The 121,896-nt window shown below is 42.6% G+C and overlaps 1 protein-coding gene across 1 annotated transcript; it reads left to right on the top strand.

Moving 5' to 3' along the window:
* The first annotated feature begins 826 nt into the window (after positions 1-826).
* ABCC12 (ATP binding cassette subfamily C member 12) lies at positions 827-98,385 on the top strand. Its single transcript, XM_043599141.1, has 30 exons — positions 827-1,007; positions 21,529-21,697; positions 31,489-31,644; positions 35,608-35,755; positions 36,045-36,278; positions 37,539-37,712; positions 38,164-38,311; positions 41,497-41,645; positions 44,060-44,167; positions 46,182-46,457; positions 50,600-50,671; positions 53,067-53,191; positions 65,334-65,406; positions 67,121-67,324; positions 70,751-70,885; positions 70,994-71,069; positions 71,151-71,222; positions 74,032-74,121; positions 74,827-74,930; positions 76,882-77,079; positions 77,855-78,081; positions 81,854-81,991; positions 86,107-86,293; positions 90,588-90,677; positions 92,789-92,978; positions 93,413-93,572; positions 94,595-94,673; positions 95,660-95,773; positions 97,343-97,507; positions 97,611-98,385. Exons 2-30 carry the CDS (start codon positions 21,579-21,581, stop codon positions 97,701-97,703), a joined length of 4,104 nt encoding a protein of 1,367 aa, XP_043455076.1. The 5' UTR covers positions 827-1,007; positions 21,529-21,578; the 3' UTR covers positions 97,704-98,385.
* Positions 98,386-121,896: the final 23,511 nt, after the last annotated feature.

Here is a 121,896-nt window from a genome sequence, read left to right as displayed (position 1 = left end):
ACTATAGTAGACTGTGACATAAAATCCGTGGGAGTTAGGTGGAGGAAGTCTTCTAAGGTGTCTAAATGATTCTTAAAAATGAATCAAGACGTGTTATTTCTGAATTCAGAGATTTGCCTGCTCCCAGCCATTCCCTGGCCACCATGGAATCCTCCAGCCAGCTCTGAGCAAGGCCCCATGGCCAGGCACTTGAAGGATCTCAAGATGCTGGAAAAGACCTGCACCCCAGAGTTTGCAAAGCCGCGAGTGAGATAAACAGGAAATTTCATATGTAAGAATCAGCAGTCAGTGCCAGTTTCTGACTTACTTTTCTTGTAATTCAAGAAAAAAAAAAAGAGGGCAAAACACCTTTTGTGTTTGGTTAACTGAATGGAGAATACATGAATGAGATTTTCTCTGTTTTGAAGGTCAGATCCACGCCCCCCGCACCCCCCCCCCCCCATCTCTTGACCTCAGAGTTGCTTCATCTTTGCAGGATCTCAGAGAGGGAAATGCATGCTTTTTGGGAGAGAGGTCCTGACTGGGAGTCAGGAGACTTGGCCTCTGGTCTCATCCTTGCTCCAGGCCAGTCATGGAAGGTCTCTATTCCTTATTCTCCTCACTTGTAGAATGGGGCTAGTGGGTGGCATTTTTTCTTTTATTGATACAAAGCTGTGATATGACAGGCTTGGAAGGGTGGCCTTGCAAGCACACTGCATGAACTTGGCCGTCAGTGAAAGAGTAGGATGGGGCTACAAGTCCATCTGGGGAGGGGGCAGTGCCCTTTAACATGACAGAGGGAATGTTGGCCCCTCAGAGTTCCCTCCATAGGCATGGTGGGAGCGACAGTTGAATGGGGCAGTTGGAGAGGAGGGCTCCAGACAGGTGGGACAGGGAAGCCAAATCTAAAGTCTGTGGAAAGAAGAAGACTCAGACAACAGGCAGCAGGCAGTACCTGCTGAGCCTCATGACTTTGGACCCTTCCTCCTCATCCATTCCTCCTCAGGACGCTAGTGTTTCCTGCCCAGGTAAAACTTCTCTCTCTAGCAATCAGCCCTGGGTGCCCTTGTCTCCATCCCCAGGACTGGCTGTGGTGAGTGACACCACATCAAACTGTGGCTGCCCACGCAAGAATAAGCAGGGACCGAGGGCATCCCAGAGCAGAGGGGAGGCTTAGGGCTCTTCCATTTTTGGACCCCCCTGGTATGTAAAAGAAAAAGAAATGCCAAGCCAGGGTATCCAAATCTGTGATACACAAGAGCCTACACTGAATAAATGAAGTCTTTTAACACACCCATATACACACTGTAGTATTCACAATTTTATTACAGGACTTATTTTTTTAAAGAAACTTAAATTCATGGTGCATTCCTGTGTGGTTCAAACAGATCCAAAATGGGAGTTATCATTGTCCTTCCATGTTGTCAGAATATCTCTGTGATTGAATGGGAGACCTCACTTGGAAACATCATCACAGGCCACTGTGTGGGGCTTTCTGGAAATGAGAAGCCTTGGACAAAGCCTCTGCCCTCATTTCTGCACCCCAGGCTTTGCATCCTCTCACCCTTGTGTGCTTTCTTCTGCTCCCTCTCAATTTCCTTCCTCCCTCTCCCAATAACAGTCCCTTCTTGGGGGTCTGGCTACCCACTTGAGTGCTGGGACAACTGGACAGAATTTCTCCTCTGAGCTGGAGGCTGGTCAGGGCCTGGAGGAAGGGGCTATGGGAGCTGGGGAGAGGGCATGGGACCATTGGATCTTGGTAATTTTGGTGGCTTGAAATTAAGAATGGATTTATCAAGAAAGCCACAGGGGGCACAATCTCTTATCTCGGAAGGATTTTATGATTAACAGGGTATCTGCATTTGATTGATGCAGGGAGTCCTAAGGAAAGACTTCCATTATGGGCACCAAGGAAAACAGAATCCAGTTCTCAAACAAGAATAAATACTTGTTAATTTTCTGGGTTAGAGAGGCAGAAATGGAATTTAATTGAGCAAAGGGAGTAGGTGTGGAAAATATTGCTACTTGAAATGCCCTGTAGCTATCTTTCGCTCTCCCCCTTTGGAGAGCAAGGATAAGGAAAAATGAATCCACTATAAGGAAATTGCAGTGCCAATGTGAGGATAAAGGCAAAGTTCCCCAGATCCCTGGAGTCAGGGAGGCAATAAGGAGAGGTAGGGATTGCAGGAAACTAGAGCATGTCTGCCCTGCCAGAAAATGGTTGCTGCTGCTCAGTGTGAGGTGATTGTGGCCACACAAGCATACAGAGCTCTCTGATATTTTGTCACAAGCCAGGGCCTTTTTTTTTTTTTTAATATGTTACCTGCTAATTCAAATTCAGAAAAATTAAACTGTGCAGACCAAATAAAGCGGACCTGAAGTTGTATGTGGTCCATAACCCACCAGTTTGTGTCCCCTGCTCTAAATGGAGACCTTCCTGCTTCTGCCTTGTCAGGCCCATTGAGGTCAGGTTGGGGATGTCCTGCCAGAAAGCAGAGGGATGCACCAGGGACCTTTTCCCATCCCCTGCCAACCCTCAGATGCTCTGAGTGGAGAAAAGCTGCCAGGAACAGAGTCATGGTGGCTGCAGGGGCCCTGGCTTGGCCGGGTCTCTGCTCCTGTCAGCTCCTATCAGGGCCCACCCCCACCCTCTGGCTGCCAGCAAGCAGATTTGCCACTCCAGGCAGCTCCTCGCTCCTGGCAGAGGATAGCATGACAGACGGGGATAGAGACGTTAGCCAAAGCAGACTTCCTGATTTAAAAAGTCTCATTTTCCCTCTGGGGCTGCCAAATTTAGCAAGGTGCCATTCTTGCTGCAATGCTTCCAAGCCGTCTTAGGTAATCATAACTCCACATTCCCTGTGGAGTGCTCAAGGAAATTACCTCCCAGCACCAGTTTCCTACGCACTCTGATTACTTGAACAAGGCCAGGGAGGCCTGGTCTCCTGTGTTTGGCATCTTGGAGTCCGGAACCCTTAAGACAAGCTGATGACAGCTTGCTGTCAGGATTCTTTGCCTTTAGGAAAGTGAGAAAAATTATAAAGGTCATAGTAAGCATTATTCATGGATGGTGAAGCCCACACTCTTAGGGAGAGGATCCTGATCATAGGGACTGGGGCCATTTAGTTTGGACAAGAGAGAAATTACAGATGGGTTACTGGGGGTGAGCAGAGAGAAACAGTGATTGTCCTCACGCATCTGAGGGCGCATAAAAGAGACATAAATGTAGCCTGTGCGGCACCTGAGTGCAGAGCAACTGTTGGCAGGAAAATCACTTTCAGTTCCACAGAAAGAAAACAATTCATTCCCTTTAGGGCTATTTCTTTAGAAAAGGTTTAACTTTTTGTTTTGAAATGATTTTAAACTACATAAAAATAACAATAATGACACTAAGAAATTCTAACTACCCTTCACTCCGAATTGCAAATTAACATTTTGCCACATTCGCTTTAACATTCTCTGTGCATAATTATTATTTTTCTGACACATTTGAGAGTAAATTGCAGACATTTTGCTCCATTATCTCTAAGTGCTTTAGTATATACTTCCTAAGAATAAGGACATTCTCTTGCATAACCATAATTATCACAATTATTAATTGTCAAATTGTACAATTATCAACATCAGAAAATTTTACTTTGATATAATACTGCTATGTACCCTACAGTCCATATTCTACTTTCCCAAATTGTCCCAAAATAGTGTCCTTAATTTTTTCTTTTTGGTCCAGGATCCAATGCAGGGTTGTGTATTGCTTTTAGCTGTCACGTCTCTTCAGTTGCCATTAGTCTGGAATGTTTCCTCGCCTGTCTTTGTCTTTGATAATATGAACAGTTTTGAAGAGTGCAGGCCAGGGGTTTTGTAGAATGTTCCTTTGGGTTTGTCTGATAATTTCCTCATGACTAGATTCAGGCTATCTGTTTGCTGAACTACACACGAGGGCCTTCTTGAGAAGTGACTAGGGTCTGTTGCCAAGGCTTGCTGAGTCATGGTCTGGTTGGCCGGAAGGAAATTCTCACTCAAGACACTGAGTTTTCTACAGCTAATATCTTCTTGGATTCTTTTAATTCTTGGATTCTATGATTCTCTCTCCCCCAAATAATTTCAATTGGGTTTCAGAACTTGTAGTGGGCTCTTTCTTCTCTACCAGCTACTCTGCTTTCTACCTCTGCTTTGCTCAGACTAACCTTCTGTGCAGCCCTCAGGGGACTGCAGGCAGGGGAAGTGGCCCAGAGGCAGTGGGAAGCCACATACAACTGGTCAGTGACCCAGCTTAGCTGTTCATGCCCATATTGTGACAGCAACAGGAAGGATAGGAAGGCGCTAGAAAGACTCTGCATGCAAGATAATGCCCATGACCAGATTTCCCTCCTCCTGTCTCTCTGGTCAGAGCTGGATTACATTTATTCAAGGAGCCAAGGGTCTATCCAAGGATGAGAGGCCAGTTTTCTTTACTTTTCTCAGTTTGATCATCCCTGAGCATCCCCCTCCATTGTCTTCCTGAAACAAATCTGGAAAAGCTGAGGGGTGGGGGCGGGGCATGATGCTTTGGGTAGAGGAAGCTGTGAAAGACTTTCCAGTACACTGACAAAGAGAAGGCCCTTAGGGTGGGAGGGGGGACTTTGCCCTGGGTTGGGTCTATGCAGGGGCCAGGAGACTGATGTCTAGGAAGAGATCTAGAGCACTTCACTGCTGTTCCCACCGTTGTCTCTCTTGACTCTTGCCAGAGCCCTTGCCCAATGGTGCCCTTAGGAGCCCTACTGTGCAGGTGCCACACACCCCATATCAGCTGGATGCCTCACCTGGGCTTTCTCTCAAACTCTCTTCCTTGCCTCTCCTCTCTTGTCTAGCCACCAAGCTCCAGTGTCACTTCCTATAAGAGGTTCTCCCTAACTTCAGCCTCCTCCCACACTGTACTGATCTCTCCTTCCTCAGAACTTGGGTAGCACAGGTGGTCTGCATTACTCAGTGACACTGAACACAGACAGCCTGATTCCAGGGTTTACATTCTTTTTTTAATAATGTTTATTTATTTATTTTGAGAGACAGAGAGAAAGAGCATGGGGGAGGGGCTGGGGGAGAGGGAGAGAGAGAATCCCAAGCTGAGTGTAGAGCTTGATGGGGTGATCAATCTCATGACTGTGAGATCATGACCTGAAACAAAATCAAGAGTTGGGCCTCTTAATCAACTGAGTCACCCAGGTGACCCTCCAGGGTTTACATTCTTAAGTATACAATTAAATATTACAAAGTCATGGGACAATCCCTGTATAACTTCCAGATCTCATTGCCACCAGATGTAGCCATCATCTTGAAATTGGTGTATATTTTCTCACTAATTTTAAAAAAGTAAACTATTTTTTAAGGACAACTTTAGGTTACAGAAAAGTTGTGAAAATAATATGGAGCATTCCCCTGTTTTTGCATCTTACATTAATGTTAATACCTTACATATGTGTTAAGATTAATGAACAAATATTGACATACCATTATTGACTAATATCCATATTTAATTTAGCTTTCCTTAGTTTTTGCCTAACGTTCCTTTTTTCCTCCCCATGATCCTAGTTATCACATTTTCTTAGTCTCTTGGCTATGACATTGTCTCAGGTTTTCCTTATTTTTTGATGAGCTTGACCGTTTTAAGTAGTACTGGTCAGGTATTTTGTAAAATGTCCCTCAGTTAGGATTTGTCTAATATTTTTCCTATGATTAGACTGGAATTATGGGTTTTGGGGAGGAAGACAACAGATGTAAAGTGCCCTCCTCATCCCATCACATCAACATCCCAGTAGCAAAGAATACACCTAGTACCTGTATCTTAGTTTCTAATACTATTCTCCAATAAAAGCAATCAGAGTTACTTGGAAGAGTGGAATTTTCCTACAAATATAATTATCAGTAAATGAATATATTGTTTTGCAAGTATGTGAACTTTTCACAAATGGTTATCATAGTATATGTATTTTCTTGCAATGCTTTTTCCCCTTTCAATTTATCACATGGAATATTCACATGGATTGATGTGTGGATTGACATTCATTTTTATTTTTTAATATTAATATACAGTATTCATATTAAACAACACACCCATTTTCCTATTGATGAATATTCAAAATATTACAGAGATGCTACAAATATTTCTTTTTATTTATTTATTTATTTATTTATTTATTATATGAAATTTATTGACAAATTGGTTTCCATACAACACCCAGTGCTCATCCCAAAAGGTGCCCTCCTCAATACCCATCACCCACCCTCTCCTCCCTCCCACCCCCCATCAACCCTCAGCTTGTTCTCAGTTTTTAAGAGTCTCTTATGCTTTGGCTCTCTCCCACTCTAACCTCTTTTTTTTTTTTTCCTTCCCCTCCCCCATGGGTTCCTGTTAAGTTTCTCAGGATCCACAAAAGAGTGAAACCATATGGTATCTGTCTTTCTCTGTATGACTTATTTCACTTAGCATCACACTCTCCAGTTCCATCCATGTTGCTACAAAGGGCCATATTTCATTCTTTCTCATTGCCACGTAGTACTCCATTGTGTATATAAACCACAATTTCTTTATCCATTCATCAGTTGATGGACATTTAGGCTCTTTCCATAATTTGGCTATTGTTGAGAGTGCTGCTAAGAACATTGGGGTACAAGTGCCCCTATGCATCAGTACTCCTGTATCCCTTGGATAAATTCCTAGCAGTGCTATTGCTGGGTCATAGGGTAGGTCTATTTTTACTTTTCTGAGGAACCTCCACACTGCTTTCCAGAGCGGCTGCACCAATTTGCATTCCCACCAACAGTGCAAGAGGGTTCCCGTTTCTCCACATCCTCTCCAGCATCTATAGTCTCCTGATTTGTTCATTTTGGCCACTGTGACTGGCGTGAGGTGATACCTGAGTGTGGTTTTGATTTGTATTTCCCTGATAAGGAGCGACGCTGAACATCTTTTCATGTGCCTGTTGGCCATCCGGATGTCTTCTTTAGAGAAGTGTCTATTCATGTTTTCTGCCCATTTCTTCACTGGGTTATTTGTTTTTCGGGTGTGGAGTTTGGTGAGCTCTTTATAGATTTTGGATACTAGCCCTTTGTCCGATATGTCATTTGCAAATATCTTTTCCCATTCTGTTCGTTGCCTTTTAGTTTTGTTGGTTGTTTCCTTTGCTGTGCAGAAGCTTTTTATCTTCATAAGGTCCCAGTAATTCACTTTTGCTTTTAATTCCCTTGCCTTTGGGGATGTGTCGAGTAAGAGATTGCTATGGCTGAGGTGAGAGAGGTCTTTTCCTGCTTTCTCCTCTAAGGTTTTGATAGTTTCCTGTCTCACATTTAGGTCCTTTATCCATTTTGAGTTTATTTTTGTGAATGGTGTGAGAAAGTGGTCTAGTTTCAACCTTCTGCATGTTGCTGTCCAGTTCTCCCAGCACCATTTGTTAAAGAGACTGTCTTTTTTCCATTGGATGTTCTTTCCTGCTTTGTCAAAGATGAGTTGGCCATACGTTTGTGGGTCTAGTTCTGGAGTTTCTATTCTATTCCATTGGTCTGTGTGTCTATTTTTGTGCCAGATGCTACAAATATTTCTATAGAGAGGCCACTGAGATATTTTTGCATGAGGTTCTGTCTTCTGTGGATTGTTTGCTTGTGTTTTTCGAGACTGAAATTCAATGTTGACATTAGTGAATATGACTGAAAAGAGGCTAGCAGAGGTAGGAGAATTTGTAAGTACAATAAAAAGAAGCATACAAAGTTTGTGGCTACTCTGTATGGGATTCCTTGAATAGACAGAATTGGTTCTGACTATTTATATACCTAAGGAGGAGAATTGCTGGCTGTGTTAGTAAAATAATCTTGAACTTGATCAGATAATGCCAAATTGCTCTGCAAATTAATTGTACAATTTATACTCCTGTCAGCAGGGTTTAAGAGCTACTGTGATCCATATATATGCCAAGAGTTAAAAATTTCAGACTTTTAAATATTACTTATCTGAAGAATGAGAAGTAGCTTTTATTGTGATTGTGGCTTCAATACATACCTCCCTGATACTCAGAGATTGAGCATTTCTGTGCCTGTTTATTTGGCTCATTTGTGAATTGCTTATTTATGTCTTTATACTTAAAAACCATCTCTCGTAGGGAGCATATCATTGGGTCTTGCTTTTACCTCCAGTTTGACAATCTCTAGTTTTTAACTGAAGTGTTTACTCCATTTATATTTAATGTAAATATTGATGTGGTTGGATTTAAGTCTATCAGCTTGCTATTTATCTTCCACTTATCCCTCTCTTTTATATTCTTCCGTTTCTCTTTGCCTATCTTTTTGGGTTAATCTACTATTCAATGCTCCATTTTATTTCTTTGACTGAATTCTTAGCTTTAAGTCTTGGTTTTCTTTTCGTGTGTGTATGTTTTTCCCTATGGCTGACACTATGCTGTGGTTTACATTTTATGTGTGTTATTGTGTGCTTATTTCTCCCTTTCTGGGGAGAGGAGTTGTACCTCAGGCTTCTTTCATTCTTATCATTATTCATGCATTTATTCATTTCATTTTTCATTCAATAAATTTGTGTTAAACATCTACTATATACCAGGGACTAAGTGTTAGAAATGCAGCTGTAAACAAGACAAATGTGAATCCCACAGTCTATTTGGGGAAATAGATAAGTAAGTAGGGGAGTTTTCCCAGAGGAGAAAATATCTGAATTGAGCCTTGAAGGCTGAGCAGGAATTGGTCAAGTGAAGGAAGGGATATTAGATTGTTCCAGGTTGTGGCAGTGGTGTATGCAAAGACCCAGAGGCAAAAGTAATTGGCAATTTGTTCAGGCAGCAGTAAGACATGCAACATCCTGGAGTGTAGTGTTAGGTGGTGCAAATGAAAGGCGGACTGTGGAATACAGTGCAGATTGACAAACATTCAGGGAGTTCCTATTTGAATTAGGAATTTAGAGTTGGACACATTGTTTTCATGTCATCAATATTCATTAATTGAATGATAGAAGAGATTTTGAGCAGAATTACTGACTACAAGACATCTACCCCCTCTGGTTGTTTATAATTCCTGTTTCCACTTTGGAGGATTATTTTTTTGAGGTGAAGGCACTTTAATTTTCAAATTCTATTGTAAGAAAGAATATATTATTCCAAGGAGGGATTTTTGTAATATAAGCAAGGGATTTCTAGGCTTATTGGAAAAAAAAGGGCGTGTTAGTTTCTCTGTATCCAGAGTGCCCTAGATGAGACAGTGCCACTCATTTTAACCTTACTTTCTCCATGGCTTTGTTGAGATATAACCGACATATAATACAACTTGCTGTATTATACATGGGGATGTGTACAACACATGGATTTGATAGACTTTATTGTGAAATGACCACCACAGTAACATTAGTTAACACCTCCATCACATCACATACTTACCATTTCTCTTTTGAAGTGCAAATGTTTAAAATGTACTCTCTTAGCAATTTTCAAGTATATAATACAGTATTGTTAACTATAATCACCATGGTGTACATTATATCCCCAGAATTTACTCATAACTAGAAATTTTTACCCTTTGAATGACATGTCTCTATTTCCTCTACCACCCAACCCCTAGCAACCACCATTCTACTCTCTATTACTATGAGTTCATCTTTTCTAGATTCTTCATATAAGTGGATATCATACAGTATTTTTCTTTCTCTGTCTGACTTCCTTCACTTAGTGTAATTCCTTCCAGGTCCATCTTTGTTGTCCCAGTTGGCAAGATGTCCTTCTTTCTCAAGGCTGAATAATGTTCCATTGTATATGTACACTACATCTTCGTAATCATTCATCCATAAATGGACACTTGGGTTGTTTCCATATCTTGACTATTGTGAATGATGCTGCAATGGATGTGAAGGTACAGATATCTTTTCAGGATCTTGATTTCACTTCCTTTGGATATCTACTCAGAAGTGGGATTGCTGAATCATACGTCAATTTTATTGTACATTTTTTTTTGAGGAACCTCCATACTGTATTCCACAGTGGCTATACCAATTTACATTCTCACCAACAGTGTGGAAGAATTTTCTTTTCTCTATGTTTTTGCCAACACTTGTTATCTCTCGTCTTTTTGTTTTTTTATTTTTATTTTAATTTTATTTTTTTTTCAATATATGAAGTTTATTGTCCAATTGGTTTCCATACAACACCCAGTACTCATCCCAAAAGGTGCCCTCCTCAATACCCATCACCCACCCTCCCCTCCCTCTCACCCCCCATCAACCCTCAGCTTGTTCTCAGTTTTTAAGAGTCTCTTATGCTTTGGCTCTCTTCCATTCTAAACTCTTCTTTTTTTCCTTCCCCTCCCCCATGGGTTCCTGTTAAGTTTCTCAGGATCCACATAAGAGTGAAACCATATGGTATCTGTCTTTCTCTGTATGGCTTATTTCACTTAGCATCACACTCTCCAGTTCCATCCATGTTGCTACAAAGGGCCATATTTCATTCTTTCTCATTGCCACGTAGTACTCCATTGTGTATATAAACCACAATTTCTTTGTCCATTCATCAGTTGATGGACATTTAGGCTCTTTCCATAATTTGGCTATTGTTGAGAGTGCTGCTATGAACATTGGGGTACAAGTGCCCCTATGCATCAGTACTCCTGTATCCCTTGGGTAAATTCCTAGCAGTGCTATTGCTGGGTTATAGGGTAGGTCTATTTTTAATTTTTTGAGGAACCTCCACACTATTTTCCAGAGTGGCTGCACCAATTTGCATTCCCACCAACAGTGCAAAAGGGTTCCTGTTTCTCCACATCCTCTTCAGCTCTATAGTCTCCTGATTTGTTCATTTTGGCCACTCTGACTGGCGTGAGGTGATACCTGAGTGTGGTTTTGATTTGTATTTCCCTGATGAGGAGCGATGTTGAGCATCTTTTCATGTGCCTGTTGGCCATCCGGATGTCTTCTTTAGAGAAGTGTCCATTCATGTTTTCTGCCCACTTCTTCACTGGGTTATTTGTTTTTTGGGTGTGGAGTTTGGTGAGCTCTTTATAGATTTTGGATACTAGCCCTTTGTCCGATATGTCATTTGCAAATATCTTTTCCCATTCCGTTGGTTGCCGTTTAGTTTTGTTGGTTGTTTCCTTTGCTGTGCAGAAGCTTTTTATCTTCATGAGGTCCCAGTAGTTCATTTTTGCTTTTAATTCCCTTGCCTTTGGGGATGTGTCAAGTAAGATATTGCTGCGGCTGAGGTGAGAGAGGTCTTTTCCTGCTTTCTCCTCTAAGGTTTTGATGGTTTCCTGTCTCACATTTAGGTCCTTTATCTATTTTGAGTTTATTTTTGTGAATGGTGTGAGAAAGTGGTCTAGTTTCAACCTTCTGCATGTTGCTGTCCAGTTCTCCCAGCACCCTTTGTTAAAGAGACTGTCTTTTTTCCATTGGATATTCTTTCCTGCTTTGTCAAAGATGAGTTGGCCATACGTTTGTGGGTCTAGTTCTGTGGTTTCTATTCTATTCCATTGGTCTATGTGTCTGTTTTTGTGCCAATACTATGCTGTCTCGATGATGACAGCTTTGTAGTAGAGGCTAAAGTCTGGGATTGTGATGCCTCCTGCTTTGGTCTTCTTCAAAATTACTTTGGTTATTCGGGGCCTTTTGTGGTTCCATATGAATTTTAGGATTGCTTGTCATAGTTTCAAGAAGAATGCTGGTACAATTTTGATTGAGATTGCATTGAATGTGTAGATAGCTTTGTGTAGTATTGACATTTTGACAATATTTATTCTTCCAATCCATGAGCACAGAATGTTTTTCCATTTCTTTATATCTTCTTCAATTTCCTTCATAAGCTTTCTATAGTTTTCAGCATACAGATCTTTTATATCTTTGGTTAGATTTATTCCTAGGTATTTTATGGTTCTTGGTGCAATTGTGAATGGGATCAGTTTCTTTATTTGTCTTTCTGTTGTTTCATTATGAGTGTATAAGAATGCAAATGATTTCTGTACATTGATTTTGTATCCTGCAACTTTGCTAAATACATGTATCAGTTCTAGCAGACTTCTGGTGGAGTCTATTGGATTTTCCATGTATAATATCATGTCATCTGCAAAAAGTGAAAGCTTGACTTCCAGCATTGCCAATTTTGATGCCTTTGATTTCCTTTTGTTGTCTGATTGCTGATGCTAGAACTTCCAACACTACGTTAAACAACAGCGGTGAGAGTGGGCATCCCTGTCGTGTTCCTGATCTCAGGGAAAAAGCTCTCAGTTTTTCCCCGTTGAGGATGATGTTAGCTGTGGGCTTTTCATAAATGGCTTTTATGATGTTTAAGTATGTTCCTTCTATCCCGACTTTCTCGAGGGTTTTTATTAAGAAACGTTGCTGAATTTTGTCAAAGGTCTTTTCTGCATCGATTGACAGGATCATATGGTTCTTATCTTTTCTTTTATTAATGTGATGTATCACATTGATTGATTTGCGAATGTTGAACCACCTGCATCCCAGGAATGAATCCCACTTGACCATGGTGAATAATTCTTTTTATATGCTGTTGAATTCGATTTGCTAGTATCTTATTGAGAATTTTTGCATCCATATTCATCAGGGATATTGGCCTGTAGTTCTCTTTTTTCACTGGGTCTCTGTCTGGTTTAGGAATCAAAGTAATACTGGCTTCATAGAATGAGTCTGGAAGTTTTTCTTCCCTTTTTATTTCTTGGAATAGCTTGAGAAGGCTAGGTATTATCTCTGCTTTAAACGTCTGTAGAACTCCCCTGGGAAGCCATCTGGTCCTGGACTCTTATTTGTTGGGAGATTTTTGATGACCGATTCAATTTCTTCCCTTTTTATGGGTCTGTTCAAGCTTTCTAATTCCTCCTGATTGAGTTTTGGAAGCGTGTGGGTGTTTAGGAATTTGTCCATTTCTTCCAGGTTGTCCAGTTTGTTGGCATATAATTTTTCATAGTATTCCTTGATAATTGCTTGTATCTTTGAGGGATTGGTTGTAATAATTCCATTTTCATTCATGATTTTATCTATTTGGGTCATCTCCCTTTTCTTTTTGAGAAGCCTGGCTAGCGGTTTATTTTTTTGTTTATTTTTTCAAAAAACCACCTCTTGGTTTCGTTGATCTGCTCTACAGTTTTTTTAGATTCTATATTGTTTATTTCTTCTCTGATCTTCATTATTTCTCTTCTTCTGCTGGGTTTAGGCTGTCTTTGCTGTTCTGCTTCTATTTCCTTTAGGTGTGCTGTTAGATTTTGTATTTGGGGTTTTTCTTGTTTCTTGAGATAGGCCTGGATTGCAATGTATTTTCCTCTCAGGACTGTCTTCGCTGCATCCCAAAGCGTTTGGATTGTTGTATTTTCATTTTCATTTGTTTCCATATATTTTTAAATTTCTTTTCTAATTGCCTGGTTGACCCAATCATTCTTTAGTAGGGTGTTCTTTAACCTCCATGCTTTTGGAGGTTTTCCAGACTTTTTCCTGTGGTTGATTTCAAGCTTCATAGCATTGTGGTCTGAAAGTATGCATGGTATGATTTCAATTCTTGTATACTTATGAAGGGCTGTTTTGTGACCCAGTATGTGATCTATCTTGGAGAATGTTCCATGTGCACTTGAGAAGAAAGTATATTCTGTTGCTTTGGGATGCATAGTTCTAAATATATCTGTCAAGTCCATCTGATCCAATGTATCATTCAGGGCCCTTGTTTCTTTATTGACCATGTGTCTAGATGATCTATCCATTTCTGTAAGTGGAGTGTTAAAATCCTTGTCTTTTTGTTTAAAAAAATTTTTTTTTAACATTTATTCATTTTTGAAAAGCAGAGAGAGACAGAGTGTGAATGGGAGAGGGGCAGAGAGAGAGGGAGACACAGAAACAGAAGCAGGCTCCAGGATATCAGCACAGAGCCTGATGCAAGGCTCGAACTCATGGACCGTGAGATCGTGACCTGAGCCGAAGGCGGCCGCTTAACCGACTGAGCCACCCAGTTGTCTTTTTGATAATAGCCATTCTAACAGGTATGAAGTAATATCTTTTTGTGGTTTTGACCTGCATTTCCCTAATGATTAGAGCACCTTTTCATGTACTTTTAGGCCATTTGTATATCTTCTTTGCAGAAGTTTCTATTCAGTTCCTTTGCTCATTTTTAATCAGATTTTTCTGTTTTGGCTATTTTGATTTTGAGTTGTATTACTTCCTTATGTATTTTGTATATTAACTCTTCATCAAGGGGTACCTGACTGGCTCAGTCAGAAGAGAATGAGAGTCTTGATCTTCGGGTTGTGAGTTCAAGCCTCACATTGGATGTAGAGATTACTGAAAAAAAAAAAAAACTTAAATAAAAGGGACTGAAGTTAACCCTTTATCAGATATGATTTGCAAATATTTTTTCCCATTCTGTAGGTTGTCTTTTCATTTTGTTGATTGTTTCTTTTGCTGTATAGAATATTTTTAGTTTTATGTAGTTCCACTTATTTTTGCTTTTTATTTTGCTTGTGCTTCTGGTGTCACATCCAAAAGATAATTGCCAAGACAAGGAAATTATCCCCCTGTTTACTTATAGGGACTTTGTGTTTTTAGTTCTTATGTTAAAGTCTTTAATCCACTTCAGGTTAATTTTTGTGAGTGGCATTAAGACAGGAGTCCAATTTTATTCTTCTGCATGTGATTATCCAGTTTTCCCAACACCATTTATTAAAGAGAATATCCTTTTCCCATTGAGTATTCTTGGATCCATTGTCAAATATTAGTTGACTGTATTTTCAAGGGTTTATTTGTAACCTCTCAATTTTGTTCTATTGGTTTATGTGTCTATTTTTATGCCAGCACCATTGATTACTGTAGCTTTGTAGTATAGTTTGAAATCAGGAACTGCCATGCTACCAGCTCTGTTCTTCTTTCTTAGGATTGCTTTGACTATTCAAGGTCTTTTGTGATTTCATACAAATTTTAGAATTATTTTTTCTATGTCTGTAAAAAAATATCATTAGAATTTTGACGGGAATTGTGCCAAATCTATAGATAGCTTTAAGTAGTATGGACATTTTAATGATATTAATTTTTCTGATCCATGAACACAGGGTATCTTTCCATTTGTTTTTCTCTTCAATTTCTTTCCTCAAATTGTTGTAGTTTTCAGCGTACAGATCTTTCACTTCCTTTGTTAAGTTTAGCCATGAGTATTTTATTTTTTTTGAAGCTGTTGTGAATGAGATTGTTTTCTTTATTTCTTTTCAGATATTTTATTTTAGTGTATAGAAACACAACTTATGGGGCGCCTGGGTGGCGCAGTCGGTTAAGCGTCCGACTTCAGCCAGGTCACGATCTTGCGGTCCGTGAGTTCGAGCCCCGCATCGGGCTCTGGGCTGATGGCTCAGAGCCTGGAGCCTGTTTCCGATTCTGTGTCTCCCTCTCTCTCTGCCCCTCCCCCGTTCATGCTCTGTCTCTCTCTGTCCCAAAAATAAATAAACGTTGAAAAAAAAAATTAAAAAAAAAAAAAAGAGACACAACTTATTTCTATATATTGATTTTGTATCCTGAAACTTTACTGAATTTGTTTAGTTCCAAGTTTTTCATTTAGTCTTTAGGATTTTCTATATATAAGATAATATCATCTGCAAGCAAAGACAGTTTTACACCTTTCTTTCCAATTTGTATATCCTTTATTTCCTTTTCTTACCTAATTGCTACGGCTATGACTTCTAGTACTATGTTGAATAAAAGTGGTAAGAGTGAGCATCTTTGTTTTGGTCCTGATTCTAGATGAAAACTTTTCAAACTTTCATCATTGAGTATAATGTTAGGTGTAGGCTTGTCATATACGCCCTTTATTATGTGACAGCATATTCTTTCTATACCCAATTGGTTGAGAGTGTTTTTTAACCATAAACACATGTTGTATTTTATCAACTGATTTTTCTGTATCTCTTAAGATGTATCTTAATGTATTAGATGTATTATTTCTCTGTATTTATTGAGATGATCATGTGATTTGTATCTTTTATTCTAGGAGTGAAGTGTATCATATTTGTTGATTTGCATATGTTGAAGCATCCTTGCATCCCAGGGATAAATTCTACTTGATCGTGGCATATGATTTCTTAATGTGTTGTTGGATTCAGTTTGCTAATATTTTGTTGAGAATACTTGCATCTATATTCATTAGGGTATTGGCCTGTAGTTTTCTTGTTATGTCTTTATCTGGCTTTGCTATCAGGATTATGCTTGCCTCATAAAATGAGTTTGGGGATATTTCCTCCTCTTCAATTTTTTGGAAGAGTTTGAGAAGCTTTGGCATTAATTCTTGTGTAAATGTTTTGTAGAATTCTCTGGGGAAACAATTTGGTCTGGGATTTTCTTTTTTGGGGATAGTTTTGATTACTAGTTCAATCTTCTTATTGTATTGGTCTGTTCAGATTTTCTATTTCTTCATTATTAAGTCTTGGTGAGTTGTGTGTTTCTAGGAATTTATCAATTTCTTCTAGGTTATCCAATTTGTTGATGTACATTTGTTCTAGTAGCCTCTTATGATCATTTATATCTCTGTGGTATCAGTTGCAATGTCTACTCTTTCTAATTTTATGAATCTTCTCTTTTTTCTCTTAGTCTAGCTAAAGATTTGTCAGTTGTTTATTTTTTCAAAAAAAACCAGTTGTAGTTTCATTGATCTTTTCTACTATTTTTCTAGTCTCTAGTTCATTTATTTCTGTTCTTTGTTTTATTTTCCTCTGCTAACTTTGGGCTTGGTTTGTTCTTCATTTTTTGGTTCATTGAAGTGTAAATTTAGGTTATTTACTTGAAACCTTTTATTTTTCTTAATGTAGGCATTTATCATTATAAACTTCCATTTGGGGACTACTTTTACTGCATCCCACAAATTTGGTATGTCATGTTTCCACTTTTATTTATTTCAAGATATTTTTAAAATTTTCCTTTTGATTTCTTCTTTGACTCATTGTCTGGTCAGAAATATGTTGTGTAATATACACGTATTTGTGAACTTCCCATCTTTTTTTGTTATTGATTTCTAGTTTCATACCATTGTGGTCAGAAAAAATACTTGGTATGATTTCAATATTCTTAAATTTGCTAAGCTTTGTTTTGTAACCTATCTTGACCTATCCTGGAGAATGTTGCATGTGTTCTTGAGAAGAAGAATACATGTTCTACTGTTTCTGGATAGAATTTTCTGTATATGTTTTTTAGGCCCACTTGGTCTAAAGTGTAGCTCAACTCTAGTGTTTCCTTATTGATTTTATGCCTGGATGATATAGCTAATGTTGAAAATGGAGTATTAAAGTCACCTACTAATATTTTATTATTAGTGTTTGTTTAATATATTTAGGTGCTCCACCATTAAAAGATGTCTATAATTTATCTATCTATCTACTTATCTATCTATCATCTATGATTGTTATATATTCTTGATTACTTGATCCTTTTATCATTGTGTAGTGATTTTGTCTCTTGTTATGGTTTTTTTTTCTTAGAATCCATTTTGTTTGATATAAGTATAGCTACCCCTGTTGTCTTTTGGTTTCCACTTGCATGTTTCCATCCCTTCACTTTGAGCCTATGTGTATCTTTAAAGCTGAAGTGAGTCTGTTGTAGGTAGCATGTAGTTGGGTCTTATTTTTTTCATTCAGCCAGCCACTCTATGCCTTTTTATTGAAGGATTTAATCTCTTTGCATTTCACATGCTTATTGATAGGTAAGGATTTATTAATGCCATCTTATTGTTTCTGGCTGTTTTGTAGGTCCCCCATTCCTTTCTTCTTCTTTTGCTGCTTTCCATTGTGAATTGACGATTTTCATAGTGGTATGCTTTGATTCCCTTCTCTTTATTGAATCTGCTGTAGGTTTTGTGGTTACCTTAAGGCTTACATAAAGAAATTTATAGGTATGATGGTCTATTTTATGTTAACAACAACTTAATTTTGATCGCATACAAAAACTCTACGCTTTTACTCTCCCCCTTTTATGCTTCTGGTGTTACAACTTGTCTTTTTATATTGTTTACTTATTAAAAATTATTGTCTTTTAACCTTTATATTAGAATTGTTAACACACTACCATAATACAGTATTAGAGTATTCTGAATTTGACTGTATACTTACATTGTTGCATATTTTCATGTTACTTAGTGTCAGTGTGTTACATATTTTAATGTTACTAATTAGTGTCCTTTAATTTCAGCTTGAAGAATTTATTTCAGTATTTCTTGTTAAGGCAGGTCTAGTGGTGATAAACTCCCTCAGCTTTTGTTTGCCTGGGAAAGTCATTATCTCACTTTCATTTCTGAATGATAGTTTGCTGGTTAGAATATTCTTAGTTGGTAGTTTTTTGTTTTTGTTTTTGTTTTTTTTCCCCCGGAACTTTGAATACATCATCCCACTCTCTTGGCCTGTAAGGTTTCTGCTGAGAAATCACTAATAGCCTTCATGGGGTTCCCTCATAAGTTAGAAGTTTCTTTTCTCTTGCTGCTGTTTGATCTGTGAAAATTTTATTCTAATGTGTGTTAGAAATTATCTCTTTGAGTTTGAGTTTCTTTGGTGACCTATGAGCTTCATGAACTTGGCTATTCAAATCTCTACCTAGATTTGGGAAGTTCTAAGCCATTATTTCTTTAAATAAGTCTTCTGCCTCATTCTTCCTCTTTTTTTTTCCTGAAACTCTAACAATTTGAAAACATTTCTTTCGATGGTATTCCATAGATCACATAAGCTTTCTTCACTCTTTTTAAATTCTTCTTTCTTTGTTCTCCTCTGACTGGAAAATTTCAAAGTTCTTGTCTTCTAACTTATAGATTCTTTCTGTTGTTGATACTCTCTATTACACTTTTCATTTTATTTACTGTATTCACTTTCATAATTTCTGTTTGGCTCTTTTAATAATTTCTGTCTCTTTTTGGGGTGCCCTGGTGGCTCAGTCAGTTAAGCATCTGACTTTGGCTCAGGTCATGATCTCAGGGTTTGTGAGTTTGAGCCCCATGTCAGACTCTGTGCTGACAGCTTAGAGCCTGGAGCCTGCTTCAGATTCTGTGTCTCCCTCTCTCTCTGTCCCTCCCCAGCTTGCACTCTGTCTGTCTCTCTTTCAAAAATAAACATGAAAAAAATAATTTCCCTCTCTTTTTTTAAACTTCCCATTTTGTTCATGTATTGTTTTCCTGATTCATCTGAATTGTTTTTCTGTGTTTTCTTATAACTCATTGAATTTCCTTAAAACAGCTGTTGTCAATTCTTTATTGGGTTAATTGCAGATATACATATCTTTGGGATCAGTTACTGAAAGATTATTGTTGTCCTTTGGTGGTGTCATGTTTCCGTGATTTTTTATGTTCCTTGAAGTTTTGCATTGCTGTTTTCACATTTGAAATATCAATTACCTCCTCCAATCTTTACTTACTGCCGTTGGGAGATAAATACCTTCCATGATCCTTGCTAGGGAATCTAGGGCTTTCTCAGACCTTCTGTGGGTACACCTGATCCATCTTCTTGCTCTTTCTTGTGGCAGAATTCTTAAGCCTATATGCTTTCTTTCAATCTTGCAAAGCATCAGGTTGGGTGCTGACAGCCTCCCCTTTTGTTTTCCCAAAAGCGCAAGTTTGTGGTCTCTCCCTAGCCCATACATTTGCTGTGGTTTTCTGTGCATGCTCACTAGTTGTCTGTCAAAGCTTCCTTTCACTGCTGCCATTGGCAGCATGCACAGGGACCTGGCCACAGGATGGGTGTGTGTGTAGGTGAGGCATGTAGAATGCTGAGGGTGCCTGTGAACCAGTTGGAGGCATGTGTGAGTGAGGTATCCCCAGCAACTCATATCAGGCTTCTTAATTTAGTCTCTAATGCAGTTAATAGGATTCATGTTCCTTTAATTCCCTCCAAGAGTCCTACTTGCCTCTCTCCTAGCCTTTTCTTGCCCTTATCATGTAGATCAAAATTTAGTCCCTGAATGTGGTGAGAGAGAAATGGGCTTCTTTGTCAGCATCCTGCACAGCTGGATGCCAGCTTTGGAAGCCAGCTCTCACTTTACCCTGAGAGAGAAATCATGGGCTGAAAAGATGTCTTTTGGCCCTAAGCTGTGCTGCCTTGGGGATGGGTGATGTGAATAAAGTCAAACTATTCCTCTTCCCCTCTCCAATTCATCCAAACTATTTGCTCCGATAGTATGTTGGAGATTCTCCACTGGGAACCTGAACTTCCCCAAAGGTTCTCTTGTCAATAGTGATTGTCTCAAGTGATATCTTCCAGGGGCTCCTGGACCATGGCCAAGAGGGTTTGGAGCCAGGTCAGGGGCCACTTCAGGGCACACAGCCAAGACCAAGGTCTGTACTTCCATTATCTGATACATGGCAGGGCAAGACTCCTGTGTTTCTTGGCATATGGTGCTGGATCCCACAGCTCCCAGAAGGGCACTTTTGCTTGTAGATAGACACCAAATTGTTGTTAGGAGCAGGGGAGACACAAACAAAGGATATCTTATTCAGCCATGATACTAGTGTCACTACTCCATATACTCTTGAGGAAGTCCCTTCCCTTCTTTGGGCCTCTGTTTCTTCTTTTATACAATGAAAAGTTTGTAAAAGATTGAATCCAAGAACACTTCCAACTTTGTCATTGGTTTATCAGCCATTAAAACCTTGATGGGAATTGGTTTATTTGATATTTCTAGCGATGAAAACTTCCCGAGAAAATTCATGGGACTACGACCCCCATGTATATATAATAGTGAGGCCTCTGGTTGCAAGTGACAGAAACCAACTCAAGATAGTTTGGGTAAAAAGGGAGAATTCATCCCCAACATATAGGGAGAGCGAAGTTATGGAACCCTAGGGAAAGAATAGAGCTGGGTCTCAGGAAAGAACTGAAACTAGGAATAGGAAAACCTTCAGGGATTGTTCTCTACCCATTAGGTTTAGGTGATTGGTAAATGGGGTGGTTGGTTTATGGCCTGGGCAGACACTCCAAAAGGTGTTCTCTCCGCCTACATTGTTGGTTTTTTTTAGAGGCAGTGCTTCCAGAAGTGGGGGGAATGTGGGCTTGTCCAGATGTGCCTGGTCCTGAGGGGTGATCTCATTGAAAGTCTCTAGCCCTTGGGTATGGGGCAATGTGGTTACATAAGTTCCTAGGTAACTGAGAGAAGCAGGAAGAAAAAGAGGTGTGTGTGACAAACTTTAGTTTGTGTGAAACAAAATTTGTGTGACAGCAAACCCACCTTCCTGGAGCTTTTTTGCTGGTCTGGGATTCAGTGTTGGCCACAGACTGGCTCCCAACAGACAATCCACAATAGGCTTTCTGCTCCCAGTCAATCTAAAATGGGAAAGAAGCGGCAATGAATGTCCTTGCTAATAAGGAAATCTCAGAGTGGAGTTGAGAGATGTGGCAGGGTTTCTGGCCACACCTTAATACCCCCCACCCTCATCTACCCCATAAATATAGAAATCTAACTGGTGAAAATAAGTCTGAGGGTTTAGAGCAAAGAAGCTTTTCTGGGTAGAGTATGAGTGGCACAGGGACTGCCTAGTCCCATTCCAGAGTGTTCTCATTTCTCAGTGACCTTCCTCATCTCTGTTGCAGAGTGAAAGCGTCCCTAGGCCAACATCTCAGGGCTCCAGGCTTCCATCAGGATGGTGGGTGAAGGCCCCTACTTTATCTCAGATCTAGATCGGCGAGGCCAGCGAAGATCCTTTATAGAAAGATATGATCCCAGCCTAAAGACCATGATCCCAGTGAGACCCTATGCAAGGTAAGTCAGGAGAAGGTTTGGAGGGAGGGCCAGGGTAGTTTCTAGCCCATCAAGAGAGTAGGCACTGGTCCTGTTCCCCCATGCTGCTGCTCTATATGCTTGTCCTTTTGTTATCCATCCATGCATCCATGCATCCATGCATCCATCCATCCATCCATCCATCCATCCACTACTTCTTTACTCCTTTTGTCCTTTGGTGAGAGGGAGACAATAGCCAATGTTTAAGGAGAGCTTTCAATGTGCTGGGACCTGTTCAAGTACTTTATAAACATGGCCTCTTTCACTCTTCACAACCACCATGGAGGTATTGTTATTTTATCTGATGGGTGAAAAAGTGAGGCACAGAGAAGTTAAGTAATTTGCAGAAAGTTCATCAGTTAGCTTTTTCTTTGTAACACACAAACTTTCTGACTGCTAACACTTAAAAGTCTAAGACAATTGCCATTTAATTAGCTTACAATTTTATGGGCGGGCCAGCAACCTAGGCTGAGCTTGGCTGGGTGATTCATCTTGTTTTGATTAAATTTACTTATAAATATCCTGAACAGCAAGGTGGCTGTACTTCACAGGGTCAGTTGGCAGACAATGGGGCAATTGGGGCAAGTGGGTCACATGGGCTATCAACCCCCAGCAGGGTAGCCTGGGCTTGATCACTTAATAGTACAGTAGCCTGCCAAAAAGATGAGTTGAAAAGTATAGCATTTCTTGGGACTCAGGCTCAGAATTGGCATACCATTTTTTTCATAGCATTCTATTGGCCAAATTAAGTCACAAGTCAGCTCAGATTCAAGGTGTGGATAAATAGACTAAACTTACTGGTGGAAGCAGCTGCAAGTTCACATTACAAGGGGCTGTTATACAGATGGAGAGAGAATTGGGTTCATTGTGAACTGCAGGATAGTAACATATGCAGGCTGACTTTTAAGCTCACACTCATAACTATAACATTATATGATATGATATGCTATTATTATATTAATCATAATATTTTAAATGCTGCCTCTTCTACATAGAAAGGGCCCTGTGTCCTGTCCTCTGAACAGTAGAAGGCCAAGTGGCATCTCTATAGTGAGGTGACACAGCACTGCTCTCTCCTAGAATCTCTGCACCAAGGAATCAGCTAGAGCCATCTAAAAGGAGAGGTAAATGTTGAAAGCTGAGGGAATAGGTTACCATAATTAGTCCCAGGCAGGAAAGTGCTAACTACCCACTGTTCTGGTTAAGTTTATAATTGCTTTGTGAACAGGCATTGTGGGCTGCTGCTTAAGAGAGTGATAGGACCTTGGAGTTAGCAAGCAGTGGGTTTGAATTCATGCTGTACCACTGTAAGAGTTTGGATGAGCACTTTTTTTTTAATTTTATTTTTTAAATTTGCATCCAAATTAGTTATCATATAGTGCAACAATGATTTCAGGAGTAGATTCCCTAATGTCCCCTACCCATTTAGCCCAGCCCCCTCCCACATCCCTTCCAGCAACCCTCTGTTCTCCATATTTAAGAGTCTCTTATGTTTTTTCCCCCTCCCTGTTTTTATATTATTTTTGCTTCCCTTCCCTTATGTTCATCTGTTCTGTGTCTTAAAGTCCTCATATGAGTGAAGTCTTTCTTTTGTCTGACTAATTTTGCTTAGCATAATACCCTCTAGTTCTGTTTACATAGTTGCAAATGGCAAGGTTTCATTCTTTTTGATTGCTGAGTAATGCTCCATTGTATATATGTACCACATCTTCTTTATCCATTAATCCATCGATGGACATTTGGGCTCTTTCCATACTTTGGCTATTGTTGATAGTGCTGCTATAAACATTGGGTGCATGTGCCCCTTCGAAACAGCACACCTGTATCCCTTGGATAAATACCTAGTAGTGTAATTGCTGGGTCATAGGGTAGTTCTATTTTTAACTTTTTGAGAAACACTCCATACTGTTTTCCAGAATGGCTACACCAGCTTGCATTCCCACCAGCAATGCAAAAGAGATCCTCTTTCTCTGCATCCTCGCCAACATCTGTTGTTGCCTGAGTTGTTAATGTTAGCCATTCTGATAGGTGTAAGGTGGTATCTCATTGTGGTTTTGATTTGTATTTCCCTGATGATGAGTGATGTGGAGCATTTTTTTCATGTGTCGGTTGGCCATCTGGATGTCTTCTTTGGAGAAGTGTCTATTCATGTCTTTTGCCCATTTCTTCACTGGATTATTTGGTTTTTTTGGGTGTTGAGTTTGGCAAGTTCTTTATAGATTTTGGATACTAACCCTTTATCTGATATGTCATTTGCAAATATCTTATCCCATTCTGTCAGTTGCCTTTTAGTTTTGCTGACTGTTTCCTTCCCTGTGGAAGCTTTTTATTTTGATGAGGTCCCAATAGCTCATTTTTGCTTTTGTTTCCCTTGCCTCCGGAGATGTGTTGAGTAAGAAGTTGCTGCGGCCAAGATCAAAGAGGTTTTAGCCTGCTTTCTCCTCGAGAATTTTGATGGCTTCCTGTCTTACATTGAGGTCTTTCATCCATTTGAGTTTATTTTTCTGTGTATGGTGTAAGAAAGTGGTCCAGGTTTGTTCTTCTGCATGTCGCTGTTCAGTTTTCCCAGCACCACTTGCTGAAGAGATTGTGTTTATTCCATTGGATATTTCCTGCTTTGTCAAAGATTAGTTGGCCATACGTTTGTGGGTCCATTTCTGGGTTCTCTATTCTGTTCTATTGATCTGAGTGTCTGTTCTTGTGCCAGTACCATACTGTGTTGATGATTACAGCTTTGTAGTATAGCTTGAAGTCCGGGATCGTGATGCCTCCTGCTTTGGTTTTCTTTTTCAAGATTGCTTTGGCTATTCAGGGTCTTTTCTGGTTCCATACAAATTTTAGGATTATTTGTTCCAGCTCCATGAAGAAGGCTGGTGTTATTTTGATAGGGATTGCATTGAATATGTAGATTTCTTTGGGTAGTATCAACATTTTAACAATTTTTGCTCTTTCTTTCCAGGAACATGGACTCTTTTTCCATTTTTGTGTGTCTTCTTCAATTTCTTTCATAATCTTGTATAGTTTTCAGTGTACACATTTTTCATCTCTTTGGTTAGATTTATTCCTAGGTATTTTATGGTTTTTGGTGCCATTGTAAATGGGATTGATTCCTTGATTTTTCTTTCTGTTGCTTCTTTGTTGGTGTATAGGAATGCAACCGATGTCTGTGCATTGATTTTATATCCTGCCACCTTGCTGAATTCATGAATCAGTTCTTGCAGTTTTTTGGTGGAATCTTTTGGGTTTTCTATGTAGATTACCATGTCATCTATGAAGAGTAAAAGTTTGACCCCCTCCTGACCAATCTGGATCCCTTTTATTTCTTTGTGTTGACTGATTGCAGAGGCTAAGACTTCCAATACTATGTTGAACAACAGTGGTGAGAGTGGACATCTCTGTCTTTTCCTGACCTTAAGGGGAAAGCTGTCAGTTTTTCCCCTTTGAGGATGATATTAGCAGTGGGTCTTTCATATACGGCTTTTATGATCTTGAAGTATGCTCCTTCTATCCCTACATTCTTGAGGGTTTTTATCAAGAAAGGATGTTATATTTTGTCAAATGCTTTCTCTGCATCTATTGAGAGGATCATATGGTTCTTGTCATTTCTTTTATTGATGTGATGAATCACATTGGTTGTTTTGTGGATATTGAACAAGCCCTGCATCCCAGGTATAAATCCCACTTGGTCGTGGTGAATAATTTTTTTAATGTAATGTTGGATCTGGTTGGCTAATATCTTGTTGAGGATTTTTGCATCCATGTTCATCAGGGAAATTGGTCTATAGTTCTCCCTTTTAGTGGGGTCTCTGTCTGGTTTTGGAATCAAGGTAATGCTGGTTTCATAGAAAGTTTGGAAGTTTCCTTCCATTTCTATTTTAGGAACAGCTTCAAGAGAGTAGGTATTAACTCTTCCTTAAATGTTTGGTAGAATTCCCCTGGAAAGCCATCTGGCCCTGGACTTGTTTTGGGGGAGATTTTTTATTACTAATTCGATTTCTTTACTGGTTATGGGACTGTTCAAAATTTCTATTTCTTCCTGTTTCAGTTTTAGTAGTGTATATGTTTCTAGGAATTTGTCCATTTCTTCCTGATTGCCCATTTTATTGGTGTATAATTGCTCATAATATTCTCTTATTATTGTTTTTATTTCTGCTGTGTTGGTTGTGATCTCTCCTGTTTCATGCTCAATTTTATTTATTTGGGTCCTTTTCTTTTTCTTTTTGATCAGACTGGCTAGTAGTTTATCAATTTTGTTAATTCTTTCAAAGAAGAAGCTTCTGGTTTCATTGATCTGTTTTACTGTTTTTTTTTTTTTTTGGTTTTGATAGCATAAATTTCTGCTCTAATCTTTATTATTTCATGTCTTTTTCTGGTTTGGGGTTTTATTTGCTGCTGTTTCCAGCTCTTTAAGGCATAAGGTTAGGTTGTGTATCTGAGACCTTTCTTCCTTCTTTAAGAAGGCCTGGATTGCTATATACTTTCCTCTTATGACTGCCTTTGCTGCATCCCAGAGGTTTTGGCTTGTGGTGTTATCATTTTCATTGACTTCCATGTACTTTTTAATTTCCTCTTTAACTTCTTGGTTAGCCCATTCATTCTTGAGTAGGATGTTCTTTAGTCTCCAAGTATTTGTTATCTTTCTAAATTTTTTCTTGTGGTTGATTTCGTGTTTCATAGCATTGTGGTCTGAAAATATGCATGGTATGATCTCTATCTTTTTGTACTTGTTAAGGGCTGATTTATGTCCCAGTATGTGGTCTATTCTGAAGAATGTTCCATGTGCACTGGAGAAGAATGTATATTCTGCTGCTTTAGGATGAAATGTTCTGAATGTATCTGTTAAGTCCATCTGGTCCAGTGTGCCACTCAAAGCCATTGTTTCCCTGTCTATTGCTGTGAGTGGGGTGTTGAAGTCCTCTACTATTATGGTGTTACTATCAATGAGTTTCTTTATGTTTGTGATTAATTGATTTATATATTTGGGTGCTTTCACATTTGGTGCATAAATGTTTACAGCTGTTAGGTCTTCTTGGTGGATAGACCCCTTAATTATGATATAATGTCCTTCTTCATCTCTTGATGCAGTCTTTATTTTAATGTCTAGATTGTCTGATATAAGTATGGCTACTCTGGCTTTCTTTTGTTTACCATTAGCATGATAGATGGTTCTCCATCTCCTTACTTTCAATCTGAAGGTGTCCTTAGGTCTAAAGTGGGTCTCTTGTAAAAAGCATATAGATGGATCTTGTTTTCTTATCCATTCTGTTACCCTATGCCTTTTGCTTGGAGCATTTAGTCCATTGACATTTAGAGTGAGTACCGAAAGATATGAATTTATTGCCATTATGTTGCTTGTAGAGTTGGAGTTTCTGGTGGTGTTCTCTGGTCCTTGCTAGTCTTTGTTGCTTTTGGTCTTTATTTATTTGTTGTATTTTTTTTCATCTTTTCTCCCTTCAGAGAGTCCCCCTTAAAATTTCTTGCAGGGCTGGTTAAGTGGTCACAAACTCCTTTAATTTTTGTTTGTCTGGGAAACTTTATCTCTCCTTCTATTTTGAATGACAGCCTTGCTGGATAAAGAATTCTTGGCTGCATATTTTTCTGAGTCAGCACATTGAATATATCCTGCCACTCCTTTCTGGCCTGCCAGGTTTCTGTGGGTAGGTCTGCTGCAAACCTGATATGTCTTCTCTTGTAGGTAAAGGACTTTTTGTCCCTTGATGCTTTCATGATTCTCTCCTTGCCTTAGTATTTTGTGAATTTGACTATGATATGGCTTGTTGATGGTTGGCTTTTGTTGAATCTAATGGGAGTCCTCTGTGCTTCCTGGATTTTGATGTCTGTGTCTTTTCCCAGGTTAGGAAAATTTTCTGCCATGATTTGCTCACACAACCCTTTTACCCCTGCTTCTCTCTCTTCTTCTTCTGGGGCCCCTATGATTATGATGTTCCTTTTTAATGAGTCACTGATTTCTCTAATTCTTAAATCATGCTCTTGCCTTAATATCTCTCTTTTTTCCTGCTTTATTATTCTCCATAAGTTTGTCTCGTATATCGCTGATTCTCTGTTCTGGCTCATCCATCCTTGCGATCATGGCATCCATTCGAGATTGTAGCTTAGTTATAACATTTTTAATTTCATTCTGGCTATTTTTTACTTCTTTTATCTCTGCAGAAAGATATTCTAATCTATTTCTGACTCCAGCTAGTATTCTTATTATCATGATTCTAAATTCTGGTCCAGACATCTTGCTTGTATCTGTGTTGGTTAAGTCCCTGGGTGTCGTTTCTTTGTGCTCTTTCTTTTGGGGTGAATACCTTCGTTTCATCATTTTGAAGGGAGAAAAGGAATTAATGAGGTAAAAAATTAAAATTTAAAAAACATTAAAATTAAAAAAATTAAAAACTCACACACACACACAAATCGAATAAATGATGCTAGATCCTAGGTGTGTTTTGGTCTGAGTGTTCAAAGTGGCTTGATAGATTAGAGAAAAAAGGGGAAAGAAAGAACAAAAAGGAAATCATTTCAAAATCTGAAAAAAATGAATACACGGAGGTAGACTAAAATGAAATGATGAAAGTAAAATAGAATTTGAAAAAAAATCACACAAAAGTGAAAATATACTAAAAAAGTTGAAAAGTATTTTTAATAAAAATTGAAAATAAAAATGAGTTTTTTCCTCTTTCTGTATTCAAGAAAAAGAAAAGAGACAAAAAAAGGAGAAAAAAGGAAAAACAAGAAAGAAAGAAAATTGAATAGATGTATCAGTGAACAAACTGAAATATGACTGAAATTACTTCATTTTCCCCTAGAAGTCAAACTATGAAGCACTTTATAGTCCATAAACTAAGCGTGTGGAGAGACTTGTGTTCCTGAAGAGCAACGTTGGCCCAGTTGGGCGGGGCTTGGTGTAACAGCTCCATTCTCCACCAGACGGTGCTGTTTAGCTTACTGGGGTGGATTGTTATGGCGCTTGTAGGTGTGTATGCACATGCACGGGAGTGGTGAAAATGGCATCACCCAGCTACCCAGTCTCTAGTATCAGAACTCTGTTCTCCCCGATCCGCAATCATGCACCTGTCCTTTGTGTTTGGCTTCCATCCACTCCCTGCTCTTACACAGTCTGTGACCAAGCCCCAGGCTGCACCTCCCTCCTGAGTTTTGTCTCAGATGTGGCTGTTTTTCCAGATCCCTTACTTCTGAGGGACTGCAGATTTGACCCATTCTGCCCCTCTGTGGAAGGGTCTCACCGAGCAATGGCCAGGTGCCAGCCACACCCAGGAATGTTTGCAGGACCGTGCTGCTGCTGATGCCCAGAGACTGCGGCCGGATGCCAGACTGCCCCAGAAAAAGTTCACGTGATAGTTTAGCAGCAGTGTTTCAGGGATTATGGAAAATCACAACACACATCTGGCACCAGCCTTCACCCTTAACGACCTTGTTCCAGCACCAGCAAATGTGGTTGTTCTCCCAGGTTCACTGGGACCTTGCCTTTGGGGGACCCACACAGCCTCTACCAGGTGTCTTCTCAGCAGGGGAACCAACTATCCCCATGTGGCCCTAAGACCTCTGGACTCTTGGAGATTCACCCTTCCCACCAGAGCACTGCCAGATATTGAGCTGTGGAGTTTCAGACTCTGTGCTCCCCCTGTTTATAGAGTCTTAATGGAATTTAAACCCTCTCCTTTCTCCTTTCTCCCTTTTTGGTTCAGTCCCTGCGGCTGTTTACACTTTTTCACTTTCTCTCCAGCTGCTTTGGGGGGGTGCTTTTCCTGTACTCTCCCCCATCTCCATCCTCTCTCTGCATGCAAAAGTGGCTCCCTGCCCTCCACAGCTTCTCTCTCCCCTAGTTTACCTCTCTGCGTGAGTACCTACTGAGTTCTGTGGTTCAGGTTGTGCAGATTGTTGTGTTAATCTTCAGATCAGTTTTCTAGGTGTGCAGGAGGTTTAGTGTTGGTTCGGCTGTATTTTATGGATGCAAGATGCACAAAAAACTTACAGCTGTTCTGCCATCTTGTCTCCTCTCCTCCAAGCACTGTAACTTCTTTATGCCATGATGTTCTTGTCTATGAAATGGGATCATTATACTCACCTTCTGCACTCCCACTTATTTGTTGTAAAATTATACAAGGTAATGCAAGACTGTATCATAAAAGCCATATTTTAGGAAATTTAACTACATGCTGGGTACATATTACCTTGTTAATAGTATCTTAGCTTGGGTTCTCCAAAAGCAGAGCCTGAGTCAAGAATTTGGATGCAGGTAGCTCATTTAGGAGGTGATCATGGGAGCAGGAGGGAATATTTAGGGGAAGTGAGGCAGGGAATGACAACAGGTGTCATCAGTGTCACTGCTGTAGGAATGGGGACTGGATTCTACTACATCCTCCTGAGAAAGTGCACAATTTTCCACCCGAAGGATGAGGGAGTGCATTTATCCAGGGGTTCCTATACTCCATTAGTTAAGATTTGTCCCTGGGGGCACCAACCCCCTGCAATTTTGAGCTGCACTTATGCTTCCGAGAAGGCACTGAAACAGGTGGTGAAATGAGACACAGCTTGCATTTGAGATGGGACACTGTCAGCTTGAGCCTTAGCTTGCATGACACTGTCCCCTATAGCTGAGATCAGGGGTACATGTGACAAGAGGCTGTGACCCAGGACATCCTGGCAGCATCTGCTACAAATATAGAGCTGTTGCAGGGTCCAGAATATACTAAACATTCAGTAACCAGTAGATATTACTCTATGTCTCTGACTTTGTTCTGTCTTAGATGGCTAACTTCTCAAGGGCAAACACGAGTTTTTTCCTCCTTTATTTCCTCTTCCTCTTCTTTCTTTTCTTCTCTTTTCCTCTAATGTTTGTTCTTTCTCCTCCTTCTCTTTCTTTTTCTTTGCTCTCCTTTTCCTCCTGTTCCTTTCCATTTCTTTTTTCTCCTCCTCTCTTTCCTCTCTCCCATCCTCTTTTACCTACTAGCTAATATTTATGTATCCATAACATTTTAAATGTATTAATTCATTCCATCATCACAATAAATCCAGAATTTGCCTCCAGCATTTGTCTGTTTAGGTAGCCTCCCCCCGACATGGTGGCATGTCCTGCTCTGCACCTTCCCCATATTCCTGAGAGCACAAGACATGCACCTGACTTCTGATAATCAGCTTATAGGCCTTAATTTCCTCATGACAAATGGATCAGGTACCCTCTTTCTCATGGTCATGAGGCTTGAAAATTGGTAAATGTTCAACACTGGCTCACTAAAAAAATTCCCTGGGTTTGTAGCATTTATTGATTTTTATGGTGTGAATACTCCTACCGTTGGCAATTTGAAGCCAATGTGATGCCGCTGAATGCAAAGTTGGGAAGGGATGTGCAGTATCACACTGTTATATGGTATTTCTACCATACAGATAAAATAGATTTACATGATCTAAACAGCATAGATACTAGTAAAATCTAGTAAAATAATTAGGAAATTATGAGTTTCAAATAGTTATTACCTTTGTCCTTAAGATAATTTATTTAAAATTATGTGATTTTTAATATTGGCTGTGTTTAGCAACTAACTTGCAAAACTCCTGAAAGTCTTACAATCAACTCTCACAAGGTGCTATGAGCTGGTTCCAGTATATACCACTGCTCAAAGGGATAATGCGTGGTAATCATGGATTCTAAGTGTGGCTGTGGTTATTACTATAGTTAAGAACTCAAGTCAGGGACTCAGGAAAATGGCAACTATGCCCTGGAATGCAGAGTGTCTCATTTGTCTTAGGCTGGCACCCAACCCTGTGGATGATGCAGGACTGCTCTCCTTCGCTACATTTTCCTGGCTTACACCAGTGATGGTTAGGGGCTATAAGCATACACTGACTGCGGACACCCTGCCCCCGATGTCACCATATGACTCATCAGACACCAATGCCAAAAGGTACGAGGATTCACTTGGGTTACCTCAGGAGAGGAGCTCACCCTATGAAGAGCCCTTTGTGTGCACCCATTTCCTGGGTGTGGAAATGGACACCTCCAGGTCACTGGTGGCCCTCCTCAGTGGCTGCTCTGTAAAGCAGGATTGGGCTGACTCAACTTATTTGGGGAGGCAAGAATTGGGGAGATTTGGTGTGTAAAAAGGATTGATTGAGAGCTATTGCCTGAGGCTCAGGACCATGCTGGCTGGGTTGTTGGTGAATTGTAGGAGCACTACAACAGGATGAGGGTGACCAGAATTTCACTTCACACTAAGCTGGCCAGACCCACCTGGGCTGCTGCTGCAGGCAGCTCTAGGCATTGCATTTTGCTTTAAAAATCATTTTTGGGATTTTGGGGCACTTGGGTGGCTCAGTCAGTTGAGCGTCCAACTTCAGCTCAGGTCATGATCTCACAGTTTGTGAGTTCAAGCCCTACATCAGGCTCTGTGCTGACATTGTAGCCTGGAGCCTGCTTTGGATTCTGTCTCCCTCACTCTTTGCTCCTCCCCTGCTCATGCTCTGTCTCTCTCTATCTCAAAAATAAATAAGCATTAAAAAATCATTATTGAGCTTTTATATTGCAAAGTATGTTTAGGTTGAACCAAATGAAGCCACCAATATTTGACAGTTTTGATTTGCAAAAAATGTAACTTTCATTGATTCTACCTAATTAATATTCATTCTAATGTTAAAGCAACAAACATTTAAGAAGTGGGAGTATCCCCACCATACTCCAACTCTGATCCCCACAGGTCAGCATTGTTAAATGTTGGTGTTGATGTATCCAAAATTTTTCTACTCTGATTAAGCACACTCTGTGCGCTGATCTGCTGATCAGTACCTCTTCTTATTCCCCCTACTTACATGTCATGGGTTTTTTCTTTAAACACAGTGAAGCACACTATATATTTAACAACTTTGCTGTTTTTAGTAAGCATTTACAAACACTTTTCTATGTCAGCATAAGTATAAAGACATTAATTCTTTCTACCATCTGCATTGACCTTTAATGTTGCTATGAATCATAATGTCTTAATGGAAAAATTCTCAAAGCCTTCTTCTGCACTTGTTTCTTCTGGGAGTCTTCTTATCTTTGGCCACAGGGGGTAAAGTGCAAGGCATTGCCTGAAGTATGTGCTCAAAGGGATAGGAGCTTTAATCATGGTCTTGCAATTGTTTCTACAGTTGTGCTTTCCCTCATCTGTGTGTTGTATACATTTAATTCAATGAAAGTTTCCCAAAATCTACACTCCAGAGCAAGTTGCTAGTGAGCTCAGAGAGAAGGGGCTGGACTGGACCAGTGCCTGTGTAGTATTGGATTTTCCTTCTATTTCTCTGGACAGTACTTCCTGTCTGTTTTTAATGTTTCCTTCCATCTACCCAGCATCAATTTGGATCCTCTTCTCTTCCATTCTATGCCTGTTCCTAGGTGAACTTACCCACTTCAAAGACAACACCATATGCAACCTTAACAACAGGCTACTTCAATCCATGCATCTGTTCCAGACTCTGAATTCATATGCCCAGCATCCAATTGGACAGTTGCACTTGAATGACTCACAAGCATCTTATATCTAAAGCTGTGATCTTTTTTAAAATTTATTTTTATTTTTATTTTTATTTTGTTTTTTAATTTACATCCAAATTCGTTAGCATATAGTGCAACAATGATTTCAGGAGTAGATTTCTTAATGCTCTTACCCATTTAGCCCATCGCCCCTCCCATCTCCCCCCCGCCCCCAATAACCCTCAGCTTGTTCTCCATATTTAAGGGTCTCTTATGCTTTGTCCCCCTCCCTGTTTTTATATTATTTTTGCTTCCCTTCCCTTATGTTCATCTGTTCTGTGTCTTAAAGTCCTCATATGAGTGAAGTCTTTCTTTTGTCTGACTAATTTTGCTTAGCATAATACCCTCTAGTTCTGTTTACGTAGTTGCAAATGGCAAGGTTTCATTCTTTTTGATTGCTGAGTAATGCTCCATTGTATATATGTACCACATCTTCTTTATCCATTAATCCATCGATGGACATTTGGGCTCTTTCCATACTTTGGCTATTGTTGATAGTGCTGCTATAAACATTGGGGTGCATGTGCCCCTTCGAAACAGCACACCTGTATCCCTTGGATAAATACCTAGTAGTGTAATTGCTGGGTCATAGGGTAGTTCTATTTTTAACTTTTTGAGAAACACTCCATACTGTTTTCCAGAATGGCTACACCAGCTTGCATTCCCACCAGCAATGCAAAAGAGATCCTCTTTCTCTGCATCCTCGCCAACATCTGTTGTTGCCTGAGTTGTTAATGTTAGCCATTCTGATAGGTGTAAGGTGGTATCTCATTGTGGTTTTGATTTGTATTTCCCTGATGATGAGTGATGTGGAGCATTTTTTTCATGTGTCGGTTGGCCATCTGGATGTCTTCTTTGGAGAAGTGTCTATTCATGTCTTTTGCCCATTTCTTCACTGGATTATTTGGTTTTTTTGGGTGTTGAGTTTGGCAAGTTCTTTATAGATTTTGGATACTAACCCTTTATCTGATATGTCATTTGCAAATATCTTATCCCATTCTGTCAGTTGCCTTTTAGTTTTGCTGACTGTTTCCTTCCCTGTGGAAGCTTTTTATTTTGATGAGGTCCCAATAGCTCATTTTTGCTTTTGTTTCCCTTGCCTCCGGAGATGTGTTGAGTAAGAAGTTGCTGCGGCCAAGATCAAAGAGGTTTTAGCCTGCTTTCTCCTCGAGAATTTTGATGGCTTCCTGTCTTACATTGAGGTCTTTCATCCATTTGAGTTTATTTTTCTGTGTATGGTGTAAGAAAGTGGTCCAGGTTTGTTCTTCTGCATGTCGCTGTTCAGTTTTCCCAGCACCACTTGCTGAAGAGATTGTGTTTATTCCATTGGATATTTCCTGCTTTGTCAAAGATTAGTTGGCCATACGTTTGTGGGTCCATTTCTGGGTTCTCTATTCTGTTCTATTGATCTGAATGTCTGTTCTTGTGCCAGTACCATACTGTCTTGATGATTATAGTCTAAAGCTGTGTTCTTGATCCAGGGCCCCAACCTGATGATGCTCTTCTCTTCTTCCTCTTTTCCTCTTCTCAACAAACTCCATTCACACAGTTGATCAAGTCAGAAAGTTGGGATCCTTAATTCTCCTTCCCTTTTCTTCCACATCTAGTTCATCAGTTCATTATGTTGTCTCTGTTCATCTTTCCCAAAATCCACTTTTCTTAAATCCAGGCCACTTCTCCCGGGATGTCACAGTCTCCTGCTGTGGTCCCCTGCTTTATCCTTTGTTCCTCCCTATAATCCACTAGTCTCACAGCTACCAGAATGATCTTTTAGATGTGTAAAATATCTTATCACTAGGGCTTAAAAACCTGCAAAGCCTTCCTTTGCTCTTGAAAAGAAACCTAAACTCCTTTCTCAGAATTACGGGTCCCACGGGGTTTGGTTCTGCCTCGCCTCCCAGTATCATGTCAGTCCTTCTCCTTCAGCACACTCTTGTCTCATTGCCCTTCTTTCAGATCTCTGAGATGGACAAACTCCTCCCTGTCCTAGGGAAGATTATTCTTGTCTTTCCTCTGTGCCTCTTTCTTTCTTTCTTTCTTTCTTTCTTTCTTTCTTTCTGCTTTTATCAGAACTGGTGTTGTGCCAGAGATGGGCACTAGGAGCAGGAAATGAAGGCCTGGAAAGTGCCCAAGTGTTAGATACCAGCCTGTGCTTGTGCCAAGGCTTTGCCCCCTGCCCCTCCTGTATCCCATCTGCCCTGGAAAGGAAGAAAGGAGAGTCACTGTTGCTTGTGTGGAGCCACCACTGCCAGGGATGAGGGTTGTGCTGAGCACCTTTGCGAGATTTGTCCATCGAAGTAGCTTCAAACAACAAGTGGAAATGTAAGTCCCTTTCCTTCTTCCTGTTCTTTCATCACAGATTTCGAATCCTTTGGGATGAAGAGGTGGAAAGGGTGGGTCCTGAGAAAGCCTCTCTGGGCCGAGTGGTCTGGAAATTCCAAAGGACGCGTGTTTTGATGGATATTGTGGCCAACATCCTGTGCATTATCATGGCAGCCATAGGGCCGGTGAGTGAGGATGGCCCTTCTTCTGCCTTGTCAAACAGGTCCCCAGACTGACAAAGAATGTCATTAGCTACTTTCTCTACAGGCTGGTGGGTTTAGTACATTGTCATTATCTTTGAGCTCCTTGGGGGAAAATTTTCATAAAGTTAATCCTTGTCAAGCACAGCAGCAACCACTGAAATTAATTAAAAAGTTTGCCTCATAAAATCAGTTTGCTGACATTATCTGAGGCTTCCTATACCAACCTCAACCTCCAGCGGCCCTCTCCTCTCTCCATTGTGCTATTTTACAGACGGTTCTCATTCACCAAATCCTCCAACAGACTGAGAGCATTTCTAGGAATGTCTGGGTTGGCATTGGCCTGTGCATAGCCCTTTTTGCTACTGAGTTTACCAAAGTGCTCTTTTGGGCCCTTGCCTGGGCCATAAATTACCGCACAGCAATCCGGTTGAAGGTGGCCATCTCCACCCTGGTTTTTGAAAACCTGGTGTCCTTCAAGACGCTGGCACACATCTCTGTTGGAGAGGTAAGCTGGTCCAGAGTTTAATTTTAGAAAACGAAATCCTAAATCCTGACTCTGAGTGAGATGTACTTTCTGGATAATGCATATGACTTCCTTCTATTTTTCCAATGTCCTGCCCATTATATCCCATATCCCTGCTAAGTGAAGTGAGGAAGACTCAAAACATGAGAGGAATTCAATGAAGGGAGGGCTCCATTCAAGCTGGAGAATTTGGAAATTCTTCCTTGTTTGAGTTGAGGTAGGGTTTCGGGATGACCTTATCCAATCCCTTTGATTGTTAGTGAGGACACTGAGGCAGTAAGGAACACATCACAGGCATTTAAAGAAAATGAATGAACAATGGATCCAATAATTCTGATTGTATAGTATTTAGGGTGCCAAAGTCATAATAAAGACTACACTTACTGGACTTCAGAACTTATATATTCTCAAGCCCTTGAATCTTAGTGTTAAGATTCTTAGCATTTACACAATAAAATGTTCTTAGTCAAGGGAATCCCAGGTGGCATGAGGTAAGGGACTTGCTTCTTTCTTACAGTTGCTCTTTCAGTATGTCTAAAGCATCTTATGATGAACTCAGCTGCATAGAACAAGAAAATCCAAAATAACAGTAGATTAAGCAAGATGAATTTATTTCACTCTCAAAAGGAGTCTGGACCAGACCAATTCAGGGATGGTATGGGGACTTCTGTATCTTCTTATCTTTCTTTGTCACTATCCTAGCACATGGCTCTCATAATGGTTCAGGATGGATTTTGGAGGTCCAGTCATCCCAACCATGTTTCAGATAGCTGGTAAGAGGAGGGAGAGAAGAGCAAAGATATATGTCCTCTAAGTTGAATTGCTTCCCTTTAAGAATTAATTCCCAAACTCCCGTTTGACATGTGTTACACAGTCACATGGCCACATTCTTTCCACAAAGGAGGCTGAAAAATATAGTCTTTTAGCTGGGCATGCTACTGCTCTGAATAAAGCAGGAAGAAGGAGAGATAGATAAAGGTTAGGCAGCTAGCCATTTCTCCAGTATGCTTTTAGAGGGCAATATTACTCTTCACTGGGACTCTCTGTCCTAAAGATCAGCCTCTCCAAGATCAGATCAGAATGGAACCACAAAACTTATCATGTTGGTCCCCTGGCAACACCCCTCTCCATTTAAGGTAGTTTTTCTTCTCTACTCAGACCCCTCAACCATTCTGAAAGCCTTCAGTTGAGGAAATGTTTGGGTGACACTTCCAAAGCTGAACCTTTGTGCTTTCTTTCCAGGTGCTCAATATACTATCAAGTGATAGTTATTCCTTGTTTGAAGCTGCCTTCTTTTGTCCCTTGCCAGCCACCATCCCGATCCTAATGGCTGTTTGTGCAGTGTATGCCTTTTTCATTCTGGGGCCCACAGCTCTCATTGGGATATCTGTGTACATCATATTCATCCCCATCCAGGTAATGGCAGGTCTTTGCAACTATAAACTGTTGTATGCTTGTATTGTGCACACATGTTCTCAATTGGATAGAAGGCTTTATTTCCAGGGTGTGGACCTGAAGCCTGTGTCCCCATTTTGTGCCTACAGATGTGCTTTCTTTTGTTGGCATATTGCATTTTTTTTAAGAACTTGAATTTGAATGTGCTGGGGGAGAGAGGTATGGCTTTCAGTTTGTCATAGTCTCCAGCACTCTCTTTGCATACTAGCAATTCCTGTGTTTATATCACTTGCCTGATCCCCAGTGGTGTCCTCTGGTCCACATCAGCTACCACAACTCAAGGCAAGGATGACTGAGAATCTCAGTCCAGCTTCCCTTAGAACTTTCCCTGGCACTTATACTCCAATCTCTGGATTTTTAGGCCAACTGCAACTCAGCAATTCTCTCTGAACACTTTTTACCTTGATTTCAGATGTTTATGGCTAAGCTCAATTCAGCTTTTCGAAGATCAGCAATTTCAGTGACAGACAAGCGAGTTCAGACAATGAATGAGTTTCTGACTTGCATCAAGCTGATTAAAATGTATGCCTGGGAGAAATCTTTTACCAATACCATTCAAGGTAGGATGCGCAGGTCTTGAAGAACCACTTACCCTGTAGAATGTACTCTTCTAAGGAGTTCTTAAGGTTCTGGGGCCAGGAATTCCAGAAGGGGGGATGTGGGGCCCCTCTAAGCTGCTTTTCAGGCTTTTTAAGGGATTACAAAGATTTTAATAGACCCAGGTATCTGTTCTGGTGAGCCCAAGGACGTAGCAGGTGAATGACATATGGTTTAGCCTTTAAAAAGACATGTGGATGCTGATACTGACCATTTACCTTTTACAAAAATAACACACTAAAACAATATGAAGAGAGGAAGAGCTATCTCAAGCTATTTCCTCAGCTTAGAAGATGTCTACACACACACACACATATACTCACACTTACATATATAGCTCCTTGCCTGCAGCAACTTCATCATGATTGAATGACCCCCTGACTCGGTATTCTTTCCACAGATAAGAGGATACATATATAGCTTTTTTAAAAAAGATGATATTAAAACCATTTCAATCAAATATAAATGCAAATCTAATTGCAGGAACATTTACATAATTGCTGACATAGACTCAGATGGTTGGCCGGTTAATGATCTGAACCACTGTTACAATTGACTCTCTGGATCTACAATTACACTTTTAGACCAGCATGTAATTGGGCCTGAAGCTGTATATCCGTGTTTTAAGGAGTGACTTTAGAAAGCTTGCTTCTGAGCTTGCCAAAGGAAGTGTCGCAGGTTGGGATGCTGGCAGCCCTATGCGAACTTCCTTGAAGACCCAGACACACTTCCTCACACATTAAACTCACTTTAGTACAATGATTTGATTCCATTTGATTCCATTTGACTTCTTTCAATTTAATTTGATTCAATTTAACCTGAGTCAGTTTAATTCAATAAATATTCACGAACTTCCTACTATGTACAAGGTCATAGGAGATGCACAAAAGGATTAGAAAGAGTCCCTGCTTTTAAGATGATGGGAGTTTGAGCTAACTAAGCTCAATAATAGCTATAAGTTTGTTGGCTCTACCTTTAGAATATATCTGGAATCTGTCTGCTTCTCTTCATTCCACTGTCACTCTAGTGCAAACCAATATTCTCTTCCTTCTGGACTATGGAAAGAAGTTTTAGATGCAACACTTTCTTTTCTCCTTCCCCCTGAAATCCATTATGTTCTCAGAAGCCAGTGTGACCTTTTAAAAATGTCAATCAGATCCTGCCCTTCCCTGCTAAAAATATTTAGTGGCTTCTTATTACACTTAGATTATTCCAATTTAGGACTTTTGATTTAAATCAAATTCCTTTAAATGGCCTATTAGATCCAATGTGATCTGGCCCCTGATGACCTCTATGAGCTCATCACATCTTATCCTAACCCTTGATAACTCGTGTGAGCCCTGTGAACCTCCTATCTTCATTCATGCCTCATGATCTTTGCAGTTACTGTTTCCTCTGCCTGAAATGCTCTCGTGATGGATGTTCATGTTGACTTTGTGCCTTCTCTCGATGTCACTGATCAAAGATGCCTTCTTGACCACAGTCCTAAGCAAGTTCATTCCCTACCAGTTCCTTTAATTCACTTTACCCTGTTCATTTATTTCATATCACCCAACAAATTTGTAATGATAGAATTTGTTTATTTCTTTATTGTCTGTCTCCCTACTGAAAGAGAGCTAAAACGCTGTTTACTCCTATACTTTCCAACACCAAGCACAGCACCTGTCCTACAGTAGACATCAGGTTAAAATTTGTTGAATTAGTGAACATGGATTAACTATAGGTTAAAATCGGGAAAAGGCCATAAGGGAAATGGAGAGAAGCTCCAGGGGGTGAAGGGGTGAGCATATCAGGTTGGAGAGATCAGGAAAAGTGTCATGGTGGAAGTGGCATTTTTTAGAAAGGCCTTGAAGAATAGCAAGGATTCAGACACAAACAGAGCTGGGGAAGACCCCTAGTAGGAGCAAAGGCCTAGAGAAGGATATGCAAGGGTGTGCTTGGGGAAAAGGAGGTGTCTGTGTATTCTAGAGGCAAAGGGCATATGGACACCAGAGTTTTGGATTGCAGTAGAACTGGTTTCCAACTCTGCCTTGACTACTTAAAAGGCAAGTTACTTAACCTGCTATGACTTTCCTGTCCTGCCAGAGAGCATAATAATAGCCTCTTTTTTCACACGGTGATGAGCGTGATCTATGAGAACACTGTGCAATGTTCAGAACAGCACTCAGTAAGAATGGCAATGGTGCCCTGTTGCTAGTGTGAAAGGGTTTTTGCAGAAGAGTTTGGAATTAGAGTAAATAACTTTAAACACCAGGAGAAGGAGGCTTGAATTTAATTTGTGAGCAGTGCAGAGGCATGGACCCCAACTGGACTTATGAAAGGCAGAAATGCTCTTGGGCTTTTGTAGATGGTCCTGGGATACAGGAGCCCCAATCTGGCAGCCTTCAGGCTGGCACATGTGCTTTGTATTTAAAACTTCTTTCAGTTAGTTCCCAACGTGTCCCACAAAACGTGGAAACGTGTCCCACAAAATTCCAGATCCCAGACTTTAGAACAGTTGAAGATCTGATGACCCTGGATGCTCTGCACTGAGAGGTGGCTGCCCCTTTCACTGAGGCATGTGGTCCCCATTTTGCCACATTCCACACCCTCCTTCTGGTCTTACTCTCTGTCCACTCCCTTCATTTACATTACTTGCCTGGCATCTGTAGGCATCCAAGTGTATGAATCCTGACACAGATTCAGGATTGCAAGAGACCTCAGACACCATCCAATATGGCAGCTGACAACACTAAGCTTCCAGTTTGTTCCCAGAGCTTTCTGTGCTTACTCTAATTTAAACTTCACTACCAGAGTCCTTAACACTCACTTGCAGGAGGATCAGGCAAAGGTAAATACATTTCTTCTCTTTTTCTTTTTAATGTTTATTTATTTATTTGAGAGCGAGAGAGAGAAGGGAGAAGGAGAAGAGAAAGAGATAGCACTAGTGGGGAGGGGCAAAGAGAGAAGGAGAGAGAGAATCCCAAGTAGGCTCCACACTGTCAGCAGAGTTTGACATAGGACTCAAGCCCACAAACCGTGAGATCATGTTTTGAGCCCAAATCAAGAGTCGGATGCTTAACTGACTGAGCCACCCAGGTGCCCCAAGGATAGATGCATTTCTTAGTGCTGCAAAATAAGTCCATCATGGACCATTTTCTATTTACAGATATAAGGAAGAGGGAAAGGAAATTACTGGAAAAAGCTGGATTTGTTCAAAGTGGAAACTCAGCCCTGGCCTCCATTGCATCTACCATAGCCATTGTATTGACATTCACCTGCCACATCCTCTTGAGACGCAGGCTCACCGCCCCAGTGGTAAGAACCATCTCTAGAGCTGGCCTCCTTCATATTCCAACACTGGACAGTGCCAGCTGGGAAGCTCCTCCTCGCCTTTTCCCAGCACTGGCATCAGAGTACTCAATCACAGAAGGGCCAGAATTCTACCATGACTTTTAAAAACAAGTGCTTGGACTGACAAGGAGCCCAGGAGAGCCTAACGGTGACTCTCATCTAGTCTAAGTGCAGGGGCAGTAGTTAATATTAGAACACAATTTTACATTTGGAAAACAAAACTGAAATCAAATGATCACTGGGCTATTTTATTCATATTTATTCATACATATTACAATAAGGAAACTTTGTGGGAGTTTTCTGGGTGGGAGCAGTCATAGGTACTGGGAGACATAGTGTGGTGTTAGGGTCAGAATCCCCCTTGTTTAAATACCAACTCTGTTACTATGACAGAGGGCAATTCATTCAACCTCTCTTGCTTGGTTTTATTATCTGTAAATGGGGTTATAATAGTCCCTGTGGTTGTGAGGACTGAAGGAGCTCTTTTATGTAAGGCACGTGGAACAGCGCCTGGTACATTGTAAATGCCATGTAAGTGTTTGTTGTTCTTATTAGCCTGATGCTCACCCAGCCCAGGATAATTTGGGCTGAAAGCCTCAGAGGGAGAGTTAGGATAAATGTGAGATACTCAGGTTTTTTATAAGGGGGCCTGTGCATTCAAAGGTAAAGAAACTGGGCTAGATGGGAAACAGCCCCTGGCTGAAATAAACAAACAGCTGAGATATTAAATCTAGTGTCTGAAGGGTAAGTGAATGGATGAAAGTCAATAAAAACAAGACAAAAAAAGAACAAAACCCAGAGAGAATGAAATAAGCAAGTGTGCTCACAGAGCAATAGTTGCACCAAAAATCATGGATCTTGAGGGGAAGGGGGATGTTTGAGAAGGCAAATGCTTTTGGTAGGGCATCTGTTGTGAGGCTGTCAGTCCTGTTACTGCCCTGTTTTTCTTTGTGAGGTGCTTTTATTTTTTCAGGTTCTTTACACAGAGTTTAGTCACACACTCTGGGGCTTGAATTCAGTCATGAGCCCAAAGCCAGAATAAATGGCAATGACATACCAAAGTCTCAACAGAATGCTTCTCAATTATTGTGACTATGTTCTATGATCCCAAACAGAAACAATTCTTTCCTCAGGAATGCACCGAAGAAAATTTAAAACCAAACTGATTGCACATGGTTAATATTTTCAAAAATGATGATTTAGAAGAAATCTAGAGGAGGAACAAGATTCCCCTGAATGCAAGGCTCATACTTCTTCAAATTCAGAATCCCTCACCTCCTCTGTCAGGGCCACATCAGTAGGAGGTCAGCCCCCCAGGTGCTGGCTCACATCAGGCAACCTGAGTGTTCTGTCGACCAAGGCTTGGGCTTTCTGAGCCAAGATAGTACTCTGGGACTTGGGGGAGCTGAGTTCTCTTTGGGGATGGATTTGGGACCAGATGTGATGAAGGGAGCATTATTCATTGTCCCCTTACAGAACTAATGAGGATTAGTTGAAGCCCAGGGCTCTGTCCATGGGGCCCATTCAGCAGCAGGCAGGATCACTCTGTATTTGTTGATGGAAGTTGTGTTATTAATTTCTTAAATGGGTGGTTAGGGAGAAGCTGCTAATTACAAGTCAGGCAGATGAGAAGATGAAATCTGGGAGATGAGATCATGCACCCCTGGGGCACCAATGGAGCGAGGAAACTTGTCTTCATTGAGGCTGTATGATGTTAACCACCTACCAGGCAGGACTCAGTGAGAAAGGCCCCAGTGAAGAGGGAAGATGGTTTTTGGGAATACCAGTTGAACAGAGATTTTTACACTTGTCCCAAGTGTGTGGGGAGGCAGGGTGTTGAGGCCAGACCTCGGGAGTGGGAGAGTCAGAGGTCACTCTCCAGTAGCTAGCATGGGCCAAGCAGGTCCTTCCAAGAAATTTCTTCCTTCATTCCTGGGGCTAAATATGGTATGGAAAAGGAGGCTCTAGCTCTGAAGGGTCAGAGGACCCTGAAGCAACTGGGGAAAGAGGATAATTTAGGACAATCCATGGGGTTTTGAGTGAAAAGTCTAGGCCAAGTAAGGACGTGGATGGAAAATTCTAGACATTCAGTTAGAGACCTTACTCAGACATTATCACATATTCTCTAGACTTACAGAGGCAAGGGTATAGATCTTCCACCGTTTTGATGAAATTCCAAAGCAAAATAGATTAATATGTTGCTATCCCTACTTTGCTAGACCATGATTTGGGAGTCATGAAATGAAAAAAATGTTCCAGTCAGAATTCCAATTATGTCACCGTTTCTCATCTCAGCAATTATAATTTCCATGGATAGAATGGTTCAGAGCAAAGGCAACACCTCATCCTAAACCTTCTACCTCTCTTTTGTTCTTCAGGCATTTAGTGTGATTGCCATGTTTAATGTAATGAAGTTTTCAATTGCAATCTTGCCTTTCTCGGTCAAAGCAATGGCCGAAGCCAATGTCTCTCTGAGGAGAATGAAGGTATAACTAATGCTGGGTGAGTAGGGAAGAGAGATCTTGTTTTTGGGTGGGAACATTCTCAGATATGGGAAAGCTGTGTCAACCCATTGGAGGGCTGGGTCATTGGTTTGGAGAACACTGGGATAAGACCCTGCATTCAGAGTTGGATCAATAAATGTGCATCAAGGAGGGTACAAGCAAAACTTTATAAGGTGGTCTGCCCTTTGATTAAAAATGAAACAGAGTCTCCATGTGTGGAGATGATGTTCCTGATCCCCTACTCTTTTTCCAAGTCATAAATCTTAAGTTGTTCCAGGAGTAGGGTTGAGTTTGCACTGAGCTATTCCCCACCCCTTTACCTACCTGGTTTGCCCTATGATGCATGTGGTGATGGTAATGATGAAGAGGGTAGTGGGGCACCACATTTATGCACTCAGTTGCTTTATTCATTCATTCATTCAGTCAGTCAGTCAGTCATCAGAGATGTACTGTGTGCTTCCTATATTTAAGGTATTGTAGGAAATGCAAATAAAAGGAAAAGAGAGCTTTTACTCTCAAGAGCCTCCAGTCTCGTGTAGGACCAGGTATCCCAGTCATTGCTATACACAGTAAGGATATGTAACATGCAAGAAGGCATAAAGTGGTTTTGAAGTTCAGGCAAGGGAAGGAAAAGGAGGAGGGTGTTGCAGAGAAGAGAACAGCATGTTTAGACATGTGTGAATTAATTGAATGATTTTATTCAGCATTCTGGAAGTCACTTTAGGCATCAGAGATGCTTGTATCCCTTACTATTCACATTCAAGTAATCAAGGGCCCTTGTGAGTCACTTCCTGCTCACTGTGTTTCCTCAATTTTAAGAGGCACTGTTTGTAAGATTGAGTTGTAAAGTGGTATTATCAAGTCAATACTTTCTGAACAACACCCAAGAATGAACACCATCATATTAGCTGTATATATTATGATATCAGATAATTTAGACTAGAGAAACAATGCTATTTCTTGACTCCTCAACTTCTTTGTCCCTGCTGCCATCACTGAATTATCACGGTGACTTATGAACCAATTTCCCTTTTCTGTTGTTGTTCTTCTTAAATCCTCATTGCACTCAGCCCCCAGAGAGCTATTGAAATTTTGGTCTGACCACTGATATTCACCTGCTTGAAACCCTTGAGTCCTTGTTCCCTCCAGGACTGAACCTGAGCCTTCCATCAGCAGGTCCTCAATTATGTCTCCACCTGATTTCCTATCCCCTTCCTACCTTGAGCTCTATGGTAATCCTGAATTGCTTGTTTCATGTCCTCACCCTAATAAACCATGCTATTGAATGTTTCCTTGCCTTTGCTAATGCCATACCTTTTGTTATAAGGCTCTCATCTCCTCTTCCTTCCCTCATTTTTGCCTGTCAGCACCTGTACAGACTCAGCTCAGGCACCAATACATAGACCTCAGGATGGGGAGCCAAGTGTCCCTTCTTTGGCAGTTACAGTGTTTTGTTCTTGTCACATTTCACTGAAATGATTGTGTATGTTCCCATCCTCCCCTAGGCTGTAATCTATTTAAGGACAAGAATCATGCCTTATTCATAATTTCATTTCTTATGTTTACCACAGAATTTGGCACAGGGTAGACACTTGGCAAATGTTTTGTTGAACTGAGCTGAGTGGGTACTAGGAAGAAGGCATGGCAGAGGCTGAGCATGTGACCTTGGTTTAATAAGTGTTAATGCCAGGCAATGAAGCCACCACCCAAAGACTAGAAAAAGCTGATTACCTTGGGCATGAGGAAAAAATGTAGCTGAGATCAGCATTCTCCAATGTGGGTGACCCACATAGACTTTGTGGATAAAGAGGCATCTGTCCTAGATAGCATGAGCTAGTACACTATTTCTGCTGCAGCTTCTCCTAGGGGAATATCTTCCCTAAATATCCTAAGTAGAATTGCCAAGATTATGGTTTTGGGTCATTAGAAGATATATTGGGATGATTCTTGTAAATGCATAATGTCTGCCCAGTTAATTTTGTCTCTTTAATCTTAGAAAATTCTCGTAGATAAAAACCCCCCATCTTACATCACCCAACCAGAAGACCCAGATACTGTCTTGCTTTTAGCAAATGCCACCTTGACATGGGATCAAGCAACCAGCAGAAAAAGTGATCCAAAGAAAGTGCAGAACCAGAAAAAGTGTTTTCTTAAGAAACAGAGGCTAGAGACATACAGTGTGAGATCATCAGCCCAGGAAGTTGCTGGCCCAGAGGAGCAAAGTGGTAGCCCCACATCGGTTCTGCACAATATAAGCTTTGTGGTGAGAAAGGTGGGTATGTGTTCTATAGGTATGCCTTCTATCTTTCCTCCTTGTATCACACAACTATACTTTATCAAGACCTAACATGATTTGTTTGAGCTGGAGGTGGTGTGGGGATGTCTCTAGACTGTTTTCTTTCCCCAATTTTAAACTTAAAAATTTTTTTTACATGTTTATTTATATTTGAGAGAGAGAGAGAGAGCAGGGGAGGGGCAGAGAGAGATGGAGACAGAAACTGAAGCAGGCTTCAGTCTCTGAGCTGTCAGCACATAGCCCAGTGCAGAGCTCAAATTCATAAGCTGTGAGATGACCTGAGCCAAAGTTGGATGCGTAACCAACTGAGCCTCCCAGGCACCCCCCCCAATTTTAAAACTATGTACATGGGTAATGGAGACATTCTCTTCAAGCTGACAAAACATGATAGTTGTAACAGTACTGATATTTAAACTCCAAAGGAGCCAGTTGCAATTTTGAATGGACAATCTATTTCAGGTGGCTAGGCTCAAATTGGCTATCTTTTGTAAATCTTTTTGGATTTGTTCTTAATTTCACACTGGAGTACTATGATAGATAATAACTGACAATTATGAATACTTATTATTTACCAGGTACACAACTAACTCATTTAACCACCCCAATAACCCTAAGAGATAGGTACTATATGTATTCCCACTTTATGATTGAGAAAACTGACACAAAGGGAGGTTAAATAAATCACCCAAGGTCATACTGCTAGCAAGTGGCAGAAGACAGCTTCACATTCAGGGCACCTGGCCCCAGAGTCTGTGCTCTTAAGCACCATGCTTGTTAAAAGCAAGTAAGATCAACAAGCAACCCAGCAAAGGAAGCCAGCCAGAGCCTGTTGGCTGCTCCCCTCAGGAATGGGGAATAGAGTCTTAGACAAAGATCTACATTTAGGGAATGTTTGGCTTCTGCATGTGATTCTCTTGCACTGGGAACTCAGCAGCAGTGCTCCTGGGATGGCAGTGTTTGCCGATTTTGCTGCTGAGGGCTCAGCATTAATTCTATGCCTAGTATTTTAATTTCCCATCTTGTTGACTCACCCTTTCTGGTGTGAGCACTATGGAAGGAGAGGTTCCTACTTATTATGCAACGCTAAGCTCAATAGCTGGTGTAGAGTAGTATTCATTTGGCTGGGTGTAATTGATCTAGGTTCTCTGTTAAGTCCTACTGGGTGCAGCCCACTTTGCTTTCTCATGCCCTTCCCCCTGCTTATGATGTGCAGCACCTGGATTGTTCCAACCAGGCCTTTGGAATTGCTCCAGAGTGGCTTCAGTGAACTACTCTTGTGTTTTAAAGAAGCTGCCTTTTAGCCCCCTAGTGGCCTTCCTTCTCATTATGTCAATGACTCTTGCTTGGGCTTGTGCATCAAGGACATGGTCAATGTTTTCTGAAACAAGTTGAAGACAGTGGGAACAACACAGTGTTGTGTGGATTAAGGTTATGCCTCCAGAACCTGATGTACCTGGGGTCCAGTCCCAGCCACTTGCCAGCTGTGTGACCTTGAGTATATTGCCTAACCTCTTGGAGCCTCTCTTCCTTTATGGGCTCAATGGATATTTTAAAAATAACATGACTTCACAAGGTCGGTGTGAGGACTGAAAGAGATACTATACAAAAATGCTAAGCCCATAGTAAGTCTCAACTTATGTTAGCTATTGTCGCCTTTTTCCTCTCACAGTCAAAAATCCAGCTTAAGTGTTGCCCTTAAATATTCTAAATTCAGAGCACCCATGTTTTTTCCAAATTTAGTTCTAGGATTCCATTGGACTATAGCCTCCTTGAGGTCAGGGTGTGTATCTGTCTTGTTCACAGGTTGTGACCTTATACCAAGGCAAGTGCCTGGCATGCATTAGGCACCCAAAGGTGTTTTCTGAATGGACAGATGAATAATCAGAAACCCAGGGGCTGCAAGTCTCATGGGTTTTCTCCTGAAGACAAGGTTGGATCTAGAAGGCTAGAGACCTGGCCCCAGGTGGTGGATAGAATTCAAAAGAGAGTCAAATGCCTAGAATCTGGATCCAGACCCATGATCTCTTTGTCCCAAACTCTTTGTAATGCACCAATTCCTTAAAGACATTTTAGTGGAATTAAAATGGATCAGCTTTGGGACACTTGGGTGGCTCAGTCAGCTGAGCATCCAACTTTGGCTCAGGTCATGATCTTGCAGTTTGTAGCCCCAAGCCCCACATCGGGCTTGCTGCTGTCAGTGCAAAGCCCACTTGGGATCCTCTGTCCCCCTCTCTCTGCCCTTTCTTTGCTTGTGCTCTCCCAAAGATAAATATAAATGGATCAGCTGCACTTATCTGCAGCATCAATGATAATGTGGACTGCATAAGGCAGGGATCACATCTGTCTTGATCACTACTTTATCCTCAGTGCTTAGCATGATGCCTGCTGTTCCATAAAGTCTTGTCAAAGAAATTCATGATGACAGGAGCTATCTTCATGTGCTGAAGGTGGCAGACAGGCGATGGGAAAGGAGCTGTATCTGGCTCCATCATGGGCATCTTTGCTCTAAGAGATCACGGAGAGCAGGTCTTAATGAGAATGCTCTTAGTTGTTCCATCTGCAGCACTGCTTGCACTCTTTGCTTGAACACAAGAGTGGTCACATGTCCGCCAAAAGTCTCCACATGGATTCTTGCTCTGCCTGCCCTGGTTTCCCTCCAGAGATCTACATGGTTTACTACTTCACCTCCTTCAGGTCTACTAAAATGTCACCTGTAGCAAATCCTGTCCGTGACCCATCTGTGTGTCCTAGCCACCTTCCAACTGCCAAATCTGTATCTATGCCAGAGAGCCCTCCCCATCACCCAAAAAGCACCAGGACATTGACAGCCAGGGGAGCAGCTCTCAAACACTGTTGACTATTTATACTTTACTCCCTCAGCCGTTGGAGTGGGAGGGATAGAACCACTCTAAGTTTCCCAGAATTTGTTAGCAGGATTGAACTTCATTTGCCTCCCATGGGAGCTAAAATAATTGTACACCCTTGATGGGTCACCTTCCCCCTCCCCTGACACCTCACAAATGAACTACCTTCATTCAAATCTTTGATTCAGGGTCTGTTTCTGGGAGAACTCAAGCTAAGACATTTACCTTTCTAGTAACGTTCCCCCCATCCTCATCTCCTCCCTACCTCCTCCCTACTTTATGAGTTTCCATGGCAGGTACCTGACATACTCCATATTTTACTTACTTATTTGGTTGACTACTGGTCCCCTCAACTAAAACATAAGCTTCATGAGGGCAGACCGAAATGGTTGTCTGTCATATTCATTACTCTGTTGTGCTGTTGCTACTGTCCAGAACAGCACCTGGCACTTACAATGATTTGTGGCAGAATTAATAAATCTGCAGCTGTAGAATAATCCATGAACCCAAAGTGTTGGAATAGAATAACTGCTTAGCAATTTCAGGTTATGCTTCAGTGTGGTGGAAGGATACTTTAAATTATTTTTTAATGTTTATTTTTGAGAGAGAGGCAGAGACAGAGACAGAGACAGAGAGAGACAGAGAGTAGGCTGGGAGAGGAGCAGAGAGAGAAAGGGAGACACAGAATCCAAAGTAGGCTCCAGGCTCTAAGCTGTCAGCACAGAGCCCGATGCAGGGCTCGAACTCACAAACCACAAGATCATGACCTTAGCTGAAGTTGGATGCTCAACCGACTGAGCCATCCAGGGGCCCCAAGTGGAGGATACTTTAAAAATTACTTTTGAAAAGCACTCAACTCTCTGTACTTCAAAGGCTACCTATGTCCCTCTGGGTTGTGCAGCCTTTAAATTCTATTAGATTTGCTTTCCTGGAGTGTAAGCATGGGACAATACTCCTGTAAAGTCCTGTGTGTCCCAGACCAGCATAAGGCTGTTTTGCATCAGTGCTTGTATGTGATTTCTAGAAGTCCTCTGGGCACTCTGCTGTGCTGTGCCAAGGAAAACACTTAATTAAGATGTAGGTTCCTGTATTGTCCAGGCTGTATATTAGGTTTGGGGTGTGAGACTGTAACTGCCACCTTTTAGAGCTAGCAGTGGCCCTTTGGCCAGCAGAGTTTGGAGGCAACACTTTCATACCAAGACTCTCTAAAAACTGGGGAAATGACTGTGTCTTTTTTTTCTGTTTCTCTGATAGGGGAAGATCTTGGGAATATGTGGGAATGTTGGAAGTGGAAAGAGCTCCCTCATTGCAGCTCTCCTAGGACAGGTAAACTGTGAAGACAGAACATTGACATGACACTGAAATGTCAGGTTCCCTACCTGCCGTGTTTGGGATCCTCTGAGAACAGTGGACCCAGTGGCTGGGCTCAGCTGCACTGGACACTGTGAAGACAGTTGATAGTGATTTTCAGGGGGTTAATGTTCTCAGTGGCTCCATGCCTCTTGTCCATGTATGGCTGAGCTTTTCACACACTCTTGGGTTTGTCTCCTAAGGACATGTGTTAAACACTGACTGCTTCCTTGTCTAGAACACCACCTTTGTCAAAGGAAGAGGAAAGTCATTAAATCCATGTTTTTTCCCATGACTTGGGCCATCCTGATTAGAAAGGCCAGTAAGTCAACTTGGTAGGGAAGGACCAAGAAACCTAAGACTCACCATGACTCTAGATATGTTTTTCCCTTTGTCCATCTCCATATCCCCAGTGTCTGCCCACAGCAGCAGCTCAGTCAAGCCTTCTTTGATGGAGTGGCTGAATGCATGCATCAACTAACACAGCAATGTGCCCTCAACTTCTCTGCAGACCTCATGGTAGGCACAAGGAGGAGCCCAGGGGTCTTGTCCTTTGTCTGCTATTTCTAGCTGTGTGACCCCAGCAAAATGCCAGGCCAATTATTGTATTCACAAGGCTCTAAATTGATATAGTTTCTCATCCCAAATGAATGAATATTAAGTCCTCTTTCTTCCCACAATGTTGTTCCTAGAGAGAAGCTTGGGTGCCTGTAGTTGGGAGAGGAGGAACCTCTGAAGAAATGAGGACACCAGGCTCAGAAGAACCTTCTAGAATAGGGTGACTTCTTTTGGCCTCAGCTGACTCATTTCTAGAAAGAGTGACAACTTCTTCCCTGTCCGAAGGAGGAGGTTGGGGGATTGGAGCAGAATCCCATGAGCTCCTAAGGTTACTTATGCCCTGGGATTCTGTTGTGTGTGCCTGTCATAAATAGCCCTAGAGTCAGCAGGTGTGTTACAGGTGACTCATCCCAATTGTCTATCGAATAACATGAGGCTCTCCACAGAATCCCATAAAAGATGAGCCAACTTCTGCTCAGATATCTCCAGCAATGGAGAACTAATTATTTCACAGCCAGTTCCCTCTTTGGAGAGTTTTGATATATGGAAGTGGAGTTTGCCTCCTTTTAACTTCTACCCTTTTTTCTGCTCCTTTGGAATCTCTCAGAGAAAAGAGAATCTATCTCCCATGTAACAGTGGTGAGATTAGATACCTCACCATAGTCACTGGGATCGGGGGTGGCAGGGTGGCTGATGAGTGGACTCTAGACTGCCTATGTTCAACACCTGCCTCAGCCTCATGCTCATTATTTAATCTTGGGTAAGTAACTGAGCCTCTCTGAACCTCAGTTTCCTTGTCCGTAAAATGGGGCTTAGGAGGGTTGTGGTGAGGATTAAATAAGATAATGTATATAATAGTTATAGGATAATTCCCAGGGCCAATCATGGTGACCAGCATTTTGTATGCACTTAACCCAGTGCCTGGCATAGCCCCTATTTATTTTGCCTATTGTTATTACCATTATTGTCATTATCTTTTTCTCTTCTCCAAGTCTAATGTTCTCTGTCTCTTGGGACATTCCTGAGGTGAAATTGTGTCCCATCCCTTGACCTTGGCTATCTTCCTTTCCTGTCCACAACACACAGCTGCTGCTGCATCAGCCCTGAGCACCACGGCATCTCTTGCATATGTCCTCTCCTGACAGCTTTGAACATGGCTTCACCACCAGCTGTCAGATGCCCACAGTGTGGTATCATCTTAAGTGCACTTATGTACTTGGGGTCACAAACTAGAGCACATGCAAGTTTGTAATTGGATTGTTCAATGTGCTACATGAAATTGGATTTCCACTCCTCTTGAAGAATGAGAAATTCTGGCTGCACCAGGCCTGCATCCTTGGCACCAGGCCCTGCACCAAGTGTGCAGACTGAATCGAGGCTGCTTCCTTGAGACAGAACACACCAGGACCACCATCCATAGCCATGTAGGCTATGCCCTGCCCCTGGGGCCTGGCTGAGGGGGGTGGGATGTAGCCAGTGCACCTGCAAAAGGAAGCCTTTGTGATGTTGAGTCCTCTCAGAAGGCATCTTGTTCTGGCTGCACTAAGGTGCCATGTGGCCTCTCCAGCCTACAGCAGGACTCACCACTGCCTCTTCTGTGACATTCCTCCCTGGCCCCTTGTAGGTTTTTGATTTTGAGACCATCATTCTACACATCTGGTCTTTGCAGTATGTGGACAAGACATCTTGTTGACCCTCTTGCGCCATCATAATTAATGTTCATAGAATAAGTGGGTGACAAGTGTGCAGTGGGTCCCTGAAGAGAAGTCTGTGAGGATTGGCTTCTGAAGGCATTCTGGTCTTGTTACTCCAGATGCAGTTACAGCAAGGGATCGTGGCACTCAATGGGACTGTGGCCTATGTTTCCCAGCAAGCATGGATCTTTCATGGAAATGTGAGAGAAAACATACTATTTGGAGAAAAGTATGATCACCAAAGGTAATATTAACTTTGAAAGCATGAGGCCCTTCAGTATTTGATTCCTTCTGCTACAGATGCCTATGCCATTGGTAATGATTGCTAAGTGGGTTCCTTTAATGAATTCTGATTAAACATTCATCAGAGCCAAGTGGATGTTGGTTTTTCTCTTCCTAACCCAAGAGTTCAGGAGAGGCGCCTTCTGCAGACCTGTGATCACACTCTAAGAAATGGATGGAATCGGCACTTCATTCCCAGCACACAGTAGCATATGTTCTGAGGTTCTCTGTGAGAGTGCATATGTTGTCTGACTGGAGAAAGATATATCTGGCAATTTGCTTTAGGCCAAGTAACCAAAACTGCTCAAAATTGTGAGCAGCAAGTACACAATTAATCAGCTCTGAAATTATTAATTGACATCAGTCAACCACAAGAATATATTGCTGTTAATGTCCTCAAAATTATCTAATGGAATAAAAACAAAGTTCATGTCATAATTTTTGTATACACTTTGTGCCATTATCTTTAAGCTGTGGAAAATAATAGCTTTCTATGGTTCTCTTCTGGGTTTGGTATGCTGCTGTGTACATTCTCTCTCTAATGAGAATTCTATAAACACCCATTTAGGGAGATTCTGGCATCATATCCCCATTTTACAGATGACGAAGCTGAAGCTTAGAAGGAGAGTTGACCTGCCCAAGGTCAAGGCTATTAAATGGCAGTGATTGAGTCCTGAATGCCAGGGCAACATCATTTATTCTCACTGGTGTTTCCTGACATCTGGGTCCCCCTGAAACCTCCCTAAGCTCCATGATGCTAAAGTAAAGACCAGTGGAGTTGGCTTTCAAAATCTGGCTGTCAGCTTTCCAGTCATGGTCTGGACTTTCATGTCTTATTTTTTGAATGCACAAGCTGTCCTTGCTGACTGACATTGGCCAGCATGTGTGAGTTCCCAGCAAGAGGTCTATTACTTCCTCTCATCTTTCCTGGCCATGGCATCCTGCTGCCAGGAGGCTCAAGAGTGGCAGGAAGTTCTGATCAGTGCAGGAGTCCTTGGCACCAGTTGCACTGCTCTGCTCAGCATTTCCTGGCCTGACTTTACCTGTGCCTCTTCCCTGCCCCACCTGGAATTGCTTTTCTTTCTTCGGTAGCAGGCTAGTAGGAGGTATTCCTATCCTTATCACTTAGAATGTCAGGGAAAATATTTACAAAATACCTGCAATATGCAGGACCATGAAGGATTATGGGGGACAGAAGGGTGGTTCAGATGCGTCATTGCCCCTCAGATGTTCAAGTCCGGGAAGGGGCTATAAGAGATGTATAGAAATAACAGTGCACCAAGAAGGAATGTGCCAAGTGGCAGGAGGCTGTGCTGGATTGTTCAGTGACAGCAGAAATCATGAGAGGGAAGAGAGGGTAGTGCTTGAATTGGGCCTGGTAGGGTGGATTAAGCATCCTTTGTATGTGGCATCTCTAGCAGAGGCTTTGCTCCTAGGGCAAACATAGTGGCTCTCAGGCCCCAGGAAGGAAGGAAGGTGAAGGGAAGCTTAAGAAGGGGGTTGGGGGTGTCAAAGGGATGAAGATGTGCTGAGCACTCTGAATCTCATAGTTAAAGATTGGCAAAGGTAATAATATTAATAGTAACCATCAATGATGGAGAATTTGCTATGCACCAGAAATTGTGTTAATGGATTTACATATGTGTTCTTGTTTCCTTCTTACAACACAATCAGAATTATTAGCACAATTTTATAGAGTGGAGAGTGAAGATCAGGGAGGTACAGTCACTTCTCCAAGGTTATCCAGCTGGATTCAAATGCAGATTGTTCTGGGGGTGCCTGGGTGGCTCAGTCTGTTAAGTGTTGGACTTTGGCTCAGGTAATGATCTCATGGCTTGTGAGTTCGAGCTCTGCATTGGGCTCTGTGCTGACAGCTCAGAGCCTGAAGCCCACTTTGGATTCTGTGTCTCCTTCTCTCTCTGCCCCTCTTCCTGCTTACTTTCTGTCTCTCTCTCTCTCCTTCAAAAATAAATAAAACATTAAACAAACAAACAAAAAACAAAAAACCCACCAAATGCAGATTTTTCTGATTTTAAAGCCCTTGGTTTTTCAAAAAAATTTTTTTGAGTATAGTGGACACACAATGTTACATTCATTTCAGGTGTACAACATAGTGATTCAACTTCTCTGTATGTTATGCCATGCTCACCTGAGGTGTAGCTACCATCAGATACCACGTAGCTCTATTACAATATCATTGAGTAGATACCCTGTGCTTTACCTTTCATCCCCATGACTTATTTATTCTGTAACTGGAAGGCTGTATCTCCCACTCTCCCTTCAGCCATTTTGCCTATTCCCTCCCCCTCCAGCAACCATTAATTTGTTCTCTGTATTTATGTGTCAGATTCTGCTTTTTGTTTGTTTATTCAGTTGTTTTATTTATTTATTTATTTATTTATTTATTTATTGTCTTTGTCTATTCATGCACCAACACCAGTCTGTTTTTCTCTTTCTTTCTTTCTTTCTTCTTTCTTTTTAAATATAAATTATTGTCAAATTGGCTAACATACAGTGTGTAAAGTGTGCTCTTGGTTTTTGGGGTAGATTCCCGTGGTTCATTGCTTACATACAACACCCAGTGCTCATCCCAACAAGTGCCCTCCTCAAAGCTGATCACTCATTTTCTCCTCTCCCCTACCCCCCCCCCCATCCACCCTCAGTGTGTTCTCTGTTCTAGGAGTCTCTTATGGTTTGCCTCCCTCCCTCTCTGTTTGTAACTATTTTTTCCCCCTTCCCTTCCCACATGGTCTTCTGTTACGTTTCTCAAGATCCACATATGAGTGAAAACATGATATCTGTCTTTCTCTGATTGACTTATTTCACTCAGCGTAATACTTTCCAGTTCCATCCACACTGTTGCAAGTGGTACGATTTCATTCTTTCTCATTGCCAAGAACTATTCCATTGTATATATAAACCACATCTTCTGTATCCATTCGTCACCTAATGAGCATTTAGGCTTTTTCCATAAATTGGCTATTGAAGGTGCTGATATAGACATTGGGGTACATGTGCTCCCATAAATCAGCACTCCTGTATCGTTGTAGTATCTACTTGTAATTAGTATCTACTTGTAATTCCTAGCAGTGCTATTACTGGGTCATAGGGTAGTTCTATTATTTTTGTTTTTGTTTTTCTGGGTTTTTTTTGTTTTTTTTTTCAATATATGAAGTTTATTGTCAAATTGGTTTCCATACAAAACCCAGTGCTCATCCCAAAATGTGCCCTCCTCAATACCCATCACCCACCCTCCCCTCATCCCACCCCCCATCAACCCTCAGTTTGTTCTCAGTTTTTTTAAAAAAAATTTTTTTTTTTCAACGTTTATTTATTTTTGGGACAGAGAGAGACAGAGCATGAACGGGGGAGGGGCAGAGAGAGAGGGAGACACAGAATCGGAAATAGGCTCCAGGCTCTGAGCCATCAGCCCAGAGCCCGACGCGGGGCTCGAACTCACGGACCGCGAGATCGTGACCTGGCTGAAGTCGGACGCTTAACCGACTGCGCCACCCAGGCGCCCCTGTTCTCAGTTTTTAAGAGTCTCTTATGCTTTGGCTCTCTTCCACTCTAACCTCTTTTTCTTTCCTTCCCCTCCCCCATGGGTTTCTGTTAAGTTTCTTAGGATCCACATAAGATGAAACCATATGGTATCTGTCTTTCTCTGTATGGCTTATTTCACTTAGCATAACACTCTCCAGTTCCATCCCAGAACTAGACCCACAAACGTATGGCCAACTAATCTTTGACAAAGCAGGAAAGAATATCCAATGGCAAAAAGACAGTCTCTTTAACAAAGGGTGCTAGGAGAACTGGACAGCAACATGCAGAAGACTGAAACTAGACCACTTTCTCACACCATTCACAAAAATAAACTCAAAATGGATAAAGGACCTGAATGTGAGACAGGAAACCATCAAAACCCTAGAGGAGAAAGCAGGAAAAGACATCTCTGACCTCAGCCATAGCAATTTCTTACTTGACACATCCCCAAAGGCAAAGGAATTAAAATAAAAAATGAACTACTGGGACCTTATGAAGATAAAAAGCTTCTGCACAGCAAGGGAAACAACCAACAAAACTAAAAGGCAACCAACAGATGGGAAAAGATATTTGCAAATGACATATCAGACAAAGGGCTAGTATCCAAAATCTATAAAGAGCTCACCAAACTCCACACCCGAAAAACAAATAACCCAGTGAAGAAATGGGCAGAAAACATGAATAGACACTTCTCTGAAGATGACATCCAGATGGCCAACAGGCACATGAAAAGATGCTCAACATCGCTCCTCATCAGGGAAATACATATCAAAACCACACTCAGATATCACCTCACACCAGTCAGAGTGGCCAAAATGAACAAATCAGGAGAATATAGATGCTGGCGAGGATGTGGAGAAACGGGAACCATCTTGCACTGTTGGTGGGAATGCAAACTGGTGCAGCCACTCTGGAAAACAGTGTGGAGGTTCCTCAAAAAATTAAAAATAGACCTACCCTATAACCCAGCAATAGCACTGCTAGGAATTTACCCAAGGGATACAGGAGTACTGATGAATAGGGGTACTTGTACCCCAATGTTCTTAGCAGCACTCTCAACAATAGCCAAATTATGGAAAGAGCCTAAATGTCCACCAACTGATGAATGGATAAAGAAATTGTGGTTTATATACACAATGGAGTACTACGTGGCAATGAGAAAGAATGAAATATGGCCCTTTGTAGCAACATGGATGGAACTGGAGAGTGTGATGCTAAGTGAAATAAGCCATACAGAGAAAGACAGATACCATATGGTTTCACTCTTATGTGGATCCTGAGAAACTTAACAGGAACCCATGGGGGAGGGGAAGGAAAAAAAAAAAGAGGTTAGAGTGGAAGAGAGCCAAAGCATAAGAGACTCTTAAAAACAGAACAAACTGAGGGTTGATGGGGGGTGAGAGGGAAGGGAGGGTGGGTGATGGGTATTGAGGAGAGCACCTTTTGGGATGAGCACTGGGTGTTGTATGGAAGCCAATTTGACAATAAACTTCATATATTGAAAAAAAAAAGTAACTAGAAGCAGAACAATAAAGAAATCCCAAAGCCAGAATAAGAAGTGTAATAATAGCAATCAGAGTGGAAATAAATAATATAGAATAAAAAAAACCCAGTAGAACAAATCAATGAAACTAAGAGTTGGTTTTGTGAAAAAATCAACAAAATTGGTAAACCCCTAACCAGACTTCTCAAAAAGAAAAGAGAGAGGACCCAAACAGATAAAATCACGAATGAAAATGGATTTATCACAACCAATCCCTCAGAAATATAAGCAATTTTCAGATAATACTATGAAAAACTATATGTTAACAAACTGGACAACCTGGAAGAAATGGACAAATTCGTAGACACCTACACACTTAAAACTCAAATGGGAAGAAATAGAAAATTTGAACAGACCCATAAGTAGTGAAGAAATTGAATCAGTTATCAAAAATCTCCCAACAAATAAGAGTCCTGGGCCAGATGGCTTCCCTGGGGAATTCTAGCAGACATTTAAAGCAGAATTAATACCTATTCTTCTCTAGCTGTTCCAAAAAAATAGAAATGGAAGGAAAACTTCTGGACTCATTCTCTGAAGCCAGCATTACCTTGAATCCCAAACCAGACAGAGAGCCCACAAAAAAGGAAAATTATAGGCCAATATCACTGATGAACATGGATGCAAAAATTCTCAACAAGATACTAGCAAATCGAATTCAACAGTGTATTAAAAGAATTATTCACTATGATCAAGTGGGATTCATTCCTGGGCTTCAGGGCTGTTCAATATTCACAAATCAATCAATGTGATACATCACATTAATAAAAGAAAGGATAAGATCCATATGATCTTGTCAGTAGATGCAGAAAAAGTATTTGACATAACAGATGAACATAAGGGAAGGGAAACAAAAATAATATAAAAACAAGGAGGAGGACAAAACAGAAGAGACTCATAAATATGGAGAACAAAACAAGGGTTACTGGAGGGGTTGTGGGAGGGGGTATGTGCTAAATGGGTAAGGGGCACTAAGGAATCTACTCCTGAAATCATTGTTGCACTATATGCTAACTAATTTGGATGTAAATTAAAAAAATTAAATTAAAAAAAAGCATTTGACAAAACACAGCATCCTTTCTTAATAAAAACCTTAAAGAAAGTTGGGATAGAAAGAACATACTTAAACATCATAAAAGCCATATATGAAAAGCTCACAGCTAATACAATCCTCAATGGGGAAAAACTGAGAGCTTCTCTCCTGAGATCAGGAACATGACAGGGATGTCCACTCAGCACTGTTTAACATAGTGTTGGAAGTCCTAGTATCAGCAATCAGACAACAGAATGAAATAAAAGGCGTCAGAATTGGCAAAGAAGTCAAACTTTCACTTTTCGCAGACGACATGATACTCTACATGGAAAATCCGAAAGACTCCACCAAAAGACTGCTAGAACTGATACATTAATTCATCAAAGTCACAGGGTACAAAATCAATGTACATAAATCGGTTGCAGTTTTATACACCAGTAATGAAGCAACAGAAAGAGAAATAAAGAAACTGCACCGTTTACAATTGCACCGAGAACCATAAAATACCTAGGAATAAACCTAATCATTTGTGTTTTTTTTTTTAATTGCACATGTGAGTGAAATCATATGGTGTTTGTCTTTCTCAGTCTGACTTATTTCATTTAGTATAATAATACCCTCTAGGTCCATCCATGTTGTTGCAAATGGCATGATGTCATCCTTTTTAAAGACTGTGTAATATTTCATCACACACACACACACACACACCCATCACACCCATCACATCTTCCTTTTCCATTCATCTATCAATGGATACGTAGGTTGCTTTGATATTTTGGCTACTTTAAATAATGATGCAATAAAAATAGGTGTGCATATATCTTTCAAATTAGTGTCCTTGTTTTCTATGGGTAAATACCCAGTAGTGGAATCCCTGGATCACATGGTAATTCTATCTTTAATGTTTTAGAGGCTTCCACATTATTTTTCACAGTGACTGTACCAACTTACATTCCGAACAACAGTGTATGAGGGTTCCTTTCTCTTCACATCCTTTCCAACACTTGTTACTTCTTGCCTTTTTGATTTTAGCCATTCTGACAGGTTTAAGGTGATATCTCAGTGGTTTTGATTTGCCTGATGAATAATGATGTTGAGCATCTTTTCATGTGTCTTTTGGTCATCTGTATGTCTTTTCTGGAAAAATGTCTACTCAGGTCCTTTGCCTCTTTTTTTAAATCAGATTGGTCTTTTTGGTGTTGAGTTGTAGAAGTTCTTTTATATATTTTGGATATCAATGCCTTATTGGATATATCATTTGCAAGTACTTTCTCCCATTCAGAAGGCTGCATTTTTTGTTTTGTTGATGGTTTCCTTTACTGTGCAAAAGCCTTTTATTTTTTTGATGGAATCCCAATAATTTATTTTTTCTTTTGTTTCCCTTGCCTTAGGATACATACCTAGAAAAATATTGCTACAGCCAATGTCAGAGAAATTATGGCCTGTGTTCTTTTCTAGGATTTTTATGGTTTCAGGTCTCAGGTTTAGGTCTTTAATCCTTTTGGAGTTTATTTTTGTGTATGGTGTTATAAAGTCCAGTTTTATTCTTTTACATGTTGCTGTCCAGTTTATTCAGCACCATTTATTGAAGAGACAGTCTTTTACCTGTTGAATATTCTTGTCTCCTTTGTCATTGATTAATGACCATGTAAGCAAGTGTTTATTTCTGGGCTCTCTATTTTCTTCCTTTGATCTATCTATGTGTCTACTGTTATGCCAATACCATACTGTTTTGATTACTACAGCTTTGTATTATATCTTAAAATCTGGAATTGTGATACCTCCAGCTTTTTTTTTTTCTTTCTCAAGGTTGCTTTGGCTACTTGGGGTCTTTTGTGGTCCCATATAAATTTTAGTATTATTTGTTCTAGTTCTGTGAAAAATGCTATTGGTATTTTGATAGGGATTGCATTGAATCTCTAGATTGGTTTGGATAGTGTGGACATTTTAAATTCTTCCAACCCATGAGCACAGTGTATATTTCCATTTATTTGTGTCATCTTCAATTTCTTTCATCAGAATTTTATAATTTTCAGAGTACAGAACTTTCATTTCCTTGGTTAAGTTTATTCTTAGGTAGTTTATTATTTTTTTCATACAATTGTAAATGGAATTATTTTCTTAATTTCTCTTTCTGCTACTTCATTATTAGCTTATAGAAATGCTACTGATTTCTGGGTATTAATTTTGTATCCTGTAACTTTATGGAATTCATTTGTTACTTGTAGTTTTTTGGTGGGGTCTTTAGGATTTTCTATGTATAGTTTCTTTTTTAAATATAAAATTTATTGTCAGACTGGTTTCCATACAACACCCAGTGCTCATCCCAACAGGTGCCCTCCTCAATACCCATCACCCACCCTCCCTTCCCTCCCAGCCCCCATCAACCCTCAGATTGTTCTCAGTTTTTAAGAGTCTCTTATGGTTTGTCTCCCTCCCTCTCTAACTTTTTTGTTTCCTTCCCCTCCCCCATGGTCTCCTGTTAAGTTTCTCAGGTATAGTTTCATGTCATCTGCAAATAGTGACAGTTTAACTTCTTTGCCAATATGAATGCCTCTTATTTCTTTTCCTTGTTTGATTGCTATGGCTAGAACTTCCAGTACCATGTAAAATAAAAGTGGCAAAAGTAAATATCCTGGTCTTGTTCCTGATCTTAGAGCAAAAGCTCTCAGTTTTTCACCATTGAGTATGATATTTGGTGTGACTTTTTCATATATGGCCTTTATTATGTTGATATATATTTCCTCTAAACCCACTTTTTTTGGGAGTTTTTATCTGAATGATGCTGGATTTTGTCAAATGCTTTTTCTGCATCTATTGAGATGATCATATGATTTTCAGCTTTCATTTTGTTGAGGTGGTGTATTATGTTGATTGATTTGCAAATAATGAACCATTCTTGTGTCCCCAGAATAAAACCCACTTGATTTTGGTGAATGATCATTTTAATGTATTGTTAAATGGGGTTTGCTAATATTTTGAGGATTTTTGCGTCTATGTTCATCAGGGATATTGGCCTTTCTTCCTTTTCTTTCTTTCTTTCTTTCTTTCTTTCTTTCTTTCTTTCTTTCTTTCTCCTTCCTTCCTTCCTTCCTTCCTTCCTTCCTTCCTTCCTTCCTTCCCCCCTCTCTCCCCCTCTTTCTTCCTCCATACCTCCCTCCTTCCTTCCCTCCCTCTTTTTTGTGTTCTTTGTATGGTCTTGGTATCAGGGTAATGCTAGCTTCATAGAATGTATTTGGAAGCTTTCCTTTATCTTCTATTTTTTGGAATAATTTGAGGAGAATAGGTATCAACTCTTCCTCAAATATTTGGTAGAATTCACCTGTGAATCCATGTGGCCCTGGACTTTAATTTTTGGTAGTTTTAAAAAATATATATTATTACTGATTTAATTTTGTTACTAGTAATTGGTCTGTCAAAAATTTCTATTTCTCCCTGATTCGGGTTTGGAAGATTGTGTAATTAATTCTAGGAATTTATCCATTTCTTCTAGGTTGCCCAATTTGTTGTCATATAATTTTTATAGTATTCTCTTAGAATCTTTTGTATTTCTGTGGTGTCCATTGTTACTTCTCGTCTTTCATTTCTGATTTTAATTATTTGGGTCATTTCTTTTTCTTGATGAGAGTTTATCAATTTTGTTTATCTCTTCAAAGAATCAGCTTTTTGTTTCATTGATATTTTTTCCTGATTTGTTTTAGTCTTTACATCATTTATTTCTCCTCTGAGCTTTATAATTTTCTTCCTTCTACTCATCTTGGGCTTTGTTCTTCTTTTTCTAATTCCTTTAAGTATAAGTTTAGATCATTTGAGTTTTTTATTGTTTTTTAGGAAGGCCTGTATCACTATATACTTCTCTGTTAGAACTACTTTTGCTGTGTCCCAAGGATTTTGAACCATTGTGTTTTCATTTTCATTTGTCTCCATGGCTTTTTTGATTTCTTCTTTGATTGCTTCATTGACCCATTGATTGTTAAGTATCATGTTGTTTCGACTCCACGGGTTTGTGTTTTTCCAGAATTTTTTCTTGTGATTGGTAGTTTTATACCTGCTGTAATCAGAAAAGATGTGTGCTATGATTTCAGTCTTCTAAAATTTATTGAGGCTTGTTTTGTGGCCTAATATGTGATCTATTCTGGAGAATGTTTCATGTGCACTCGAAAAGAATGTGTATTCTGTTGTTTTTGGATAGAATGTTCTTTATATATCTCTGAGGGTCATCTGGTTTAATGTGTCATTCAAAGACACTGTTTTCTTACTCATTTTCAGCCTGAATGGTCTATCCACTGATGTACATGGGATGTTAAAGTCTTCTACTATTATTGTATTACCATCAATTTGTCTCTTTATATCCATTAATATTTGCTTTATGTATTTAGGTGCTCCAATGTTGGATACATAGATATTTACAGTTGTTATATCCTCTAGTTAGATTGATCCCTTTATCATTATTTAATACTTTGCCATTATAATACTGACATAATTTATCATTATGTAATACTTTGTCTCTTACTACAGTATTTGCTTTAAAGTCTATTTTGTCTAATGTAAATATTGCTACCTTGCCAAAGCCCCTGATCTTAACCACCATGTATACCACTCCTAAAGGTGGGACATGGGCATGATGCTCAGGGCTATGCCCAGCTTCTGCTCCAGGGTATTGAGTGCTGCCAGGGGCCAGTGTGCCAGCTGAAGGGTAACTACTCATGATCTGCCTGCTCACTCTCTTGCTGGTAACCTTTATTGGGAAGGTGTGTCTTGCAAAGTCTGAGTTGTAAGACTTTCCCATTGTCATGCATTGAGAAAGAGGATCCCAATGATGGTGATGATGGTAATGATATCAATTAACCATTAAATCAATTAGTCAACTAATTAACCTTTGTGGAGGCAGCAGGCCTTTCAAGTGGTACAGAAACCTAGGGTCCAGTGGCTGGAACTGGCTGCTCCTTGGATAGGGCATGAGCTTGAACTCCAGGGAATTCAGAGCAGGAACCAGTTCCTGAAGAAGCTATGTGGTGTACTCTGGTTCCCTGGGAGAGATTCTATCTAGAGTGGGGGCAGTCTGAGTGGGAATGAGGTACAGAGAAAACCCAGGGAGAAGGGTGTGAAATTTTCTCATAGTTTGGGATCTGGACATCTCTGAGTTCCTGCCTACTAACTTATTGACTTTCCTGGATCCCTTGCTCTCAGTCCCCCAAGGAGAGGGACTGGGGTCATGCCCAGTAAGTCATGGGATCCTCAGCATGATGGGGGATCCTGTCCTTTGCAGGATGAGTGGCTGATCTGAGCATCGTGGCTACTGAGAGTTGGTTAGGGTCTTGCCCATTAGAGTCCCTACAGGCTGGCCCAGGGCTAGAAAGTGCACAATGCTGAAGGATATTCCAAAGGGCTGGGAGGTCTAAGGAACTGAGATATTCCTGCTTGGCCTCTCTGCTCCTCAAGCAGCATTCTCTGTGCCCAGTGTCCAAAAGTGTCTCAGGTGGAGAAAGGTTGCTTTCTCCAACCTTGTAGGAGTTACTGGTGGATAGAGGACCATCCTGGCGCAGATGTCAGAGTCGTCATTAGTAATCACCCCAACATCCTACTATTATACCCTCCACCAACACACATCTCTTCCATTCATGGTCTTGTATCCTTTGGGAAGCCTCCCACAGTGACCTTAGCCCACACTTGTCACTCTCTTCTCTGACTCCCAAGAGCAGTGCTAGCAGTTGGTGCCGCCAGTTTTTTTTTTAGAGGTTCCATGTGCATTGATGTCATCTTCCCCTCAAGGCAGGAAGCCTGTGAGGGGAGGGGCCATCCCTGACTCAACTCCACATAAGGAGTGTGGGGGATGCCTATGAGTCAAGGGGAAACTGTCCTTGGACATCAAAGATGAAGCAACTGGCTACTTCCCTGCCTTACCCCATTGACACCAGCAATCCCTTTCCAGGCAACCCAGGGAAGAAATTGTGTCTTTTGTTATCACACTGACATTTCTGTCCACAGGTATCAGCACACAGTTCGTGTCTGTGCCCTCCAGAAGGACCTGAGCAACCTTCCTTATGGAGACCTGACTGAGGTGAGCAGAGCTGGGAGCTCAGCTCCACTGCAGTGGCATGGCAGCATGGCTGCCCAGGTCGAAAGGGGGAGGCTAACAGGCCCCAGTTCCATCCACATTTAGATGCCCTGGAGGACAGAAAGGTCCCAAGAAATGTGGGACCAGCTAGGTTCTACCATCCTGAATTCTCCATCTTGTTTTATTCTTAGGGGATTATTACAATGGATGTGGTACCAACTCCACCTGTGTTGGGTTCAGCATTGTCACTCCTGGGGCCATTCCCAGTCTGCCTATTATCTTAGAAAATGTTTCTGTTGGAAGCTGCTTCCTTATCTCATGGGCTGGCTCTGTCCTCCAAAGACAGAGGTCCAGGGGTGCTGCATTGTGGCTGGAGTCTCAAGGGCCCCTTCTTGCCTCATTTTCTCTGCCCTCCAAACATTACTCCCAGCTGCTTGTCCCAAGAGCTGCCTGGGTCCTCGGTGGAGTCTGCCAACTCGGGTGACTTGGGTGGGGGGAAGTCACTGTGCCATCTTCCTGTCTCCTGATCCCAGTGTGTCCTCTGCTTAGTCTTCACACTTTGCCAACCACCTAAAGGATACCATAGAGCTAAAGCATCTTGAAGAAAGACCAGTTTGGAACACATTGCCTTTCTCTGCTGGTGCCCTTAATGTGCTTGTGTCAAGGAAATGGTCACCACAGCCATCCTGGCCTGGCATTCAGGACCTCTCTTGCTGCAGTCCTGGCCCACCTTCCCAGGGTTTGCTTCTACTCATCCCTACCTGCCCACCTAAGTGTGCACTTGCCTTCCAGCTTCCAGACCTCTGTTTTTGCTATTGTTAACCACCCTTTGAGTTCTAACCCCAAATCCACCCCCTGGAGGGGGAGACTTCCCTTTCTTGAATCTTGTGGACTGATGTAATTTGCCCCAGAATACTTGGCTTATGCTTCTCAGTTGGCATTTGTTAAATCTTGCTTTGCACCATTATTATGTGCGTAACTGACCAGGCCTCCACTTTCTGCTAATATGTGAGCTCACAGTAGATGGGAGACTTTTTTGGTCCAGCTTCATGTGTCTTTCCCCAGTGCTCAACCCAATGCCTGGCTGAACATAATGGGGGTTCACTTTGGGGTCAGTTGGTCAGAATAACCTATAGTAGGCTATCTACCTTTTCATCTCTTCTACAAATACTCAATGAGTGCCTGCTCTGGGTCAGGTGTGGTGCCAGGCCTTACAGATATAGTGATGAACAAGGTAGACATACCTTCTGTCTTTGTAGAGCTTAGAAGTCCTAGTGGGGGTTGGGAGTTGATCCACAAGCAAGCAAATAGAGACCCCCCTTTTCCATCTGCTCCCAACCTCTTCTCCCTCCTGTTCACCAGTCCACTCTCCCAGATCTTTCTGCTCAACAGTTCCCTTTGGTGTTAGTGGTCAAGACATAGCCCCTCCCTATGGTATATGCACTGGAATGGGGCTGTTGTAAGCTAGGTCCCCCCCACTCAACATTGGAAAGAGTTTTTCCCCTAGTTGACACTATCCACCAGGCTTTCTGCAGAAGCAAATCTTCTACTTCCCAAGGCATATGATGCAGTCCAGGGTCCTTATAAGGGGTGGATGAGCTGGGACATAGTAATGATCAGAAGAGTCTTGAGAAGCTTCAAGAAGTTCTTGCTCCCTGAGGACTGCAGGGTGGGGTTGGAGCCTAGAGATGGGCAGTAGTATTGCTCCTGTCTACAGATTGGGGAGCGGGGCCTCAACCTCTCTGGGGGACAGAGGCAGAGGATCAGTCTGGCCCGTGCTGTCTACTCGAACCACGAAATCTACTTGCTGGATGACCCCCTGTCAGCAGTGGATGCCCACGTGGGGAAGTATGTCTTCGAGGAGTGCATCAAGAAGACGCTCAGCGGGAAGACCATTGTTCTGGTGACCCACCAGCTGCAGGTGACTGGGACTGGCAGGATCCATGAGGCCATAGGATGGGTGTGGCACCTAATGCTCACAGAGTCTTCTCTTCTGCCTAAACCTGCCTCTCCCATCCGAGGTTGTCTTCACCTGGACAGGGTCAGGGAGGGAGCAAGATGTGTAGGTTACACTCATGATTCTCCCAAGCCATCCCATCTTTCATATAGCCCTGCCCGATCCTCTCTGTGCATGGCTCCTATTGGTCCTAATTTTGGATTCAGTGGGGCTGAGCCCTTTCTTTACTAGAAGGTAAATTCTCCAGGAGCAGTGGACCCCTATATATGGGGTGGACATAGGGCACCTCTTTCAGCTCTGGACTACTGATGGTAGGGAGGTGGAAAGCCAGGTGGAAACAATTCAGACTCATCCTTCCTCCAGCAAGGGCTGGGTGGGCCAGAGGCCAGGAGGTCCTGGGAGTGGGATTGGGGGCCCAGATGTCCCTGGTATCACTAACCAGGGGGAAAGGCTGGAGACCAGGACTTTCGGGCTAAGGCAAGACTCTTCTCCTTGCTCAGAGCCACTCTCTCAGGCTTAGGAACATGAATCTTGCGGAGGGGTTACTGAGCTTGCCTTGAATGGCTTGGCAGGTTGGGGAAAGTTCTCACAATGTCAACCTCATCGAGGGTTATGAATGCCTTGATGAATCAAAGGAATCCAAAACTCCCCTCCACTCTGAGACAAACCAGATTTCCCCCTGCCTCTTCCTCTCCACAGTGAGACCCTAGAGGTGTGTGATATGTTCGTGTATATCTGTGTGTATATACATGTGTACATCTCCTGCTGGAAGAGAGATCCCACAGGAGTGACCTGCATTGAGAGGACTGTTGGAGCAGAAATCCTGCCCTTTCCTCTCCTACCACCTATGGGGAAAATGTTCAACAGGGGCCTGGTCTGGGGGGTAAGAAGCAGACCTCATGGCCTTTGCATGGGTAAGTCAACCTAGGGAAGGGGGAGGCAGATGAGGTTTCCATGGCTACAGGATGTTCTGGCCAAATTTTCTAAGATCTATCAGTGTCTAGAAGGGCCAGCTTGAGAAGAGAGAAATTTTTTAAAGACCTAGGAAAACTGTTTCTTCCCATTGCTATAGCTCTGCTTCCAGCCTCTTTGCTGAGGATTGGAGTTCTCAGAATAAACTCCAAGCATCTGAATTTTGGGTTCCCTCTGAGTGGGCTCGATCACCTCTGGGAAGCATCCAGTGGAGCTGGTACAGACAAGTTCCTCAGCTGGCCAGTCATCAGAGTGGAGGAGAAGGTTGGATTTCTTCTGGACCCCCATGAGGCCAGTGGAAATGGGGTCTTGCCCAGCCAGGGTGCTAAATGTTGTAACCACAGCTCCGCACCGTGAAGGTCCAATTCTTGGAGACCACCTGTAGTGGGGAGGGCTGTCTTCCTGAGGGGTTCTGGGTATCTGGAGGGGGACTTGTGGCCCCTGACAAATGTGGGCCATGGCTGTCCTTGTAGGAGTTCTGACTTGGGAGTCATCACATCAGACTGTTGGAGTCTTTGAACCTTGATGACTAATAGCATGACCCCAGGCAAGAAATATCTTTTCCCCAGGCCTAAGTCTCCTCAAAGAGTCTACCTTTCTCCAAGGTCATTGTCCCTCACTTTTTGAGTGTTGAAAAATGCAAGCATCCACAAGATGGCACTGGAGTCTCAGTCCAGCTGTCCATTGTTAGGGAAGAGGGGGCTCAGAGCCCCTGAACCAGAGCCCCTGGGCTTTCTAGAACATTTCTCTGCTGCTTTTACTCTTGGGCCCATAGCCAATCCGGACGCTTGCCAGGGCTTGGGCTGGACAATTGTTCTTCTACTTGAGGAAACAAATGAAATAAGAGATGCAGTTGCCACTGAAATCTAACCCAGGGTCAGATTTTGTGAGTCTGCAGAACAAAGCTGCTCAAATCATGCCGGATCTCACTGGTGTGAACTGGGGAGGGAGGGTGCTCATTAGCCAGAGGACCTTCACCAGGAGCTCCCTTGGCTGCAATGTGGGTCCTCACAGGTAGAAAAGGCTTTGGGGCTGTTGCAGGCCCCATACCAACGTCTCAATTTCCATATCTGGAGAATGGACTGGTAACAAAGCTGCCACTTCCTTTACTGGCTTGTGGGAGATTGAGAGATAAAAGACAAAACAAGATCAGGCTTTGAAAGGTAAGAAGATGCTGTATAAAGGCTAGATGTTATTTTCAGGAAAAAGAATCTCTCAGAGAGAGTCTCAACTGGACATTAAAAGCCAGTCTCTTCCTGCTTTGGCTGTCTGGGAAAGTGGACAAGAAGCTGAGTCATTAGTCCAAGGGAGGCAGAAAGGCTGGAGCTGTGCAAGCTGTCAGAATGGCTGTCATTTGGCCTTTTGGGCACCTTCCCCATTTCCCCAACACCAATGGGGAGAGCAATGACCAAATGTAGCCACTTCTCTCAAGCTTCTAATCAAGTACATGGAAAGCTGATTTGACCATGGTTAGACCCTGGGTACAGGGAAAGACTTCTGGCCTGTATTGCAAAGGCTTCTTTGGGCAAAACTGTCTTAAATCTCATAACATCTTGCCCCTGTATGAGGGACTTTCTGATCTTAGATGGGTTGACCTGACCCTCACTCCAAATGCAAGGAAACCCCTTTTAGCAGAACTCTTTGATTTCAAGAGTGATATGCAAATGAAGGGAACTCAAACCAGGAAAATAGAAGTGCTTTGGGCAAAAAATGTGGGATGCCATATTAAATGTAGTTATATTTTTATTGTACAGATAAATCTGGTGTAAATTCCTGAGGCCAGGGGGTATGACTTGGTGGCTGGGAACTGCTCCATGTTCTGCTTTTCGTGGGCTAGATGAGGATGATGAGGTGGTATTGTAACTTTATAGCAGCAGAGTAAGGCTGTTGCTGGGGTCACATTTCCCCTTTCCACCAAACTTCGTCTTGCAGTAACTTGTCAATTTTATATTCCAAATTCCCCTGCTCCCCGATCTGATTTCTTAGCATGGCAGCTCATTTAGGGAACAGTAGGAAAGGAAGAGTCAATGTGCATCATAGTGACAACCAAAGGCTCCCTTTGTACTCGTGACACCAGTGTTCACTAGATCAGTGCTTCTCAACTGGGGGCCATTTTGCCATTTAGAGGGCATTTGTCAATATCTGGAAACATTTTTGCTTGTCACAACTGGGATGGGGGGTGCTATTGGCATCTAGTGGGTTAGAGAGCAGGGAGGCTGCTAAATATCTTACTATGCACAAGACAGCCCCCCGTTCTGCCCCAACAACAAAGAATCATCTGGCCCTCAGTGTCAATAGTGCCAAGGTTGATAACCTCTGCACTAGAAGAACTTGGAACACCACTGGATGGGAGTTTGGCACCACACTCTTCTCTTACCAGGCAGAAGTTCACTATAGGTCACTTTAATATCTCTGCAGTTCTTGGAGTCTTGTGATGAAGTCATTTTGTTAGAAGATGGAGAGATTTGTGAAAAGGGAACCCATAAGGAGTTAATGGAGGAGAGAGGGTGCTATGCAAAGCTGATTCACAACCTCCGAGGGTTGCAATTCAAGGTAACTCTTTGTACTGGGGTGCAAGAGATGGGATCCCTCCCTTGCAGTCTCCAGCCTGGGAGAAGTCCTGTCATTTAGCTTTCAGAAGGTATGTCTTTTTGTCTCCAGGATCCTGAGCACATTTACAATACAGCAATGGTGGAAGCCCTTAAGGAGAGCCCCACTGAGAGAGATGGAGATGCTGGTACAATCTGAGTTCGAAACACTCTTCTCTTATTGCCCGTGGCTCATGAGCAGACACAGATCTCTTTATTTCTCACCTTAGTTTTGGATCCAGGAGATGGGAAAGATGAAGAAAAAGAACCTGAAATGGACTCAGAATTTGTAGACATAAAAGGTATTTGCTATTCGTTCCCTCAGTTACATAGTCGTAAATATTGGGTGAGCATCCACCATTCTTGATAGAGAAATGTAAGCACAGTGTATGTCCTTTTGGGCAGCTAGGATTATACAGTTTACCATCATGTGAGCCTAGGGGTTCAACTGCCTGAGTCCAAACTCTGACTCAACCACTTACTAGTTTTATGAGTTTGTGCAAGACACTTGGCCACTCTGAACCTTAGTTTCTTAATCCGTAGAATGGGAAAATAATACTACCAACTCCTGGTTCTTACAAAGATTACATGAGAAACTGCAGATAAAATGATTAGCCCAGTGCCTGACATACAGCAATCCTCAAGAGTAGTTATTACTGTTATTAGTTAGAAAGGTCAAAGCACAGCACATAGATTGATTAAAGGCAAAGCACACATAGGAGCTGTTTCACACTCTTTATGGGAAGCGTTGAGAAAGGATTTTGCAGCCGTGAAAAGATTAGGACTAAGTATTCTTCTCTGTGCTGGGCACCACGTTAGTCTGCGTGGACAAAAATACGCCCCTTGTCTCAAGACCTTATGGCCTGGTGGGGGTCACAGGACAGGGGATAATCAGGGGAACTGGACTCAGGGTAATGGGGATTTGGGGTGGACATAACAAGTCAGGGAGGGCCTTACAGAGGGGAAAACCTTGGGACTGGTCCCCAGAGTTTTCCGGGGTCACTGTCGTAAGAAGGTGGGGGCTGGGGGGATTTGGAGTTGAGGGCAGGATGGAATTCTGGGAAGGAAGAGAGGAGAGATGTGGGAGATAAGCATGGTGAGGGTATCATCAGGCTGCCTCTTCTCATCCCCACCCTGCATCCATTCAACACTTGTTGAGCATCTACCGGGTGCGCTGCCCAGGGCTGGGCACCAAGCAGACAGGGGTCTAGATCCACCACTTCTTTCCTCAAAGTGCACATAATGAGGTGGCTTTCCAAGTTAGAGCTCTGTTCCTCAATAATGTGTAGCTGGAAAAAAAACCCTCAGTGTATTTAATCAAGTTTAAGATACCATCCATTTTAAGATCACCATCGTTTTATGTACCACTTAGAAAGAAAAATCTTTGCCAATTAGACGATATGGCATACTACAGAATGGAAGGCACATCCTGATTTCAGAGATGTTAAAATGTGAAAAAAAATGTGAGTCTTTGAATTGAAATTTGGCACCATTAATGGTGCTTGTGACAAATGCATGCATGTTTGGAAAGACGGCATATTTTTATCGCTCTGGAGGCTGCCAAGGCTGAAGTGAGGTACTTGCCATCTCTTTCGTGCCTTCTCAGGAAAGCTCCAGGCTGCCCAGGATGTGAGCTCCTGTGAACAGAGTAAATCCTGCTCCTCTTTTCTTTCTCATTCCCCTTCTCTGGAGGGGAAATCAAACATGTGAAATGCTCTGAAAGTTATAGGAAGGGAGCCAGTTAAAGGTGGCAGTGCCCAGCATGCCTGGCATCAGGGCATTTTTTAAAGCACAGCAAGGTGAACAGAGAATCAGCAACATTCCAGGCTGGGCTGGCAGGCTGCAAGGGGATTTGACCAGTTCCTTTTGTGCTCCAGAAGGTTGTTCGTTATGCTCTGCCAACCCACCTGGGCATCTCATTTTACAGGCCCAGGGAGAAACACAACGAAAGTCAGGCTGAACATTTCAAAGAAGCGCAAAGGTTCCCAGGCAGAGGGTACAATAGTAGCTTTATTCATGGAGGCACCTTTGAGGTGTGACAGCTCTCCCTCTCAGAGCAAGATGCAGAGGGTCTGTGTGCAGGGGCAGCCTCGGGTCTAGCTCTATTTATCTCTGTTTATAAAAGCTACGTATGGTGTAGGATTCTGTTTTGGAGCTGACATTTTCATGCTTCTCTATGAAGAAGAAGAATGGGATGAGTACTCGGTTCTGACTGCTGGATGTTTAGCCAAACATCCCTATACCTCTGGATGTGGTTTCCATGAGAATTTGATGGTCATTTTCCTTTCCCTTTGGAAAGTGGAGAGGACTTGGGGCAGCCACATGGATGGAATCAGGAGCCCATGCAGTGGCTGACCAAGGAGATGCCCTGGGTTTCTTCTTTGAGGCGTGAGCTTTGAGAAGACAAGAGTTACCTGCTTCCTGGTCACCCTGCAGTAACTGCTGTGGGTGCCTTTAGCACTTCAGCGCATGTAGCCTGACTCCCAGCTGTATTCCTTTGCCCAGGGGCTCTCTCTGGAAACTGCCAGCCTCAGGTCAAGCTAGAAGTGCTGGCAAATTAACCCCCTGCAGGGAGGAGCCCTCATCCAGTGGCCAATGGGAGTTGTAGAAATATCCCAGATCCCTCTGGTCAGGTGAAAAGCCTGCTCCACACTGGCTCCGACATTTCTCTACATGAGATTAAGCTCCAGTTGTCCACAGGGATCTCTGGCTTGGTGATCCCTCGGTGAGATGCCTTTTTGTTGCTGCCTTTCCTTCCCTTTCCTACTCCCTCAAGCTCCTGAATAAGCTGCATGCACTCATACCCTCTTCTTAGAAACAGCTTCTGGAGAAATAGACCACAAGCAATCCATATCCCAAGGCTGAGCACATAGTAGATGCTTAATAAACATTTCTTGAAAGATTGAAAGCCACTTGTCTTACAGGGCTGTGATGAGAAAATAACACGAGAAAAAGTGTGTTGGGAATTTCAAAGCATAGGATAAATGGAAGGAGAGGGTGGAACTGCCCCCCCTTCTGATGGTGGTGTGGGGTATGCAGGAGAGGTGTGCCTGCCCCTCTGCGCTCCTGCCCTACCAGCAGGTGACACAGGACTTGTGTCTGTCTCTGTAGTTCCTCTGCACCAGCTCGTCCAGACTGAATCCCCTCAGGAAGGAACCGTGACCTGGAAAACGTATCACACGTACATTAAGGCTTCTGGAGGTTTGATATAAAACAACGGGTTTCTTGATTTAATTTGCATTAAAAAAATCCGTCCTCAAACTGTTGGGTTCACATTTTATAATTTCCTTGACAATTACTCCTTTTATGCTGGACCCATTTGTCAATGCTTTTATTCCCCACTTCCCCCCCCCCACCTCCTCCTCCCTGGGCCTAAAAATCTGAAGTCTGATAATACAGCCTTTTAAATGGAATCACCCTTTATCTCCATTAAAGCTGCCAGATGCTATTTATTGCAACTGAATGAGCAGCAGCATGAACCAGCCATGGTTCTTCTGCACCTCGCTGCCTCATGACTGAGTACAGCAGCCATCCACTCATAGCCTGCCTTCGGTGCAAGATTCCCATCTCAGTGTGCAAATACCTTAAACTTTTATTTCTTGTCTCTCCCCAGCAAGATGTTTTTTGTTTGTTTGTTTGTTTGTTTGAAGAATACCAAGTTGCTTCTATTAAGGTGCATTTGGTGGTTTTTGTCAATATATTGGCAATTTTGACCCATTTTCCAACCAGGGAGAACACATGTCCCCATTGGGGTTCAGGGTCTCAACACCCAGACTTGTGGTAGCAGCCTGGAAGGTGGTTGCCAGGGGCGGGGGCCCTGTTCCTGCAGGCTTTGAATTTCCCATCAGGGTTGGACCTACAGCAGACTCCTCTGTAACTCTCTGGACCTCTCCCCTCCTCTTGTAGGGTACCTTCTCTCTCTCTTTGTGGTGTCCCTCTTCCTCCTGATGATCGGTAGCTCTGTCTTCAGCAATTGGTGGCTGGGTCTCTGGCTAGACAAGGGTTCACAGGTGAGTTTCCCTTTGGCCTTGGAGAATGTTGAGTCATTTGATGGATAGTAGGAACACACACAATGAGCCTGCCATTGCCCCTTTCCATGAAGTTGAGATCAGCTGCCTACACAATTCAAGTCCTGAAATCCCCTTTGATTTTTCAAGACAAGCAGGGCATCTAGATTTCTCTGTGCCACCTTCAGATTTTAAAGGATTAGCTAAGAAGATTGTGGTTGTGCCAGGCAAACTCAGCATGTCTGTGGAGTCATGCCCGTGTAGGACAGAGTCAGTCTTGCAGCCTCCACCGTGAGGCACCTTTCAGGAGGCCCTGGAGGGGCCCAGGGAAACCTAACATGGACTTTAACCTTCCTGCCTCTGAACATATACTGGCATCTTATTGTTGACACTGTGGGGTGTCTGAGTGTTCCTTCTCTTTCTGCTCTCCAAAGTCCCTCTACAGGAAAGGGATATGCAAAAGCCAGATTTAGTCCCTGGTTGTGCTGCAGAAGCACCGTGTATCTTTCTGAGACACTGGGTATCTGCCACCCAAGGCTCTTCTCTAGACCGCAGCCCCACCTGGGAAGGACTGATAAGTCTGCTCTTGCTGGAGCTTGCTAAAAACTCTCCTAGCTTTTGGCCGATGGCTTCTAAGCTTTCCTGGAGCCCCTGGGAATGGTGTAGGTGCATCCTTCAAGTTTACATTTTGGTATAGTGCTGTTGCTATGACAACCAAAGTGAGAAGGCACTGGGGAGACGTAGGCAGGGGAGAAGTCACTATAGCTCTCCCAGAGGTTGGCACAGCTTCCTGGGGTCATTCCCAAGGGGAGAAGCCAGTGGGTGCCCTGCACTGTGCAGGAAGAGAGCCATCTCTGGAATATTCCCCCAGATCCTCACTGGCTCATGAAGAGCTCAAGGTTTCTGGTCTGGATGGAACCTCCTCCTAGGTGTGGTGCTTCCCCAGTGAGCTGGTGCCATTGGCTAATTGAGCATGCAGCAGTGATGGCAGACCCAGGTGTTTGCCTGGCCCCCCCAGACACTGTGGGCACAACCTGATGCATAGTGAAGACTCCTCAGTTCAAGCTGGGCCTTCAATCAATTAGCTCCATAGGGATGCTTTTGCTTTTATGGGTGTTCATCCATCAGCTGTCACCTCTGGTTTACGTTTCCGCCATTGCTGTAATCAGCAAAATGGCATTTAGAAGAAAGATGCTTGTTTGCTCCCCAAAGGCAGTCCTGACTTTCAGCACATGGCTCAGAGAAAAATGGAACCACCAATTTCTCAGGAGGAGGAGATGGCTTCTCCCCAGAAATGTTAGCAAAAATGTGTGTTCCACGCCCCCCACCCCCAGCAGGATGGAGCTGCATGTGGTCCTCTTGAATTTTCCTAGAGTTCTGTGGTTCACCAGTCTCCCTCCTCCCCACCAGAGACTTCAGGGCAGTGGAACAATGCCTTCCAAGGTGCCCCTTAAGGAAAGGAAAGGGAGGGGGTTGTGGAGCTGGTCCATCCTACAGAGAGACCCCCCACATCTCCCTAAAGGCCTGGTGGCTTCTGCCAGGCAGGTTCCTGATACACTGTCCTGTATGGGCTGCCTGAGGGCTGTTCAGGTAGCCTCTTGGCATCCAGAGTTCCTGTGCTTCTGTAATCTTCCTGGACCAATATCACCTCTTGTCTCCTGAGGTGTAGTTAGCTTCTGGGACAGAAACTATCTGTCTGCTGTGCCTGCCTGGTTTGTCTGTTTTGCTTTTCCCACTGACTGTGCTGAGACTTATAAATCAGGTACCCCTCGGGGGCTGACCACCCAACAGGAGGACCCATGCAAAGTTACGAGGCCCTCAGAGGGAAGTGACCTGATTTCTTAGCAATTATGCACCCCTTTTTAATTTCTTCTCTCTGGAAGGATCCTCTGGGAAATTCCCATTTTCCTGACAGTTTACCAATTCTTGGTGCTTCTTCTGTTTTTCTCCAAAGATGACCTGTGGACCCCAGGGCAACAAGAGTGCATGTGAAATTGGCGCAGTCCTGGCAGACACTGGGCAGCATGTGTACCAGTGGGTATACGCAGGGAGTATGGTGTCTGTACTGATGTTTAGTATCATCAAAGGCTTCACCTTCACCAAGACCACACTGATGGCATCCTGCTCATTACACGACCGAGTATTTGACAAGGTACTGCTCTCAGGGCCTGCAAACGAATCCAGTTTTTCAGTCAATAGCTTTTATTGAGCACCTATGATACATTGGGTACTGAGCTGGGCTCTGGGGACAGACATGATGCTCAAGATGCTTACAGTGATGTCTGGGAAGCTTCCTAATATGTACTATCAACTGTGAAGGCAACTCCAGGGGCTGAAGGGATGTGTCATGAGCCCTCAGACTAAACTAGGGGTGGAGGCAAATGTGGTCAGGAAGGTTTTCCTGAGAGCACTGCATTGGGACAGACATGTACAGGCCAACAGGACATCTCCAGCTCCAAAGAGCCCTGAGTACACTGAGGGCCTTAAGAAGTCCTTCTGGCTGCCTTCTCATTCCACTGCAGCAGTAGCCATCAGCCACTATTGCCAGGGCCCTGGCCAGAGCCCAGAGGTGTGGCTCATAATTTGAGGGCAGACAGACACAGGGGCACTTGACTTTTTATTGCTCCAGAGCACAAAATCCCACCCTCTTCCACAGGTACCCCAGGCTGCATCCCAGGCTTGGAGGGAGGCCCAATCTTCAGGGGCTTTCCCTGGGGTTCCACACCGAGGCTGAATCTTTCCCACAATCCCTCTCATTCATGGGGGCCACAAGAATGGGGAGCATCCTCACCTTCCCAGGATGGCCTGGTACACTGGGTTGGGCCCCGGAAAAATGCTCAGGCTGCTCAAAATATCCCAGCCCCAGCAGAGTGGCCAGGCTTTACTAAACTCACACCTCAACGTGGACTCTCTGACTCTATCCACAGATCTTAAAGAGCCCAATGAGCTTCTTTGACATGACTCCCACTGGCAGGCTAATGAACCGTTTTTCCAAGGATATGGATGAGCTGGATGTGAGGCTTCCATTTCACGCGGAGAACTTTCTGCAGCAATTTTTTATGGTGCTGTTTATTCTTGTGATATTGGCTGCTGTGTTTCCTGCTGTCCTTTTAGTCCTGGCTGGCCTTGCTGTTGGCTTCTTCATTCTTTTATGGTAGGTCAATGCACTATTTTAAAAGGAGCACATGAAATCTTGACATATTTGGTTAACTCTGCACAATGACTGGGTAGTGTCAGGTGATGCTGAGTCCCTGCTATCTTCTCTGAATGGGGGGGATCATATTGATTTTTAGTGGTGATGAAATGCCAGGTGCTATGCTCAGTGGTCTTGCATACATCTGGCATTTTAGTCTCAGAGCAACTCTGAGAGGTGGGCATGAATGGGGAGGTTAAGTCTGTGGTCCTAGGCGAGGAAAATAGTAACCATGCTTGTTTTCTGTCTGCTGTTATGCTCTTGACCATGGGGCTCTCTCTGGCATCCTGCTGCTGGAGAAGAGAGGTAAGACCAGTCCTTAGTCACTCTGAGCTTTGGGAACTAGCCCCCACCCTAATCACTGATATGGATAGAGAAAGGCCTCAGGCAGCTAGGCACTGGGGAGTCCTACTGAGGCTGTGCCTCATTTCCACTTCCTCACCCACATTGGAGGGAAGCAGGAGGGTGGATCGACCCCACCCTCAAGGAACCCAGCTCCTCCCTGTTCCTGGAGAGAGTTGGAGTTCTCAGCAGGCAGCGTGGTGGGTATTGTGTAAGGCCAAAGGCTTGGAAATCAGAGAAATTTGCACCAGAGCCCCAGCCCTCCTGCAAAACTAGCTGGAAGACCCTGGGGAAGCCAGAGAAATACTGCAAGCCTGTGTCTTCATCCCTAAAGGTAACCATTAAAATATACATCTCACCTATGCCAGGGGAGTCTTGTGAGGATCAAATGAGACTGCAGAGCTATAAGTGGCTTACAAATTAGAAAGGGAATACAGCTGACCCTTGAACAACATGGGTTTGAACCACACAGGTCCACTTATATGTGGATTCTTTTATATATATATATATATATATATATACACAGTACCATACTATAAATGTATTTTCTCTTCCTAATGATTTTTTAAATAGCCCTTTCTCTTCTTTATCTTACTTTATAGTAAGAATATAGTATATAATACATATAAAATATGTGTTAATCAACTGTTTATGTTATCGGTAAGGCATCTAGTCAACAGTAGACTATTAGTAGTTAAGTTTTGGGGGAGTCAAAATTGTTATAAGCAGATTTTCAATTGCATGGGGTGGGGTGGGGGTTGATGCCCCATCTCTTGCATTGTTCAAGAGTCAACTACACAGTGTTATAGAAATGTTTTCATAAAATTCAGCAATATGTTTATTCCACTCCTAGATGCACAAAGTCTTGGGTTGGATGCTGAGGGTCTTAAAGAGGGTCCCCTAGCTGTAAGGGATTCAGCTCCCAAATCCTAGACCTGCCTCTACCCATAAGCAAGGTTGTTTTCATCCAGGGACACCATGCTCAGAGCTGAGTTTTTAGAAATATCATTTTGGCCAGTGTGGAGGATGGATGGAGCTATGGAAAGATCAGGACAGGGCTATGGGATGAGAGACTCTTGAAATGTATGGTCTGAATGAGAGTTGAGACAAGTGGCAGCAGTGGGGACAGAAAAGATTTATGAATCATTTCTGAGATGGTCTTTGGGGTTGGGGAATGGGAAATGCCAAGGATGGGTCCAAGATGGGGAGTGATGTGAAGAGCAATGTGAAGGTGATCTGGGAAGGGAAGAGATTTGGGTAATCAAGATTGTGGGCTCACTGTTGGATATTTCAAGTTTGTGGGTCAAGTCCATAGATGGTGCCAACAGATAGTGGGAAAGGAGGGTATATCGGGGTGCATCGGGGCTGGAGAGGCGGATTCTGCATCCTTGGCTTCTGTGCAGGAGCTGGTGTGACCTTGGGAACTGGAGCCCTGGGCTCTCTCTTTGGTCTCCCACTGTCCCCTTGGTGACTCCAAGAAAGGTCACATGGCCTCACTGTCCAGCCTCAAGGATTTATTGTGATGACCAAGTAAAATACTTTCTGCAAGTCCTTTGCAAAGATAAAGCATGTCTTGGACACCGCTTCTTAAAATGGACTCCTTGACCTGGCGTTCATTTTTGTAATCCCTGTGTTTGATCGTTGTTCCTGTCTGTTCTCCTGTTTTATACTGTTGATTTACTTAGCAAAAGGTTTTTCTCTGCTTTGCACCCCTACTTCTTGCTACAAAGATAGGCCAGACCAGGGCTGGTTGTGACTGAATCACCCAAATATTTCCAACTAACTCACTTGAACTCTGAGCTAATGAGGTTTTCTTTCCTCTTCCCTGGGTTTTAGATGAGAGTCTGGAGGGCAGATTAGACTCACTGTCATGGGCCAGCCTGCCAATGTGCATGCCTGTGGGCAGTAGTCTGGAACTCTGCAGGGTCCTGGAGCTTCAACACCCAGGAGAGTATCACCCTGTGGAGGAGTTTGGTTTTAAAGTCAGCAGCTGAGGCTATGATTCAAAATTACCTTTGAAAATGCCTTTAGAAGACCATGCATTGGAGTTGACACACCAGATATTCCACCAGAATGGAACAGATCATTTTTTCTTTGGTTGGGTCCCAGAAAGTGGTTGGCTTGTATTAGAAGCTACACTGTATGAAAATTCCTGGTCTTCAAAGACTGGACCCACATCTCCTGCAGCAAGATACTCATGCTACAAGACACACTCAAAACTGAGACCATAGCAAGGAATGGCTTACATTTCTGAGACATTTTTCTTTTTCTTACTTTTTTTTGTAGTTTCAAGTTTTTATTTAATTTTTTAAGTTTTTATTTCAAGTTTTTATTTAAATTATTTTATGTATTTAGTTAACGTATAGTGTAATATTAGTTTCAGGAGTAGTGAAACTACTATGTAAGTGTGAACTATGTAAGTGATTCATCACTTACATACAATGCCCAGTGCTCATTACAACAAGTGCACTTCTTAGTACCCATCACCCATTTAACCAATCCCCCACCTACCTCCCCTCCAGCAACCCTCAGTTTGTTCTCCATAGTTAACAGTCAGCTTTATGGCTTGACTCTTTTTTTTACCCCTCTATATTCATCTGCCTTGCTTCCTAAAGTCCACATATGAGTGAAATCATATGGTATTTGTCTTTCTCTGACTGACTCATTTTGCTTAGCATTATACTCTCTAGCTCCATCCATGTCATTGCAAATGGCAAAATCTCACTCTTTTTTTATGGCTGAGTAATTATCCATTATATATATATATACCACATCTTTATCCATTCATCAGTTGATGGACACTTGAGCTGTTTCCACAGTTTGGCTATTGTAAATAATGCTACTATAAACATTGAGGTGCATATATCCCTTTGAATTAGTATTTTTGTATTCTTTGGGTAAATACCTAGTAGTTCGATTGATGGATCATAGGGTAGTTCTACTTTTAACTTTTTGAGGAACCTCCATACTGTTTTCCAGAGTGGCTGCACCAGTTTGCAGTGTAAGAGGGTTCCCCTTTCTCCGTAACCTTGCCAACATCTCTTTCCTGTGTTGTTAATTTTAGCCATTATGACAGGTGTGAGGTGATATCTCATTGTAGTTTTGATTTGTATTTCCCTGATGATGACTGATGAGCATCTTTTCATGTGTCTGTTGGCCATCTGTATGTCTTTTTGGGGAAAATTTCTATTCATGTCTGAGACACATTTCTGAGACCCCATCTGTCCCTAGGATGGTTTCTCCCAGGGAAGAGTGGCAGGCCAACCCCTTCATCTTAGTTAGATGGCACCTGTCTGACTTAAACTTTGTCTTGAGTGCATAGTCAGACCTGCAAGTGCTAAGGGCAAGCCCTCAGAGACCCCACTTTGTAGTCTTCTTGATTTTCCTACAGCATTTTCCATGGAGGAGCCCAGGAGCTCAAGAAGCTGGAGAATATCAGCCGGTCTCCCTGGTTCTCCCACATCACTTCATCGATGCAGGGCCTGGGCATCATCCATGCCTATGACAAGAAAGAGGACTGCATTAGCAAGTAAGTACTGCACTGGGCCCCTGCTCCAGGTCTCCCCACTTCACATCTAACCCTGAATGGGAGGTCCTAGGAACAGATGGCCTCTTTGACTCTGAGAAGGGAAGTCTGGGCTGCTGGGGACTCACCATAAGTGAATTGCTGTCAGAATCCAGAAGGAGTACTCTAGGGTACTAAGCCTTTCTTCCTAGTATCTGGGGCCCCAAAAGTGGTGAGTTCATTCAATGACAACCTCAATGTGTGATTTTACATGTTTTACTTTATGCAGTAGAAGTAAAATGTGCACAATTCAGGAAAGTAGGAGAAAGCAGAAAAAGAAAAAAAAGAAAAAAAGAAAAAAGACAAAAAAATCACTCAAAGGTCCCTAACTACATCCTATTAATATGTTTATATATTTCCTTCCAGTCTTTTTTAAAAATTTCTTAAGTATTTATAATCATGTTTGTTTCATTTTATTTTTGAATAACATTTTAAACATTATATATCTTATAAAATTTTTTTATTTTTATTTTTTTTTCTATTTTTGAGACACACAGAGAGAGAGACAGAGAGCAGGGGAGAGAGGCAGAAGGAGAGAGAGAGAATCCTAAGCAGACTTCACATTCAGTATGGAGGCTGACGTGGGGCTTGACTCTGGGATCCCATGACTCTGGGGTTATGACCTGAGCTGAAATCAAGAGGTGGACACTCAACCAACTGAGGCATCCAAGCACCCAGTAAAAATAAAATTTAAAGGCCATATTATATTTCACTTAATGGATATACACCTCTTTTCTTCTTTTTAAAGTGTGGGGACTAGATGAATAAATTTCTCTGGAGCCTTCCAGCTCCAAAGTTCTAAAACACAGTATAAATTGTATCGACCATGTAGGCTCACTGTAGTAGCAAAGACTTCCAAGTTTTAGGGACTTAACACAATACATATTTATTCTTCCTCAAGTCACAATTTAAAGAGCATCCATAGGGCAGGGGAAAGGGATTTTGTTCCACCTAGGGCTTTTCCATCCTGAGGGCTGTGGGGGGTCTTCTCTATGATCCTCTGTGTCTAACTGGAGGATAAGGTAGGAGAGGTGGGTGCAGGATCCCTCATTCATTGACCAGATTTCATTCACATGTACTCACCAAACTGCAAGGGAGGCTGAGAAATGTAGTCCAGTTGTGTCCATAGGAGGGAAAAAAATGGAGTTTGGTGAATCTATAACAGTGTATGACACATAGGTGTTCCACTTTGTTTTGTTTTATTTTTTTCCATATTTTTCTGCCTTAAAAACCTAACACAAACTTCAAGTTTGGGTCTAATTCTTTTTCTCTCTCTTTTCCCACACTTTGCCACCCAGGGTCTCAGTGTAAACTTGGCATCTCAACTTGCCTTTAGTTCAATCAGTGGCTGTGCTCTTCCTAGTTTAACCTATGTGTCATCTGTAGAGAGTCCTGCATCACACATTGACACTTCCAGTGTCCTGATCATGAGAAAAGGCTCCTGTCCATAGAATTACTCATCAACTTACTCATGACAAACAAAACAGATACAAGGTTTGTCTTCCTGCAGATTTTTGTCCAAGGTTTCCAAGGGAATCCTACAGGGCAGCTGAGTCCTACATGATTGATGGGGTCTGCTTCTTTTTAATACTTTCTTTCCTGTCATGGACTTTCCAGAGGGCTTGGGCTTCTGACATGTATTGCTTAAAAAAAATTTTTTTTAATGTTTTATGTATTTTTGAGAGACAGGGAGACAGGGTATGAGTGGTGGAGGGGCAGAGAGAGAGGGAGACACAGAATCCAAAGCAGGCTCCAGGCTCTGAGCTGTCAGCACAGAGCCCAATGCAGGGCTCAAACCCATGAACTGCGAGATTATGACCTAAGCCAAAGTCGGACGCTTAACCAACTGAGCCACCCAGGCACCCCTGACATGTATTACTTTTTAAACAAAGCCTTGGGGTCAAATTCCAATTTGATCCCGGCCTTCTGTTTCTTTTGTTCCTGTGCAATCTGACCAACCACACAGATAAGACCTCAGATGACTTCTAAGTCACTTAAACCATCATCTGAATTTGTAAGCTTTATAGCTGTAGGATAGAAACACCATGGTATTTGGAAGAATATTTTAACTAAGCTCTGGGGAAAATAACTTTGAGAGAAACAGAAGGGGGAGGGTGCTACAGGCCCAGCATGGTTGGTCAGAGGTGCTTCTAGACAGAATCTTTGGAGGATCATTGGAACAGGATGAAGCAGCAATGCCCAAAGATGTTCATGACTGTGCCAGTGAGGGGTTTAAACATTGAAGCCCCTTTCCCAATAGGTCAAGGGAACCTTCAGTGGCAGTTGAATCTGATATCTCTCATGGTTAGTTGTTAGTTCAGCCCACTCAAAATTTCAGTCTGGGTCAAGATGACCTTTGAGCCATGCAGGTTTAGTGGCATCAACCCCACCCCCCCCACACACAGTTGAAAATATGCATATAGCTTTTGACTCCCCCCATACTTAACTACTAATAGCTTACTATACCAATGATATAAAGTTGGTTAACACATATTTTGTATGTCATATGTATTATATACTATATCTTTACAATAAAGAACACTAGAGAAAGAAAATGTTATTAATAAAATCATAAGGAAGAGAAAATACATTTACAATATTGCATTGTATTTATTGAAAAACATCCATGTGTAAGTAGACCTGTTTAGTTCAAACCCACGTTATTCAAGGGCCAACTGTATTCCCTCCCTACACACCCAGAGGCTTGGAGTAGTAATACTGTGCTGTGTGTATGTGTCAGGTGGAGGGGGAGGGCAGGTGTTCTACTGGGAAGCCTTTGGTCTATTCTTTTAAACATTTTCTCCTTTTTCTCTGAGCCTGGTTCCCTGAGCCTGGTGCAGAGGAATGAAGTGAGGGAGGACACATTATTAGGTTATTCTTTCCTTCCTGATGCTCATTTCTGCCATTCCAGCAAATTGTGCAGATGTGGTGTGGCAAGGTGGAGGCTCCAACAGGACCAAGTCCATGGCAGTTCTGCTAGGCATTGCTCATGGGCAAGATCTGCCTGGGTCTTCCAGAGAGCTCTTCCTGTGAAGCCTTCCACTGCATTCCCCTGATCTGGGGCCTCTCTGCCTCATGCTGAGGGATACTGCATTAAGACTGCAGCACCGAAAGTCATCTTCTCTCTGTACCCTCAACTCTAGGAACTGCAGGATTGGGCAGGATCTGCCTTCCATGCATCTAGGAAATGAGCAACTCCAGGGGGGTCTTGCCCTCATCCTTAGCAGTGTCATTTCTCCGTCCCTCTGCCCAGTGTCCTTTTTCTTTCTGGCTCAGTGGATACACAACAGGGGTTACAAGTTGTCAGTTTTTTTCTTCCGGAGGAGACCCCCAGCAACTGCCTTGAATCTTCTTTCTCTGATTTGATAAGGGGAACCAAACATCCTTCTTTCCCTTCTCAACCATCACACACACTGATTCTCCCTAAAGGCAACCTCTGCCAAAATCAGCCCTTACCCTTTTATAGATCAAGGGGCTGTCAATTCCACATGGCCTTTGAGGGAGTGGCTGAATCCAAAATAGAAGTCTTTTGAAGGTAGAGCATGAGATACTGAGCACCTTTTTTTCTCAGCTGTGGGTTCTAGTTGTCAGTTCTGGGAAAGAGAGAAAAAGCCCACTCAGCACAATGCTGCCACATAGGATTTCTCAAAAAAAATGTGCATATCAAAGATGCCTATGGCGGCAGATTTTAAAGAGTATGGATGGATATATGCGTGTCTTTGTAAGAGTCTTATGTAAGAGTGCATTAGCTCTTGATTAAAAATTCCTCTTTGTGGAGCCTGGGTGGTTCAGTCAGTTGAGCATTTGACTCTTGATTCTGGCTCAGATCATGATCCCAGTGTTATGGGATTGAGCCCCATGTCAGTCTCTGTGCTCAGCATGTATCCCACTTAAGATTCTCCCTCTCTCTCCCTCTGCCCCTCTCCCCCACTTGCATATGCACACTCTCTCTCACTCTCTCTAAAATAAAGAAAAAGAAAAAGAAAAAAAAATCCCCTTGCCTTAATTTTCTGGTAACCCTAACCCTAGCTCTGTGGAAGTACAACTGACTCCTGTTTTGTATGATTTTTTAATTTTAGGTTTAAGATGCTAAATGATGAAAATTCCAGCCACCTCCTGTACTTTAACTGTGCTCTCAGGTGGTTTGCTTTAAGAATGGATGTCCTCATGAACATTGTCACCTTCATCGTGGCCTTGTTGGTGACTCTGAGCTTCTCCTCAATTAGTGCTTCATCCAAAGGCTTGTCTTTGTCTTACATCATCCAGGTAACACCTAGTATAAAGTTAGGTTTGGCCTGGAGGCTCTGGCATAGGGCATTACTAGGGAGGATGGATGTAAGAGAAGATCCAACTCAAATGGGTGCAACAAACAGGGAGAGCTTACTGGTTCACATCACTAAAAGGCATGACAGTTGTGTGGGCTTCAGGAATAGTTGGATCATAGCCCCTGGCTTTGTCCTTGTTCTGTGATGACTTCCTTCATGGTTGTACAATGGTGACTGGCATTCTCTGAGAGCTGCAACAGGAAGGAAGGAGGAAGAAAGCTTTTCGTACCCTAGTCACGGAGGAAAAGCCTTGAGCTTTACTCTTAACTGGATTAGTTTAGGCATCCCGGAACAAATTAGTGCCTGGATAGAATTTGGATGATTGGCTTAGGCCAAAGGATGGAGTCACACACCATCCTACCCCCAAGTCACAGAACTGTCCCATAATAGAGATCAGGAAAAGGATGCTGGAGAGGCAGCCATGATGTCTATGACAAATAATACTGACTTCTCCTTTTGTTTGCTTTGGTATTTTTATTTTCAAGAAAATAACAGTAATAGGAAAATAATAGTAATACAGAATAATAATAATAATCAGGAAATACATGCCATTTGAGGTACTATTGTAAGTCATGTATGTGAATTAATTCATTTATTCCCACAACAATCGATGAGATAGTTTCTGCCATAGTCCTCACCTTATACATGATAAAACTTAGGCTTAGAGAGATTTGTCCAACATCACACACTTGTCATGTGTTAGAGCTAGGGTTTGAACCTAGGTCATCTGGGTCTGATACCTATCTGAGTGTGAATCTTGAGGGTGTGTGTGTGCATGTGTGTGTATGTGTTGGCCTAAGGATAAAGTATCCAGCTACGTCTGGTTGGAAGAAAGATGAGGACTGGTAAACAGATGGGTCTATAGACAGACTACTGATCAGTATTTCTGTGGCTCCTTCTCACACCTGGAGCCTGAGTTCTGCTAGATAAAAATCTCTGTAAGCCCTGACAACACATTCTGCCTCCTTTCTATTAAAAGGCTCTTCTTCCCTTTTCCATCTTCCATAAATCTGTGACTCCTTCGTTCAGTGCTATCTCTTTCCAACCCTCTTGCTCTTAAAGTTCTATTCCTTTTTGAAAATCTCTCTGATATCATTTTAATGGCATTTTAGGAAGGGGGAAGAACAAAACTATATTCTCAGATCTTTATCTTAAGTGGGAAAAAATGAATTTTTCTTGGGTAGCTAGTTTTCCTCATTGATGGATGTTTTTATTTGTTGTTGCCTAGTAAGATATAAAGCAGATGATATTGAATAGATCCCCTTACTTGGTCCAAGTGAAACAGCTTTCCTCAACTGAGGGCATGCTTTTTGGGGGATATCATCAGCTTTCTGTGAGATTGTTTTCAAATATTCCTGTAAGACTGGAGAATTTGCACACACTGGAGGACTTCCCAGGGACTTAAAGGGATGATACCCTTGAATTTAATAAAATGCACATAAGCCCTTTTTAAGGGCAAGGTTCATTCATTCATTCACCAGATAGCCACTGAGAATCTACTGTGAGCCAGGAATTCTGCTAGGTGCTGTGGATTCAGCAGCAAACAATCTGGACAGGTCTTGTTCTCATAGAGTTTATGGGATAAAAAGAGATATAACATGGGATGGAATAAATAAGTGCACAAGCAAATAAGTGAGAAGGTTTCAGAAATTGTTTATTATGAAGATAATAAAACAGGGTAATGTGACTGTCAATGGGGAAACAACATGAGATTCTATAGTCAGAGGAGAACTCTGCTAAGAGGTGACTTCCAAGCTGGTACATGAATGACAAAGAACCAGCCAAATAAGATGGAAGGGAGGATGCTTCAGGCTGAGAGGCCAGAGCAAGGCTTGGGGTAGGTAGGAGCTGGGTGCATTTGAGGCATTCAGAAGGTCATGTAGCTTGAGCAGAGTAGAAAATAAGGTCTGAGGTGTTGGCGGGGAGAGACTATGTAAGGCTTTGTCAGCCATGGAATATAAGGTTGCTTTTATATAAGGGCTGGATGATCCTCTTTGTGAGAGGCTGTGCTATGTGTTATAGGATGTTAGCCTCCATGATCTCTAACTAGGAAATCCCAGTAGAACCTCCCTCCTCTAAGGTTGTGACAACCACAAGTTTCTTTAGACATTGCTAAATGTCTCCTGAAGGGCATAATCACCCAGGTCAAGAGCCACTGCTCTAAGAGAAATAGAAAGCCAGTGGTGTGTGTTAAGCAGGCAGGCAACAAGGGAACCATGCAAAGGGTGTGGACCTACACCACTGCCCCCTGCCATTTACCTGCTTGGGCCACACTGCCTCCTTGTTAAGGTCACTTGCTGCTACTCAGAGCTACCCAAATCCTGAGTTTGCCTGGCGGACTTCTTTCTATAAATGTTTCTGCTCACACAGTTCCTTAACTGCCCTAACAGAGACAAACCTCTCCCCCCCACCTCCATTCTGACCATTCTTTCACATCCTGTTTTATTGGCATCTTACCTTTTCTTGAAATGACGTGTGTCTTATCCTGCCAGCCTGCTAGAGCATAAGCCGTGTGACTGTAGGGGTTTTGTCCATCACATTCAGCCCTGGAAAACCAGCCCTTCTGTGACAGGGCCTGGCCCACAGTCACTGCTCACCCAGTGAAAGAAGACCTGGTCCTGCCTTGAGCCCACTACCCCACCTTGTGACTGAAGCAGGGGCTGTTGGTGCACCAACCTTCCAGGGCAGCCTGGTTGGCCTTCTGCTGCTACGAGAAGGTGCCCAATCCAAGCCCAGGGCAGCCTGCAAGTGTGGGGAATTCCCTAAGCCAGAAGTGGCCCCAAAAATTGTTGAAGGGCATCAGTGGGGATGTAGCCCAGCTTCCTCAGGACAACTCAAGTGTGTTCCATGCAGTGTCCCAGAGCTTCCAGTAGGATCGAATTTTGGGTACCTACAAGTGAACCTCTCATGACTTACTTTCTGTTCTGTACGTCACTTCTCCCAGCTCCCACTGGTACTTTTGCGGTCCACCTCCTGGATTAATTTCCTAGGGCTGCTGTAACCAGTCACCATAAGCTAGTGGCTTAAAATCAGAGAAATCTGGGGCGCCTGGGTGGCGCAGTCGGTTAAGTGTCCGACTTCAGCCAGGTCACGATCTTGCGGTCCGTGAGTTCGAGCCCCGCATCGGGCTCTGGGCTGATGGCTCAGAGCCTGGAGCCTGTTTCCGATTCTGTGTCTCCCTCTCTCTCTGCCCCTCCCCCGTTCATGCTCTGTCTCTCTCTGTCCCAAAAATAAATAAACGTTGAACAAAAAAATTAAAAAAAAAATAAAATCAGAGAAATTTATTCTCTTACAGTTTTGGAGGTCAGAAGTCCCAAATCAAGGTGTAGGCAGGACCTTGTTCCCTCTGCATGCTCTAGGGGACAAGCCATTCCTTGTCTCTTCCAGCTTCTGGTGGCTGCTGGAATTCTTTGGCATTTCTTGTATTGTAGCAGCATCACTCCAACCTTTGCCTCTGTCTTCACATCTTCTTCTCTTTTGTGTCTTCTCTTCCTCTGTCTCTTATAAGGATACTTGTCATTGGATTTAAGGTCCATCCAGATAATCCAGGATGATCTCAAGATCCTTACTTATACCTAAAGTTCTTTTTCTTTCAAATGAGGTAACATTCACAGGTCTCAGGGATTTGGATGCATACATATCTTTTTGGGGGACCTCCATTCAACCTGCTTACACTCAAATGTCAGGGTTGGCTTCTGGGGGATTCTGGCCTAAGATAGGTGACCTTAGCAAGCCACATTCCCCACTCTGAGCCTAGATATTCTCATGTCTGAAGCAAACAGATGGGCTAAATGATTTCCTTCTACCCATGATGATCTGTGGCAATGGGATTTCAGTGGATGCTTGGCTGCCTGTTGGGTAAATTAGGGAGGGCATGGAAGTGCAGGACCATGCCAGATGGCAGCAAGGGGTGGATACCCAGCAGCTCTGTGGCCCTGGGAGATTCCAGCTTAGACCAAGAGTGATCAAGTGGTACTGTGGTGGGATGGTTCATGCCATCTGGAGTGTCAGGGAAAATGTCATTACCCATTTGGTTCCGAATGCAGAGGAATATTTAAAGGCACAACACTGCAGTGTCTTTACTTCTGGGCACTTGGCTGGCAATGCAGGCATGTTTTTGTGTGGCTCTGAGTGAGGCTGGTGAGGGGTAATTCACAAGGGCTGCCCCTGAGGGTGGGGCAGTAGAACCCAAGGGAAGAAAGGGATCTAACTCAGCTTTTGCTTCTCTACAATAGCTAAGCGGACTACTCCAAGTATGTGTGCGAACAGGGACAGAGACCCAGGCCAAATTCACCCCCGTGGAGCTGCTCAGGGAGTATATTTTGGTAAGAAATTAGTGCATGCCAGGGGCGCCTGGGTGGCGCAGTCGGTTAAGCGTCCGACTTCAGCCAGGTCACGATCTCGCGGTCTGTGAGTTCGAGCCTCGCGTCGGGCTCTGGGCTGATGGCTCAGAGCCTGGAGCCTGTTTCCGACTCTGTGTCTCCCTCTCTCTCTGCCCCTCCCCCGTTCATGCTCTGTCTCTCTCTGTCCCAAAAATAAATAAACGTTGAAAAAAAAATTAAAAAAAAAAAAAAAGAAATTAGTGCATGCCAGAGGAAGGGCTAGTTAACTCTGGCGGAATTTATGCAGGCATTGATTTTTTGACATGTGAAAGGGGTCTTTTTAAAAACTGAAATTTGTTGGGGTGCCTGGGTGGCTCAGTCGGTTAGGTGGTAGACTGTTGATTTTGGCTCAAGTCATGAACTCACAGTTGTGAGACTGAGACTTGCATTGGGCTTCAAGCTGAATGTGGAGCCTGCTTGGGGTTCTCTCTCTCCCTCCCTGTGCCCCTCGTGTCATGCACACACATGCTTTCTCTAATAAAAACAAACAAGCAAACAAACAAATAAAATAAAAACTGAAAATGAACCACAACCCTCTTCTTAAAGCCCATATTTACCATACAGTCTAAAGTACTTTAAGTTGAGGAAGAGATTCTTTTTTTAAAAAAAAATTTCCTCAAGGGCAGTTTCTGCATACAAAAATAGAAATCAGTGGCTAACTTTAGTTTCTAAAGATTACCATTTGATTGACTAAAATTGTAAATTGAAAAAAAACAATGGTTGAACTCTTCTTTAAAAGCTTTTATGTTCAACTTACAAATCCTGCTATTCTTTGAAAAGTCTAGACAAGTCAAGCAATCACTTTTAAGGGCCTTTGAATAGCATTTGGCCTCATTTACAAACTTAATTAAACTCTTTAAAACATTAAACTGCATTTTAAAATTTAGCACATTCCATTTCCTTCTTAAGTATCTCGATTATCTGATTTAACAAACAAACCTTCCAGAGGTTATATAAATCTAATAAATTACACTTATAAATATAGTAAGCTTTAAATTTGCATAACCATCCCAATGCTGTGGATGAACAGTAAGCTTTTAACTTAAAATCATGTCTAAATAAATTATTCAATTATACATTTTAAATTAGAATCACAGGCCCTTATGTTACTAATATTATTATACTTGAAACACAAAATATGCAGATTCCTTAAACTGAAAATACTGTTACAATTTTGCTTCTCTTAAATATTCTCGTTATTAATTCTAGATCTCCCGGGGGTTAAAAATATTCACTGTGTAGGAATACAGATATTTTATCAGTTAATTGTAGTTGCTTATCACAGATTTGGACTCGCCAGCCACGCCACAGGGCACACGGGGGCCTTACTTCTCATGGCTCACAGGGACTTCAAAACTTTAGAGGAGGTGGTATTCTAACACAGCCAAGTTGAGTAGAGCAACTTGGCTTAGACTTTGCATTTCTTAGACACTTGCAGATACTGAAATTGTATCTGACTGAACTCTGCAAATCTCAAGATTTGGTCTGCATTTGCCACACAGCTTCAAGGTCACAATGCTGACACTTGCCCAGGCCCACATGGCCCCATATGAGCTGTCCCTTATAGTTGTCAATCTCTCTATTCACTAAGCTCCAGCCACCTAACTTTTCTTTCTATTCCTCAAAGTGCCCAAGCTTGTTCTGGCCCCAGGGCCTTTGCACTAGCTGTCTACTCTGCCTGGAAGGTTCTGAACTCAAATTTTCTTATATCAGCATTCTAGGTCTCAGCTTGAATCGCACATCCTCATAGATGCCTTCTTCAACCCTTAAGTTACTTTTACTCTGCCTACCCCTTTCACTACACACATTGTCTTCATTTTTATTTTTTTAATGTTTTATGTTTATGTTATTTTATGATTTATTGTCTTTATTTCTGATTTTGTTTCTTATTTATTATCTGACTTCCCCATTGGAATGTGACTTCTTTAGTGGGTTTCTTGATCTAGCACACCACCACGAACACCAGTACCTAGAATTGTGGGAATGCGTGAATGAATTAAATGAATGGAAAAGTGAATGATTGTTAACCTGTCATTGGTTATTCTGTTTTCCAGACCTGTGTTCCTGAATGCACTCACCCCCTCAAAGTGGAGACTTGTCCCTGTGACTGGCCCAGGCGTGGGGAGATAACATTCAGAGACTATCAGATGAGATACAGAGACAACACTCCCCTTGTTCTTGATGGGCTGAACTTGAGCATTCAAAGTGAGCAGACAGTTGGGATTGTTGGAAGAACAGGTTCTGGTGAGGACAGGGTTGTTTTCTTTGCATTTCCACTGGGGGTGCTGTTTGAGCCACACCAGAGGGCTGTGTGTATGTGTGGTGGGTTGGCTGTTTTTTTCTCCCTCTAATCTCTTTACTGTAAATTAGGATTTCAGGTTGAATGGGCGTGTGGAGTTGGAAACAAACACACACCAGTTTTTGAATTAATTAAATGAGAATCATTCTGGTGAAACGAGGCCCAGAGGATGAGTCGTGTGTTAACAGCCCCTGCAGGAACGGGCAGGTTAACCATGTCAGGGCAGCTGATTGCCTCCACAGAGTGAGGCCTTTCTGTCTGCACAGTCATCTGCACTGAGCCATTTAACTGCGTTACAAATTCCCCTGATTAGATACTTGGATATGATAGAAGTACAAACTGATGTTTGATTTGCTGTTCTTGCTTTTATTATTCCCAGGAAAGTCATCCTTGGGAATGGCCTTGTTTCGTCTGGTGGAGCCAGCTGGCGGTACGATTTTCATTGATGAGGTGGATATCTGCACTATAGGTTTGGAAGACCTCAGAACCAAGCTGACTGTGATCCCCCAGGATCCTGTCCTGTTTGTAGGTACAGTAAGGTAGCTGTTTTTGATCATCATCCATTCCTATTTTTTAGGTAGTAAAATCAGACCAGCCAGGAACTTTGTGAAGTGCCCACAGTGGGCCTAAAGGAAGCAGCCATCCTGAGGTGCTCACAAGCACTTCTAGTACCTGTTCCTGCTGAAGCCTTAGGAAGAACCAAGGACTAGAGCCCTGAACATTGTCTGTATTTTATGTGCCACATCACAAATAAGCAAGATGCTTACACATAGGGTGAGCAGATATCCCAGTTGGCCCTGGAGAGCCCTGGTTTATGCCTGTGTCTCAGCATCCTATAAGGTTTAACACTGGCCACCCTCAAAAGTACCCAGTTAGCGAAATAAAATAAGTGGTTACCCTATGTATGTAGCCTTCCATAGGGAAGTGCACCAATTTATTCCCATTGAAGAATGAACAGAAGTTGTTCAAGTACAAGAACAATAGGGTTGCAACTTCCATGGGGCTCAAGATCTGATGTCAAGGGATAAGGAGAAAACCATTTTCTCATTTAGTCCAGGGCAATGGCTCCTCCTCCAATGAGAAGGACATTTCTCATATTAAGCGTCATTTAGAATTATAAGAAAAATTCATTCCATGTCTTGAGATACCAGACCTACATGGGGCACCCTGGGTGAAGTCCTGGGAGCCACAGCTGTACCTTTTGCTTCTGAAGGTAAAGTGAATCCCCCCACCACACCCTCTCTGCCTATAATTTGCATAGGGTCAAAGGTCTTCTGCTGTCCATGGCCACTGTGAGGACCAAATGTGTCTTCCTGGGTGCCTTGCTCAGTGCTGTCTCTCCTGTCTTGGTAGTCTCTGCCCCATCACAGAGCTGTGGGGCTTTGCTCACTTGGCCTGAGATTGGTAATTTTATGTGCCATTGTCCTGGGCTAAGCACTGCCTTTGGGGCCATGAAAATCATCACACACACCACCCCTTGCTCTCTCCCACATGCTGCAGAAAACATACTCCCCCATCCTGTCCTCAGAAATCTGGTTCCCTGCTCTTTCCTTTATTGCAGGTACAACTTGGATCCATTTGAGAGTCACTCAGATGAGATGCTCTGGCAGGTTCTGGAGAGGACATTCATGAGAGACAGAGTAGGTCTCTGGGGTTGACCAGGATGAGTCCATTTCCCAGCACCAGGGCCCAGATTTGGATTTGACAAGACCCAGGCCATCATTTGGCCCGGCTTATTTGCTGATGTCACATGTGTCAGGAGAATGTGATCCTTTTTTACTCTTTGTTAAAAGCAACAATAGATAATATTTTTAGGCCTCTGAAATCATCAGGACAAGAGCTCTACATGTATGATCTCACCTCACCTGGTCCTGTCTTGACTGCAACCTTCTGAGGTTGGAACTCCTATCCTGATTTTTAGAGGTGTAGCAATTAAGACTCAGGGAAGAAACATGTGAAGCTAGTAAGTGGCAGAATGGAGACTTGAACCCAAATGCATCTGACTCTAGAGCAGATGGGGCATCCTGCTGCTCTGCCAATACCCTCCTTTGCTTATGGGTACATATAAGGCACAGGAAGGTGAGAGGGGGTATGGCAGGCTCCAGGAATGTTTCCTGTGAGACAGGGTCCTGTCCTAGAAGAGCTGTGGGTGAGTATGACCACCTCGGCAGCATGGAGGGGATTTTCTCCCCCAAGACTTGGTACCAAGGTGAGCATGTCCCAACATCACTGTGACTGGGTAAATCAGATGCTTTCATACCTTTCCTTGATGACTAGAAAACTCCCATCCCATGTGTATTTTGTCCACAGAAATAGGAACCCTGGAAGCTGTTTACACTTCATTTGTGTTTCTCTGGACCCACATGTGTACCATTTGTCCTATTTTCATGAGGTGTCTACAGGGTTCTATGAATCATACTGTGATTTTAAATTATTAATGTCCGCCTACTCCCTGGTCCTTCCCTGGTGCCTGTTTGCAATGTTGAAATGATTGTTGTTTTGTACTTTCTCTTCCTCAGTAAAATAAAGCCAGCTGATGAATGCATGAGTGGGGCAATCAATAGAGATGATGCAGGACAATTTTATAGATCATCAGCATAAATGTGGCATTTTCTGTGTTTTATAGATAATGAAACTCCCAGAAAAATTACAGGCAGAAGTCACAGAAAATGGAGAAAACTTCTCAGTAGGGGAACGTCAGCTGCTTTGTATGGCCCGAGCACTTCTCCGTAATTCAAAAGTAAGGAAACAGCACGGAAAAATGGATTGGTCAAATTTTGGATATTTCCCGCAGCGCCACTCAATCCAGGAGGTAGAGCTATGCGTTTGTCTTTCAGCAAAGAGAGAACAATTGAGCCATTTAAAAACCGATCAGTTTCTTTTAAGACAAAGTTGTAAGGGGTAAAAATTGAAAAATAACAGTCATTTACAGCAAGAGCACCTGCCTCCTCTGGGCCTCCCCCTGGGAAGACTTGCTTAGGTATTCTCTTTGTCTCCTAAGTGCTCTGAGTATGAGAAATCTTTCTCTTGACTTTTTTTTTTTTTTTGCCTTGTCCCTGAACAATTCTGAAGCCTGCTAAACAATGCCCAGGATGCTAAAGAAGGCCTTCAGAATGCTAAGATATGAGAATTGTAATGTTTATATTCATTTTTCTTAGTGACTTAGTCATCCTTGGTTACTGATTTCAAGGAAGGGATTGCTGTTGCTTTAGAAATCCCATTCTCTGAACCCTGACCAAAGTGTAACCTAGCCTGTGTGTTGTGTAGACGTGCTAATGGTAGGAGAGGGAGCTGGCACCATCATGCATTCCGTGCTGACTGAGGCACTATACGCTGCTAAGTGCTTTGTGGGTTATCTTTGCATTTCATGCTCATAAGAAAGTATAACCTCCCTTTATAGAGGAGGGCACGGAACCTTTGGGGGCAGGGGTCACATAATTTAGTCAAGGTGAAGCAGAGGTGAGCTTAAGCCCTCTTACTTCCAAACCAGCATGGTGGTAGGCAGAATAATTCTCTCCCCCTCCAAAGATGTCTGAGTCCTGATAGCTGGAACAGGAGAATATACCACCATTTCTACGGAAAAGGGGCTTTGCAGATATGATTATGTCAAGGATTTTGAGATGGGGAGATTATCCTGGATTACCTGTGTGGGCCTAGTGCAATCATGCACGTCTGTATAAGAGGGAGGCAGGAGAGTCAGAAATAGGAGAAGCAATGTGACAATGGGAGTAGGTATTAGAGCAATACCAGGAAGGAGGCACAAGCCAAGGAACACAGGCAGCCCGAACAGCTGCAACAGGCAAGGGAACAGTTTCTCCCTCTAGCTGGCAAAAGGGATACAGCCCTGGCAATACCTTGACTTTAGGACTTCTGGCTTCCAGAACAGCAAAGGCAATAAATTTTTGTTGTTTTAAGCCTCTGCGTTTGTGCTGATTTGTTAATAGCAGTGATGGCAAACTAATACGATCACTGTTATAGCTCACACTGACTCTGGTTAGCACAGTAGAGAAAGCCTCCTACCACTTTGCAAGATTAGAATAAACCACTTAGAAAACAGAAATAAAGAACATACCACCTTATTCTTCCAGCCAGTCCCTCAGAAGGAGATGGAGGTGGTGTGAACTGACTTTTATTTTGCTGTTGTTGTTCTGATCTTTTGAGACGGGCCCTTAGCTCATGACTTTTCAGCCCTTCTTCTTCTTCTTCTTCTTCTCCTTCTTCTTTTATAATAAATAGAGCTAAGATTGTGAGTTTCCCTCAGGTGCAGCTTTGGTCTAGTATGGCTTTTACCATGTGCCTTCCTCAACAGATCATTCTCCTTGATGAAGCCACCGCCTCCATGGACTCCAAGACTGACAGCCTTGTTCAGAGCACCATCAAAGATGCCTTCAAAGGCTGTACTGTATTGACCATCGCCCACCGCCTCAACACAGTTCTCAACTGTGACCTCGTCCTGGTCATGGAAAATGGGAAGGTGCAGGAAGTTGTTGGCGTCCCCTCCACAGAGGCTTCAACGGTTTGGGTCTAGGTGAGTGGCTATTTTCTGCCAATTTCAGCTCTTTTTCTCTGACTTTCAGGTGGTCGAGTTTGACAAGCCTGAAGTCCTTGCCGAGAAGCCAGATTCTGCATTTGCAATGTTACTAGCAGCAGAAAACAAAGTCCGATTGTAAAGGTCTCACATCAGCTGATTTTAGAGGAGGAGGAGGATGCTTCAGATGAGTTGGATGAGCCTGCAAGAAGAGGGCCAGCTATCTCTGCAGGCATCATAATCCGTCCCACCCCTGACACACAGGCTGAGCTGGGGTGGAGGGTGGTTTCCTGCCTTACCCAAGCGGTGCCTCCCAACCTCACTGGTTGGCTTGGAGCTGGTTCTGGGTGGTAAACAGAGGTAGAAGAAGCTAATGGATTAAAAAACTGCCCCCATCTCCTAAAACTCCAAGGTGCCCATCAATGAATGTGTCCCCATCAATACCACCTCAGTGCCTGAGAATGGAAACTTTCCGTGTAAGTGTAACTTTCAGTTAAATATAATCAAACAGAATGGGAAAATGCCTAAAGATGGAATTTGTAAAAGGTTTCCTGCCTTCTCATCAAAAAGGAAAAGTGCAGAGTTTTCTCCCCATTGAACTCCTCTTCGCATCTATTTTGTGTGTGTGATAAGCAGTAACTACAAGGTCTGTAGCATGCAAGATTGATTACATTGTTTGGTGAAAAAAAATTTTTTAAATCATATTATATGTTCTATTTGATCTATTCGAATAACGAGGGAAACAAAAGGTTGGAGTTTCTCTGTAAATGACATTTTTATATCATCTATATTGGTCATTAAAATGCAATAGGAGATTAAACTACCCTGAAATGTTGCCTTGCAATTATTATACTGAAGATCTTACATTTTCTGTACTGTTTCCTCTCACAGACCCTCTTTGCTTTCTCCATTGACTCAGTGATAAAGCCTCACAGCATCTCCCAAATAAAAGGCTTGCTTTCCAACCTCAAGGTTTGCTATGTCAGAGGCAGGAAAGATATGTTCCCAGTAGCCCAGGAGACTGAGTGCTGTTAATTCACAGCAAGACTGAAAGGAAAAAAAAAAAAAAGAAATTCCAAAGGGCTCTTCTTTGCCAAGGGCACACTCACAGTCTGTTTCTCTTCCCTTAGGACTGAAGGCCCCAATGATGTTTTAGTGAGGTTTTCTGGACTCACCTCCCAACTCCTAGGCTGAACTCTAAATGTGGCACAGGGCAGCGGTGGCCAGAAAAGCTCCTATTTGACATCTCCCAATTGCCTCCCCTTCTTAGTCTTGGTCACATACCTTTCCCCATCTTTACAAACATGGAAGAAGGCAGTGCCTGGCATATATGAGCACTCAAGAATGAGTGGCATGAGTACATGAAGTTAATTACTTAGCTACAAAAAGGAGGAACAGAGATTGTATTTGAACCCTAGCCAGGCTGACCCCAGGGGCACTGTTCCTAACCCCCCTGCAAGAGGGACCTATAGCAGGGACAGTGATGATTTTCAGCATTACACACAGGGGAGAGTGACTCCTGGAAAGATGGCTGTTGTTTGCATGTGTAATGACATGGAATAGTGTTAGTGAGCACCCCCCACCACCACCACCCACACCTTACTGTTACCGAACTGTCACCAGGGAAAGACTATGTTGAATAATAGTTACCAACATTTAGCCAGTAGTCCTCAAAACACAGGCTTAGTTACTGAATCCTTGATGTATCCCTGTGGGGTACATACTAGTGTTATATTACTGATGAGGAAACTGAGGCTCTGAGAGAGTAGAATGACCAACTCAACCCAGGCAGGCTGACTCTAAAATGTGGGTTCTTCAGTTCTACATAATATTGTTGGAAACCTGAGATTCTTCAGGTGAGAAGGAACCCAGTATTTAGTGTTGTAAAACCTCAGCATTGGTCAGCATAGACTCAGTTATGCTGTGTAACAAAGAGCCCCAGATCTCAGTGGTTTATTTCCTATTCATTTACATACCCATCATGGGTCAGCTGTGTCTTTGCTTTTTATCCTCTTTACTCTGTGGCCCAGGCTGGTAGCGCAGTCTCTGCCTAGCACCTACTTCTGCTGGTAGAGGACAGAGAGACATGACAATCAGAAGTGACACATGCCACTTCACCCATGTTCCATAAACAAATCACATGGCCACTTCTGAGTTCAGTGGTAAGGAGGGTATATAGTCTGCCTGCAAGGAGGGGCACGATAAGCACATGGGGAACTTGTCCCTGCAGGAAGTTGTATAATCTATCTCTTGGGAGAGGTAGCAGATATTCTGAATAACACTACAACCTACCACAGCCTGAGTATGGGTCTTGGTTTTGCTCCTAAGTGGCTATGTGATCTGGAGAAAGTAGCTTGCCCTCTCTGAGACTCCATTCTCTCATCTGTTAAATTTGGGGTTTAGACTGGGTGCTAAGGTTCTTTTCAGTCTTGACTTTAACTACAGGAGGGGAAAAAAAGGTGGATATGAAAACACTTCCTAAAGAGTAGAATTTAGACTTTCAGGGGAATTATAGTGAACCCTAGCTGTAAATATTTTTGGGAAAGGTTATATTTGTAAGTTGAACAAAGTTTAACCAAGTTCTGAGTCTTCCTTAGTGCCTCCTTTAATGCTCTTTGGACATGAGAACTTCTTTGAAAAGTTATTCTTGTATTATTTTGGTGGCCCAGTTCTATCTGCCTGCCTATTTAGTGATCTTCTATGAATTAGAACCGCTTGAATATTTTTTCTTAGATGCCAGCAGAGAATAAAACCACTTACAAACATTATTATAAATTAATAACAAATTGCCTGTGACATGTTTCATAGTCATTTGTGTCCTGAAGCCAATTGTGAAATGGCTGATCTGGAACAGTGGTGGACAAACAATAGCCCATAGGCCAATCCCAGCCTGCCACCTGTCTTTATAAATAAAGTTTTATTGGAACATGGACATTCTCATTTGTTAATGCATTACCAAGACTGCTTTCACATTCCAGTGGTAGAGCTGAGTATTTGCAACCAAACGCATGTCTCCCAAGCCAAAAATATTTACTAAACTTGGCCCTTTACAGAAAAATTTTGATCTTTCTTGTTTAGGCATTTGTGTGTGATACAATTCAGGTTAATGAGATGTGAGAGGAAGTCAGCTGGAGGTTGGGGGAGCAGGTTCTGGAAAGCATTCTTTCCCATTGCCTGGTGTGTATGTGGTGTCTGAAGCTGTGGCAGCTGTGTTGTGACCATGGAGGAAGTGGAGAGATGGACAAAGCGTAGACATATCTTTGCTTACAACATTAATCTGCTGATTTACCAACCCCAACCTCACTCTACCTCTTGTCATGCCAGAGAATGCATTTTACTTATTGTTCAAGCCAACTTGAGTTGGCTTGCTGTTAGTTGCAACCAAAAACATAAACAATGCAGGAGACAGAGATGTCTTTTTTCCTAGGGCATTGTTGATTCTGACCAGAAAGAGAATCCGGGTCCCTGATTCTCACCTGTCTTCTCCTACTTTAAGATGTGGCCCAAAGAAGCATTAGGTCACATCCAAGCAAGGAGGAGTTTCCAATTCGCATCTCTCCCTGAAGATTCATGCCGTATATGAATATTTCCCTCAACTTTCCTCCCTGCTGCTTAAGATCAGAAGGACTCAGAAAGAACTCACAGATTTTGTTCTTGCTATTCGAGTGAACAGATCTGAAAATGGCCCAGAATTGTCGGTAAAAATGTGAAATATTCTCTGGTAAGAATTGGAATCTCTTTAGCAAGAACAGCATGATTTAAAATGAATTGAAAAGCTCAGGAGGTCAGTTTAGGGTCAAATGGACGATCAAAGAAATCACTTTTCTTTTGGCCCTGTGTAGAAGGTCACCTCTGGGTGAGGCTAAATCGGGCACTAAAGCCTTCAAATAAATACTGATTTCCATAGAGAAGGTCTGCCTGACTTTACAATGTGCAAGTTCATGATCCCTGCTGAAAAGCTTTCCCTCTGGTGGGACCAGCATTAAAGGGCCAGGCTGAGTCTGTTTCCAGGGTTTTTGCATGAAGCATGGTGGTAAACAGGCTGATCTTTACCCCCAGGAGCCCGTAGAACCCTAGGCTCTCTTCACCTAGCAGAAATTACACCAAAAGAAACCTAAATTTGGTTTTAAGTTTCTTTAAAACATTTTTTAAATGATGTCAAAATACATATAAAATTTACCATTCTAACTATTTTCAAGTGTAAGACTCTGTGGCGTTAAGCACACTCACATTGGTTCTTTTAATGTTTCTTTTTGAGAGAGAGGGAGCACGCGAGCTACTGGGTGAGGGGCAGAGAGAGAGAGGGAGACACAGAATCTGAAGCAGACTCCAGGCTTTGAGCTGTCAGCACAGAGCAAGATGTGGGGCCCAAACCCAGGAACTGTGAGATTATGACCTGAGCTGAAGTCAGTCGCCTAACTGACTGAGCCATCTAGGCACCCTAGCACACTCACATTTTTGTGCAGACTTCAACACCACCCATCTCCAGGACTTTTTCATCTCCCCAAACTGAAACTCTGCCCATTGAACAATAACCTCCTATTCCACCCTCCCCCAAGCCTCTGGTAACCACCATTTTGCTGTCTCTGTGAATTTGACTACTCTAGGCATGTAATATAAGTGGAATCCTATAGTATTTGTCGTCTTTGTCACTGGATGATTTCTTTTATCATAATGTCCTCAAAGGCATATGTCGGATGTTCATTCCTTTTTAAGGCCATCCTAGTAAGTGCAAAGTTGTATCTCTTTTATCTCTTTGTGGTTTTGATTTGTCCCTAATGTTTAGTGACACAGAACATCTTTTCATGTGCTTATTATCTATTATAGTAGCATGTAAAACCCTTAACAGAAGACATAGTATTCTACCACCTTGCAAATTTCCTTCTCTAATACAGCATCTTGAATGGATATTCGAACTGTGTCAGAATCTGGACAGGAACTTTGAGAATGTAATTATTAACTTTGGGCTAAGCACCTTATGTATATCATATCATTACATCTTTAAAACAGCTCATGAGGTAGAAATGGTTCTTCCTGTTTGCTCAGGGAAATCATGCAACCTGCCCCAGGTTACCCAGATGGTAGGTAAAGCCCAGAGCCGACTCTCTCAGTCCAATCCCTTCACTTCACAGATTAGGAAAAACTGAGGCCCACAAAGCCTAAAACTGGTCTAACACCATCCAGAGAGTGGTGAGGAAGGATTAGTATCTTAAATTCCAACTTAGTGCCATGTCTATGGCACCACATTGATTAATACACAGACTGTTCTCAAAAAGGCCAACAGTGGCCCAGTTCTGTGACCTGAGTCATAAAAAAATAGAAAACAACAGCTCTTTTCTCCAGGAAGCTTATAATATTACTGGGGAGATGACTTAAAAGTGCCAAAGAGAATACCATAAAATGCAGCAGCATGGAGTGTAAGGTTAGATGTGAGCTCATTCATTCTTTCTTTCTTTCATTCACTCATTCATTTACCTGATTCTTCACTCCTTTGATTCATCCTTCCATCAAAAAAAAAAAAAAAGAGGAGAATGAAGGTTGGCAGAAATGAAGATGATTCTGGAAACTACCAATGGCCCTTGTAGGACAAGTATGGGCCATGAAGGTGATGGGGACTGGGGATGGTGTTCCTGGTTGGGGAAATCATCCAGAGACCTGGAGATAAGGATTAGCCTCATTGAGGGAGACAGCAGGCAACTGTCTAACTAGGGCTGACAACTGTTTGGAAAATTGTCAGGTACTTCACTGTCTGAATCTCCAAACACAGTTGGAGACCACCAATGGCTTGGATACAATTGGTGATGGGAGAACAGTTTGTTGTAGAAACAATTAGGGCAGCACTGGGAAGAGGCCGTTAGCAATCATGGGAGTCTGGCCAAGGAAAAGCAGGGCTTCCACAATCCCAATGCAGCAGAGCCAATAAGCTATGGGGGACAGAAATGGGTTGGTTCTGACACATCACTCCCTTTCCCAGGGCAGGATGGGCATCTCAAGAAGAAATAGCCAGTAGAAGAAATTTGCCAGTTGGTCACATGTACCCTGCCCCCATTAGTAGGACACTCTCTTCCAGGTACGCAGGGAAAGAGACAGGAAAGCCAAGTTCTTTCTGCTGCCTCCATTTCAACTGCGTGCCTCTTTGCTTCTGCAATTGGTAAATCAGAGATCATCTGCCTAGCAGGATCATTTAGGAAATGATGAGGCCACTCTGTGCAGAGAGCACATTTGTCTTGGCAACCAAAAGGATTCTTTGGGAAATGGTCATAATGGTGCTACAACACTAATCAAATTCCTCAGTTTTCTCTGATTTTGGGATTTTAGAGCCAAGTGTCTTCAAGCAAAGGCAACATGTTAACATCTAAAATGACAAACTGAGGACAGGGGCTCATGGTACAGAGAAACAAGGCTGGGCTCTAGGGTTCTAGGAAATGCTGTCGGTACTCTGCCCAGGTCCCTCCTCTCACTTGTTTGAGCATGCTTTTGGTTTATACCTTTAACTCTTCTTCTCAAGACTGCCTTGGGCTACTGGAGCCATTCATGAGCAAAACCAGAAAAGCCTAGAAGCGAACCCATCATTTCAAGTTTCCAGGACTCCCAAATCTCTTGGGAGACCATCACCCACTCTATTCTTAGCCCAGGACCTAGGCAGTTCAGATGAGGCTGACACCACAAATTACCTCTAGAGTGAGGCTGGGACCCAGGCCAGGCTGATATGAGTCACATCTCCATGGTGCTCTGAAAGCTTTGGGGTGGGCACATAACCCAAGCTGGGCCAGTCAAGATCAAACCCTGGAAAATGAGTTCTCTTTCTTAGACAACAGATCTCTTTAGCTTCAAGCTTCCAGGTGCCATTTTTGATATCACAAGGAGAGGGCCTGCCTGAGAATGAAGCCAACATAGAAGAAAGCATAGCTGACACATGGAGAAGATGTTACCGTGTGTTCTGGGCATTTCTCATCTCCTGTGAGGTAGCACAGTCCCTCTTGGTGGACTTGCTGCTGATGGTCTGCCTGGGGTGCTGACCCCACAGCTTCTTAACCCCCAGAGTACCCAAATGTCCCCGCTGTGTCAGGACCATGCTGTGTTGTGCCCTAAATGGGAAGAAGGCCCTCACCAGATGGCCCCACCAAGCCTGTGGGGGAAGGCTGGGAACTAGATGCTTTTCCAGACCCAGGCCTCTCCTGGACACACCTCCTCCTGCAGATCAGTCCCTGAATCATGGTCTCACAGAGGGAGGTTCTTCTGCTACCCTATCCTACAAGCATCCTGAAGCACATAAATAATAAGGCACTTATTTAGTACTTGCCATGTGCCACTGTTTCACGAGTTCTGCCTGACGACCTCATTTACTTCTCATAAGAGCTCGATGAGCACATGTGCTTATTATCCACATTTTACTGAGTCACAGGAAGGGTTAGTTACTTGCCCAAGGATCTTGCATTTTTTAAGTGCCATTTAAGTCTTTAAAATGATTTTACATCTTTAATCTATTTTTATTGCCACAACAGTTTCCTGAATTAGAATTATTATCCCTCATTTAGAATTATTATTATTATTATTTTAGATGTGGGGCTCAATCTCATGACCCTGGGGTCATGATCTGAGCCAAAATGAAGAGCCAGACATTCAACTGACTGAGCCACCCAAACACCCCCAGAATTTTTTTACAAAGCACAAAAAATTGCAATAAATTGCTGATGGTCAAACTATGAGTCTTAAGTCAGAGTTCATTCACAAAATCCCAGAAGCTCAGAGTTGGCAGAGACTACTAAGGACATCCAATTCTGACTGCTCATCTAATGGAGGGGGGGAGAGGCTCAAAGGAGAGAGAGGTTTGCCTAAACCCAAATTGGGGTCTGGACTCTTAATCTCCCAGTTCTTGTATTATACTCTGTTCCTTGGAGAGTGTGTGACACACACTCTCTCTCTCTCTCTCTCTGCCATTGTATCTGTATCTCTATATCTCTGTTTCTCTGCCTGTATGTTTCTCTCACACATACACACACACACTGTACCAACTCCCCCTCTCAGAAAATACTCCCTTCTACCCTCATCCCGCACGCCCTACCCAGGATGTCTTCTCTCTAAATTCAGAAGGAGCAGAGGGTCTGTGCTAGTCCTGGTCCCTCTGGAACCAGTATTTCACCTCAAACCCAAATGGCATTATTTCCCTCAGTATGTGTCCTCAGTGTCCAAGGGACGTCCAAGTTTCCCTCAATTTTTAGGGGAAAATAAGTTGAGGGGGGAGGTAAGTACATAATGAAGGGACCAGCATCATTTAGTGTGGTAGGGGCTCCCATGCGACATGGCTGCTAAGAAGATTCTGATCTTCTTCTGCCCCCACAGACTGAGAATCTGGTCTTGGAGAGCCAAATAGGAGGAGGATGGAAGTGGAGCAGCCACAGCCAGCAGGCCCTGTGTGCTATCACAGCACAGAGAAGACATGAGGGAAACAGCCAAGGGGAGTCCATAGTCAGAAAGGAAAACCCACACAAATGAAAACTATCAACTGCACTTGAGCAATAATGAAGAAAGCAGATCAGCAGAGGCAAAGCAAATTCCCACTGCTAGTCTAGCCTCTTCCCTTTCCCTTCCAAAAAGCTAACATGTGCGGGTTGATGGATATCTCCTAAGTCAAAGTCAGCAGCACAAGTAGAATTAATGAAGGCAATGGCATGGAAATGCATTGTATTAATATACCCAAGCAGAAAACAGATTCAAATGACTTTCATAAATGAATCCAAGCTAGGAACAGAAAGAAGATGCAGAGGACAATAGAAGGTAGGGGAAGGGTCTCAAGAAGGGGTGGGAAGACTTTGAAAATGATTACCAGAAGTTATTTATTGGAAGCCCTTGGTGGCATCAACTCAAGAGATGAACTGATTAAGCTACAACATGAAAACATGGCAGTATTCAAGGTATTGACACCAAAGAGGAGAATGAGGATGAGCAGAGGAAAATTTGAAAATCAAGAAAGTAATGAGCATGACTCCCCAAAAGTACATGTGCAATTGTATGCAAAGTGGAGTCCATGGGGGCAGAGTTCCACCGGACATTGATGGATGAAGTGACAGAGCAGCACTGTTCATTGAGCCTCTGCCACCTGCATTAGGATGGAGCTCTTCTAATAGGAATGGTGACTGTACTGGAGAAGGTCAGGGATCAGTCAGATCTGAGCAGTGGTTAACATTTCCAAGGAAAGATGGATATAACATGAGCATTTCCTAAGACTTCAGACCTCATAATTTCCTGTGAATTTATTGTAGCCAAGACGATGGAATCTCAGGCTGGGGAGTGTGGGTTTGTGACTTTCCCTCGAAGATGCCTATTTTCTTCATCTGGTGAAGAAAAAACGGTGGGGATTTTAGTTTCTACCTGTAGCAGAGTCAGTGGGCTCACCAACATTCCATCATGCCTCCCCCCCCCTCCCCCATTCCTGGCCCCCTTGCTATCTGGGAGAGATTTTTGCAATTCTCTTACAATTTTGGTTAACAGGTTAAATGGAAGTGACACATGTCAACATAAACTAATACATGGAAGAGCAAGTGCAGAAACCCTCTAGATATCTCTTTCACTGTTTTTGCCACATTTAAGATAGTATTCCAGATGGTGAAGCCTCCACTATCTTGGATCCTCGGGTAAGTATGTGAAGAATTTCCCCTTTCTCTTCCTTTCCTACCATAGACCTGAATAGATCAGGTGGTATGAGTGAGAAATAAATTTCTGCAATGTTAAGTAAAAGATAAACCTTTGTTGGCTTGAGATTCTGTTAGAGTATTATGGCCTAGCATACTCTAATACACTGCCTACTGGGCACCAATCGCTATCCAAATTGATACTTGCCAAAGCACTGTGACATTAGTAAGCTGTCATAGGATTCTATTATTTCAATTCGACAAGCATTCATTGAGTACCTACTAAGTTCCAGGCATTGTGGTAGGCCCTGTGACTACTGAGATGTGGAAGACCCAGGGTTTTTCCATTTGCCTGGGGAGACAAACTCATGGGCACATAATTATGATGTAGTGGGTGAAGTTTTACTGCATTGTGTTCAAAAGTACCATGAGGAAACCAGCAAGTGAAGTCCCAGAAGCTGAGGTGGGGTCAGGGTGTCAGGAATGTCCTACAGAGGTGGTGTCTGAGCTGAGCTTTGGAGGAAGCAAATGGATGTATCAGGTAAAGAAGGTTCAAAGAACACTCAAGTCAGAGAATTTAAGATTAGAACACTTTCCTTTTGCTTCTCTTTTGGACCAACTTACCTTTAAAATCTTCTCAGGCATTTCTCCTTCTTGACAGCCTTTCTCACCTCTGCTTCCCCTCCCTCATCACCCACCACCACACACAGAACCTCAACCCTAGGCTAGGTTGCATAGCCCTTCTCTCTGTTTCACTAACATTCCAGCTCCTGGAATTACAAAACATCATTTTGTAGTACACCACCATCTTGTCTTCTTCTCCAGTGTGTTGGAACCTTGATATCAGGTTCTGTCACTGTATTCCGAGAGCCCAACAGAGAGCTTACTCATCATACTCAAAAAGGTTTTTTTTTTTGAAAAGTAAATAAAAAGTGAACAATCCAATTAGAAACAACTCAAGGTTTCATCACAGGCCTAAGGAAATCTGGCTTCTCTCTGGCTACAAGCTCTAGGTATAATGAGGAGAAGGAGATTGGAAGGGAGGGGCTGCACAAGACAGGAGTCTAGGGACCCAGAGAAAGTATGGTCCAGCTGGGAAAAATCATCTGGGCCAAGAAAGGACTGACCTGGGAAAAATAATCTGGGCCAGGAAAGGGCCAACCTTTAAAAGCAAAAGGTGGGGGCAGCAATTCAGTGAGGTGAGGTCATGGAGGTGTCATGAGCTATTGACTTTGTTCAGTCATTAGTATGCATTGACTGTTGACCAAACAATAGCATCTCTGTTTCCTACGATTTCTAATTTCTACAGGAGCCTCTCTGGCTTTCTGGAGTTTCTGTTTGCACATGTAAGCATCTCAATGGTAAATTTCCAAGTGTCACAGATGTTATTGGCAGGCTGAGGTCTAAAGATAATCCTGCATCTGGGAATCAACAGATATTTGATAAGCCCTTGCTCTGGATGAGGTGCAGGGATAGGAGTGGGGAAGACACCATGACACACTGGACCTGAGTTCTGGAGTAGTTACAGTCTTCTGGGGAAAGAGACATGTTCTACCCTGTCAATTGACTCCTCAGGGTGAGGGTGGGGTGCAGAACACCCCCAGCTAACATCAGACATCATAGTGGTCCAGGGACTAGAGCCAGGCTGGGCTGGTGCTAATGCTGGAGGCTTAGGATAGGAGAGAGCCAGAAGGGGGAAAAAGCTGTTTCCTATGGATAGCAATAATCAATACCAGGGAAGTCAACTTCTGTGCTCAAGTTCAAGAAAGAAAGACGGGGCCAAAAATGGAAGAATTATTGAAAGTCAGAAGTCAAGAAAAGATTAAACAGTAAAAGACTAGAGAAACAGGATGAGAGGAGAAAGAAGATCCAAGACACTTAGCTGTGAACTAGGCTGAAGATCCCAATGTCCATTTTTATTGGTCTTTAGCCATAACTTTTGTGGGTGGATGGATTTATTTGTAGACTCAGTGTCTGGATGTACATCTATGTAGTGCTTTAAGCCAGGACCCACAAAACCCAGTCCCAGGGTGAGTTAGAGGTCAAGAGAAACCACAATTAAGAGTAATTTTCAGGGACACCTGCATGGCTCAGTTGGTTGGGCATCTGAGTCTTGATTTCAGCTCAGGTCATGGTCACAGGGTCATAGGATTGAGCCCCGCATCAGGCTCTGCTCTGAGCTTGGAGCCTGCTTAAGATTTTTTCTCTCTCTCTCTGTCCTTCACCTCCTGTTCAGTCTCTCTCTCTCTCTCTCTCTCTCTCTCTCTCTCTCTTTCTCACTCTTTCTCTCTCCCCCCAAAATTAAAATTAAAATAAAAAAGAGTAATTTCAAAGCAAGTACTCCCATCTTTGATTTATAATTTTTCAGATGCAAAGGAGGGCATTGTTGACCTTTAACACATTTCTGGTTTTTTTTCTCTCATCCACTTTGCTCATGTGCTATAGCACTCCAAAGTTATTTTCCAAACCACCCTGAAAATTTTCAGCCTCAGTCCTGCCTCCCCAAGACCTCTTGTATTTCCCTTCTTCTCCCTTTCTAAGAAGGGAGGGTTTAGGGTTTAGATTCAGAACCCTACTGAATCTAAAGACCTGGCCTGCTGAGAGGTGCCCTTCTCAGATGATAGAGAGTGGGCTCAGCCAGAATGCTCATTAGTAGGTAGAGGGTCAGGGAAGACTGGGAACATTCATCTTTTAAATGTTATATCCCATCGTATATGTAACAGACCACCAAATGCCAAATGTGAAACAATGCTTGGTGGAGGCCTAAGGATCTATGTGCAGGCTCAGACAGCATTCCTAAGTCTTCTGTGGAACATCATGGAGATTTCCTGGGAGAGCACTGTGAAGTGTCCCAGGGAGAACATTCCAGTCTTTCTAGGGAAAAATTAGATCTCCCAGTTCATGCTAAAATTTAGAGGAATCTCCCTGTGCCTCTGTGATGGTCCAGATTCTAGATGTAGGTTTGACCCAGCATTTCATGCTTGATTTCCCCCCTCATTGCTTCCACATTCTCAACCAACATTATTAAATGCCTGTGCTTTGATGGTAGGGCACACCTTAGATTTTCCAACTATAAAATGATCCTATTTTATAACACTGCAGGCACCGCATTGCTTGAATGCTTCTCAGTCCTGGAATCAATCCTGCTCAAGCCAAGTTGTTGAAAAAAAAAACTCCTCAGCCATTTTCCATTCATCTCAAACGTTGAATTTCCTGACATAATTGCCCAATCCTGGGGTGTCTCTGCCTCTTCATCTCACAGCTGGAGGAGATTGGTACCATTTACTTGCAGATAGAAGCAGAGCAGGAGGGTTAGTTCCCTCACAGACAGTGAAAATATAATTTTTTCATGAATAGTGAATTTTCTAGGAATTAGCCTAATCCACAAAATGCACTTAAAGTATGAGAACAGGAATTCAAAGCAGGTCCTGTAACAACAGATGAACCTGTTTAATGACCACGTCAGCCACTTTCCAGCAGACTGGGCCTTTGAGAGGGCTCTGTCCCTGAGGAGTCCTAATCTCAGATATTTCTAGGTAGCCAAATACTATTTCTTAGCCAGCATCTTTCCTGCCTCATGCTTGCATATCAACTTCTCTCCTTGCAACAACACTGTGACAGTTGTGTGTGCTGCCCAGGAATTAGAACAGGGCTTTCCAAAGAGTATTCTCTGGAACCCTGGTCTCTAAGATGAACTGTGCAGAAAGGTTCCTCAATTCAATACATTTGGGAAAGACCTCAGGCTATGGAGATTTACAGTGCAGATTGACTGTGTCTTAGTTTGAGCTCGCCAAGAGCATTTACTAAGATAAAGATTCCCAATTCCTGGAAGATGCAGAACAGAATAGGAAAAGCAATAAGGGTGAGTTAGAGAGCCAGCTACCACTGTGAACTGAAGTTAATCCCACTGGGGACCTTTGCAGCCAGACAGAACTCGGATCTGTCATCTCACCTGAGGGTGGTGCGGGAGAGCTGGGGTGGCTCCACACCACCTCCATCCCTCTTTATTTGAGGGCTCTTCCTCAGGAGTGTTCATTCCTTGGCATTTCTTACTTTCTTTGGCTGAGGAAAGTGGGCTCCAAGGATTAAACAAGGGCTTCAGGAACAGAAATGTGTGCACTGACCATGGAAGTAGGGCTGGTAAGCACTGAAGGAGGGAGAGAGAAGGATATGGGTGGATGCTGATGGCGTCTGCCGAAGATTGTCAATTCATACACTGTGACAAATTTTTGACAAACCTAGCTCAAACACTTAGCAGGTAGACATATAAAACTGGAGCTGAATGTGGTGCTTCTGTTATGAGAATAGCAGACTTTTCAACCAGGGGGAAAGAAGATACTGGAGAGGTGGGGGTAGGTCTATTTTTTTTCCTGACGAATGCCTCAGCTCTTTTTTATTATTAATCTTGGGTTTTTCTTTCATGTTCTCCACACATCTTTGGAAGCCCTTCTTTTCTGGAAGCCAGTGGACAGATTTTGCTCAGTGAAAGGAAGAAGTGTAGTGGTTGGACCAGCCACCCAAAGGATGGATGAACAGTGAACTTCCCAGTCCTGGACATAGTCTAACAGTTTAAGGATTCCCTGTGTGTGCGATGGGGAGGAGGGGATATTAAGTGTGGGGATGTTTGTTAGAAGGCCAGACATTCAGACTCTTGAGTTTGTGTTGTTTTAAAGTCTTCATTTTGATTCTTCCTCCAGGATTGAAGGGCAGGGAGAGAGAGAGTGAGAGAGAGAAACCAGAACATTTACCCCCTATATCTTTGCTTACTTGGAATCTCTAGCATTAGCTGTGTCTCTCAGTGTCCCTTAGGCAGCCTCAGCCATTATTTGGTTTTTACTGGAAGGCTTTAACTTCTGAACTTCAGACAAAAGATGGAAGACTCAATTCTGCTCCCCATTACACATTTACCTGCTCCCCATTACACATTGCCTGTGGGGAAATCTTCCCTTTTTACAGAACTAGGGTAGGAGGTGGGTCAGGGAGGGTAATGACCTGAAGTCCTAAAGTCATGGCCTGCTGTGGCAAAGGCCATTATCTCTCTTCCCTTACCACCATGTTAGAAGTACCACAAGAAACTCAGCCTGTGCTGAGATTCTTAACCACGTCTCAAGGTTCCAGATTGCTGAGGAGGTGTGGAACTTTTTGCATTCTTAATTCAGAAAGTTGTGCTTGTCTATTGATAAGAAATAATTGTCTTTTTCAAAAAGTCAGAAAAATGGATTAGCCCCTTGGGAATATACAGATTTGGTTTAAATTAATCTTCCAAAGATGTATGGAGAACATGAAAGAAAAATCCCAGATTAATAATAAAAAGAGCTGAGGCACTTGTCAGAAAAAAAAATTAAAGAAAACAAGGAAATCTAATTCCCCAAATCCCAGGAGCGATTGCCTTTCTGCTCTCTGTAGTATTCTGTATTCTAACAGAGCAGTCCTGGGTATACAGTGTGTTTCCAGGATCCTTCTAATTCAGTTTACCCAGTGCCTTCTGATACCTCCCAGGTAAGAGATGCCCTTTTGTATTTTAATTTACCCAATGAAACAAAGTTCTGTGCTGGCCCCAGGGGAAACAAGTGCATTAGGAACTGGGGAAGGAGGCTATGCTTATCAACTATCTGTTTGCTCCCAAATCCACTTCCTGCATTCTCTATCCCATTTGCTGTCATTGGAAACTACATTTCCCAGACTCCCTTGCTCCCTGTGTGGGGTGAGAGAAAAAGAAAAGCCAGGGTATTTCTTCCCATCTCCCTCTGCTTATTTTGGTGTCTCTGGTAGTGGCTGTGTCACCACTGTTTCAGCTTCCACCAGGCAGTCCCTCCCAGATACTTCCCAGCAGCCCCTGTCAAGGTTTTAATTCCTGCCAGGAGGCCTGGCTTCTGGACTCTGTAGACCCATCTCTTCCCATTGTCCTTCCAGCCCTTAGGTGATGGTGACTTGCCACTGTTGCTAATTTTGGCTCACCATACTGTCCTCTGCTTGGCATCTTGGTTCTGGCATTATCTGTGCCACAGTTTCCCCAAATCAAATTGCCTCTGGTTTGGAAGACCTGGACTGACTTTTGCTTTTCTGACTAGACCGTCATTATTATAGTGGTCTGTGCTGTGGGTGGGGGACAAAAATTCCCTATTACCCTACATTGGCCAATGATATGAGAAGATGATTCTCCTAATTGAGGAGTGTGCTAAACAGAAGCTAGGCTACAGAGAACAAGGATGTGGGTCAACATTACTATCACATAATAGTCATAGAGGCCTCTCAATGCTGTAGTTCCCACAATTAGTTCCCTCTGCCCTGACCCAGAACATTCTAGGATTGTTACTATTACTTATTATTATTATCCTATTTTACAAGTATGTAAATTGAAGGCTAACATGAAAGGTCAGCATGGGGTTTGAACACAGGCAGTCTGACTCCGGAGCTTGTGCTCCTGATCCCTACTTTGATGCCCTGATGTATTCTCCACATGGTCCCCAAAATAAGCACTGCCCAAGGCCCTCTGTTTCTGATCTTCTCAGACCTGTCTTGGTTTCTTTTGGCTTTAAATGGAAGTTGGGCTGAAGAAGAAATAAAAACATGTCCGATTTTTGCACCTTAGCTTTCATTTGACTTCTAACCAAGACAAGTCTTTAATCAACTCTGCCATAAAATGGTAGAAACAGCCCCTAGGTCCTGATGCTAAGGCTGTAACTATGGGAACCACTTCATAGATACCCACACTCTTTCCAATACAGCAGTAACAAGCCATCCTCCACACTCTCTTACCATCTATAGGAACATCTGAGGGCATTTTGAAGATGCTGAGATGCTGAGTGAAGTTAGGGGTAGGCTCCACTCACAGAATGGACAAAGCTCAATACTCTATGAGGGGGCGGAACCATGACACCAGCCTCATTAGCAAATTTCTCTAAACTGGTGACAACCATTGATGTAAACTTCTTTTTCTTCCAAGAGTGTTTCAGGCCATACACTAAAAGGCTGTGCACCTACCCATTCCCTGGGAGCCAGGCCTCATTAAGAAACGAACTTAGTTGTGTCCAAAAGTTCTTCAGAAAGACAAATTAACTAAGCTTTTTATAAACTGTGGCCTTGGGGATGAGGAGGAACTGGGTTATTCCCAGAGAGTCTGCTCCACTGATGCAAGAAGCCTGTTGTCTTGCAAAGAGCCCTTGAATGGAGTGACTGTGAAGGAACAAGGCACCTATTAGGGGAGAAAAGAATTTTAAGAGACTGAACCGGGGCTGACCTGGTTTCTTGTTGGGGAGCTGTTTGCCTGGTGCTGCAAGTAGAATGCAAGAGGGAATATGTTTCAGGTTTGTGTCATCATCACTATCATCATTGTCCCCATAAATGACATTATCATCCTCAACCCCAAACATTACTTATTGAGTCAGTTATTACTGCAGCCAAATAAACTTGGGATAATTATGAAATTTGGGTCCACATCTAGTCTCAAGCCACTCAGTCAAATATCTGTCAACCATTTTCCTACTATTTGTGTTGTGCTGGACCACTTGTTCCCCAGCCTGTCTGCACATTAGAATCACCCGAGCCTGGGCCTACCAATAGACCAATAAAATCTAAATCTCTGGTTGTGGGACCTAGCATTTGTATTTTTTTTTAACATTTACTTATTTATTTTGAGAGAGAGAGAGAGAGGGAGAGAAAGAGAGAATCCCAAACTAAAAGTGCAGAGCCTGATGTGGAGCTTGAACTCATGAACCATGAGATCATGACCTGAGCCAAAATTGAGTTGGACGCTTAACCAACTGAGCCACCCAGGCACCCCTGGATTTTTTAAAAAGTGCCCCTGGAGACTCTAACGTGCAACTAAAGTTGAGAAGAATTGTGCTAGGAACTATGAAAAGATAAAACAAAACAAAGAAACAAAACAAAACACCTGACCCCTGGGTACTTACTGCCCAGTTAGGGAAATGTATGCAGCTAAATAACAATGTATGTGTTAACTAATGAAATAAGACAACAACTCAAAGGGACAAACAAGTTAGGAAGATGTGGAGGGAAGAGTGGTTTTGAGAATTTGTGAGAGCTTTGTGGAAGAATTGGAAATTGAGAAGGGACTTAAGGACAGTCAGATAGCGGTTGGGTTATTCCAAGCTGAAGTGGCCCAATAGTCCTAGAAAAGGAGATTAAATGTGTTATATTCTGGAAGCAGTGGCTAGATCAAGAATACATTAAATGGTGGGTTACTACGAGAGAAGATTAAAAAGGTAGGTCACCAGCTGGATTGAAGTCAGCCTTGACTAAGCTGCACAGCAGATTTCTAGAACTTCTTCATCATGCATAACTGACATTTTGTATGAATTGAACATAGTACCTACAGTTAACGATACTGTACTTAAAAATGTTTGTGCACTTAAAAATGTTAAGAAGATAGATCTCATGCTAAACATTTTTACCACACACACAAAAAGAACACAAGGAAACAATTAGAAGTGATGGGTACATCTATTACCTTGATTGTGGTGATGGTTTCTTGTGTGTATGCATATGTTCAAACTCATCAAACTGTACACATCATATATATGCATTTTTTATATATCAATTATATCACAATAAAGCTGTTTTTTAAAAAGTTTATTTTTGAGAGAGAGAGCATACAGAAGGAGCAGAGAGAGAGAGAATTCCAAGCAGGCTCTGCATTGTCAGCATAGAGCCTGACACAGGGCTTGAACTCATGAACTGTGAGATCATGACCTGAGCCAAAACCAAGAGTCAGATGTTCAACTGACTGAGCCACCCAGAAGTCCCGATAAAGTTGTTTTTAAAAAGAGAAAGGCGGGGCGCCTGGGTGGCGCAGTCGGTTAAGCGTCAGGCTTCAGCCAGGTCACGATCTCGCGGTCCGTGAGTTCGAACCCCGCGTCAGGCTCTGGGCTGATGGCTCAGAGCCTGGAGCCTGTTTCCGATTCTGTGTCTCCCTCTCTCTCTGACCCTCCCCCGTTCATGCTCTGTCTCTCTCTGTCTCAAAAATAAATAAACGTTGAAAAAAAAAATAAAAAAAAGAGAAAGGAAAGAAAATGGCCTTGACTTTAAGCTAAGGTGCTTGGGTAATGGAGGAATTATTGACTTCTGTGTAAGGGAGTTCAAGACACAGAGATTTTAAATTTATGTTCATTGGGGGTTTGCATTAATAATGTAATGAAATGTAATATGGACTGGAGTGGAACAGAACGACCTGCAAAGCTATTGCATTATCTCAGGAATGAGAAATTTGACCAAGACAAAGGCTATATATAGAGAGAAAGCTAGAGAAGAATCTCTGGAAGAAGAGTCACTGGGTCCTAGTGACCAATGGGATATTAGAGTTCCTAGCTTGGGTGACTGATTGTGTGGTGGTGATATTAACCAAACAGGAAGGCAGCCAGCCTGGTGTAGTAGAGGCTCAAACTTTGGGACAGCTGGCCTGAAGTTCAGCTGCAGCTCAGTCACTCACTGAACAAATGAGCTTAGACTCTGAGATTTACTTTCCTCGTCCATATAGAGGGTTTACAATATCTGCCTTTATGTTAGCTGGGAAGGTTAAAAATAGTGTATATGTAATGCCTACCATAAGGCCTTGCACAGAGTAGCAATGCAGTTGGTGTTATTATTTTTAGTATCATTTCAAAACATAGGGGAAGATGTTAGGATAAGTGGACATTCTATTGAGTTAAGCTTTAGACATGTTATACTTGCAGGATATCTCAGCAGAAAAGTCCAATAGGCAGTAGGTAATATGGGCCTTGTGCTAAAGGGAGGGTCATCTACTTAGAGGTGACAGCAGAAATTCATGGAGGTGGATGAGATTTCCCAAGGAAAGTATATACAGAAAGGGGGGTAAAGAGTGGGTTTGGGTTTTATATCAGTCAGGACTCATTACAAGTGATAGAACCCTAACTCAAGTGGCTCAAAGAAAAGAATGGAGAAAGGAGGCAATTTATCGACTCTAGTTACTGAAGTTACAGGAGAAGTTTCACACATGGTTGCATGTTGAATGCAGGTGCTTGGAAGATGTCATGGATGTCGTGAGGATTCTTTTTTCTACTCTCCTGGATGGAATAATTCTCAAATTTGTTTTTGCTGTCTTAGGGAAAAAATGGCCCCAAGGCTTTATTCTATATCTTAGAAATACCAACAGAAAAAAGGCATGTCTTTCTCAGCAGTTCCAGCAAAGGAGCCAAGACTGATTCTCTTTAGCTCATTGCTCTTGTGCCCATTCCTGAGACAATTCCCCTGACTTTATCTGACTTTACCTGAGTCTGGGTTACATGACCCCTTCGAGCGGAGGAATGGGCTCAGGACCACCAAAACAACATGAACTGAGAGTAGAGAAGGTGTGTCTGCACAAAGGAAAACTGGAGGTGCTGTTAATCCACTAGAACAGGAGTCCACAAGTCAAATCCTCCCTCTTACAGTCCTTTTTTATAAATAAAGTTTATTTGGAACAGAGCCACATCCACATGTTTATGCATTATCTACAGTGGATTTTGAGCTATAGCAACAGAGCTGTGTCATTACTACTGAGACCATCTGTCCTGCAAAGCCTAGAATATATACTATCCTACTGTCCTTATAGACTAACTCACATTTTCCTCCACTATCTAGAGCTCTGTGCTTCTCTCTGTGGGTATAACCTCTTCCGAGTCTTTGTAATAATCCCTGGGGGGAATTGTCTTGATTATGCTATTAAAATTTAAAGGATATCCTGGCCCTTTACAGAAAAGTTTACCAACCCCTGCACTAGAACCTAAGTCCATAAGAACCAGAACATTGTCTATTAAATATACTGCTGTATACCCAGTGCTGGCAGAATGCCTGATAGACGGTAGGTACTTAATGAGTATTTGTGGAATGAAAAGGGAAGTGGATGCTGGGTTCAAATAAAGATTGTATATCTACTACCAATCAACACTTAATGAGGGTCAGCCTGAGGGACAGGAGGGAGAACAGAAGAGAGGGCATTCTAGCAGGAGCCATGTCTCTGGAGCTACATGAGGAGAATAGCTCAGAGAATCAGGCCAACTGCAGGAATGGGAGAGGAGGCTCGTGGGTCTGAACGGTAAGAGGGCTCTCAACATGCTGAGTTTCCCCAAAGCTGGGTCAGTGGATGCAGCATGTTGAAGGGTGGGTTGAAGAGGTGGAAACGGTTCAGGTTTGGGGACTTGAACAGATGCTGAGCAATGAAGGGTCATGTGGGAAGGGGACAATCTTTCACATTTAGGTTGATAGGAGGGGAGGCCAGCATTCTTAAAATGCCTGGGTCCCTCAGGAAGGTCTTTCTCTCCTGATCATGGCTTGGAAGTGAACTTCTGAGAACCCATCCTGTCTGCTCTGATATCCATCCTTCAAACAGCTAGGAAGCATGCCACACAAGTCCAATATCATACATGGTTAAAAGGATCTGCTGTCCCTTTACTGACTAAGGGACATTTTCCTCCAAGATCTAAAGCTCTAGGCTTTTCCCTGTTGGTTTAACATCTTCTGAGTCTTTGTAATAAGCCCTGGGGGAAATGCCCTGTATACAGTGTTAAAATGTAAAGCAGGAAGTATAAAGGCTGGGCTTTCTTCTTTTTTTCTTGATTTTAATTCAAAGACCCCTCTACTAACTTTATTGGGGTCTATTAATCCATGTCAAAATCACCCATCTCAGAGGTACAAACTTCCAGTTACAAAATAAATAAGTCACAGAGATGAAAAGTACAGCAGAGGGAAAAGAGTCAATAATATTGTAATAATGTTGCACGGTGACAGATGGTGACCACACTTAACATGGTGAGCAATGACTAATGTATAGAATTATTGAATCACTATGTTGCACACTTGAAACCAATACAACACTGTATGTCAACTATACTTCAATAATAAATTTAAAAAAATCATCTATCTCAGTTTCAGTTGTATTTAAATCAATTCAAACATTTGCAGAGTCGACTGAAGGCAGGATTCCCTCCCGAGGAATTCTTCATATGCTGGTTTCCTCTGTGTGAGTCTGAAGTGAAATAAGGCTAGTGAAAGAAGCATCCAGCAGGGTTTCAGGACTCAGTAGGCATTCACAAATCCATTTCCCCCTTCCAAAGTGGGCCTGGGATGAGGCTGGTGCTTCCCACTGGCCTTTGATCCTAGGAAGGGGAATTTCAGAGGGCTTTGACTATTTAGCCTCCCTTCAGGGAAAGTAGTCTTCACATTAATTCATTACCCAGGGTTAGACATCCAAGGATGCCCTTGGTATGCTGCTTCAAATAAGCTTTTGCATTTAGGTTTTCCTTGAGAAAAGTTGCTTAAGATGTCACCCAAGCTAGGAGTTTCAGGTTTCATTAAGTCATTCCCTGGGAAGAGAAGACATTCTGCTGCTAAGGCAGGGCCCTCTCTCAAGAGTGCCATTATGCCCTTCTTACTCTGGCTGGTGGTGGCCTCTCGTGTGGTTGTGAGGATAAAAACACAGATTGTGAGCCCCTGGGTGAGGCCTGGCCTGCCTACCCCTCATTCTTTGACAGCTGATTCTTCTGGACACAAATCAAGTCAGAGATGGGCCCCGGCTTCACAAGACACACTGGGCCAGTGAACATGGGGATTTGCTGAGAGTCACTCCCGGTCCTCACCAATGTCCAGCTCTGCACCCCCACTCCAGGGGCTTGTTGATCTGGATGCCTCCCGGCCCCCTCCCCCGGGACCTCACACAGTGTCAGTGTGAACCTAGGACCACCCTAGGCCCTAAGAAATAAAATTAATGAGGGTGAGCAGGGAGGGTGGGGTGAGGATATTTCAGGCTCCTACTAACGTCTGGAGACGTATTTAGAATTTCTTTTGGGGATCCTTTTGCAATCCTGTGTGTTCCAGCTTGCTGCCACTAGGGGCTGCTGTTGTCAGGGAGTAGAAACAAACCGAGAACTGTTTACAAAGGGAAAAAGAAAAAAGACAAAGCAATGATTATTTCAGTTCGTGAATATTTTTGTGGCCGGGGTGGTGTGCTTGCCCTCTGCCCCCATTTTGCAAGTATGTGACTCCTTTCTTACCGAGTGGCCCTGCCAGGACGGCCCCATTAGAAGGTCCCTTCCATTTGATCTGTAGGCTTTGTGTTGACAGGTGCAGGCTGCTATGGCTGATGCAGGGCCAGGCTGGACTCCGTGCTTCATCCAACAGAGTACCTAGAGAGGAAAAGCTCTTCTGAAGACATGGAATGGAGTTGGGTTTTCCATTACAAGTTGGGTAATGAATACGGAAGAGAGCAAACTAGATTGGGAGGCAGGCTGTGATCAGCCTATCTCCACAGATTCTGTAGTTCTCCACAGGGCTAACACCAAGATAAGGAACAATGCTTCAATTTAATCCTGCATGACTTTAATGGGCACCTACTATGTGCAGGATACCTTACTTTAGTTCAACAGCATTTATTTAAGCCCTCGGAAGAGCCAAGTTAGAAATTTGTAAGGTGGGGTAGGGGAAGAGTTGAGAGGCTTTTGAAGACAGCTCACAGGAGCAAGGAAAGTAAGGAAAACCTGTAAATTGTATTTATTTAATTTACCAGGAAACAGAAACTAGAAGAGGCAAACAGTGAATTAAAGGGTAGGGTGTATGCTTTCTTTATTTCTTATGGCTAAAAAGCATGAAAGCTGGAAAAATGAATCCCTGCTGAAGAATGATTTCCTCCATATTGCTAAAAGGTCATGGTGGAATTGTTTTATTATTATTATTGTTATTGTTGTTGTTGTTATTCTTATCTTGGACATTTTTTGCCAGTGTGAGCAATTGTCTGCAAAGGACATGCATTGTTACTTGTCAATTTAGCCTCAAAAGAAAACAAAACAAATAAAAATCCATTCCTCCCTTATTGGAAATAGACCTGAAATTGACAGCATTAATAATGGGATCTTCCTGCTGCAGAATTTTGGTCTGGGCTTGAGCACTCTTATGGTTTGGCACTTTAGGCCCCAGGAAAGGATTTTTTATGAGGGCAGAATCCAGGCAGGACTTCTGCATTTGCTCTCTGCAGCCCTCCACCGGGAGCAGACAGCACTGGAGGGAAACAATGACAGCCTACAGCCATCTGTACTAGATTTTCCTCATGCAGCCAGGCAGCCACAATCCAGGCATGCTTTGGTGTCTGCCCTGGCCCTCCAGACACAGTGGGAGATTTCTGGACATAGAGTCAGGACCTGTGAGTAGAGGGACAGGGGAGCAGTCAGGGAAATGTGTGCCTACTCCTGAAACCCATGAATATATGGAAACTTCTTTACCCTCTATTGCCTTATAACAGTGTACAATAAGTATGTGGGAAAATGTGTGGAATGAGTCTGGTCCATTGTCTTGCATGTAGTAGGTGCTCACAAATGTCATTCCCTCTTCTCCCTTCCCTATGGACTTGCTCCCCTGCATCAACCATTCCAAGGATTCTGTTGAGATTTCTGTTGGTGTTTCAGGAATGTCCAGTGTGGTCAGCTCAAGGGAGGAGGGCAATTTCCCCAGACTCTCCAGGGCCAAATAGGAGAACAGCATCCAGGTGGAGATCTGGATGGAAAACTAGTAAGTCAAAAACACACCTAATGGAGAGGCTGTTGGAGGGTGAAAGACCTCATTTTGCTGAGAGTAACAGCAAGGGGCTTTAAGTGTCTATGGATTCTGCGTGAGTTGTGTATTTTCTGCTTGTAAAGCATTTGACAGGTTTTTAAATGCATCAAACTGAGCAGATTTGTTGTGAAATGCAGCACACAT

Source organism: Prionailurus bengalensis, chromosome E2 (genome assembly GCF_016509475.1).
Source record: "Prionailurus bengalensis isolate Pbe53 chromosome E2, Fcat_Pben_1.1_paternal_pri, whole genome shotgun sequence".
In the NCBI taxonomy this organism is placed as follows: Eukaryota; Metazoa; Chordata; class Mammalia; order Carnivora; family Felidae; genus Prionailurus; species Prionailurus bengalensis.
Note: the sequence above shows the minus strand (reverse complement) of the source record. Positions and strands in the feature narration are given on the sequence as shown.

What these genes read in the sequence shown, in the direction of transcription:
- ABCC12 (XM_043599141.1), top strand. Translation starts at nt 21,579, where the DNA reads ATGGTGGGTGAAGGCCCCTACTTTATCTCAGATCTAGATCGGCGAGGC. An exon ending in TCATGGCAGCCATAGGGCCG is followed by an intron (nt 35,756 to 36,044) that starts GTGAGTGAGGAT and finishes GCTATTTTACAG; the next exon opens with ACGGTTCTCATTCACCAAAT. An exon ending in AAAGAGGACTGCATTAGCAA is followed by an intron (nt 81,992 to 86,106) that starts GTAAGTACTGCA and finishes TTTTAATTTTAG; the next exon opens with GTTTAAGATGCTAAATGATG.